The following is a 144179-nucleotide window of genomic DNA, read 5'->3' on the forward strand; positions in this document are numbered from 1 at the left end:
AAGAAAAAAAACTACGGTTGTCTACCTAATGTGCTATTTTGGTAATGAAATATTTTGAACATCAAAAATAATGTAAAATGTATCAATGAAGAAAAAATGCACAAGATATTTCAAATGAATCCTAAATGTGTATCGCAGCATCAGGATGAATATTTGAATGAATGAAGTAAAAGCAAGATTTGCAAACCTAGAGTCAGATTCTATAAACCTTACTCACATGAGTAATCCTGGCTATTTATGCCAATTAGCATGAGTGTTACAGGTAACCTGATCTGACTGCCACTGAAATCAATAGCAATTTTGCCATTGACTTCAGTAGCTGGAGAATCACACCCACACATCGACACACCCTTCCCTTTACACAGAATGAGAAAATTTTTAATCTTCACTGTCTTGTGTGTCTATAAAAGGTAGACGGTCTCCTGAGATGGCATAAAAAGACATTGATGGATGTACCAGATACCAAGAGAGCAATGTTTAAAAAGTTGAAAGAGAAGGGTAAACTCCAGACTGATATCACTAGATTTACAACCAGAGATTCAAACTGTGGTCTTCGAGCTATTTCAAAAGGTCACTGTGTATTCATCAAGCCACTTTGCAAGGTATCCTTTAGAAAAAGGGCTACTCTCCTTACAAGCTCAGGCCCCATTAAAACGCATGCAGTGATAATGTGATGTGATTCACAGTATATGAAAAATTCCTTCCAACTCCATATTGTGGCAAATCATTGCAAAGGATTACATAAGCAAGATTCAGTGTAGGAATCCTTGCCAATCTTTTTTCAAACCACCAACTTTTTCATCTGGCAATAAATGAAAAAAAACATTGGTAAAGCGTGTTTCTACTCGATGTTTTCCTAGCTCCCCTCATGACTGACATGACCATGGATGGAAAAATAAAATTGTAAAAGTATCACAAAAGCCTTCTCTTGGTTTTATCAGAAGAAACAAAGTATGGAGCACACAGAGGTAGAAAACTATTGCATGGTGCCATAACTACAACAAGGGAAAGCTGATCTCATTAAGGTCAAATGGGAGTTTTAACACTGACTTCTCTGAACAGAACTCTAAGTTCCTGATCCAGCAAATACTTAAGCACATGCTTATCTTTAAGCGTGTGATTTCAATGAGACTGCTCACATGCTTAAAGTTACACACATCCCTAAGTACTTTATTCAGTCAGAGCGTGAGTCCCTTTTGCTAAGTAATGGCTGATTTACAAGCTGATGTAGGATGTCCTTGAGTTTTCCTATAACTTTCCTCCTTCCCATTGGCCCAGGCACTAAGGAAAGTTAAAAGTCTGTTTGTCTCTGCACCTGGCACAAATTCTTCTATCACTGGAGACAATGTATCATCGAGGGAAGGAGGTGCATTTTTAAATGACCTTGACATTTGATACTGATGCAAAAAGGAAAGGAGCTACAGAAGTTGAAGCCAAAGCCAGGGACTTTCTTTATAATTCCTATGACTTAGTGTATCTGTCCCATGTACTGCAGATTTCTTTATAGACACTCTTGTATATGGGCCAACAGAGCTAAAACACTGTCTCTAATGACACACTGGAAAGTTTCTAACCACAATATCATTTGCAGCATTTCTTTTATTTTAACCCTCACCCTCCCAACACCACCCCTGAGGCCGAAATAGAAAATACACAATCCATGATTGGAGGGGAGGAGGAGCTTTTCATTTTTATAACCTGAAGTTCAAATTCATTTCATCATCCCATGAATCAAGAGCAGATATAGAATTTGAATCAAATCAGATTTTCCTATAAAATCAGTCAGAATTGTCTCTGGTTTTTGATAAACATGAACCCACTTCAGTATATTTCAGTGACTGTAGAGACATGCCCAATATTATTAAATGTAGCCATTTTCTCTGGCATGTAAATTTAAGCGTTGTCAATAATAAAAATAATAATAAAAATTAATAAGCATTTACCCAACCCTTTTCACTTTCACTTTTACAAACATACAAATTAATACTCACAACACTCCTGTGAGGTACATAAGTATAGTTATCCCACTATACAGGTGAGAAAACAGAAGATGAGATGTTAAGGAGCCCAGTTTTCAAACGTTGTATGAATTTACATGGCACATGCATAGTTACCATGATAGACTGCACAAATTAATGTTTATGACAATCACTGGTGATTTGAGTAACCAAATATCTGATTTGCACACCCCATTGTGGTACGTACACAGGCAAATAAGGCATGCATTTTGTACTTATGTTTGTGCACCTAACGGTTTTGAAAATCAGGCCCTACATGACTTACTTGCAAAGGCCATAGGGGGAGACAGTGTTATAGCCCAAATTATAACTCCAGTTCAAGACTCCCAGTCCAGACCATTAGAAAACAACTACAGATAACCTCCCACACCCAATGCCCTGCTCTAGCTTCAGTCCTGACCAAAAGGACAGGAGTGAAAAGCAGTTCAATCTGTGCACTATTTAAATTGAGCCAACTGCCATGCCAAAATGTAAAAAGGATGTGTGTGTTGCTTTAGGGCGTGATGCAAATTTCACTGAAGTCCTTAGAAAGACTCTCGCTGACTTCAGAGGGCTTTAGATCTGGCCCACAGCACAGTCAATTTTCTCTATTTTGGAATAGACTGTAAATATAGAATTAATGTAAACTGGATACGACAGGCCTGATTCTGAGCTCACAAAAGTTTTACACTGATGGAATTCCATTGACTTCAGTGAAATTATTCCTGATCTACACTGGTATAAGAGGAGAAACAAGCTCCATGAGCCAAATTCTGCACTCAGTTACATGGATGTACATCCTGCCTAACTCTATTAAAGTAAATTGAGTTACATTGCATTTACTCCCAGTGTAGCTGAGAACAGAACTTTGTCCCATTGACAGACATGCTCAAAATGACATGTAGTGATCATTTGCACTACACGCCCTTGTAACATTTATTTTCAGCAAAGCATTGTTCAAAGCAATTCTGCACATTAGGAAAAGTTTTTGCATTAAAGCAGCTTTAATTGTGAATACAATATTGCCTATACATTATTTTCCTAGGATAATAATGTTTAACTATGCCATAAATCTCTTGCTTTATTGAAAATATAGTGTATGCTTTTAACCAAATGGCTGTCATCCAAACAAGTTGGGAGTTAGTCACCTGTCTAATGAGTAGGTGCAATAAAATGGGTTTGTCTGACAAAAAATCGCCATAGGTTTGCTAATGCTCTTACCCAGGGAATACAGTCCTAAGCAGCTACATAGTCCTAGTTTAAGAAATTAACGTTTGCTTGTTTTGCCATCCAAAGAGTATTTACAGAAGACAAAACAGCCATACTTGTTGGCCGCTGTGCAAAGAGGTGATGACATCGAGAGGACAGGTCACAAGCCTGAGTTTATTGTCATTACACTTACATTGGTACTGGGTTTTATCCACTCAGTATGATCTTCTGACCCCGCAATTTTACAACCTTCCACTCTCTGTGCTTCATAGCACAGCTAAGTTAATCATTTCTCTGCCATTATCTGCCAAGAGTTCTTATCTCTTTTGCTGTCACTTTATAACAGAGTCCTCTTATCAACCTGTACAGAGTCATGTGACCATGCCGAACCTATCACAAGTTTCAATTCTTCTGATTAGAGAATATCATGAAATGGGATACATGGTTTAGGGCAGGCCACTAATGTTGGAAAAAGTACAGAGTCCATTGAAAGACATACTTGCTACTTTCTGAATTCTTGGATTTTTGTTGTTGTTGTTCATCTTGCTGACTTTCACTGACGGTTATTGTAGCCTGGGTCTCAAGGCCAGAAAAGTTTACAAGCCACACCTTTTGCCAAACTCAATGCTGTACACCTTATACTCAAGGACACTGTATATTTATACCTAATAATGTCTTCTAGTTCTGACACTGGCAACATACAGGAATCTATAAAACATGGACTTACACCAGTTGGTAAGTAAAAGCTTTTCTGTTATGGTAACTGCTTAAATCTGTTAACCATGAGCCTTATCATCCATGCCAAACTGAAAATAACTTAACAACTGTTTAATTTGCACTTTGATTTTATCAGCAAGAATATTAATGCATTAAAATCCCTGTTTAAAATGTTAAGTAAACAGTTGATGATTTAATTGAATAGCTCTCTCTTCTCCCGGTATACTATAATCACTAAATACATAATCTGTCATCACTCTAGTCTAAAAGAGGTATGCATAACATAGTTAATGTAATTATTTGTTACAATTACTAATACTTGTGCAATTGTCATTAAATATATAAAAGGCATAAATACATAAAAATCAGGCCTAGCCTATTGCATGATTTGAAGTCAATAAAACCTCAGAAGCATTTTCTAGTCTTATCATACCGACATCTAATACATATTTATTTAGATACTGTACAAATGAAGTTAAATATTCATTGAGTGTGAGCAGGGCTGTAAATAACACCATGCATTTAATATTTTAAAGTATCTTTATAAAGCTCGAGTGCATTCAGCTAGCCTCTGGAATCATCCACTCCACTACACTGGAAAACTGGAAGGCATTTATTTTACTGTATCCAAGCTCTTACTGAATGTTGCACGGTGTGTCTTGTTCTTGATGTTGTTTCTCAGGCGTGGTTTTGACTGTTTTAGGGGGGGTTATGCTTCTGTGTTTTAAGCCTTGTCCAGTCTCTCTGAAATTCTCTCTGAATAATTTTTCCCTTTCATTTATACTTCGCTTTGACCTTCATAAAAATGCCAAATCTCGAATTATTCTGTTTATTCGTTCCTCGGAGTTGGTACAAATTAGATCTAGAGTCGGGATTCTTTTTCCGTAGAGAGACTCTAGCATCCTACTGCACGTCCGCGGAGGGAAGAATGAAATGCCCGCTGAACGCCTGGAAAAGTAGGAAGTGCATAGACAGAACAGCAGAGAATCACTCAAATGCTGGGCGCTGGGGTTAGACCGGGATGTGATTGTGCCAGGCTTGGAGGTGGAGGAATTTTACTTTTAAATGGTTTTCCAAATCTCTTGCGAATCCCGTTTGTGTCCCGTGGCCTGAGCGTGTCCTTTCTGTGCCTTGAGCTAGCCAGGTGTTGATCGTTGTTCAGCTGACAGCCCGGGCTTTGCTTGCAAAGGGTCTCCAGTTGCGCCGTCTGGGTTGTACATAGATGCCCAACCAGGGCTCGCGTGAAAGTTACAGTGGGCGAGTGCGACACCCCGGCTGAGCGCAGCCCCAGGCAGGAGGTTTCTCAGCCCCCCGGCAATGTTGAAATACACCGACGTTGTGTCCTATTGTGTTTCGCTTCTGGGGCTTGGCTTTGTGAGAACTATGGCAGGCGCGAATTTGAGGCTGGACTTTTTACAAGGGCGAATTCGAACCCGTGCCCTTGAAAGACGGGGTACGCCTGGTGGAAAGCCTCCGGGATGGAGACCTCTGCCCCGGGTGGGCTGGGAGCAGAGGGATCTGAGGACCCGCTTTAGCGGGTGGTGCTAGCGGGCTGGGGAATGGCTTCGAGATCTTAGTTTGCCGGCAGTCTAAAGACGAGCAAATGCAGCTGAAACGTGATCTTTATCTCTTGGGAGGGGGCGCTGCTTTTCCTTTCACTGAACCCCACGGAAGAACTTAGCTCGGCTTCCCGAGGTGGGTTAGCCAGCCAGCGCCCAGTGACTCCAGAGTCGTCCCCAGGCCAGGCTCCAGTTCTGCGGGGGGGGCTTTCCCTTTCGCTTCAATCTCCCATTCTCCTGGGTCCATCTTTCAGCGAACGACTGGTGGCTACTCAGCGTGTTCTGCTCGCAGTGAACCTCGGAAACAATCACCTCCAGCGCCTAAGCCTTGCTGTTTAAACTTGGCCTGGCACAGGTGTACTTCTGAGAGCGTGACTGTGTCTCGTTTCAAGTGCAAAGCGGCAGGTTATGTGGGTCAGCGTCTCCATCTACTAGCCAAAGAGTATAGACCTGCGTAAAATGCCCCAGAGCCAAGGTGAATAGGACCATGGGCTCTTGGGGGACTAGTCCCCTGTGATCGCTTTGACTAGCGGAAGGCTCTCCACTAATAGCCTTGATGCATCTTCCCAAACTCGAGCCACGCCTTTTCTCTCGCCATCCCAGCCACAGGCTGTTCGGCACAACGAAGTGGGTTTCGTTCGCTTCCCATGCCAGCTGGGGGTATAAATCCATTGCTCTTCATTGCTCAGCTACCGCGGTGTGAGAGGCACCTTGCGGCCCGCTGTGCTTCAGGAGATTTGTACTGAGTCAAAGCAGCTCTCTAAATTGTGTGTTCCGCTGTGATGATGGGCCACATGCTGCTCTCATGTCTTCAGAGGGGTTACTCCAGATTTAGTGCGCGCGGGCTCTGGCCCAAGGATTGCATATGTGTTCCAAATGTTGCACTTTCTGACCCACTTGTCTCAGGACCCTTTGGGAGATTTTTAGGCAGACGTTCTCAGGTAGCCTTAATAGTCATCGGTTGGAAAGAGGCTAAAGAAACCACAAGAGGTAAACTTAGGTCCATCTGAAGACTACTGCTCCCCGACATGGTTAGCAGAGAAAGGATCAACCCAAACTGCTACTGTGTGTGTATACCTGTGCTCCTTTAAACCACAATTCTACAAGCTTAAGAAAAACAAGAGAGTTAGTAGAGGAAAATATGAAAAGAGATAGTCTGATTCTGATCTCATTCAGACAGAGGTGAACCAGAACTCCACTGTCCTCAGTTGGGTTAATGACCTCAGTGTAAAACCAATATGAGATCAGAATCAGGTCCAGTGTATGTGTGTGTGTAGTGTGTACTTCTACAGTTTACAGGCCAAACATACACTAGTTTAAGTGGGAATAAAATATGGCCCTGTTGCTGAACAATTTAAATTCCAAATGTATTTTAAATAATTATAATAGGGCCAAATCCAGCAGCCCGTACTCAAGTTAGCCTAACTCCCAGGACATTAGTGTGATTTTTGCCTGAGTAAGAACTGTACAATGTGGCTCAGAGTACGATACAAAATGTCTGTCTTCTTTTCTTAAAACTGTTGTATAATAAATTGTTGAGTGCATCTCAGGAGTAGGAAAAATGAAAGAGAATGGTCAGTCAGGGGACGGTGCTAGGCCATATCATAAAGAGAAGTGTAGCACCTAGCACAGTGAGTCCTCGTCCATCACTAGGCCTCCTAGGTACTGCAACAACAGAAACAACAATCATTAATAATATATTAGCATGTATCACATTTACCCCCAACTCAGTTTAAGCTTCCTGTTCATCAAGTGGCAGCTGCAAAAGGTACGTCCCTTACAGAAATATAATGATGCTGCAGAATACCTTATCCACGTATATTTTGTTTACATAGGGGCCATACCCTCAGCTGGTGTAAATTAGTATAGCTCTACTGACGGCATGCACTTTCAAAGTGACTCTCTTATGTGCATTGTATCTCTGAGACACTGGGTCAAATTCAGACAAATGCTGAACCCTGGAAAAAGCCAGTGTAACTCCCAGGAGAGTCTCTGGGCTAAATTCAGTGGTGATCAATGCACTTGGCCAGATTTTGCTGTCACTTATATTAGTGTAAACCTGGAGTAATGCAATTAAAGTAAATGGAGTTACTCCAGTTTAGGGCAGTACAAATGAGAACAGAATCTGGATGTCAAGGCATCATAAAAGAGTTGTAAGTGAATGTAGGTGGCAAAGCACTGTAACCTTGCACCAATTTGGTATTCATTCAATAGATCTGTGTGCAACTTGCACACTATTGTTTGGAAGTGGTGTAGAAGTAAACTAAATGGCTTCTGCTCTCACTTGCACCAATGTAAACCAGGAATAACTCTATTGAAGTTAAATTAATTTCATTGGTGTAAAACCAGTATAAGCAAGAACAAAGTCAGATCCAGAATTCTTAAAGATAAATCACTCTGGTCTATTTTGCCTTACTCCCAGGGCCTCATTTGCCCTTGGCATAACAGGCACTGAGTGGGCTGGATTCTGATAGCTGTTATTCTAGCTTTACAGCAGTGTATCTCCACTAACTTCAGTGGAATTATTTCTAGTTTATACTTGTGTGAGAGGCGAATAAGGGCAATTGACTTCAATTGGGCATATCGCCTTCTTAAAACCACAGCTGATTTTGGTCTTCAAAGATAGCATTCACTTTGTATGCTCACTCAACAATAAAAATCACAATATTTTGCCATTCACAGTTTCTGGCCAACTGATGAACAACATGTGATTCACACCTGCATTCAGAGCACCCATGTACTTTGTCCAGTTATTCAAATTTATACTTTGTGTAAATCAGTTACTAGAATTGGACCAGGAATGAATATGGGTGATTAAATCAAAACCTAGCTTTTACTTAGTATTAAGGGCCTGATCCTGCTCCCAGTGGGAGTCTTTCTATTGATTTCTGGAGAAGTTCTATCTTGCCCTTAAAAGGTGAATCAACCCTGGAACATAAGCAGCCCCCTCTTTTTTCCTCACTTCCTGCCTTTTATCTTTTCCTTCCCCTCACCCCAACAAAGGTCATGGTAGGCAACTGGGATTCAGTGAGCTGATGGTGTTCAGCATTCACGGGATCAGACCATATCATTAAATAGACTTTGGAAAATATTCATCCAGGGCTCCACATTTTTAATGGTTTTACTTTTCTTTAATCAGCCTCTTGTCTCAGGGTTCCTCAGAGAACCAACATACAATTTGTAGACACTTGAGTTATGACTATTTAACTTGCCATTAACTTGAAAAACTGGTTAAGTGAAAGGAAAAAATAATCTACTTGTAACTTCTACCTATGAAATTTGCCAATTTGCATAATACTTACTGCCATCCTAATTTTCTGTAGTCCCCGGGGCAACATTTATATTTCATACTATATTGTATTATATTTACTAAAGTGTTTTTAGGGTTTAATGAGGTAATTGATAAGGTATAGTTTCCAATGTATAGTGCAATATTAATTGACTAACAAAGCAGCAAGATTATATTAAAAAGTTGAACCTTGATATGTGTGTGTCCTTTGTACTGTGGATAAATATAGTGGGGAATTAGGTTTTTGAGAAATTTGGATGAGAATCTCAGCATTTGTAGATAGCTGTAAACTCAAGTTTCACGGTACTTTTTCAAAATAGGGTCCCCTCCTTAATTTCTTACTCTGGCAAAGTTTCCACTAACAAATGTAGTTTTGCCTGATTCAGGGCATGCCCCAATACTGTCAGGACACAAGTTAAATTCTGTATTTGTTTACAACAGTAAGTTTTTGAGTCTGTCATTTTTAAATGTATTATGTCAATCTCGTTTCAAGATACTTTTGAAAATTTGGCTCCTGAGTGACTAAATACTCAACTTTTTTTTCATCTTGATGTAATGGAGTAATTAGACATTATATTTAACTTGCCAAATGTAGTGTTAACACATTTACACCTAAATACATATTACACATGCATTCAGTCTGATTCTAGATTCCAGAATAGCTGAGACAAAGTAACAGAGATGATGTCTTCAGTGTCTAAGAGGAAAGGATTGCAGTGTTCACAGATCTCTACCAGGCACCTGGCCATGTGGGTAGGATAGGAATCAGCTCTTAAACTGTTCTTTATAGAGAGTGAAGGGGGAGAATCTGCTGTTATGGTCACCAGTACAGGATGGATGGGTGGGGGAATAATTATAATTTCCTACGGTAATATATATATATATATATATATACACATACACACACACACACGCACACATTTCTCAAGTATAAATTTTTAAGGTTTATTTTAAGACTATATGTGTGAGAGAAATTATATATAAAGTATATGTATATATTGATATATAGATGTATGAGCATAAACTGTATTAATTACAAAGATTAGTTATTTAAATAAAGTTTTGCAAGCTTCAGCACATAACTGGTAAGTGGGGAGGAAAGGAGACCCAAGAAAACTTTTTTGCTATTGAATCAAGGTTACTTGTCCGAGAAAAAATAAAGACTTTTTTAAAATCTGGCTGTACAGTATAGAGATCAGTTATCTCTTATGATATAGAGACTTGGGTTTAGTTCAAATACAATTCTTACTTTCTTAATAAAAACAGATATAGAGTTGTATGTGTACTCCAAGCTATAGCTTTTCTTTTACAGAGTGAGCTAAACCTCAAATAGTAAAGCAGAAATATGGACAGAGGAACCTAACTAGAACAGTATAGTGATTTCAATAACACTGCAGTAAACATGCTATAGATTGGCAACACTAAAAGTAGGTGAATGTGATAATTAATAAATAGTAACTAGACAAACGTTAATAAAATAAAGTAGTAAAAGCTAAAGCTCCGATCTTGCAAATCCTTACTCACATGAGTAGTATTTACTGTCCTAAATAACGCCTTTGGCATACCATGAGAAATGTCTGTTTGTTTGTGTAAGGGGTTAAGGATGGGGCTCTTCTTTGGATTCAACTCTTCTTTGTCTATATGGTAAAAACTAAAAATGTCCTCAACTTTAAAAAATTATCAAAGCTGAACAAATTCCCTCCGCCCTCCCCCGACTGCTAATGGCAACAGGTCTGAGCTGTATTTAATCCTTCTCCATTAGATCAGATTTTCCATCTGAAAGGCAAACAGTGAATCGCAAGGGGAAAAAAAACCCGAACACCATTTCTGCCTGAACGTTTGGCTCTCAAGGTGGCCTAATGGGATTGGGTGAAAACTGCAGCCTGGAATAGATTGCAGTTTGCTATTGATGCTGTTAGTTCAGGAAATTCCTCACAGCAACCTTTGGGCACGTGTTGTTCCCATATTAAAAGGTACCAAAGGTTGTCATTGTTTAATTTCAGATTGGATTGCAGAGTTACAACCACTTTGTCCCACCCTAAACGTCCACCACCACCCCCTTATACACCCCTCACCCTCATCTCTTTGAAACCTCAATATCCATACTCCCAGTTTGTTTGCTGTAAGAAAGTTACATTGCAACCTAAAGCTAATGGGAAATTATAAACTCGAGTCTTTGTATGACTATTGAAGGTGGGAATATTTTACACCCAAACCATACATTGCAAACGTGAAATTTGCTTGTAAAACACCTTATTGCATAATATTTGTTTTGAGATTTGTAAGAGAATTAAGCAGGGATCAGCTAGGTATTGTGTCGTGTCCCTACCTGCATGGGCTGGAAGGTACATCAACTAGTAGGAGGTGAAGTCATTACAACTTCTCACTGGTGATGACTCATTTCGCAATAAAAAAAAAATACAATCACAGAGATACTTTACCACTTACCTGACCAGGTTTATTCGTCGCCATATAACATAGCCTGCAAGTTTCACTCTACGCTGCAAGGTATTTATAAGGCATGGATGCGTTCCAGTGTGCAGCAGTAAGCTTTATTGTTCTTTAAAAATAGCACTGCAGTCAATAATTGATTGTGTCGAAATAGTTGTGTATTTCGGAGTGGAGGGGATCGACACCCTCAGTAAGGTAACTGTGAATCACTCAAGCTCGTAAATGTAATAGACTTTTTAAAAGGTTGATCACCTGCGACGAATATTTTACAGCCTGACTCACTCACTGTGTATTGCGTTTTACATCGGATCAGAAAGGTGTGGTTTTGGTTTTCACTTCTCTAGACCGGGCAGTTTACTTTCTAACGCCTCCTTCTGCGAGATTTGGATTAGAGAACTAACAATCCCTAGCGCCTCAAGCCCAAGGTATTAAATACAAGACTTCCAGTCTAATGGGAAAAAACAACCAACTCCTTCTCTTAAGGGACTTGCAGTGACTTCATGTCACTCTTCCCTTTCTCTGTCTGAGAGACGTGGGTATGCTTCACATTCTGATTGACAGAAAGCAAGCACGAAAAAGAAATGTGTGAGCATGTGGTCGGGGAGATGAAGTATAAAGCGCATGAATTGTTCAGGAAGAGAGCATGTCTCCCATTGTAAAGAGATCCCTTGCATTTCATGCTCTCCGAAGTTGACACGAGCAGCTAAACACTGGCTCCTCTGCTGTATTTTGTGAGGGGACGTATCAAGTGAGTGGGCTATGGACAGGCTGCGCGATAGTGGCTCTTTGCCTTCCATCTACAGACACAGTTTGTCATGCTGATCTTTGCAATGTGAACTTTCAGCAGAGGCAAAAAAAGAGAGTGCAAATCCTCTCCACCCTAAACATTAGTATAGAAGCAAGAGGACTCTTGCCAACAGCAAAGTTACAATTTGCTCTCATTTATTTCTTAATGGGATTTGGGGGGTGGGGGGGTTCTTCTGCTAGAGCTGCCTGCCTTTGTGGTCAGATAAAGCAAAGCCTCTCCCCTGCAGGACACTTTACCCTACGCAAAGCAGAAGGAAGGTAGCCTCGCATTTGTTGCTCACAGGAACGCCCATCAAAGTTCGAAATGTTCCTGCTTAGCTGGAAAGCCTTTAGGAGCGCCCAGCTTTGGGCCTCTTTCAAGTTCCCAAGAATTGGAGCTGGCCTTGAACTTCCACGACCATGGAGCCCTGCACTGTGAAAAGAAAAGGAGCAGAGGAAGTTCCCGATTAAAAAAATAAAAAAATAAATAATCAGCCCGTGTTTTTAATGGAATTGTACATAAATTTAAATGGGAAAACATAAATATTCCAGAGCTGTGCTCCTTGCACTAATCAAGGCTGCTAGAGGCTCCCCAAGCCATCATCTTTTATTATTATAATTACACGCGTCAATCAAGACCTTCAGGCTACATCAGAACAAGCTGGGCAAACTCTGGAGAGAAGTCACATTAAAAAGTTTGGAGAACTTGGTAAGGAATGGCGAAGGGATTAGAAGAGAGGGTAATTAAGGTTGCTCAAGGCAATTGTGAGAGCTAAAGCTCCATGTTAAATTTAACGTAGCCACGAGGGAGCAGGTATAATTTATAATGGTTACTGCCCTAAAGTGTTACTTCGGAGAAATGTAGATGTGTAATAACCACTCCAAAGTATTTTCATCGACACTAATAACTCCTGGAGTAGCTTTGCAATGTACCATTTGAACTCCTTCCAAGTCAGGCCCCTGTGGAGTGATACGGCCTGTAACATTGACTCCACAAGTCCTAGTTAAACAGAGACTTAAGCACTAAAGAGTCATTTAGAGGGTGGATTCTGTTTATACCTGAGTGGGAGTAAACCACTGGGGGGAGGGTGATGGGGTTGTGGAGAGTAGAGGTAGAGATAGAGAACTATAAATGAAGCAATAGATAGAATCTTCACAAAGAAGACTGGCTCGTATTGATGTGAAAATAAGTAATGGGGAAAATCTGAACATTAAGGGCTCGATCTTAACCAGAGTAGATTTGAGCGCTCAAAACTCCCATTGATTTCAATGCATAATCTGGTCCTAGACGAGCTATGAGACTGAGCTATACTGTCCTAGTTGGCATGATCTTTTTCTGCTTTTGCCTTGGTGGGCTAAAATGTTGATCTTCTTTACTCACCAGAAAGAGCGGGAGAAACTAAATGGATTGTCTCGCTGCGAGTTCATCGGACAAACAACATGAAATCACTTTCCCCGGAACAATACACTGCAGAGAGGGATAGAGAACGGCCCTTCTTATTTGCCCAGGAAACCTTAGAGAGCTGTAGGACTGAGGATCTGTATATAGGTATTAATCTAACTTTCCAAGGTCTGTTGTAAATACTGTCATAGGCTGTGCCTTTCATAATTTATGTCCTGCGGGGAGGTAAAGTGGGGTGGGAGGGACAGGGCAGAGATCCCTCTAACAGAGAACGAGGTGCTTTTAAAATAGGACACAGATAGCTACCTTTGCTCCCGTTGGAACGAGTGGGCATGTAGGGAGAGAAGCAGCGTCAGTCTATCCTGTTGCATGTCTCCAAATCAGAATTTTCCGTCTAAGACCTGCTCTTCGAAAGCACCTCTGTGTTTTTATCCATTGATCTGCTCCTCTTTGCTGCGGAGACAGGAAGCCCAAAGTGTTCTCCTCTAACCCATAGCCGAACCAAAAGCAACTTCCATCAGATCCACTTTTGTGACCCTTTGCCTCTATTCTGAAGCTATTACAACTGCTGAGCCCATTCAACTTGAGCTTACAACAATTTTATGGAAGCAAAGTCTATAGGTTTTAAAAAATAAGTAAATAATACATCTACAAATGCCAAGATTGTATGGTCTCATCTCATACCCGTCCGCTCCCCTGAGAGGAAGGCATCTTTCAGGGGACACTCAAACAGCTCTCCCTAGTAAGACAGCTGCGCCGGTATTTATTTTTAAAACCTGTCCACAAGAGAATTGGAGAGATAAAATTCCAGGTTTGGAAATCATGTTAATATTGAGCAGGATTTTTCCCCCCAAATTGGCTATTTCAATATTTTTAAGTTGCAACATTTACAGGTCTGATTCCCTCCCCACATTTAACCCGTCCCAAGAATATCAAGTCCGGAAGTCTCATAAAAGAAAGAGAGAAAGAAAGAAACCTATTTTGCAGTAACACTGACGTTTGGAGATATCCAGATCTCCAGTAAATTAAGTTTAGAGTTTTTACTTTTAACTGCTTGATGGAAAAAGTTCAAACTAACTAAGCACAGAGCACAACCGAGTCCGTTATCGCTCTTAAATGACTTTTTGCCACTTTTCTATCAGCACTTTGGTGATCAAAATTGTTTCATAAAGTTAGAGCAATAATTACATTTTATAGAATCTGGATTAACAGTCATGAACCTTTATTTTCCATACACTATTATAGTCAAAAGCATATAATACTTACAGTTCAAAGGGATTTTTATTTTCCAAATATTTATATTTTTCAATAAACGTGAACATGATTAACAAGCCATAGAAGAATAATCATATTAACTGTCAGATAGAGGAGGTTTTGATTGTTTTGAAGATGGAAATAATGCTTGCTCATCTAATGTCAACAAAATAGATATATGTTAATACAACTAATTTGACTATCACAGCAATTGTATTACCTCAACTAGTGGACGGTGAGTTTTGATTGAAATATTTCTGCTCCTCGTGCTACTCAAATAGAATACATTAAAATCTTTGAAATCCCATTCACTAGAATGGACTGCGAATGGCTGCAATAACTGTGGGACTGCAAAAGCTGGCACCGATAATTAAATATTCTAGCATTTAAAAAATACTATTTGAACGAGGTCTTTCTGGTAACGTTTAGGTTGGTGCCATTTACTGCACTCTTAGTCGGCAGGTTGGCTGTTGTTTAACAGATTGCTCTTTAGGACGTTTGCTTTATTTAAGTTATGTAGCTCGTCTTGATACGTCTCACAAGACGCTAGAAAATGTAGAATTAATACAGAAAACCCAACTGTACCTCCATTAGGTCTCCATCGGACTGTAAGAAGGAAATGTAAAAAAGGGGGGTCAAGGCAGTGTTTGCAAAGATATACAATTCCTTTATAATAGTGGGGCGGGGGGTGATAGCTTCCCACCTGAGACCATGTACAGGCGGCGAGCCTACGACCATGTGCGACAACGTACTCTCTACTGGAGAGAGTTCAACTCCAGCTGTCGCTGCTGTGGGGCGGGGAATAGCCCCGATGGGTGCAAATGGGATAGACAAAAACGTCTCTTATCAGCCCTGCACATACCCCCTGTGCACGCACAATGGCTGGGTGAGAGTGTAAGGCAAGAGCACGGCTGCACAGTTAGGAAACAGCCTGCGATGACTAAAGAAGACCCCTTAGCCCTGCCTTCCACGGAGCAGGAATAATGCATTGCCCGGCTCCTTCCTTGGACGGCACCTTCATGTCTTAGTTCCCCTGGATGCAGAGATCACCTGGCTTGCTAGGGGTGTTTGCGAGCTGCTGGCCGGTGCACCTCGCTCCCTTAGGCGGCCCGTGCCTGTTTTACTAGCCTTGTAATATCAGGGTGATTTAACAACTGTAACTGGGGGGGGGGTGGGAGGGGGCTTTAGTGAAGGGGGAAGGGTTGGTTGCAGATTGTGCCTCTTCCTCATTGGCTGGAGCGGCAGTGTCAGCCTCCCCCCAGAGCCCTCACACTCGCTATCTCCCCAGCCCCCCTCCCCCAACCCCAGCCGGCTGGGAAGCGCCTCTTCTCGGTGCATGTGGAGTAAACAAGGCAGGACCGCAAGGTCTGAACTTCGCAACTCCACACTTGTGACAGGGCGAGAGCCGCGGCTGGAGGGAGCCCCTGCCAGGCCGAGGGGAGGAGAAGAAGGGGGGCGGGGAACCCGGCCAGCCGCGCACCAGCCCCGCCGCAGCGCGGCTTCCCCGGGCTGGCGCTCAGCCTGGCTGCCGCCGCTCTCCGCCCGAGCTGCGCCGCGGGCTCCCGGGCTGCCCCCTGGCGCGCGCCGAGCCCCAGCGCCCCACGCGCGCGGCGCTAGCGGGCGGCGGCGCTAGGTGTGGGCAGCAGCGGGGCGCGCAGGGCACGGGCCGGAGTAGGGGGTGGACGCCGCCGCCGCCGCCGCTCGCCCCCTCTCCGAGCTAAATCTGTGCTGCCGTGCCCAGGTGCCGCTCTCCCGGACGGACACGGAGCCCCCATCCCGGCCCGCAGCCGCCTTGTCATGCTGCCCAAAGTGGAGACGGAAGCCCTGGGACTCGCCCGAGCGAATGGGGAGCAGGGGCAGATGCCGGAAAACATGCAAGGTAAGGACAGGGGGGCTCGCTCCTGCGGTACCTGCCGGGCAGGGCTCCGAGCCCCGGGGGCAGAGCTCCGCGGCTCCCTCCATAAAAAGTTGGGGGCTCCTGAGCAATCGGTTGCGGAGGTTTCTAAAGCGATTGCCAGTTAGCCACTTCGAGCCGGCAGGGCTAAGCGGCACCGGCAGCTGGAGCCGGGCTGACCCGGGCAGCTGAGCCTGACAATTGGGAAGTTCGCTGAACTTCCAGAACCGAGTTACTAAAAGCTTGGGCGGCGGGGGCGTGGGGTTAAAGCCTTCGGCAATTCAGCACGAAAGCAATGAATGGGAGGGAGAACTACGTGTAACGATCCGAATCTACCCTCTGCCCCCGGTGCATGGGAGACGTGACACGGTGCAGTCGTATCCTCAAAGCATCAGACGCAGAGTTGAGCTGTTAAGGGAAACTCGGACCCGCTGTCTAGTATTTTAAGGGGGGAATGGGCCTATGGGAGCTGGGATTTGCAGGTCCCCTTTATTTTCCTAGCTCCTGATTGCTCGCAAGAAAACATATCTATCCCACTGGCTCTATTTTAAACGCGTTTTATTTTTAAAAAAAAAAAGGCAGCTCCAGATTCTGGCGCGCGTGAAAGAGCCTCTGAAGTTTCTCTCAAGCAAACGAGGGGGTGACATCAGGAAAATCCCTGCAGCAATTCCATACTCGCCCTTTGCACGACCCAGATTCTGTCTCTGCTCTCGAAATGCTCCTCGCCACCCCTTTACAACTTTACCTGGCATAGACTCGAAGGAATAAGGCTTGGAGACCGAAGCCTCGAAGACATCCGAAATACACAGTTGTCAGGGGACCATTTCCAAGCAGGGTTTTAGCCATTCTGATGCGTTATTAGCGGTCGTTTTCTGGGCTGTTCCTGTCGGTTTGCTAATTGCATTTATGGCTTTGTGTGAGAGTAAGTGTGGTAATAAGGGCAGCTTGTCTTTCAGTACAAATAACACAGGTGATCAACCAGATGCGTTGGGAAACTTTGATTCAGCAAGTCCTGAAACTGACGGTGTATTTATGCCTCTGAATTTCATTCCTGGGTGGGCAGAGAATGCAGGCGCTGGAGCTGAGTCGCTGGGGTACCATAGTTTAGCAGGAAGGATCTTTTAAAGTCCTAACTCCAGAGCGGAGCTGGAAACTTTCTGTCTGAAACCCAGAGACTTTCGCTTTAACCTGCATTAATTTTGAGCTCGGGACAGGAGATTTGAACGCTCTTTCAGAGAAGTGGCTGTGAGCGGCACGGGACCAGTGATTCTCAGCTCGCTCCCGAGCTCAGTTAAAGGTGGTCCTTATTTGCCATGCTAAAGGCAGGGGGCTTTCGCTGTGTCACAGAGAGATTCGGCATCAGCGCTGGAGTTGCACCCCATTCACTCCCCTAAATGGAGGAGCAGAGAGGATCCCCTAAATGTTGGGTCTCCATTTCGGGCATTCTCCACATCCTATAGTCCCAGGTGTCTGGTGGGGCTAGCTGGCCAGAGACACAGCGGTAATTCTTCACTGTAGAAATGCCCCATTTTAACACAATGTGCTACTCAGCTCCTGAAGGGGGTAGGAGTGAGGGCTCTGGGCGACGCTTTAGAAGAAACTTCTCTACCGGTCGCTTGTTTCAGCCTAAATTGTTCGATTTCAAGGGGGCCTTTTCTGTCTTGAGGCTAATGGGACGCAGAAATTGTAAGGGGGTTGGGGTGTCAGGGTAATTCAGACTTCTTCTTTGGATGTGTCCCGCTCAACACTGTGTTATCCTGCAACGCTCCCGGACAGCGCTTGGAAAAAAATCCTTGTTTTCCCTACTGACCCCTTTGACCATTTATTTTCTCTTGTGACACCGGGAACTTTGTTCTTGCGTCGGCCCCTGCAGCCCAGACAAAGTGAGGAGAAGGAAGGGACTGGTCGTTCTCTCTCTCCCCCTGTGTATTTATTGCCTGCATACCGTGAGCAGAGAAACTACATTCATCCGCTCTTTAATCTTAAAGAATCGTCCACCTAAGGTCAGGTATATAAAAGAAATCAACAAGCGTGGAGATGGTAGCTGGAGAGCCCATAGCGCGTAACACACACACTCTGCTCTCTGATCAGATTGGCCCTGATTCATAAACCGTGAAGAAGTCGTTCTGAAAATATTTTCCCTCGGCTATTTCACGCCGTGTTAATTTCACTCCAGTTCCCTCTCTAGTTCCCAGAGAGAGCCTGGGGGTTCTTTCCTTAGGGGACACGGCTGCTGTTAGTTATTTAAGTCTCAGCACATCTTTTTCTTAACCCCGAGACTCTTAACTCCAAGGCATCCTCAGCCGCTTTCTGGGAGATCTCTCCCTTGCTACAACTACTTAGATGTAACTCGCTTAGATGACTCAAAAACGTGATAGCGGTTTGATTCTAGGGGAACAAAATAATAACTTCTGCCGCTGCTGTGTCCATCACCCCCTTACAAAGATCATTGATTACATTACAAACCAGTCAGCTGCCTGGTGTATTTTGCAGCAGGAAAAGGGAAGGAAATTGGCTCTGCGGTGAGCGATGGGAGGGTTTTGGGGGGGAGGATAATCAGACCTGCTGACTGAGCTGGTTGTGGGGTGAATCCGGATCAATTCTCTCTCTCTTTCATTCAGGTCCTTTCGCACCCCCTCATCTCCCAGCTCCTCCTCCACCTTTCCTCGGAGTGGCAGAGGCCGCATTAGATTCCTACAGACAGGTTTTTTCCTTCAGGGTTTTGTCTAAATTGCACAGGGGTATTTGGGAAAATCAGGGCATAGGAACTGCTGCGTTTCCTGTTTACATTCTGTACATCTTTTAGATCTCCCGCAAACACTGATTACTTTTGTCCGAGGAAGTTGGTTACTTGCGCCTGGGACCTTCATCCTGGATCGTTGGGGTTTGATTTGGGTTTAATTTAGCATGGCGATTATATAAAATTAATTAGGTTTAGGTACTTTACCACCTCATCTCTCCAAAAAAACAGTCCCAGTGCCTTCTGCTTGTCTCCTTCTTTGCTGTTCTCTAGTTTCCGGGGGTTAAAAATGTTTGGAGGCAAAAGTAAATAAAATGGGAAACAATAAGAAATGTGAACACTTAATATTAAAACTGATCGATTTAAGTATTACAGGAAGCAGGCTTTTGTTAAAGATGAGCCACTGATCAGAATCAAGCATACAAGGTTTTGGGTGTCAGGACAGCATTTTAACTTGGTGCTGTAAGTAATTTACATTCAATACACTAGGAGAGTGCTGGTTATGTGGGTTTCAAGTTTAGATAAAGTAAATATTTACAGATTGGTATTATTTTAACAAAACTTTAAAGGAAGCAAACCTAGTTAAAGTTAGTTTACATACATCAGTGAGATTTAACCTTGTCAATTTTGGTTCTGACTTTTTAAAGCACTTTCCTGATAAGTGATGAAATTAAATTATTTAACATAGTTTCTGGTTTGATGGACTGTAGATGGTTTAAGAGCACTTGAATTCTGAATAACTCTAGAATTTTTTCTTACAACACAAAACTCTGAAGTTTATACTTTTGTTTACTTGTGAAGAGTCCATATTGTTTTGCTGTTGAATGAAAAATTCCATGTTTCTGTGTGAGTTGTGGTGGTGGGATGTTTTGTTTGTTTGGATTTTTTTTAAAGTCTTTTTATTTAATTTGCAGAAGGTGTTTCTCTAATGAATTGTTTCCTCAGGTCAAAATTAATGTCTGATAGTTGGAGCTGAGGAAAGAATTTTTGAACTACTAATGTAAATGCTCATTGAATGTGTTATTTCTGTTTTTTCCAGTGTCTCAGTTTAAAATGGTGAATTACTCTTACGATGAAGACCTGGAAGAACTGTGTCCAGTTTGTGGAGATAAAGTGTCTGGTTACCATTATGGACTTCTCACCTGTGAAAGCTGCAAGGTTTAGTACAAATTACTTAATAGAATGCAAATCAAAATGGTTTAAAATATTTAAAAATGTTAAAGGAAAATGCTGGTAAAAATAAACAAACAGGGGTTTGGCTTCTTTCTGATTCCATTTATTGTTAGATTCACACCCAAAATTTTGAAAAACCTCATTTGCCCAAATGGAAAAAAACAAGAAGTTAGATTGTTTTGTTGTATGTCTGTGTCCACTGCTTTTAAATATTTTGTTGTTGTGAAGTGATAGAGCTGTAGAACTTTCAGTCCTAAGTGACTCAACTATTGATTTTAGGTGATTTATATACATTTAGAGTATTATTGTTCCTGTAGGATAAAGTGACAAACTGGTATCCTCAATACATTTCAGTTTTACAAACTCTAATGCCACTGTTCCAAGGTTTTCCCTTTCAATATAAAAATGTAAATTTCTGTTGTCATCGCAACTTCATGCTTATTTTTCCTACAAAGTATTTTATTTTAGTATTTACTTGGACATGTACACAATTAAAGTCAAACAAATAATTTCTTGCAGTATATTAAATAAAGAATACTCACACATGTAATTTATCCTGTGCACATATTTGGAAACTAAATCCATATCTAATGAAACCAACTATTAAATATAGTTGAGCCTTGGTAAGTGAATGCAATAATTTGTCATGAATAAACCTTTTAAAGTTATATACAACCATTTAAATCAGTTTTCTAAGAGCAGAATCTCTTATCCTCTACATCAGAGCAATGCAATTTTAAACATTTCACTGTATGGCAAGCAGAATAAACCTAGCAAATCACATTTTTGTTTTAAAAAAATTGTATCGAGACAATGAATGTCGAATATTTATTATGCCTCTGGTATACACCATAACAATATACAAAGAGCCAATGTATCTTATGTTTCTCTTACATTTTGCATCATTTATTCCATATAAGATTACTTGAATAAGGCAGACTTCAGTCATTTTATGAATATTAAAGAGCAGACAAAAGAGATACTGGTCAGCATCAGTGTTTATGGTCACATTGTTAGGGATGCAGTGGCATACAGACAAGTCTCACCAATCTTTGACGTAAGTCTACAAAAAACGCAGTACTACCACCAGAAAAACTCCTCTATAGTCTAGCAGTTTTCTCCAGGGTATATCTTGCTGAAATCTAAAATAAACCACGTAACCTCATAAGTGCTTGAGTGGTATATGACAAGTTTCTGACAAATTTCCATAAAATAAAATGCTGAAACCTACTGTTAAAGTGAAACGGAATGACTCTTTGTCTATCATACAGGGATTCTTTAAACGAACGGTCCAGAATAACAAAAGGTACACGTGTATAGAAAATCAGAACTGCCAGATTGACAAAACACAGAGAAAGCGTTGCCCTTACTGTCGATTTCAAAAATGCCTAAGTGTTGGAATGAAGTTAGAAGGTAAGAATTATTACTGTTATTGTATATTTATAATCTATACAAACTATTGAAAATATTACATACATTTTAGTTTTATACAAATTATGTTGCACATAATTTACCATACCCATTTAAAAATACTTGCTAGTAACTTACTATATGCTGCTCTTGTATGTTTTAAATAAAGGATATTTTTAATCTATTCATAAGTAGTAGCAGGTCAATTATAAGTTAAAGCTAGTTAAAACCACAAGAAAAAATTGAAAACATTTGATTTATAGATAGTTTGATGCATTTAGAAGTACTTGGATGAAAGAGTAAGAATAGCATGGAAATTACTTTTTAAACTTTATAGGAACAAGCAGAATTAATTCAGAATAAAAACAGAATACAGAACGGGGAATTAATAATTGCAACTAATTTCTGGTCTTTAGTATCAGGCATTATTTAATTTAATTTATATTTTATAGAGTATTTTGTTTCTGTTGTGGTTTTGTTTTGCAATATCCATCTTAAAGAGAATGTGAAATAAAGAAAAATTAAGAGTCTTTCCTCATGCAAAATTGCAACGGATTTCAATGGGAGTTCAGTACACAGAGTGACTAAAGAATTGAGCTAAAAATAGGGGTAAAATAATCTCTAAAAGTATGTCGTAAAGCTATTATGAATAGGTATACTTTCACAATGAGATTTCTTGAAAAATTTAAAGGAAATACAAGATTTTAGAATTCAGAAAGATCATTCACATACAGAGAAGAATAGTAATACTACAAGAGTCTATTGAAATAACAGAACGCAAAATTACTGTCAAGAGATTAGTAAGAGAATCTTGGCAGTTCAACACAACACATTCTAAACATATCATTTACACTTAGGCCCAGATTCTACAGTCAATGGGAATTTTGCCTGAGTAAGAAATGCAGGATCAGAATTGAACATTCTTTACTCATGCAAAACTCTTATTGTAATGACTAAGTTTTGCCTGAGTTAAGACTGCAGGATCATGCCAGTATTACAATGGAAATACGTAGATATAAATGCAAGTATGCATTCAAATATACAGACAGCCTCACACAATTTAGTAAATACAACACTCATTACATTTGCCCACAGTGCACAGATAAAACTGGTATATTGCAATGAGCTAAAATCTTGGGTTGCAGTATATCCCTCTGAAAACTAGTGGTAAAATAAGTCATTTAATGTTTTTGTCAGTATGGACATTTATCAGCAGGTTGAAAATATATTGCATAACTGCTACTTCTAACTGTTTTTAATTACAGATAATCATACAGGGCCAAATTCTGTAATCATATGATTACATACAACTCACTTTTGTGCAACTCCTACTGAAATCAAAGTATCTCAGGGTGGAATTTGACCTATAATGTTTAATTGTGCAGCATGTTGCAACTGTTTTGAGAAGGATGCTTATATGTTACATTTATCAGCAAAATATTGTATAAGACTTTTCAGTTTCCTGTAATATTCATAAGGGATAGTGTTAGCAGCAAAAAATGCTTTAACTACAGCATTAACTAAAACCGAGAGAGAGAGACTATAAAAGATTTATCTTTATATCCTTCTGTCACATCTGTACAGCTTCTCTTTCTCTATCTGGAAAATTGGAAGAACACATGCTTTCATAATTATAAATGCCTGTAACATTTATATATCTATTTCCCTGATAGTGATATGTGGACTTGAATTCTAGTTAATAAATTACCGTGTATACCAAAAATCATTAATTGTTAAAGTCTTCATGATAATTTACAGTATTGTGTACCTAGGATTCATAATAAATTTTTAATGTTACACTAATCCCTAAGATAAAAAGCTCAAGAACTTAACCTCCAGCAATCTCAGCAGTCTCATCATGTCACCAAGCTGTCAAAGGTTCCTGTTTCTATCTAATTGCCATTGGGCAAGGTGGGCTTGGCGAGAACTACTCACTAGTCCATTAGATATATGCCATAGTGACAGATACTGCTGTGACAGAGACCACCAATATGATTCCCGAGGCAGCTGTTGAAGTAGATTTGTTTTAATTATTTCTGATTCCAGAGATATTACAAGCTATAACATTGTCAGTAGTTTCTGAGTCAGTTCAACCTTCTGTGTGGAATATGGCAAGCGGGCAGCTTTCTCTATGCCTATTCAAATTGCATTTGAAACATCTCTAGAAAATGAGGAATGTTCCTTAAACATTTGCAATGATATACATAAACCATAAAGGAAATAATCTTTAATTTTTGCCAAAGAAACCAGATTTACCTTTATGCCTATTGAGCATTTTACAGCTTACATTTCAGACAATTTTTGTGTAATGGTGGTATGCAGTAATGGAATGATTATCATCAGATAACATGGCCCTCAGGATACTTCTCAGATGAGTTCAGGACAGAAGCCATTTTTTTCCTAATGATACCGTGGGTTGCAGTTAAAAAAAAGTATGAGATCTCAACAGGAATCACGTCATCTCATGATGTGTGAAATTTGTGCAGCCAACCACTGTGTTTGTCCCTAATTATTACATTTTAAATGACTTAAACAATGAGTTCATACATGTTAAGAATATTTGTCCAATAGGTAACTAAGACAATTAAAATTCATTAAATCAAAAAGATTTTTTTTCCTTTTGGAATAATCGTGATATTTTGATCAAAGTAAATTAAGGGAGTGCTGCTGTCTTGCCACTCTTTCCTAAACGTGTGTTCAACTCAAGAATGTTAGTTACCTGCTTAAGTTTTAACGAATATCTTACTTCCTTCTCTTTTCCCCAACAGCTGTGAGAGCTGACCGAATGCGTGGGGGTCGAAACAAATTTGGACCAATGTACAAGAGAGACAGGGCACTGAAGCAGCAGAAGAAAGCCCTTATCCGAGCAAATGGACTTAAACTGGAAGCCATGACTCAAGTGATCCAAGCAATGCCCACTGACCTGACAATATCCTCTGCAATCCAGAATATCCACTCTGCTTCCAAAGGCCTACCTCTGAACCATACTGCCTTGCCTCCTACAGACTATGACAGAAGTCCCTTTGTAACCTCTCCAATTAGCATGACAATGCCGCCTCATGGCAGCCTACAAGGTTACCAAACCTATGGCCACTTTCCAAGCCGTGCTATCAAGTCTGAGTATCCTGACCCTTACACTAGCTCTCCAGAGTCAATAATGGGCTACTCATACATGGATAGTTATCAGACAAGCTCACCAGCAAGTATTCCACATCTGATATTGGAACTCTTGAAGTGCGAGCCAGATGAGCCACAAGTCCAGGCTAAGATCATGGCATATTTGCAGCAGGAGCAAGCTAACAGAAGCAAACATGAAAAGCTCAACACATTTGGGCTTATGTGTAAAATGGCTGACCAAACCCTCTTCTCCATTGTTGAGTGGGCAAGGAGTAGCATCTTTTTTAGAGAACTTAAGGTAGGTAAAAAGCTCATATTATTTTAGATACAGGTTTTTAAGCAGGAGAATATGATTTATTTTGTTAAAATGCATCACACTTGCTTACTTTACTTCGGCTTCATTTAGGTTTACTATAATGAGAATAAACTTTCAATTGATTTTGCTATTTTAGCCTATTATGTGGGATATAAGAGACACTAGACACTGTTCCGCCTTTTTTATATTTAATGCATCTCCCTCTCTTTCTCTCTCGCTCTCCCTCTGATCAGAAATCATTTACTCTTGTAAATACATCCATTCAGTATATTGTATGCAAGTTACACCACTATAGGTAGCATTTACCTAATTGGTCCTGTTACTGTAGTTACATATGGGGAAAAAACACTTATACACTTATGTATATACAGCCCCAAAATTACTGTGTACCACTGGAGCATAGGACCTGATAAAGAGCAAGCAATGGTGGCTTAAGGTCTCCTTTGCACTCCCCTGATCCTAGAGATACCAATGGACTGCTTTAACCCATGCTGGCTGCAACAGCCCCTTAGAGGCTGTTACTCAGGCCAAGGTTTGCCAGAGCACTAAACAGCTGGAACCCCTAACACACATGAATGACAGCTCTATGATAGCCAGGAATTCCCTCACACCAAGGGATTCCCCAGTTGATTTGTTAGGGCAGCTTTATGGCCCAATTGTGCAATTGGTCTGGCATAGAAGAACTGGGGAATTGGGGTGGGGGGCAAACATCAGGCCCAGAATGTTAGAGGGGTAAACAAGAGCATTCTCTACCCACTAGCTTAATAGGGGGATCGCTCTTGAATGACCAGATGGTCTCTTTCTGTCCCCAAAAGAGAAGATGCATTGGAATCCACCTCTGAAACTTCCTGCTCTAGTTCCTGTTTCTGCATTTCCTTCTGCTACTCAGGGAGATGCTGTTGCTTCAACATCATTTGTTGTACAGCCTTGTGACAGTCATTGGTTCCTTGCAGGCTGACTCTGTAGCCAATGGAAGGTAATCCAGTATGCTGATAGAACTGCTGCTGCAGAGTTTCACTGAGCACTGAAACCTCCCTTGTGAATCAGGAGCACTGATGGGGGACACTGTTAAAAAAGGAACAGGTACAGAATAGGATGCTCGCCGCATCAGAGTTGCTGGCTGATATAAGCATGACGATGCTAAGACACATTTGGAGTGATCTCTGAAGGCCAGTTCAAAGGAAGCTAAGGGAACCTCGTGCTACCTAGGCAGCTGAAGTATGGGTGACTCTGACCTCAGATGTCTGTTCCCACTCCATTCATGAGAGTAGTTGCAGGAGCACTGCATACTAAGCCTGAATGATGAGGAAGGTCATTTAGAGGGAAGGTGATTTAAAAAGGAAAAATAAATGTATAATTTCTTCAGATTTATTTGCAAATATAAATTATTTAAGATTTTATAATGAGCCATGTGCTCTATTTTAAATAACTTTAAGCTACAAAATGCAGAAACAATAAACTTTTAGCAAATCATTTCCTAAAAATCAAATTTATTTATAAAGGACCAGACCCTGCTGCTCTTACACTGAGGAATACCCACTGAAATCACTGAGACTATTCACAGAGTAAGGTACTACTCAATGTGAGCAAAAATGGCAGGATCTGGCCTAAAATTATTGTGGAGTTATGTGATAAAATGATAATCTGAAAACATCTTTAACAGATGTTCCTTAAACATTCATCTTTTGGTGTCCCAAAACCCAGTGCGTATGAAGACTAGCCACTCAGATGGCTGTAGTGAGGACAGATATAGGAGACAGCCATTACCTCCAGCATCAGCCTTGTAGAGTCTCTTTATCCCTTCCATCCACTACAGTAAACACACAAGATGCAGGAATGTGTTCCATACAAGAGAGAACCAACTTTTCCAGGCTACAGAAGTATGGGGACTACATACATTCTGTACCCAGCAAGCAGGTTTTTTTAAAATAGGCTTTTTAAGGCACTTTTTTCATCTTAATATTTGTACCTTTTACACCATAGGACCTTATACTTCAGACAGTTTAATGTCTACTGACAGAGATCTTCCTCTTGGACAATGAGCTACTAAACCACAGAGCATCCCTGGAAAATCACAAGAAAATGAAGCACACTAGCACATATAGACCTGATGGATTTTATGGCCCAGGTCCTGCAAAATGCTGAGCATGTTCAACTCTCAGTGACTTCAGTGGGAGTTGTAAGTGCTCAGCACTTCCGTGGATCAGGTCCTAGAGTGAAAGACAACAGCATATCCCTTTGCTGCTAAAAGAAGATGAGAGAAACAGCACTAAAGCAGGACTTACATTCCTATCTGTGCATGGATTCCTTCCCAGGTCCCCCCTTCCTATCACCTTTTGCATCAGTTTCAGGTGTCCATTCCTGGACAGTGCAAAAGGAGCAGACATCTCAGAATGCTCCACAGAGCATGGATACTGAAGGAAGCATATTTGGCCTGTGGATATGACTGGGAGAACTCAAGTGCAGTATGGGAGTGGGAGGTGCTTGTGAGGAAAGAGGGACTAGATCGCCAAATGAACTAGCCCTTGTCTTGCCAGTCTCAACTGATTCAAATCAATAGTCACAGCTGAGAAGCATGAGATGTATGTAAAAAGAATGAGAAAATGTATCTCTTTTTATTCCTACTTCTCCAAGTTTAAAGTATGAATCTTGAACATCCATTGCAGGTTAGACAGCTGCATAAAAAGAGATCTGGGAATAAGAGTTTCCCTTGGATGAGTGAATCACAAATGATGTAACAAAAAAATCTGCATAAATAGTGGCTAGTAACAAATTCATAATGATCCAATGCATATAGATCACATCTTACACAAATGGGTGCAAATTATTAAACGGGGTGTTAGCAGGCCATTCGGTTCCTTCCAAACCCATTGTTACATGCTCATCTCTTCGATGCACAAGAAAGGGGGAACCTTTTCTTTTGTCCCAACCCTACCGATTTGGAGCCAGAAAGCTTAAACATCCTTTAACTCGGGACTGAAAAGGACACATGATGACAACGTGCTGTCTTAGTTCATCAATGGATTAGGAAAAATTCATCCTTGGGGAAATGGCACTGAATTTTGTTCATTATTTTAAGTTTTCCCTTTATAATTATTATTTTAAAATCAACTCACATGATAATAAATGCATATTTACTTCTTAAATGGTTATGTCTTGAAGTTTCCATTCAGTTTATCCATGATCATCTTCCTCTGAGCGTATTTGCTCTATCAAAACGCAACATCTCTTCTGTGGTCCATGACGTACATACAACAGGAAACACCTACCACTAGAGTAGTAGACTTACACCAGGAAAAAAAAGAGAGCGAGAGAGAACTTATCCTGTTGTGACAACAGTACATAGATTAAACTCCTCATTTTGGACCCTGCTCCTTAAAGGTCAGTTAAATGATATATTGTAGCACGCTCTTTGCATTGTACTGGACTCTTCAGATCTTTGGAATGAAGTTAAAGATCTTTTCAATCCATGTATGAGTTAAATTTTGGGGATCATCCTTTTCATGTTGGAGAAAGAGAGAAAGGAATCATTAGAGTCTTCAAATGATGTTCATTATCATTTGCAGCAATGAACTATAAAGATGCATAACAAATACTTTTCAAGCTTGGTAGTGAAATGATATTAAGAAAATGTAATGTTTTAAGACTGATAATCTTACTTATTAAGGGCCAGATTCTGCCAGTTTTTACAATGAGTGGCACCTTATTCTGAAAGTTGTCCTATCTGAAATTAATAGAACCACATGAAGTAAAGTACTATGCATCAGGGAATATGGATGTCAAAATCTGTCTCCAAGTGACTAGCTGCAGTCTGGAAACTTTGATTTCAACATCTTGCTAATATTTCAAACTTAAATATATCTTGTGTGTAGCCCTAGATGATGGCTGTGTAGCAGGCTGTGCTATCCAGGAGAAAGGTCTTTGCAAGGCTCAAAAGAAAACACTGCAAGAGTTTCTTCAGTCCAAAAACTGCATGGCCCCAAGACTAGATACAGAAAGTTCCAGTGGCCTCCATCTTCCCTGATCAAAATGTTAGTCAGCCACAGAAGAATTCACCAACTGCTATCAAAGCTAACATATTCCCCATTCCATAATGGGGAACAATCTCTGTTGCTGCATAACTCAGGAAGACAATAACAATTCCATGACCCAGTAGCCATCAAATTGCTTTCATCTTGATGCGGTCCTGATTACGCTGTGGCATAATATCCTGGAAAGTAGCAAGGGCCCTGACTGAGGTTGGTAGTACCTAAAAGGCAAGGATCATGTAATGTTTAGCTCAACTTATTCCCATAATTTGGAGTGTGGATATTATAGGTCAAAATACTATATGGCCACAAAATCCCAATATCCAGCTGTGCTAGAAGAAGGATAGGAGGCACTGGATGTGGTTTAATTAGGCTGCAACTTTATTCCTAAATGTTAGGGAGTACCCAGCATGTAAAAGCATACAGTGCAGGTAATCCCATAATAATTTATATATACTAAAGGCTAGGGGAGTGATGTCAGCTCTCCCCTTTACTCATTCTGGTCCCCAGATAACCTGCTGCTGGGCCCCCCGCCCACCTCAAAAAAGGGTTAAGGGGGGGGCTATAAAGGAGGAGGGGTTGGCTGCCAGCTGTACCAATCATAGGAATCCCAAAACCCGTTTCATCTCCTTTAAATTCTTTACCAATCCGTGCTATCTGAACACTGTATCCCTTCCCTATGGAGTACCTGCAGTGGACATCCGCCTCATGTTTACATAATGAGTTGTGACATCATAGCCTAACCTCCATTTCATGTCCACCCCAACTAAGCCCCCATCCTGCTGTGGGAAGAAGAAAACAACCCACCTTGCCATGGCCAATCTGGCAGTGAGGGAAAAAGTCCTTCACAGCCCTTTGAGAAAGGAATAACTAGCATAATGACCACAGCAGATCATGACAAAACCTGGCATTTAACTACTTCCAATGGGGTGCGAGGGGAGGGTTGGTGCAGCTCTGCCTGGTCCAGGTTAGAGAGGGCTTTTCCTGCACCAGGGTGGACTTAAGTAGTCCCCCCACTCCACAAGTTGCACATTTTTCCTATAAGCCAGACATCGGCCCCTATCATTTAGTGTGTGGTGAGGTCATTTAGCAAATGGTTGCAAGTGTGGGCAGCTTCACTGACTTGGATGAAATTACACCCACTTACAGCAAGGAGGATTCTGGTACGTAAACCATGCTTACACAGAGTATACAAAGCCACATTTACATAAATCCCCTCTCCTTGTCTGGGGTGCTCCTCTTTGTGACTTTTGCAACTTCAAGTATTGCCCCATTTTTTCCTGTTTTAGACTGCTTTTCCTTCATTACATTGCTGGAAAGAAATGATATTAATATGTCATTTAACTGACCTTTGAGGAGCAGGGGCTGAAATGAGAGGAGTTTAATTTATGTATTGTTGTCACAATGGGGTAAGTCCTCTCCCAGCCACAAACCATACATTCTTTGTCATTAAGATGATCATTTTTATTATGTTGATGACAATTTGGTAATGTAGTCAAGACAGGATAATAGCGAGGAAGTGAGATTCTTACAAGGTGAGCATGCAATTTAAAGTTGGAATGAGTATCTTGAACATACCCAGTTTTAAAACACATTGAAAGGACACATTTATTAGGGCAAAGTTCTTTTCTCTCCTCCTGGCTGGTACAGGAGAGACCCCCAAGAGGACCCTCCAGAAACTGCTTTCTTAGTTAACCCCTCTAGCAATGATGTTTTTGGACCTCTTCAACTTTTGTGTGGCAACCCCACTGGAGTTAATGCTCACCTGGGGCTACAGGAGCCGTTGTTTCTCCTGTGCAGGGGAAAAGGGGAAACCAGATTTATGGAGGGCCTCCCCATTAAGTGGCTTTGCACCCTTGGAGAAGGTGCTAGTCCATTTTCCAATATATTTACTGTCTTCAGGGTTGGTCAGGGCAGTGCAGAGCTGGGTTAAGGATACTGTGTCCTTTATTCCTGCACAACCATGGATCCAGAGTTTGTAGACTGAGCTGGACAATCCAGTGATTTCTGACTGTATCAGTTCAGAGCCAGAATCCTCCTTGCTGTACGTGGATCTAATTTCATCTAAGTCAGTGAAGATGCCCACACTTGCACCAAAACTGCATTTGGCCCTTTGACTTAAAATATATTTCTTCCAAGGTTTTAAATTCTCTAAGAAACCATGCAAAAAGAAAAGGAGTCCTTGTGGCACCTTAGAGACTAACCAATTTATTTGAGCATAAGCTTTCGTGAGCTACAGCTTTGACAATTTACGTTCCATAGGACCCAGTCTACTCTGCTACTTCTGCTGTATAAACACTTGGAAATTTGTTTACCCTGGTAGCAGAGACAGATGGCAATTGGGCAAAAGCTATTTAAATAAATTTAGATCCCATGCTCACCATCAGTACAACAGTTAGCAGAAACTAAAATGGGTTCTAAATATGGTAAAAAGTATAGTGTGGACAGAATCAACAAAATTACTCGGCTACATCTTCCATCCAAAAGCATTACAGACAATACTTTGTACATCACCTTTAATTCCAAATTTCTAATTCCAAACAAATAAATCAAACATCTCAAAACAGAACCCATAAAAAAGAGGGAATTGAATTACAGAAGTCCAGGAAATATTAAGTTATCTCTTATAAGATAATTATATAGAGTAGGAAATCTATATTTGTTTGTGGAGAAAAATATTAGCAGTGGAACTCAAAAAGCTTTCCTTTGGGTGCTGAAAGACTGTTACATTATTCAGACTAACTAATCAAATGCAACTGGGTAGCTTGAAGTGCTTTAGATTTTTCTTGTATTTACATTTATCAAAGCAGGAAATGTAACTAACAGAGCTGATGAAAGGAATCTTTTGCAGTGTTCTTTCAATCAGGGATCTTCCAGAGCAAATAAGGAGAGAACAGCTCTGCTGTTTAAATCATATAGGTTCAGGATTTCCCTTAGTATCAATGGTTATATTAGCTGTCACGTATAGTCGTGGATTTCTGGTCACGCTTAGGAAATGTATTCCATGATATGGAAATAGGAATTGCCTTCATTCTTAGTCTGTTTCTCAAACTGTGTGGAAGAAATATTGGGTGAAAGTATTAATCTTGTACAACAAAAAGAATTACTCATTTAAAAAAACTTTAAATTGACAAACGCTGAGTGTACTTTGATGAAAAACAATTGTTCATACTGACATTTTTATCTGAGAAGACTTGGAAGGCAGTGGTAAAATCAATATTACAAAAGGAAAAACCTCGAGAGAGGACAAGGATGGATGGAGCATGGAGACTAAGCTACACACACCATCTACAGGTGAGCCTTCTCAGTCAGTGTGGTGTGTGTGGAAGTTTACTTTGCCACTGTCTTTGCTGTATCTGTTCTAAGGATAAATACAGGATTTCAGTATCTAGGGCCGTTATTCTGACATCCTTCTTGAACACTATATTCAGTCCTGATCCCAAGCCTTCTTGGGATGATAAGAAAGCTGACCTTCCATGCCCAATTACTGCAGGGCTTGTGCTGAGGCAGCCCATAAACATGCCACTTAAGGGGGTATATGTTTGAGGTAGACACTTTCCACTAGAGTAGACAGACTCACCAACCCACCTTAGTGAATAGCCAGCAGGTAATAATGATGTTTAGTCATTTATGAACTGAGCGGGACTTGAACTACTGATGATGCCATGAGGCATCCAGTCCACCCTAGAACTAGGGTCTGATGTGATAAGCAAAGGCACGCAGTACAACAATTAGCTGGAAACATGACAGGTAAAGGAATTTCAGAATTTCCATTTGTTTAACTTTCCCTTTCAAAACCGAGGTGCAAAATCAGAAGCTCAAGGCAACTATTTGCACTGAACTTTGAACTGTTACATGGGAGATGTTTATCCGTCCAGATTAGAATGAAAAGATGCTGCTCTTTAGAGGCCTCATTCTGCATTCAAGCAAAAACTATATTAAAGTCAATCCAAGCAAGGATTGGGCCCTTGATCGGAAAGTGGGCCCCAATGAATAATGGGCCAGATTTTCAAAGGTATTTAGGTGCCTAAAGATGCAGATAGGCACATAGTAGAGTTTTCAAAAACAGGTAGGCAGGTTAGGTGCCTAGTTCCCGTTGTTTTTATCGAGGCTGCTTAGGTGCTTCTGAAAAATCCCAGTAGCACCTCTCTTCATCTTTAGGCTCCCAAATACCTTTGAAAATCTGCCCCATTATGAGTAAAATTGAGGAGAGAATGGTACTCCCCTCAAGGGCACATTCTAGCGCTTCTGTACTGGCTGATTGACCCAGATTCTCCCAGCTGGGGAATGTTCCTCCTCATGGAGGTGGAAAGCTGCATTAAGTTTGATGCTGACTAGATCAGCATCAAGTTATCTACTAAAGATCCATAGGGTGGGTAGGGAGACATAACAATTTCTGCACCCACTGCCTGCCCCATTTCACACACAGATGTTCGGGCGTGCCACAGAGGCAGCACTCACCACCTCTACACCCCTTGCACTGGTTGCTGCTAGAGAAGGATATGATATGGTCCACAATCTTCCAAACTATTATTTGGACTATTATTTGCTGTGCTGATGTAGGGTGTAATTTCATTCTCTGTTAAATAACACAACTTTTATAACCGTGAAAAAAGGAAGAAATTCCAGTCCCGGGGAAAATCACAGATTTGTCCATTCACAGAGGAATGTTACAGTTTCATGGTGGAAGGTTTCTCCTTGTAAAAAGTTCTTTCATCTTTGCAAAAAGTTCTATGTGAGAACAAAATGCCCTGCTTTTTGCAAACAATGAAAAGAATTGGAGGGAAGGCTGTTTTCAGTTACATTGAAAGTTTTCTCATCCAGTTCTATCAAGGAGATGTAGATTTAAGGGCATCTTTAATTTAACCCATTGCAGCTAGCAACTGCTACACCTAGGTAAATTCCTGGCCTCATAGATGCCAATGTCAAAACCCTTACTAAACTCAAAGGTGTGGGGATTCCGTCCCTATGGGACTAGCCAATGTAATGTAATGTAATGCTTCATATGTAGAGGTATCATGTTGTTACAGAGTAGGGAGATGATTATCTTTCTGTATACAATATATACAGTTTGGCGGCAACCCCTAGAATAATGCATTAAATTCTTGGGGCAGAAAAATATTGACAAACTGGAGGTAACTATGGGAAGAGCGGTAGTAGTAATTGAGATTGGAGAAATTGACTTTAAAGATAGATTAAAAGAACTGCATATGCAGAGCTTGGTCAAACAACCACCTTGGGAACCACATAAGCACATAGAAGTGCTGTATCTGAATGGAGCAAACACCAAGGACCGTGGAGAACTGTGTTCTAACTGCACTAGGAGTAATAGAGTGATACTAAGAAATTGAAAATTTAGGCTGACTGTCAGGAAACATTCCCTAACAACAAGAGCTATCAAACTGCGCAATAGTCTCCTAGGGGAAGCGGTGAAAGTCCTATTGCTTGAGTAATTTAAAACTGGTCTTCACAAAGTATACAGCTGTATACTACAGAGAACTGTCCAACATATGCAGAGGAGTGAACTAGATGACTTACTATGTCTTTTCCATCTTTGGTTTTAAGATTGCACTTTAAAAATCAGTTTAAGCCCCACAGGCAGGAAGGAACAAAGATGTAGACTGAATTTCTTAGTTTTAGTGAATATAAATTAGGGAGCAGATCATTCATTGGGGTCCATTTACTGGTCCATAAATGGCATGGGTCCATTTACTTCACTGGAGCTGTACCATTTCACACTAGCCAAAGATCTGATCCCTAGATTTTTAAAATTATTTTTGGCATTTATTGAATCCATCAAGGTTTGCTCCATTACCCAGCCTCAATATCTGAGCATTCAAATTATTGCCAGCTTTACTTGCAAACTCAAGCAGGAGGTAAAGTCAGGCAGTGGAAAGTGAATTCAGTTGCTTAATTATTTTTCATGCTAACTACTCTACCTATTTTCTCAGGAGCAAAAACAACCTCCACAGAGCAAGTTTCACTTTTATGTGAAATCCATCATAGTTTCATTACACAAGGTGGAGGCGTGATAGTTTCAATAATTAGGTTATTTCTGAGTGGACTTTACAGTGTCTATGTAATTTTTCCCAGTGTTAACTCTATTAACACAAAACAATCAGCCAAACTGGAGAGTAGCACTTAATACAATGACTATGTCCAGAATTTGTTGTTCTGTTAACATAGGGGTAAGACAAATCCTGCAGTGAGTCATGATGAATAACATGGCTATGTAATTACTAAAGCAGGCAAACCTTCTGGTGAATATTTAATTTGTTGCGGCACCAAAACTATTCATGACTTTGGGTCGAATTTGACAATTAGTTTCAGTCAGAAAAGAAACCTGAAAAAAAAAAGTTGGAAACACTGAAACATTTTGTATTGACATTTAGCTTTGAAATAACATTTTCAAAATGACATGTCGGTTTGAATCAATATTCCATTTCAAAATGTTGTTTCAAATCAACATTGGAAATGTTTCATTTGACCCAAACAAAAAAATATTTTTTGTTTTGGCAAGAAAGACCTTTAAAAAAATTTAGTTTCAGTTCAAAACAAATCGAATTATTTTTCTGTTCAGCCATTGAACTGAAAAATCAATTTGCTCGCTTCTATTAATTATTCCCTTTTCCCCTGAACCTTCTAGTATGATCAGTTTTTAAAAAGCAAAATAGTAAAAAATATTTTTGTTAAAAGAAAGCTCTTGGGAATTGAATGTTCTAACTTCCTGTTTGGTTTCTGATTGATTTTCTAATGAAAAACCCATCTAATTATCTTGTTCTAGTGGTTTTAAGGTTTATAAGTAAGTACTGTTTATAAAAAACCACCGTTTATATTCAGAGAATGAAGAGGAGTTAATACTAAATTCGAGTACATTTTGCTTACTTGTGGGCTTTCCATATGGTAACATTCATTTGAAATGGCTTTCATTTGTACTTCTGCAAAAATGACTAATTTTTTTTAAAAAGTACTCTTAAACTATCATTACATTTGTACTTTATAGTCTCTTGATGTACTGCTCTGTCAATTCAGCTTGGCAGCAGGATGTAGGATTGCACTACCTTGTGTGTCGAACAGAAATAGACATGCAACCCTCACTCAGACAAAACCCCCATAGACATCAATAGGAATTTTGCTTAAGTAAGGGAGTACAGAACTGTGGCCTAGTTGTTGAAATGACTTCATCTTGAAATGAGAAGAAAAATGTCAATTATTTGCTGAACAAAAGCAACATACTTCAGGGAAGCATTAGCCTAACAGCAACTAGTTTACAGATTAAAATCTCAAATCTAGCTGTTTGACGGCAGGTCTGTTTCCATTTCACTGATGTTCACAGCATAGGGTCAATCTTATGCAGTGCAAAAGGGGGCAGGGGAAGGACTTTGTATACCACAAGAGCACAGAGATACCGCAAGTGCAAACCTGTCAAATAATCTGTAACTTGCACAAGCTTCTGCACCCTGCATGAAATTCACCCTTGTACAGAGGGCCAGACCAAGGCCTATGCACTACATAAACCCTCCAAACTGGATTTAAATAGGACTGAGGTGGTGTATAAACCTAGTGCTGCTCTCCTGCAGAGGGGTGAATTTAACCCCACTCTGACCCATTCCCTTTGCCCCCATCTCGCCTCCATTTTCCACCTTGGCACAAAGGCAGGAGAAGGGAATATGTAAGGCTTCAGAATAGATTGAGGAGTGGTTTGGGTTGAATTTCCTGCTCCTGATCTTGCAGTGCACAGCAGCCATTTTGGACAAAGTCCATTACATCTGCCCAGTTGCAAGATAACTGGGATACAGACTCAAGACAGCATATGATAAATAGGATAAGGAGTTAGGCTACCACCTGTTCAGGTTTGTATTCCATACAAGTGCAGTTTCCCTTGTTTCTGACCAGTGGTAGATTTGAGTTAATGCTACCTATTGAATAGCAAATCATTGATCATTTTCTCATGCTTTCCTCCAAAACTTTTCTTAACCCTATTGATTTCAATAGAGTTTAAAGGCATGGTACAAGTTTTGCCCCCAAATGTACCTTATTTATACATTTTAAATATTGGTCGTAAGCAGTTGCAACTGGAGTCACTACTATTAGGTTGTCAGGACAAGTATAGGGCAAATAGAAAAAGAACGAAAGAAAGAAAGATTTGTATTTCTCATGGATATTATGGTGATGAGTGACTTAGAAGCATTATAGATGGATACACTGCTGGTAAAATCAAATCACACTGAATAATTTTAAAACTATTGAATACTTGTGTTCTGATAAAGTACCAATAGTTAAAAAAATTGCAATTTACAAGAAAAGTTCAAGTAAATGTTTGGTAAGACACTGACTAAACACATTACTGAAAAAACGAATATTTGTTTTCTCTGTTTCTAGAGATTCCTATAGTGGTCCTCACTCTTGTATTTGGAAAGAAACAAAAATCTGTCTTCATTAATACAGAAATAGAAAAATGCTTTGTTTACATCTAAATACAGCTCTTTCGTTTGTAGAAAGAAAAGTAGCTTAGAAAAGTTTGTTGCTAAATAAAATCTTGGATCAAATAAATTTAATTAATAATGTGCTAAAGCAACAATAAACACAGGAAATATACATGAATAAAGTGTTCAGAAAGTCAGGCAAATCTTTTAAGACTATAAATATCACCTAAGCTAGGCCACTATAATTAGCAAAGGGTGAACAAAAGAAGATATCCAGAAATAGATATGGGGGGAGGGTGAAATGTCTTGGCTAACCTTATTCAAGTGTTCTTTCCATAGCATAGGAAATGGTTCTAGCTAGCTCAAGAGTTCTGTGGCTATTAACTGATTTTAAAAGGACATTTCCATGTTGTCTCTTTGCCAAGAAAATTCTTTTACTGGCATGTTTCCTATATACAGGAAATATCATCCTTCCTAAGTGACATTGGATGAGACGAAGAGTTATATCTTCATTCTAGTGCTACAATGAGCATGGTCTACTCGTCTCAACTGATTACCTTTATGTATTTATTCGTGAATATTTAGGGTCATATTCTAACCTCACAATCTGCCCTAAGTAAGGGACAGTGCTGTGAATTGTGGCTCTGAGGGCTTGTCTTCGCTGCTAAAAAGGCTGTGTTTTTTTTTTAACCTCAGGGTAAGTAATGAATGTGAGCTAGCCTGAGGTAAAAACTCAGGCACATTAGTTTTACCAGGAGGTAAATTCACCAAGGGTAACCCCAGGTGGAAGTATAAGTCTGACTATGGCAAGTTAACCCCACAGTAAAATTGAAGTGCCTGGTCTTCATTATAATTTACCTCAAGATAGCCCATGTACATTAGTTACCCTGAGATTAAAAACACAGCTTTTTTTTTTTTTAAAGCAGTGAAGACAAGCCTTTTGTCATCATTCATTCTCTGATTCCCCCCTTGCAGAGGGAGGGGGTGAAGGTGGGGACTCGGGAGGGAAGCATACCCCTGTGGTATGCGGTGCAAGGATGTTGAGAGGCATCTATACCCCCTTGCTCCCTAGGCGGGTGATTGAGAAAGTAACAACCTTTCCCTTACTGATTATCAATGTGAGTAAAGTTGTGTGTGTGGACTCAGTCTAACATATCTTACTGGGAGAAAACTTTCATGGAAGTCAATGGGAGTTTGTCTGAATAACGAGTGCAGTCTTAGGTCCTACATATGTATATTTAGAATTTAGTGTGAAGTGTCTGCCTGGTTTCTTTGGTAGGAGTTCCCTTGTTAAATCGCTCACTATTATATTTTTCTAAGACATTATTCACCTGTTTCCAACTTCCCATATATTCACCCCTTTTTCCTTTCATTTCTCTGCCTCTTGAAAACTGTATTAGCACCAGCTTTGCCACCTGGAGTAGCATTTTTAGCCCTTTATATCTATGGGCCAGTTTGCATCCCTCCACAGAAAAACCCACAGCAGGGGCCAGAAAAATTCTGTGAGATTCCCCCAGAGACATCTCTGTGAATCATCCTCTCAGGGGAGAGGAATTTGTGGGGTTGTGAAGTGAGGAAGGGGATAAGGCTTCCCATCCCTCTTGAAGCCTCAAATCTATGGGAAGAGGATCTTCTGCATGGATAAACTCTGCCTCTGTGATATTCCAGTGGCCTTCTTTCTGGAGCTCAGGAACAGCCACAAAGATGGCCCAGAGGTAGCCAATCCGAACTCTATTAGCTTCCCCCAGGTTTCAGCAAAGAAATCCAGCTGTTAACAGATGATGATGCTGTGCAGAGTAGCCTGTCTTGTGCTCCATTCCCACTTAACTTGGTATCCACTCCCACAATTGGTAGAGTCCCTTCCATGCAGAGGGACTTCATAGGGTGCTAGAGAGGGGGAAACAGTGCCACAGATGTAGAACTCCCTGTCTCCCCCTTCTGTGCAGCTTGGAAGAGATCATTTAATAACTATAACTTATGCAGTAGAACAACTCCACATAAAAAGCATGACCAGACTATTTTATGCCCAAAACGTTGAGGCTTAAAATCTTTTAGCAGTAATTTTTAATATGAATCAAACCCACGCTGCCAATACTTGTTACTCTTTGGAAAAGTTAAATTGCTGCAGAAAATGACATCAAAGAGACCATCTTTTTTGTTATATGTTTTACAGTGCCTAGCATATTTCCTTGTCTACCAGGACCATCCTTTCTATTCTTTCTTTTACTACCACAGTCACTATGGAACGTGACCTGCCGTTCTGTAGACCACACAAATACCTGTATCATACCAATGAAGAAAAATTAAACCTCAGCACCTTGGCAAATTCATATTAATTATATAAATTATTCAAATTATCTTGTTTTGTTTTAAAACAGCAACATATGTATCTAGCTAGCTAAATATTTTTAATTATCCTGATGCTAATCTTAGCACCCCGTACATAAACTAGAAAAATTACATTTTCTGTGTAGGGGACCAAAATTCTCTCTACCATATTTAGGGCCAGATTCTGCCACCCTTACTCACCTTGAATAGTACTATACTATGCAAACAATCCCATGGATTTCAATAGGACTCTCTGTGATAAGATGCTACTCAACTTGAGTAAGACAGGCAGAATCTGTCCCTTAGTTTGCACTGCTTCCTGACTTTTTTTTTTTAAGCAACAAAATTTCTGTAACTGTAGTTAACATCTTGAGAACAAAAAATATTCTTCTGCTTTGGGATTTTGATCTCAAGCTTGCATGCCCACATATACCCAAAGACATATTGAACAAGAGGCATTTTTCTCTCTTTAGAAGTAGTATTCCATGTGGTTTTATGTGCTCACATAACCCCTGTTCCAATATTTCAAAAGATACAGAACTTCCCAGCATGATGATAAAGTTTTCCTGTGTTCCAATAATAAAAGCTGAACGTACCAGTAATTTCCAGTTCCTTTGTGGCCAGGCAGCTTGTGAAGACTAACTCACTCATAAGTACCCAACCTGCAATATCAGTGTGGGAGTCGGAAACAGATGTTCACTGGACAATACAATTTGTTGTCACTGTCGATACTATGTGGCACTTTTCCCAACTGAAATTGTTTGTGGATGGAAAAGAATGTAAGGAGTGATTCATGCCCAAAATGATTATTTTTTTCATTTGCTAGGTGCTACACATCTAAATGACAGAACAATAGGGAATTAAACAATCAAAATACAGTATGCTGGTGCATCTATGTAATACTTTACCGAGCAGTGTTTACAGCATTTTCCCCAGAGTCATGACTATTCTCAGTATTATTATGAAAATGTTGAGCACATAGGGTCAAATTCACTTCAGTTATAAAATGCATAAAACTCTACTTATGTCAACGGTGCTGCACTCATTTATGCTAGCAGAGAATATGGTCCATAGTATCTATTTATTTTCCTAGAGACTCAGCAGTTTTCTTCTGTAAAAGTTACAAATTAGCATTCTCGTACATAAAACAGTTAATTTATTTTAATGGCTTCTCTGTTTCTTAGCAATTTTTTCAGGATTTTTGAATCATTCAAAAATTATCAAACACTCAAAATAGTAAAATTTTCTCATGAGAATAGAATAGAATGCCTAGCATTGATTTGAAAATATCATGAATATTACAAAAGCAAAAGCACTAGATCATACTTACCGTAAGAGACAATGGACTAGCCTAGGTGCTTTTTAAATTAAATATTAATTTTTTAGAGATGCATCAACCATATTTAACAATATACTGGATGCAGAAAAGCTACTTGAAATCAAGCCTACCATGTGACTATATTTATGAAAACAATTTCTTCTCAATATGAGCCATAATGAAAGTTAAAGACATGATTGTCATAACTCAGGGGCATTCCTACTGTATTCTTACACTGCAAATCTGTGATATAATGTTCAAGATACATTTAAAAATTAAGACATCTTAGCTCTGATTCTGTGCCCAGTGAAGACAATGGCAAACCTCCGATCCGGTGACAAATTGAAGCTACAAAAATCAACTATGTGAGCATGCTTCAATAGGAAAATAAAGAAAAAGAAGACTATATTCATGATAGGGTCCAACCAGGAGTGAAATTATTTTAAAACTATAAAGCCAAAGTGTTGATTCATTTTTACAAAGACATGGGGTAGTATTTGACAGAATTTCTATAATAGTAATTTTGCTCTCATTGCTTCACGTATCCTGCAACAGACTACTTTAGTACTGTTTGCATGAAATATTTTTATCAGCGCAAAACATGAGCTGATCCTCAACTTTGTGGGGTGGGGCGCGTTAAAACTATCACAACACTGAACATTAAGATTCCCGTTATGATCCCACAACTTTAATGGTTTTAGACTTACTGTAAAAGAATAGTTGTAATGGAGGAGCACTGTTTCCTCAAATGATTTCCTTTAAAAGCTTAAATTCCGTGCCTGACTTCCAAATTCATCATGTGATACGAATGAAACAAATTAGCTGACCAGATATCTTCTTACTATATGTTCCATTCTATGCATCCAATGAAGTGGGCTGTAGCCCACAAAAGCTTATGCTCTAATAAATTTGTTAGTCTCTAAGGTGCCACAAGTACTCCTGTTCTTTTTGCGGATACAGACTAACACGGCTGCTACTCTGAAACCCATAAATTATATGTATATTTTTGAGTGTGTGCATGTGTATATTTGTGCATGGATTAAATTAAGGTTTTCATCACATAGGAGTTGGCATGTGCCAAAAATGATTTAGGCTTAGAGTTGAATCTGCATTTGACCAGGGGTTTAGACTAATCGAGCAGCAGTTACATTTCTCACTTCATCATCATGCCTTGGATTGTACAGACAGATCTTTAATTTATGAAAATGACAAAATTAAACGTTCATACCAGACATCCCATTAGGTTAAGGGGGTAGAGGGGAAAGACTGTATTAGGCCTTGCACCCAACAGAGAAGAAGCCCTGAATGCACAAAACAGCTGGGAAACTTCATGTGTAGTATATAACTTGAATAATGAATCCAAGTTAGAAATTAATTCTAAATAGTCAAATGAAACAAACCCTATTTCCTGGCCCTGTAGTCCTTGTCTTTGTAAAATACGGATTTATAGCTGTTGTGTTGTCTTGGTGCATTGTCTTTTTCAATATTAATATTAATCTTGTTTTAGCCATCATGCAGATTGAAGTCTAATAAACACTTTGGGACTTTTAAGACCTTTAATTGTAATACTGTCTCTAGAATGTGGTTATCTTAAAGTTTTGCTATTACTTAGCATTTCAATAATTACGGGGGGGGAGGGGGTTAAGTCTTTTCTTTGTAAAAGTAGCTAGTCCATTTTGAAAATTTTGTTGATGTTAATATATTAAATGTCCACTGAATAATTTCTGGTTGTACCTTCCTGCCAGGCCACATTTAGGTGTTAAAAAAAGAGAAACTTATACTGGAAACAAATTTCAATCTTTATGTTACAGGAAGGATTTCAAAGAAGATCAGAGATAACTTAAATTAGAAAGAACCTGCCCTACCTTTTATTAACTTGAACAAATATTGTTTGGAAAAGAGGAAATCCTTGGACACTGTATAATGTCACTTTGTAAACCAGAGTTAGTTAGAGTGCTCTGAATCTCATCTTTTGATCTCAGGCAATATTTTTCCCTGTTATGTCACAAAGGTCACCTGGCTCATGTGTGACAAACTGCCTGCATAAGTCACAGTGCCAGTGGCAGAGATTTGTAACCATGTCCCTGGTCCATTGCCTTTGAATTATTTCACAGGCCCTCTGCTTTACATTTACACTCTGTCGGAAGATGAACAGGGGAAGGGAGTAAAATCAAGGGCAGGGTCTCATCCTGAAGGACAAGGGGAAACAGGTGGAAGGTTAATGGCCCTGGAGCGTATCCACAAGCCTCTCAGGCTTGATATATGGGCCTCAGGCCTAAAACGGGCATTGGCTTTCAAAGATATATTATTTCATTTGAGGAGAGACATTCTGGAGTTCCTGCATTTGTCTGCTGATAGATGATCCTCTGTCCACAATTGGTTATGGCGTGTGAGTTTTCCTTGGGCCTGCTCCCGTACATAAAAATTTTGCTGAGCTCTCCAACCTTTCACATGCCTTTAAGAATGGGACGTGTGCAGGCCGTTTGGCAGGCTGTTGAATTTTTGTGGCTGCTATTTTAGTAGTTCCTTTTGAACCAGGAGGCAAGTGGGGGATGAAAGACACTTCTGTTCATTCATACATAACTTGATAAGGGTGGCCTTGCAACAACAACAAAAAAAATAGATGTCAGGAATCAATTATGAATGTGTGTGTCAGGGTCCTAAGATGAGCTTAGATCTTCAAATGCAATATTTCTGTATTGACATTTTACCTATGTAAGGATACACAGAGTAATGTAACAATTTAGAGAACTTCTCACAGTCCCCTGTCATTTTGATTTATAATATTTCATTTTTACTAATTATTTTCAAATGTGCTTGAGTATTTGGTGATGCAATAAATTACCCAATCCATAGCCAAAGATGCTTTATTAGGGGGACCTATCCAGCACAGTGCTGAATGCCTACTGGGAATTGCTGTACACTTACTATGAGGTGCTCAGTACCTGGTAAGGTGGAATTGAACCTAAGTCTCCCCTTTCATGAATCCCACATCCTGGATGAGTGCTCTAACCAGTTAAGTAAAAATCCTAAAGTCGATACCTTGTAGTATCAGGTCCTTACTGACCACATTTTAATTAAGTTATTGTACAGTTAGGGCCCAATCCTGCTTTCATTGATATCAGTAATATATGATTGAGTTGAACAGTCAGGATTAGGCCAATAGGGCATGATCATGCAAAAATGTACTAGATTAGCGCTTAATACTAAACATAATCCTGTTGATTAAATAGAACTATGCTTAGTGGTAAGCACCACAACCAACAGTAAGTGTTTGCAGGATCAGGCCCCTGCTCTGAAAGTTAATTTATACATTCATTTGGGCCCTGATTCAGCAACACACTTAAACACATGCTTAAGTGTCACAAGCATATGCTTAAATACCTTTCGATAAAGCTCTCAATTCAGCAAAGAGCCCGATTCTGCATTCATTGCACACGCAGAATTCCCATTGGCTTTCCTTTGGCTGTATGGCCATGATAAATTATCATCTAGCATTTTGTTTAAAGTGCCTCTGGATAGTTAGCAGATTGTTAACAAGTTTTTCTTTTGATCTTTAGGATGTTTAAATACACATATAATGTTTGTGTCTCTATTTCCTGATAACTATTATAAGACTTTATTTTGGAGATAACTTATTCGTATACTTTGACAACATGAAGCAAGGAAAAGTTGGGTCTATAATTTAGCTACATAAAATATTATTCATTTAAAAATTATTTTCTAATAGACTTCACCATACTTACAGTAGATTTTATTTAAAATAGTTCATATCAATTATTTTCAAATCTGCCACATTTTTATTATTGACATTTTTGCTCCAGATATATTGGATAAAACAGGCAGGCAAACAAACAAAATCATGACATATATATCTATGTATGAAGTCACCGTGTAGTTTTTGTTTGTTTGTTTGTGCTGTCTTTAAGAGTTTGTGTTTATAGAAATAATTGTTTGATTTTTATAAAATGGTTGTTACGTTAAAAACTAAACTTAGAATCATGGGAGGCTCAATCTCAAATTAACATTGAACAGAAGTATTGCTACATGTGTAGCCTATGGATTTAGGGCCTGATTCTGCTGTCATGAAAATTAAAGGCAAAACCACCATAGACTTCAGTGGGAACAGGATTAAGATCATCTTGTATTTCAGTCTCTATAGATAATGCACTGTTGTAAAGCAATTATGGATTCCTTTAGAATCCAGCAGAGTTTAAGTTAGACAAGTGAGTTAAAGACTTGAGAGATGTATTTAGTACTGACTGCAGCAGTAGGAAGGAAATCTGAGAACTTGTTAAAAGGAAAGATTTAGAATCAGAAATTCTACAGAGAACTGAACAGAGGGTGTTAGCAGTCAGGAGGATCTGCTTTTCCACTTGTTGCTTTGATAATGGATAAAAGGCTGTCATGAACTAGAAGATACCAGCTGGGAGCAAATAGAATATTCCTGGCAGAGGGCTGCTCCCAGACTACACAGGCATTCTTTTAAATTATAGAGAATACAGAGAAGTTGTTTTTGTCATCGTCATCAGTGTTGATGTGGGTATCTTCTGTCCATGTTTAAAATGTTTGTCATCTAAGTTTATTTTAAAATTTATTTTTATTTATCTTTTCTGTGTTATTTGTCTATCATTAACTAGATAAAAATACTTCAGATATTTCATTTAACTGAACGAGGAATCCCAGAATACCAAAGAACTAGATCAAATATAAAATTCTGCTGCCTTGGTAGATCTCTCGTTTGTTCTGAACGTGAAGGGATTGCACCTAGGACTCAGATAATCGTACACATGCCCTGGGAGGAATAACTTGCTTGTAATCAGTTGCTTAGCTGTTTTCTTGTAGGCAAAATGTTTGACACTTTAAAATCAATGGGTTCTATACCTGGAATGGGAATTACATTAGCAATATCATGTGTTAGAACGAGTGATCCCTGCATGAAACAAACAAGTGCAAACATGACAACAGGCATAGGGCCCAATCCTGCAAATATGATCCACTTTACTTGTGCATACTCTCTTTGACTGCAAGTTACTGACATGCTTAAACATTTGCAGGATTGTGCCCACAGCATTTTCTATGGTGAGTGCTCAATGAGATCAGGTATAGTGCTTACTTATGCCAGTAAGCAGTATAGCTGGTACTAAATGTTGGCAGGGCATGATACTGCAGTTCTTCCTCTGGCAAAACCACCACTGAGGTTAATGAGTTTTGACCAAGAAAGAACTAAAAGGATTGGGCTCATCAAACAGTAAATGCTTTAGTGGAGCTGAGTTATTTCAACTTGCATTCTTCCAGCCAAAGCAAAAGGCATACTTAATGCCCTGTTTGTCATTCTATACTGTTCATTTTAATGATATATTTAGGGCCTCATCTTACTTTGTATTCTTATGTGTAATTACCTGTATTAAAAAAAACACTCATTACTGTTCTGTTCCACTGACTTAATTATACTCCTTAATTAAATCTTGACTAACTGGGGGTCACTGCAGTGTCAGTGGGATTTGTCACTATTTGTCAGCAGGTGTCTGGTCACATCTATTTCTGGTTTCCGTACTGCTGCAATCTGTTTTCAGAGCTTGGTCTTTTTTAAATGCAAAGGACAATTATGTGTTAGCTTATTGTGTTTATTTTGTGACAAATTAAATGAAATGCCAATGAATCCACTCAGTAATTTTCTTATGTATTAGCACTCACTGGATCTTTAAATTCAGGAAGAGTAACTGTAAACCTTGTCAAAACACAATCCAGTACCTGAAATGTTCTCCTTTACAATGCTCATGCCTTTCTTCACAATAGAAATTGTAGTTTTATTCATTTACAAGATAATTGAGTGTACAATAGATGTAAAACATATGATGCAAAAATCAATCCAGTGATACTTCCTCCCTCTCTCGTCCACCCCTTCAACATGGAACGAATCTAAAACACTACCAGCAAGGATAAGCTAAATCTATATTGTACACATAACAAATACAACTGGCATGTGCAACTATTGCTGTGTTGCTTAGAGTCAAAATACCAGCAGGCCTGATTCTGCACTCCCTGAATAATTCAAGTTTTGTACGTGCAATGAGTGAATAGGGGTGTCAGATTATATCTGCCATTTCTTTCTATTTCAAATTTGCATGTTTTGGGTTTGTTATTTTAGTAAGTTACTTAAGGGAAATACAATTCCCATGTTTATGTATATAATAGGCACCTAATGTTCATCTGAATAATTGATTAGTCAAGTCAGGCTTTCATAATTAGTTGTTGGCTTTCAGTATAAGCCCACAAAACAGTTGCTGTCAGTCTACAAATATTTTTAATTTATTAATATATATGTTATCAAAAGAGCAGCAGTAGTTACCTGGAAAGCATTTATTATTTATTCTTTGGAGGCTGAGATACATGTATAGAACAGAAATACTATTTTCAATCTATTGTAACTTTCCCAGAAAACTATCTTTTTCTGCTGAAAGTTTTCATGGTTGTTCTCTGTCTATAAGCAACCGCTTTTTGAAAGTTTTATAAAATTCTATTAAATCATTTCTGAATTATCCAAAGGTGGAAAAGTGGTATGTTTAATTGGTTAAGAAACTATGCATACAACTTATTTGTAGTTGTATAAATAACCATCATTTAGATGTATAGGTAGTAATATCTATCAGTAGTAACATTATCAATAGATACTATGAATAGATAAACAGATCTGTTGGTACAACACATGTAGTAGTGGTATCCAAGTTATAAATTGGGGAACTATATGATAAATTGCAGATTTATATGATAAATAATTTATCATGCACTTTGATTGCCTCACCTGAACTCTGCCCACTAATCCATCTCTGCTGCCTCAGATTCCAAACGTTTCAGCAGCTTCCAAGCAGCTGCCATTTTTAAAAAAACAACTTGCTGCAAAAATGTTTCCTTATTTACCTGCCAGTGTGGAATTTCCCTACAAAACTACTTCAGTGCGAGGGCTAAGCGAAAAAATATTCAGTTATAAACCCATAATAAGTTTAAGGTCCAATGTATGATAAACTATCCGGGCTAGAAATGGGTGCTTTATCCAACTGGAGAGCTAACAATCCCCCACTTTCCATTAGGAGAGAACATTTGTTTCTAGCACAGGTAGACTGTGAAATACTGGATTTTAAAAGGACATTATGATTTACAGAAAAGGTATTTTAGCTGTTATTCAGGGTCTCTGAAAATTATTGGTTATACATTTTTCTCTCTGGCACCAATTCAGGAAAGCATCCCTATTCACAAAAGTACTTGAGCAGGTACTTAATGGGACTGAAGCACATGCTTAAAAGTTAAACAAGTGCACAGGTGTTTTTCTGTATCAGAGCCCCTCTGAGGCCTGTGAGCTTGGGCTCAAGCTCCTAGCTTTATGGGCGGGAGAATACAAACATCAGGACCACTAAAACTTCTTCAAAATGCAAATCTAAAACATTTTTAATAAAGTTATCCAGCAAATATGTGCTGTAAAAACTATATCATAGTGCTGTCTAGAGATTTTTTTGCTACCCATTTTAGTGACTTGTCGCATGGTTTCACCACTGCAGGTTACGTGGTCCCACAAATTCATGCCACAAAACTTTCATCCTATACCACAGCATAATGTATATAACATATATTTTAGAATATATCTATACATTGTATATATGTAATACATCTGAATATATAGAAGATAGATATTCTGTAGGCATATACACAAATGTATATTGAGAGAGACAGATAGATGCATCTATGTGTAATATTCCTCAAACTGAAGCCTAATAATGCACCTCCTAATGCAAAAGGCAAATATACTTTTAAAGTTGTAGGGGAAAGTTCATCTTGCCTTGTATTATCATTTTGTATTATTAGATTAATAGTATTTCTCATTCCCAAGTGTTATAGTAATTGCAAGATCATATTGCAATACGGGCTGTGTCTATAAAGAGTCAGTGTTAAGGTTACTGTGGCAATCTTAACTATAAATTTACTGATTTGTGTATTGTTAAAATCTCAAATGTAATGTTATATTAATGTAGGGGTTTTTTTTAATGGGAAATGAGTTTAAAAGCATCAGTAATTACCTGGAAAGCATTTATAATTTAGTCTGTTGGGATAATTAAAGATTAGAGCTGTGCGAACATTGAAATATCCATGTTCTCATTATTACCAAACAAAGTTCTCACCAGTTCTCTTGTCTATTAACTTAAGGGTTTCAAAATATTTCCCAGTGGTATTGTATGGTTATCTTAGTTCTTCCATCTAGATTTTGAAACCGTGTTGTTCAAAAAAGTGTATTATTGAGAGAAATGAATATATTTGTTAAAATGATTTACAATTTCATGCTTAGACAGGTGAACTGATTACAAAGAGGACTAGAGATCATATAAATAAACAATGAATTTTAAAGCTGAATAGGATCTCAGTCTGTTTTTCTAGGTTACAGTTAAATGAGAGTCATTATGTAGGCTTTCAGATAAGCTCACAAAGCTCTTATCTATACAAGCCTGATAGATCTGCCATTATTCTTAGTGAATAACAGAAGTTATATCATTCAGTTTCATTAAAAATGCATTAATCCTTTTTTAGTAACCTTCTTCTAATTCATTGATTCAATTATACACTGAACAATAAAAATGTTTAGTATAATAAAAATACAGTACTAAAATGTGCTTTATATATAAATAGTGTATTGCAGTCAGATTATACAGGGTTTTAAATATATATGTATTAACATAGAAACGTCAAGATTTTGGGCTACTAAGTATGTTTGTTGAACATTTTTGAAACCAGGTACTAGACAAAAATTTGGTGTTTAAAAAAAGAAAGGCTGAAATGATTCCACGAGACATCACGTATAGATTACACCCAGTTCTGCAATAATTTCCCATGTAGAACTCCCACGAAAGTCAATGCCAATATGAGAGCTAATTCGTAAAAGAGCCAGGCACTATTATAAGAAGTATGCATGTAGTAGTCCTAAATACTACAAAGCCCCAAGCATCCAAAAGGTTCTGAGCAGCAGGTGAACACTTAAGCTCTAATGGAGTGCATGGACTTGAGTCTGCCTACTAGGATCCCATTGCAGGATCAGTTCCTAAAGTGGTAATAGTAAGGGCTACCTTTTGAGGAACTTACCCACAACTTTTGACTCAGTCCTTACTCAGACAAATTCCCACTGAAGTCAGTAGCGTTTGGTTTGAATGATAGCTAAGTAAGACCCTCAGGATTTGTTCAGAGTTAACAGGAAATATTATGAGGGTTATGCTTGCTACACAGTAATTGCAGAACATGGCAATTTTATTAGCAAATTTAGCAGCAATGGCAGCTGCTACAATTTTATGTTAAAGAAAGTACACTAGCCATGACCTCCATAATTTAAGCATAGCTGTTAGTTTTGTTGCTTAGATTAATCAGTTACAGCTGTGGTTTTCAACCTTTTTTCATTTGTGGACCCCTACACATTTTGAATAGAGATGCAGACCCCTTTGGCAATCGTAGACAGTCGAAAACAGTTGAAAACCACTGTTCTATGGTAACGACAACCCCTTTCACAGACCCCTTAGACATAGTCTGCAGACACTAGGCAGTGACGCTGGAACTAAGGGTGCTGGAGGTATGGCAGCACCTCCCACCCATCATAAACAGGGTTTACAGTTTTGTTCAGTGGCTTTCAGCACCCTACTATACAAATTGTTCCAATGCCACTGCCTGGGGAACTGCGGACCAGAGATTGAAAACCACTGGTTACAGTATTTCAGCCTTTCAAGAATTCTATTCATCCACTTTGCCAAGGCTAGTAATTTTTTGTTGACAGGCCAGTAAAGTATCATTAGTTGTACTTTATCCATAATCTTAATTGATTATGGTAAAAGTGAGTAAGTAGAATTGTACCTGGGCTGGAAAATTTCCATGCCAATTGTTCAAGGCTGGTGTAATTTCTGTAAGAACTAAAAAGCAAGAGGAAAATAAAAGCACGCTGTATTTTCATTAGTCATCTCTTTTCAGCTTTATGTTCTTTTCTCTGTAGCAAAGGAGATTTATTAAAAGCAACGACCTGAGGTCTTCATTCAGATATGAGGTTTGCGGTACAGTATAATTTGCACTATAGGGCAGAGGTCACACTGATGAGTCTGTTAATGCAGTCACTCTGGGATAAGATCAATCTCCATACTTCATCATATTGACCTAATAGCTCATTGGCACTTCCCTCCTTGAACTGATTAGCTCATGTGTGAAAAGAGATTGATGGGTTTCTGACCCTGAGGATTCTATCAGGGTACCACCCATGACAGGAGAATTAGATGTTTTCACCACTTCATTTGGGTGGCTCATTATGTGCATGACTCACATAATAAGGGAATAAAGGTCATATAATTGTTTTATCAATTATTCAGAACAAGACATCAGGGTTTTTTTCAGTTTTGATTTATACTATTATATACTGAATCTTTTCCAACCAGGACATAAAAAGTAGCCATGAATAACCTGAATGCTAAGCATGACTACCTTCAACAACCACATATTAGTGACTTTATAATGTTATTTTTCCAATGCAAAGTAATAATAGATATTAGATTTAGAAAGGACTTCATGGGTCATGTAGTCCAACCCTCTATATCATGACAGGATACTGATGAGATATATATATCCAAGTATATATGTGTGTGTGTGTGTGTGTGTGTGTGTATGTATGTGTATATATATATATATATATATATATATATATATATATATATATATATATTCATGTAGTACTAGTATTGTCTGTCCAGCTCAGACTTTTAAGTGACAAGTTGCATGCAAAATTTGAGTTAAAATATAAAAAATGCAATTTTTTCCCATCTTTAAAGATCATTTGCAGGACCCCAGTTTCAACCTAGTTCATCAGCCAGTCACATATTTGCAAAATGCATATATCCGATACAGAACACTGGATTTTAATGCTGTGTTATCGCATATGAGAAGGGCCCTACCAAATTAGCAGCCCATTTTTGGTCAATTTTGTGATTTCAGCTATTTAAATCTGAAATTTCATGGTGTTGTAATTGTTAGGGGTCCTGACCCAAAAATGAGTTGTGGGGGGATCGCAAAGGTTATTGTAGGGGGAGTTGCAGTATTGCTACCCTTACTTCTGCGTTGCTGCTGCTGGCAGCAGCGCTGCCTTCAGAGCTCGGCAGCTGAAGAGCAGCGGCTGCTGGCTAGGAGCCCAGCTCTGAAGGCAGAGCTGCCTCCAGCAAAAGTGCAGAAGTAAGGATGGCATGGTAGGTATTACCATCCTTAGTTCTGTGCTGCTGCCTGCAGAACTGAGCCCTCAGTCAGCAGCCACCACTCCACGGCCACCCAGCTCTGAAGGCAGCAGTGCAGAAGTAAGAGTGGCAGGGCATGGTGTTGCCATCCTTACTTCTGTGCTGCTGCTGGTGTGGCGCTGCCTTCAGAGCTGGGTTCCCAGCCACCAGCCGCCACTCTCCGGCTACCCAGCTCTGAAGGCAGCGCAGAAGTAAGGGTGGCCACACCACAGTGCCCCTAAAATAACCTTGCAACACCCCTGCAGCAACTGTTCTGACCCAAGTGAAGCAACTTCCTTTTGAGTCAGAACCCCCAATTTTAGAAACACTGGTCTCCCCCATGAAACCAGTATAGTATTGGGTAAAAGCACACAAAAGACCAGATTTCACAGTCCGTGATGTATTTGTTATGACTGTGAATTTGGTAGGGTCCTACATATGAGACAGGAAATCTGTGATACAAAAATAAACCGCAGCCAGAAGACAAATTTAAAATTGGCTAATGGTAGATTGAGTTTTAAAATGTGTGCATTGTCATAGAGTCTTTACAAATATAAAGCAGTATAAACTGAGGGCCTGATCATTTTTTAAGTCAAGAAGTTTTGTCTGAAAATTGGCTACTGGATCAGGTTCTAAAGTATTTATAATAAAATGTAATACCGCCCAACTTCAATATGTCTGATTGCAGGATACACAGCTATGCAACATTATAAAGGACATGGAGTTAGACATTCTCATTGTATTCTTGTATATGGAATAAGAGAGCAAATTGCTAATAATATCCTGCTGCATTATTTCCCTAGACATTCTGGCTTTATTTGGGGGACTGTCCATTTATGGGGAATGGTAGATTTTTTTTATTTACATAGAAGTTCCCATGTATGTTCCACACAGTGAAGCAGCCCTTTACTATTATTATTTTTATAATAGCACAGAGACCTCCGCTGAGACAGGATCCATTATGCGAGGTATTGTATAAACACATAATGAGAGACAGTTTTGCCCTGGAGAGCTTACCATCTAAACAGACAGGACAGACAAAGGGTGGGAAAGAAAACAAAGACACAGAGACTTGCCCAGGTCATACAGCAGGTTAATAGCAGACCCAAAAAATTCCTGTCTCCCAGTCCAATGCACTGTCTATTAGATCACAATGAATGTGTTTCTAGATCAGTTCAAGTTACTAGCACACAAATTTCTCAGATTAATTGTGGATTGCCAGATCCTACAACATAGGGAAAACTTAATTTTCTATGCATTCCTTGCATTCTCTATTACAAGATCATATAACTTCCCAGTGAATAAAGAATAAATATTGGGTGAGCTCTTGAACCATCTAGTTAGGGCTAATTCATTGACAAATTACTGCATGCAAGGCACTCATTGGATGAAGGGGAGTGAACCACAGGCAACATAGGTCCTTTCCTCATCCCCTGGCTGACACCCAGAAGTGAGCAGAGAAAACCTAATAAGCCTCTTAAACTTCTTCCCAGACTAAGGAAGAACCTGCTCTTGCATATAGGCATTTAGGAACTCACTGAGCAACATTTAGAGGTGTTCTCACAAGGCTGTGTCCAACTGAGTGAGTTGACCACTGCTTCAGCATTCCATACTCACTTCGTTGTAAGGTCCATGTTCATTTTGTGCCTTGAACAAGCACCAAGTCCCTTACTGGAAAAACATTTTAATTAGGGCTGTCAATTAATCGCAGTTAACTCATGCGCTTAAGTCAAAAAATTTAATCGCGATTAATCGCACTTATAACAATAGAATACCAATTGAAATTTATTAAATATTTGTGGGTGTTTTTCTACATTTTCAATATTGATTTCAATTACAACTCAGAATATAAAGTGCACAGTGCTCACTTTATATTATTTTTGATTACAAATATATGCACTGTAAAAATGATAAAAGAAATAGTATTTTTCAGTTCACCTCATACAAGTACTGAAGTGAAATCTCTTTATCATGAAAGTGTAACTTACAAATGCAGATTTTTTTTCAGTTACATAACTGCACTCAAAAACAAAACAGTGTAAAACTTTAGAGCCTACAAGTCCACTCAGTCCTACTTCTTATTCTGCCATTTGCGAAGACAAACAAGTTTGTTTACATTGACTGGAGATACTGCTGCCTACTTCTTATTTACATTGTCACCTGAAAGTGAGAACAGGCGTTTGCATGGCACTATCGTAGCCAGCATTGCAAGGTATCTACATGCCAGATATGCTAAACATTTGTATGCCCCTTCATGCTTTGGCCACCATTCCAGAGGACATGCTTCCATGCTGATGATGTTCATTAAAAAAATAATGGGTCAATTAAAGTTGTGACTACTTCTTGGGGGGAGAATTGTATGTCTCCTGCTCTGTTTTACCTGCATTCTGCACATATTTCATGTTATAGCAGTCTCAGATGATGACCCAGCACGTTTATTTTAAGAACACTTTCACAGCAGATTTGACAAAACACAAAGAAGGTACCGATGTGAGCACTTGACCCAAGGTTTAAGAATATGAAGTGCCATCCAAAATCTGAGAGGGACAAGGTGTGGAGCATGCTTTTAGAAGTCTTAAAAGAGCAACATTCTGATGCGGAAACTACAGAACCCAAACCACCAAAAAAGAAAATCAACCTTCTGCTGGTGGCATCTGACTCAGATGATGAAAATGAACATGTGTCAGTATGCACTGCTTTGGATCGTTATCAAGCAGAACCCATCATCAGCATGGAAGCATGTCCTCTGGAATGGTGGTTGAAGTATGAAGGGACATATGAATCTTTAGTGCATCTGGCACGTAAATATTTTGCAATGCCAGCTACAACAGTGCCATGTGAACATCTGTTCTCACTTTCAGGTGACATTGTAAACAAGAAGCAGGCACCATTATCTCCTGCAAATTGAAACCAACCTTGTTTGTCTGAGTGATTGGCTGACCAAGAAGTAGGACTGCATGGACTTGTAGGTTCTAAAATTTTACATTGTTTTATTTTTGAATGCAGGTTTTTTTGTACTTAATTCTACATTTGTAAGTTCAACTTTCATGATAAAGAGATTGTACTACAATTATAATTACAGTTGAAGTCAGTGGAGTAATTGTAGAATAGCACTGGTATAATTGAGAACAGAATCTGGCAGAATCTTGTGTACAAACCAGTTCTTGGAAGATACTGTAGGTGTCACTTGTTTAGTGAGAAAGGTTACACCTCCTTTCCCTTATTCCCTGGCTCTTTCCTATTATCCACACCCCCTTGAGTAGCAATAATGGAAATCAAGAGATGCAGAGCTTGATAGACAGGAGAATATACACATAGCAAAATTTAAATTAGAGCCAATTTAAGCATTTTGTGTATTTTAACGTATGCAAAAATCAGCACTATGGGACATGCAGCACATGAAAGTACAGAACCTTACGTGCATAGAGAGGTTATTCTAGTTGTCCATTATGATGACAGAGGTTCTTTCTGAAATTAGCATGTCTCTGTTGCACAAGAAATAAATATGTTCTCCATCTTATATTTAGTTGATTGTTAATAGACTATTTCTTATTGCAAAAAATAAATTCCATTCTCACTAGGATGAAGGTCCTCCTTAATCTTTCTCTTAGCAATGCATCTGTATGTGCTGTATTGATTTCTCTCAGGTTTTGATGTTGCTGTTTTCTAATAAATTTCACAAATGAGAGCTAATACAGTGGTAAACTTTATATATAGACTACTGAAATAAGTGTCAGCTGCAAAAATGGGGTAGGTGTGAGAAAAGTGATGCAATAACTATCCAATAAATCACCAAGCAGGAGATGAACTTTAAATATTAGAAATCATTTTACATAATGCTAAAACACTTGTGACTCAAAGATGTCAATAGGGACTTTAATCAAAGGCTGTTGTAACATATTTTATAATTGCTGATTCAATACATTCAAAAATATGACTGGGACTTTTCAGCTTGGAAAAGAGATGGCTAAGGGGAGATATGATTGAGGTCCATAAAATCATGACTGGTGTAGAGAAAGTAGATAACGAAGTGTGGTTTACTACTTCTCATAACACAAGAACTAGGGGTCACGAAATGAAATTAATAGGCAGCAGATTTAAAAACAAATAAAAGGAAGTATTTCTTCACACAACACACAGTCAACCTGTGGAACTCCTTGCCAGAGGATGTTGTGTAGGCCAAGACCATAACAGGTTTCAAAAAAGAACTAGATAAATTCATGAGGATAGGTCCATCAGTGGCTAATAGCCAGGATGGGCAGAAATGGTGTCCCTAGCCTCTGTTTGCCAGAAGCTGTGAATGAGCAACAGGGGATGGATCACTTGATGATTACCTGTTCTGTTCATTCCCTCTGGGACACCTGGCACTGGCCACTGTCAGAAGACAGGATACTGGGCTAGATGGACCTTTGGTCTGTCCCAGTATGGCCATTCTTATGTTCTTAAATAAAATCACCAACAGTGTTTTAAAATTCACCCGGCTTTGTCCTGTCTTCTGATTCCCAACAGAGAACCCAATGGGCTTAATTCTGATTTCATTTGTACTGAAGTCAATGTAGTTACACCAGTCTACTAGTGTAAGTGTGATAAGAATCAGACCCATTGTGTTTTCGTATTTGGCATGTTGGAAATAGAAGTAGATCTACTGAAGGGAAGAGAATACTTTCATTACCAGAAACTAATATGCAAAGTATGTACCTTTAGCAAAATTTTACTAACTATGGGCTCATCTCTGCATAGCTTTACTCACTTCAGTGGAGCCACTTATTGGAGTAAGGATTACTCACAGAAGTAAGCTTGCAGGAGCAGGGTCCTATGGGCCAGATCCTGTAGAAGGCATCTTCTTGCCTCCTAATAAAATATGTGCTGGAAAGTATAGTGTTTCTCTATACCTGTCTTTGTATCCACTTTGATACAGAAAAGTCCCTGCAGTGTAAGCAGAATTTCCAGTTGAAACTCAAAATAACTTTTTTTTTTGGTAAAAGAAAAAAATAAAAGAACCCAAGAAACACACATTTATAATTCATCAAAAATAATGCTGGCTACAAGATACTGAATAATGTACATATATGCTAACATTGATTACAGAGACAGAAATCTATTTTTCTGAAAAGCTCATGCTAGTATTTTAAGTGTTGCATTTGATGGATTATATAATACAAATAAATATACAGCTATGACCTCATTTTAACTTTCAAGTCATTTGTGGCTTCCTCTGCACGATGAGAGCTTTTGTTTACCTTTTCCTTGGGGGTACAATCTCCAAATCGTGTAGATTCTAAGCATCCATGAGGAATAGAAGTGCCAGATCTGCAGTCTGGTTGCCATTTGCTGCTCTCCAGGGCGCGTTCTGGCAGTATGGTGTCCTTACACATATATCCCTGTGCTGTACTCTTACGGGAAGAGGGAGCCACATGAACAGGGTGCTGTTAATGCCGGTATTTCTGCAAGTTTGGGAGATAAGCATGCAGTTTAGAAATTGCCACACCTTGGCAGTCTCTCGCTGCCTGACTGTTGGCCTGTCCCTACTTTGCAGCGATCTTATGTGTAGGTGTTCATGGGCATATCAGAAGGGAGCATGCCACAGAGCCATTGCTCTCCGTTTGCGCAGCTCCTACCACACAATTTCTTCCTTTCTGCCTGTGTAAGTGGAGGAAACCAACCCTAGATTATTAAAGTGAGTATTTGATCCTCAAGTGCAGCTTTATAAAATGCAAAGTCAAAACACAGCTACTGTACAAGAGCCCAGTATGTTGCAGCTGACTATACAGTACACATTTTTCCGTACTTTTTCAGAACAGTGGCAGGAATTTGAATTATCAAAAGACAATGGTTAGTGGAACAGTCAGCAGCAAGAGCCCTGCATTGCATGTCAGAGTCCTAGGTAGAGCTGTGAATTGGTTTGCTGGGAATTCTGAAAAAAAAATCATTTCAGGTCAACCCCAATTTTTTTTTAAATTCTCAGCATATTGAAAAGTCAAAAAACTGATTTGACCCCAAACAAAACATGTTTATTTTTATTTTGAGCATTTTCAAATGTTTTAAATAAAACTGCAGGAAATTTTGAAAGAAAAATAATTTTAAATGAAAAAGTTTCATTTAAAATGTTGAAATGAAATAGACTTCAGAATTTTTTTGATGTGAATAATCTGGCAAAACTGACATGAATTTGCAAAACTTTTTGCTGTTGCCGAATCTGCAACGTTTCAGCTGACATTCCCCCCCTTACCCCCCCCCCCAGCTCTAGTCCTAAAGTCTATTCCTTAGTCCTGCATCTCATTCCAGGAGGTTGGTAGTGGTTGGGAGCACAGTGGATTCAACTTGTTCAGGCCTTGCTAAACAAAAGACATCATACATCACCCTGGAGCAAGGGTGACTTTGGAGGAGATGTTAGCCTCATGTTCCCCTTACTGTTAGCTGAGGGGAAGATATAATGTAGGTGTCACTCTCCAAGTCCTCCACAGACTGAAAGGGGGAAGCCAGGGCTTGATATTCCAGATGTTTAAAATATCTTTAAAACTTTTTAAAAGGCCACCTATACAGACCATAAATGAGCAGCACCCAGCATACACAAATCATGATAAAATGTACAGTTAACTAGTATATCTATTAGCGCTGAAATACACTGGACTAGCCATTGCCCACCTAAGGCTATCCTGGGCCAGATTCACCATTGCCCTGCACCTGCTAGAGTCGTGCACAGAAGCACCAAGTGGACGTAAAATGCTACCAAATCAGAATGGATCTGATACTCACTCTGCACTGGTACAAGTACAACAGGTGCAGGGCAATGGTGAATTGGTCCCCTAGTTTGTAAACATATTTCCTCTCCCTTAATTAGGAGGGGCACTTTTATTGGCAGATAGGTTTCTACTACAGTACCAAGTGGATGGCTGGAACAATCCGAGTTAATATTAAATCATTTTTTCTTGGACTTTGTAGCACTTTATTGCTGAGCATACAGATAATCATCAAACTTTATAATAGTGTTCACTGATTCAGCAAGTTATATGCATTGTCATTTAAAACCACATAGACAGCTATACCCTGCATTCAGAAGACAATGCTGTGTGCAAGAATTTTTCATTGTTACTAGCGACATATCAAGATCTACCAAACCCCTCCCCACCTATGTAACAATTTGTGAGCTACACTTGCATTCCAGGGCAGAAATTGGCCCTTCAAGTGCACTTGTCATATAAAACTTTGATATGGGGGGATTTGCTTCACCATAGCATAAGAAAATGTAATAACTGCTTTAGCTATAGACCTGCAATGTCTTTTGAGTGATCTCCAAACCATGCTTGAAAGAAAGTTCCAGCATCCCTTGAATTTCTGTGCTTCAGGCTGAACAGTTCAGACAGATGTTTAATCACTTCAGATTCACTGGGAAATGGCTATTCAATTGCCTAGGAATTAAAAAGCAACATTTTGATGTGAATGCTTCAAGTTACTTCTTGGCTTTGAGAAACATAAGTAAAACCAATTCAACCAAAGCCAACACTTACAACTTTTTTATCATGTCAGTTTTAGATTTTAATTTCAGTAATTAGATACCCTCCTGAATTTTTACTAGCAATAGATCACAAAAATATATTGGCAGTTGCAGCAACTTAAAAAGCAACTTATGTTTGCATGAAATAGGATCCTCAAAAAAGGAGCTGTAAAACTGGAATGCAGGTTGCGTTCTTTCGAAAAAACTGCAACAATAGTAAGTAAAATATATACCTTTACGCAGTGCACAAAAATGTGTAATCCCTGAAAACTCATAAAGGTAATTCATCAAGTTCCAGTTGGAAAACACTTCTTCAAGAGGAAAACAGAAATAGAGCTGGAGTTGTTGATTACAATACGATAAGTATTGTGAAGCGCTATTCTAAAAAAGAAGGATACAGTATGGCTTTGATAAGGTTATAGGAAATTTCAGCAAAACATACACATTTTTCTTCATTTTACTGTTTGCCAGTTTCAGCGTTCTTCTTCAAAGAAAACAAAAGTTTCTAATGATTAACATTCTGTGCTGTGGGAAGTATACACTGTCCAACAATACTGCCGTTGTATTGCACTAGCCTCCCTCATCTATAACACCAGCATAGATCGTTTTTACGATGAGTAGCCAACATTTTTGAGATAAGTCCTTCCTTTAACTAGACTTGATAAGCATGTGTTCTGTATTGCAGTGTCAGCAAGGACCTGCTCCTGCTCTACTGAAGTCAATGACAAATTTCTGTTGATTTCTTTGGGAAAGGATTGGGTCCAAATTAGGCAGGACTCCTCAGATAGATCTGATCCTGGAGGTACTGTGATGCCACAATACTCAGAATCAGATGTTGCATTTTTGACAAATGTGTTTACCTCACACACAAAAATATCCTATACTGGATCCTTTTATGTGCTTTATACTGTGTAAGAGAAATCAGCCAAAATGAGTATATATTTAATATATTTCTCACGCATAGCTGTTTTCTAATCATAGTTATCTCATAAAGAGCGCCAAACTTTTCTTTAAAAATAACTTTGAGTCATAAGTAATTTGCCCAAGGTTCCACAGTGAGTCAGTGGAGGAACTCAGGCATAGAAGCAAAGAGTCCTATCTTCATACTTGCATTTGGGTAATTAACAACAATCTTAATTTTACTGGACACATTCTGAGCCAGTTCTGAAATGAAAAACTCTTAAATCCTCATCAGCAAATACAGGTTTGTATCCTGCCATCAGCCAGCATGCAGAACTAGGGTGACCAGATGTTCCGTTTTTAAAGGGACAGTCCCGTTTTTTGGGACTTTTTCTTATATAGGCCCCTATTACTCCGCACCCCCATCCCGTTTTTTTCACAGTTGCTATCTGGTAACCCTATGCAGAACACCCATCAGTGGAAGCTCCATGTGCAAATCAATAGTCAACCATAGCCCACCATTAAGCTGGCCATGTTTTTTGTTCAGTATTTTACATGCCAGGCACTTTCCTCATAAGGCTGATATTTGGTTATTAAATGCAGAGACTCCCACTGGAAAAGCAACTGATAGGCAACATTATGGATGTTTTCTGCTGGGTGTTTGTGACAACTATGCATTTCTCTCTACTTACAGAAGGAGATGATACAAATAGTCCAAGCAGCATGAGACACAAGCTTACATCTAGTTCCCAGTTCTCTCACTCTCAGTCTCCCCTTCTAAACTGGCTTCCAAGGACATCACATGGACAGGGGTTGAGCTGAATTTATTGGAGCTTTAAATCCTAGATCTCTTTACTCCCTTTGAACTCCTGTTGCCATGCTTCATTCCCAGGCACCCACTCACCAGAAGGTAGATGCCAAGGACTACACGAGGGTATTCTCTCTTCCCCTTAACTCTAAGCCGGAGTCAGAGGGTAGCTGGCTCTCTTTTCCTCCCCCACCTAAACAAGGAGTAATGACAGAACAAGGAGTAATGGTCTCAAGTTGCAGTGGGGGAGGTTTAGATTGGATATTAGGAAAAACTTTTTCACTAGGAAGGTGGTGAAGCACTGGAATGGGTTACCTAGGGACGTGGTGAAATCTCCTTCCTTAGAGGTTTTTAAGTCATGCTTGACAAAGCCCTGGCTGGGATGATTTAGTTGGAGTTGGTCCTGCTTTGAGCAGGGAGTTGGACTAGATGACCTCCTGAGGTCCGTTCCAACCCTGATATTCTATGATTCTAAACCAATGCATAAACTTGCACTGTTAGAAGGATGATGCTCCAGTCTCCATTCTAGTCTCTTCCCCAACCTGTGTGTGTCCACTTCCAAGTCAAGGAGAGAAGACACTGCACAGGTCCGTGCTTTGGCCACCTCTCAGTCTAATTATGTGTAACCTCCTCTATGGCCAGATCATCTTGCTCACTCATCAGTCCAATTACATCACACACACCCTTACACTTGAATCCTTCAAGTCTACATCAAGTCCAGGTTTATCATCCTTGCTTTCAAGGTTTTACCTTACTTCTACCTTCTTCTGTATGCCTTCTCTCCTCTCATCTAATAGTGAAAGTCTATGCACTGGTTTCCAGTACACTTCTTAGTGTGATTCAACATGATGTTGATAATATATAAAGTCCTGAACAGTCTGGGACCCAGTTAACCAAGAGACAACCTCTTACCTTTCAGCCCACTGACCCTGTTAACATTTGCTGGCATGATCTTACTGTTGGTTCATAGGATTAAAGTTGGCAGGATGAGCAGTATGGCTTTTTCAGCAGAAGGCTTCCCTCATCTTGGGAATCCATTCCACTTATTGGGCCACCAGAATATGAGACGAGTAGCCATCAGGAAACAATGCTAGTGACACTTACTTACTTTAGCCCGGGGTTGATTTTGGTTATGGTGTATGTACATGTAACTTGGCTATTAACATATCCATGGAGGTAGTGAGGTCCTTGCAGTTTAGCTGTGCAATTTTTAAAAAATCTTTATATACCAGCACCTCGTTAATTCGTTTATAGGCTTTATACACATCATTGATCAATCAATCATCTTGTCTTACCATGTTTTTTTCCAGTGGTGGACTGTGGGGCTAAGTTTATTTCACTTATACTTCACTAACACCAATATCTTATGTGGCTCTTCCCAGTTTACAAAAGCTTACAAGAATATTCCATAAACGATCACATCCCGTAAGATGTAGTAGAACACCACCACCTTTAAATTCATCTCTGTGTCCTTCTAATGCAAACTGTATAGCATTCTACTGCTCTACCAGCCTCTCTGATAGATGCAAGAATCCCATGCACTGCTACAGACTAGGGACCGAATGGCTAGGCAGCAGTTCTGCAGAAAAGGACCTAGGGGTTACAGTGGATGAGAAGCTGGATATGAGACAACAGTGTGCCCTTGTTGCCAAGGCGGCTAATGGCATTTTGGGCTGTATAAGTAGGGGCACTGCCAGCAGATCGAGGGATGTGATCGCTCCCCTCTGTTCGACATTGGTGAGGCCTCATCTGGAGTACTTGTCCAGTTTTGGGCCCCACACTACAAGAAGGATCTGGAAAAACTGGAAAGCGTCCAGCGGAGGGCAACAAAAACGATTAGGGGACTGGAACACATGGCTTATGAGGAGAAACTGAGGGAACTGAGGAATTGTTTAGTCTGCGGAAGAGAAGAATGAGGGGGGTTTTGATAGCTGCGTTCAACTACCTGAAAGGGAGTTCCAAAGACGATGGATCCAGGCTGTTCTCAGTGGTAGCAGATGACAGAACAAGGAGTAATGGTCTCAAGTTGCAGTGGGGGAGATTTAGGTTGAATATTAGGAAAAACTTTTTCACTAGAAGGGTGGTGAAACACTGGAATGCGTTACCTAGGGAGGTGGTGGAATCTCCTTCCTTTGAGGTTTTTAAGGTCAGGCTTGACAAAGCCCTGGCTGGGAAGATTTAGTTGGGGATTGGTCCTGCTTTGAGCAGGGGATTGGACTAGATGACCTCCTGAGGTCCCTTCCAACCCTGATATTCTATGATTCTATGATTCTGTGTCAAAAGAGATGCATCAGTTAAGTTCTCTCAAGAACGCACTAATTTGTGCATGTGTATTTTGCTTTTCCCTACTACTTTTATGGGCTCTTGCTCATTAAATTAAAATAGGTGCAAAGTTTGTGAGCCACTGGCAGATGTTCACTGTTGCTAGTTTTATGAATCTTGTACAACAGCAGGAGCAGATTATGTGAAAACATGGGCGGGGGGGGGGGTGTGAATTTGTCATCTCCCAGCGCTCTCCCAGCACTGATTTTGTAATGAGATGATAAAAACTTGGGAGGTGAGCTTTGATAATGTTAGCTGCTGTTGGATCCTTCTAAAACCAGAAATGCGAAGTGTGGTTTGTTCACAAAAGTTGCTGCCTGTAGCTGAGGTAGATTTTTTTAAAATATATTCTATGAGCAGTTGCATGAATGGAGTCACGTATTTTGGCCTCTTTTCCAGGTATGAGTTGTTACTCATGAAGACTGTATGATTAAACTTTGTTTCAAAGCTTGTTTTATTATGCGGTAAACAGAGTTAGAGACACAGTAATGTGCAAATTGCCATTTATGTTGGAGGTTATTATATGTAGAGCATGGTTTAAATGGTTTTATAATCCTTGTTGTGCAGTGTAGACTACAGCAAAATGACCACAAAGCAGAGTTTCAGGTATTCAAATGATAGTGGCAGATTCTGAATACAGTTATGCTATTGTAAATTCCAAGTAATTCCATTTACTTAAAATCTGGCCCATAGGGTACATCTACACAGCAAAAAAACCACCCACGGCACCGAATCTCACGGCCCAAATCAATTGGCTCAAGCTCATGGGACCTGAGCTGTGGGGCTAAAAATAGCCACGTAGACGTTCAGACTTGGGCTGGATCCCAGGCACTATTTTTATCTCCATAGCATGAGCTCCATAAGCCCAAATCAATTGTCCCAGGCTCTGAGACTCACTGCTGCTGAGGGCGGAGGGTGGGTTGCTGCGTAGACATACCCACAGTCTTTTCAGGGTGTGTATGAATGTTGTAATTTACAATCCTCTCTCCAGCTAACATGTTGCTTGGTTGAAATGGCAAGGGGTGTCAAATACATGTTGTGGGCAGAGGAAAAGAAACATTTTTAATACACACTCAGCCTTGCTCTGTGATCTGAACAGAAATGAGTTATCATGGCCACACACAACATCGGGACAGAGCAAGGCTGAGTTTGTGATAGCTCCAGCTTCACTTTGATCAGTAATATATCCATCTACTAAGTCTACTCCTCTTTCTCTCCTCCGTCTCTGTTGCCAATGGATATGTGAATTGTAGCTGATATTTAAACGTACATATATTAACTTGGTTTGCATACTGTGATTATAATAAATACAGCAAGGGGGTTTTTAACCCATTTAAAATTATTCACATAAAAACACGTTAGAAGAACATTTTTGCTAAGTCAAGCACTCAGAAGTTAGGGAATGCCAGAATAAAGGTGGTCTGTGCAACCCTAGTTTGTCCCCCTTGTGCGTATGAATCATGACACAGTCTTTAATTACCTGATCTCATACTATTTTTTCCACAGGACCACTGCCTTGTGCAGTGCACAGAATGGATGGTGCTACTGAACAAGAAACTATTCAATATTTTTTCTACATGTTGTTCAATATGTGGCCCCAGGCCTTATTTATTGTACATTTATTCAAAGTCTTCTCTGAAGACAGAAGTATTAATTTCCTTGTGGTGTTTCCTGTGGTGGTCACCACTATAGTATCTGAGTACTTCACAAATATTAAAGAATTTACTTTCACAACATGCCTGTGAGATGAAGGAACATTTTACAGATGTGGGACTGAGGCACAGAGAGATTAAGGTCAAAAATATCCACTAATTTTGGTGCACACGTTGAGACACCTAGGACCTGGTTTTTTAGAGTACTTACCATAATATAGCACTTTATGTGTTCAAAGCACAGCTCCCACTGACTGCATCTGCAGCTATGAATACTCAGCACTTCTACAAATGAGACCCCAGAATCTCAATTCAGGCACACAGATAATGAGGAATACACTATTACTAAACAACTGTAAAAAGTCTGGTTCAAGTGACTTGGCTAGCATCACATAAGAACTCTGTAACAGAGGCAGGGATAGACTCCAAATTTCTAGGGTAACATTCATTTGCCTTAACCGTGAGACCATCTCTTCTCTTCCCACAATCTCCCACCTCATTCACTACATACCTGCCAATATACGGTCCATTGGGGATATTAGTTGACAGCTCCTCCATGGACCTGTGAGCATGGGTATATACATGGCACAGCTCCCAAAGTCCTCCAACATTTGTCCCCTTTGTGGTGAGAGGGAGACCCTGGTACAAATCTACATAATGTGTCAGGTTGCAGCCCTTCTTCCAGCTCCTCCAGAACCTCTTACTGAGGTTCTCTCTGCACTTCTCCCCACATCTCCTGATCCTCGCACCCCATCCACCACCCTGCGTCACGAGACCTCCTCATCAACCTCCTTCTGGCATTGGCCAAGATGGCCATCAGTCATACCAGGAGGAGAAAGCTGGATAGGGTAGGGGTGTTCTGCAACTGTGGAGCCTATTTCCAGTCCCTTATCTGCCACATCTCCAGGCAGAGTTCCTCTGGGCAGTGTCCACTGACTCCTGAGCTCCTTTGGGAAGCAGAGGGTACTGTTCGGGGCTCTCTGCCCAGTGTCCCCTTCTGGTTCCTAATATTCAACCTTTAACCTCACTCCCATTCCTGTTTTCTCCTTTGTTGTCCCCAACAATCAATTGTAACCTGGACTTAGCGTCTCCCCCCTTTAATTGAGGAGGTGGGCCTTTAGTTATGAGCAGGCCTAGACCCGCCGGCCCCAGTATTACAAATAGTATGTACCTTCCAAATTCTGCAAGGTAGAAACAGGTATCCTACAGTCAGCAATTTCTTCACTACAAAACCCTCACTCATCCCCAAAGCAGGTCCATCTTGCACACTGAATGAGACAGGGTTCTGTGGAAAAAATAGTATGTGATTATGCAGTTAAAAGCCGTATCATAATGCATGTGCACAACAAGGCCAAATTAAGGTTGCACAGGTAACCTGACTTCTGGCGTTACCTAACTTCTGAGTGGTTGACTTTGCAATTTTAATAATATTCTTTTATTGTAGATGTTGTGTGTAATTTCTTAGGTTTTTAAAAAACCCACAAAATTCCATCATGTGGCATCAAATTGATACCTATATAGGTCATCAGCAGGGCTGGAATCTCTACCACATATCTCTACCACTTAAACTAATGGAGTAACTGATAACAGTAGTAGGCTGTCATCCTGTGTGAGGAGGATAGCAGGAGATGAGAGTGAGTTTTACAGGTATTGGTTGACAGCACTGCAATTGCAGCAGAAGCCCTGCTCAGCACTAGGCTGGAACATGCCAGAACAGATAGAATCTTCAGGAAATTTAGCTGCTAAAAATCTGAAAGGTCTGTACTGAGCATATGTGAACTGCAATTTTTCAAAGGCTTCTAACTTGACCAAATTTGGGCAGATTTTCACGGGGCTGGAAAAAGATACATCCCTCATACAAAGTCCAAAGTCCCTGCTCCAAAGCCTGGGAGAGCTAGAGGTTCTCAATGAAAAGGTCACCAGGATTTTTTTTAACAGGGGAAGAACGAAGCACTTTTCCCGCGTTTCTTTCTTGGAAAGTGGTTGAACTGTTTTGGCTGAAACTTTTCACAACAATTTAGGCTGAGGCAGACAACCACCATGGAAAATTTCAGCCCAAATGGATAAAGTTTCACAAAATTATAAGCAACTGAAAACAGGAACTTATAATGGGAGGTGTCAGGCAGCCTTAATAATAGGCGGCACTACTAGCCCAGCTTATAATAAAAGCTTTCAGTTTCTTAGGCTAAGCAAACCATACAATTAGTACCACCCTGTTGGCTGTAGCCTAAGTCTGAAAGGCTGCAACTGATAAAAAGTTCATTGAGTCCTAGAAGTTAAAAATTGAAAAGACCTATTACATCACCTATTCCAGCTCTCCAGTTATGCAGGATTGTTCCCTGAAATACATTTTTCTAGTGCTTTGTCCAGTCTAGTTTTAAATGTATCAAATTGTGCAGTGTCCACCGCTTCCTTTGGGAGGCTGTTTTGCAGCCTAATAGGTCTGTCTCTCAGAAATTGTTTTAGGTAAATATTCAGCTTAAATTTTCCCATCTGTAATTTTGTTTTATTTCTCTGAATTATAAATATTTTAATTATCCTCAGTTCCTATCCATCAGTGGTGTTTACAGCCTTTAAATATTTGTTGAATCTTATCATGCTTCCCATTTAACTGTTGCCCAGCAAAGCTACTGTACAAATATGTATTTTTTTAGGGCATAATCATGCAGTATCCTAAGCAAGCAAAACTTCACGTGGTGTCAGTAGGACTACTACTTGTAATGAGACTGTAGGGTCATGCCTCTAATCATTCCTTAAAAGTCAGACTCTCCACCCCCTAACAATTGTGCTGCTTTTATCTGAGTCCCCTGCAATTTTTTTTTTCTTTTTGGCCAGGAAAAGAAAGTCCAAAACTAAAAACAATATTCCAATTGCAGTCACACACATTTTCACTGAGAAATACAGTTGCTGGGACCATCCTTGTCTGCAACACGGTGCCTCTTTACATAACCAACCCAAACTGCATTGCACATATAGACATTGTACTGCAAGCCACCTGTTTGCAGCCTCATACTGCAAACCACTTCTTTGCAGCCATATCATATTTTAAAGTTTTCTCTCTAATTTGCTATTCGCTATTATCACTCATTCTGGCAATCCACTTCTAGCAAATGCTGTTTTCCCTTAATTTTAATGATAGTTGGAGCAAGCCTTTTGTATTATTCAAATTTCAGTACTGTGCAATATTATGCCCCCAGTTTTTGAGCATTAATAAAGATATTAAATATGGTTCCATTTTTCTCTAGATGTTTTACAATATGTTTCTCAATATGTTCTAAGTATAGAAATAAGATTAACAATGTGGCAATAAGAAATGATCACTCATTTTTTTGAAGCTTCATCTATGACTATTATACAGTCTTATTAAAACTGCACGTCTCTGGCTGTTCATGTTGTATCATCTATGTCATCTGGGCCATTTTCTGTAAGAAAAACATTGACATTGTGCACTTTACCTGCATTTTTCTCTCAAAAAGATTATTTTTCACTGGTCCCACTACCTAATGCCATAGCATTGGTTTAGTTTGTGTCACGCCTATTTATTCAGACTAAGTTTTTAAAAAATGAGTGCTCCTAAATCCATAGCCTGAATTTCAAAAGTGCTGAGCACATAGCAACAGCCATTGATTTCAAATGTTCAGCACGTTTGGATTAAGTTGCCTAAATCAGTTAGGAACCTAAATTTAGGAATGCATTTTGAAAATCTTGGTTTCAGTATACAGTAGCACCATGAATCCTCTAGGTTCATTCTGGCACTGTTTACTCTCTGTATTCAGGAAGGTGTACTACTCACAGGAAATTTACCCTTTATTTTGCATGTTTTTTCTTCTCCTCCCTTTTGGGAGAAGACAGACTCCTTTAATCTCAGCCTCTTCCAGTCTGTCTCCGACTCAGATTATAATTGCTATGTTTCAATGCCTGGACAATATTCTGGGTGGTCAGAATCAGGACTAGTGTCAGATATGCTTCTGCTATTACCAGATGCAGTCAGTGATACAGCTCTTACTACTGTACAAATTCTCTGACTACTGCTTGTACATACATTTTCTTCTCCTGCCTGGAGCCACCCTGCTCCATTTTGTTTCCAGAAGTAAACCGTGGAGAGGAAGCATCCTTCCTTTTTCAGTGTAACACCACCACTGATGGAGGCAGTATTTACTTCTTCCTCAGCCTGCTCCTTGTCACGGGATTAATCCTGGACCTGGGCTTGTCAAGGCAACTGGGTTTTTGATACTTTTCTGCTGATTCTCCAGTACTTCTAAAGAGTGAGGCTCAGTGGCAGGGAGCATGGAGATGCTCGCACTAGCATTGTCTTTTCTATGCCTGTTCTGTGAGTCAAATAAGATCCACTCCCCAAAGCTGGGGTTTTTTTTTCAGAAGGCCTAAAATTCTTTAATTACTTCTTTTAAAGTGTGTGTCATGCTCAGTTATTCAATTTATATTAATCCATGGTGAAAGTTGCAGTTTAAAAGAACATCGCCATAATAGCATAATAGGCATATAATAATATTCAGCTCTTCTCCAGAGCTTTTCACTCATAGATCTCAAAGCAGTCTAAAGGAAAGTGAGATATTTTGCAGATAGGGAAATTGAGGCATGAGGTCACGCAGCAGGCTAGTGGTTGAGAAAGGAAAAGAATGCTGATCTCCTGAGAAAAGCACCTAATAGGTGGAAAAATAAAATTAATTGCTCCTCGTGGTCAGTGGGTATTTCACCAGGTGTCCGGTATAATTTGGTTATTATGCTCATGGATCACCTTATTCTAGCAGTTAATCAATTGTAAATATTCTACTTAACCATAGATTGTGCCATCTAATGACAAAGGCCTATTAGCTGCAATATCAGTGTTCTGACACCAATAATTATTGACATCACTTCAGTTCTCAAAACATTTAATCTGAATATCTGAAACTTAACTAGACAACTAAAAGGGGTGGTATGCTACCTTCTTTTCCTTCAGCAATCTGTGCAGTATGAGTTTTGTAAAAGTTATTACCAAAGTAATACTATCAATTTTTCTGTTTGTTTTACAGGTTGATGACCAAATGAAGCTGCTTCAGAATTGCTGGAGTGAACTCTTAATTCTAGATCACATTTTCCGGCAAGTGGTACATGGGAAAGAAGGCTCTATCCTTCTGGTTACTGGGCAACAAGTGAGTGTTCAGACTCCAAGAGGTGTTGTTTTTTTATTAATCATCTTCAAAATAGCAGGAGCTTAACTAGGTCAGAAGCACTTGAGTTCTGAAATAGAGAGATTGGCTACAAATAATGTACATAAAATGACTTGTGTACTCTGTTCCTAGTCCAATGATTACAGTTAAACTTATAAAAGCAGATATAATTATAAGCACTTTGCTTTTCCAATCTACTTGTATACCACTATGATTGAAAGAGAGTAGACCTGAAGTGTGTCTCAAGAAGTTTTATTTCCTAGGGCTAAGATGGTTTCTGACAAAAACTAGGGTTTAGACCTGAGCAATAAAAGTTTATTTTTCTTTGAGAATTCTGGTTTACTCAGAATAATCACTGGTCAGCTCAGAAGTTCCCTGCAGCTATTACCCAGTGTTGCTAAACAGCTTCTCAAAGAGTTGATTGTCTCCAGGCATCAGAGGTATAGTCTGTCTGACACAGCAAAAAACAGGCTAAATTATGAAATGAGGAAAATTGTGGGAAAATCAAAATAATATAGAAAGCTTTGAATCATTTATAATTTCCAAAAGCACAACGGGCTTGACAATGAAAATGAGAACCTATTAATAGAATACATATTCAGACTTTAATGGAACAAAATGTACAGTATCAGAGAGAGGTAGAGTGTGCCTGTACATTTGGTTCCTGATTCAAAGTGAAAACAAATGATGGTCCACTGGTATTTAAGTAACTGCAAACTATATTCCTGGGGGAATTCTGCGCTATTGCGCATGCGCAGAATTTATGTCCACCACAGATTTCTTTGCTTCCCTGCAGAAAAATGACTTTCTGACAGGGAAGCAAAGGAACGACAAAAGAGCAGTCATGTGACCCTCCCCAGCAGTATGTTTCCGGTGCCCCAGCAGCTTGCAGAGAGGTAAATCACTGTGGGGCAGGGGGCAGGACTGGGGAAGACCCGGCTGGTGGCTCCTACTCTTGCACTGGGCTCAGCTGCTAGTCCCAGCTGGGCTGAGAAGGACTGGGCTTCCTCTTCCCCTGCATGGCATCCAGGGCTGGGTCAGACCCATCCCCCAATTTCTTTCCCAGCTGCAGGAAGCTCTGAAAATTCTGCCCCCCACCCCCTGCTTCCTGCACCCATCACTCCTCAGCTACAGTGGGAGGGATCCCTCTACAGGGAGCTGCTCCCCCATCTGCCCAACCCGCATGCATCCAGACCCCCTAATATCCAGACCCTCCTGCCGAGCCTTACCTCCCCCCGCACTCAACCCGCCCCCCACAATGACCCCACTCCCCTGGCACCTGGACCACCCCAACGAGCCACCTGCACCCGGATCCCTACCCCACCAAGCCCCAACCAGCTGCACTTGGATCCCCACCCCACTGAGCCCCACTCCCCAGCATCAGGACCCCCACTGAGCCCCCCACCCCACTGAGCCCCAACCACCTTCACTTGGACCCCCTGCAGAGTCCTATTACTCTGGCACCCAGAACCCCCCAACAAGCCGCTGTGCATCCAGATAACCTCCTGCACCCGGATCCACCACTGACTCACCCGCACCCAGATTGCCCCACACAGAACCCTCTCAATCCACACCTGGATCCCTCCCACACTAAGCCCCTCCACACTTGGAGCCTGCCTGGTGCACCTGGCATGGAGGGTCAAGGCCCTGGGGTGTTCGGGGCAGTCCTGATCCTTGCACTGTGTCAGGGTTGGGTGCAGCCTCATCGCCGAGTCCATGTCCTGGGTGGGAGCTGCACAGTGACCTCCCATCTCTGTGCGGCCAGTGGCCTGTGCAGCCAGTGGAGCCATTATGGAGCCTCCACATTTATTTGACAAATAAATTTGCAGAATGTTGCAGAATTTTAAAATACTGTGTGCAGAATTTTTAATTTTTTGGCGCAGAATGCCCTCAGGAGTAAAAGTAAGCTGCCTAGATTGATATGCACAATGGGAAACAACTCTTTTTTCCAACTACAGAAATACATCATGCATGGGTCTTTGCTGTGCAGAATTTGCTTAGCAACTTAGTCATAATTTTATGAATGGAGGCCATTTCCCTATGCTCAGAAGAAGTGTTCTGCTTACTATTAGAAAGTTTATCATCACAGACATGGTCTAGTGGTGCTAGACCAGGACTGGGCAGCCACACTACTCCCACGTTCTAATCTTGGCTAATCCTAATGCCCTTTGCAGCATTTGGCAAATAACTTAATGTCCCTAGGCCAAGATTCTGCCCCACACTGATATCAGCTGAAATGAGTGGAATTACTCTGGGTTTATATTGGTGTCAGTGAAAGCAAAGTCGATCCTCTGTTTCCCCATCTGCAAAATGAAGATAATAGTAGCGGCTTACCTACCACACAAGGATGCTTATGATTTTTATGTTTATAATTCCCTTTCAAAATGGAAAATACTATCTGTTACTATGACACATTGGCAGTTTTCTATTCCTGAGGGTTGTAGTAAATTAATGTCTAATTTATTTTATGATTAACTTATTCCCTTGCATGGCAGCCATTTATATGCAGTAGTAATTTCTTATTGCCTGTGCACTTTTAGCCTGTACTTAAAAAAAAAAAAAAAAGATGTGCTTGTGATACAAAGACAAAGCAGAACATTTCATGACTATTGGGCAATAATGCACAGCAGGCTGCATAATAATTGCACTGCTTACAAATGATCAGAGTTGCTTGGAAAACTTATTTTTCCAGGCAAAACTAGAGTCTCAAAATATGACTAAATTGGACTGGTTGCATCCATTTTTGCCCCACCACTGACAAGCTGGTCTAATATGTCCTCTTTTCAGACCCAATTTCACCTACGTCTCTTCCAGCATTAGTTGGTGCAGGCACTCTCAGCATCCCCTTCAAAGAGTTTCTCCTCATCCATTGAACACTCTTCCTTCAACCTGAAATGTTCAGAGAATAGAGGGACCCACCCTGCAAGAATAACAACAAAAACCAATTTCAGTGCCTCTCCTTATGGATGGGCTACTGCTCACTTCACTCGTGCTGAGAACTAACTTAGTCTCCAGCTAATCTCCTACAGACTTTCACTGAGAAGTAGAGATGAACAGCAGCTGGATCAAATATGCTATCCAAAAATAACAGCAGTCTGAGACTGCTGGTAATAAGACAGTAAATAGTCTGAAATCAAACACACAGCTGGTAGATTCTAGGTATGCAGTCTCATCCTACTCTGATCACCATCAATATGGAATCAAATTCATTGCTAGTGGAAGTGCACGCTACTCCATTGACTGTGCCTGTTTATGTTAGTGGCCTATCCACTGGAACATTAGCAGGGAACTATGGGATTTCTCTAACTATGCCAGTATAAGTAATTTGCCACTTGTAATTTTAAAACACTCAGTTTAAAAGGCTAAGCTTTTACCATTCAGGACTAAAAGAAACTATTTTACAGAGAGGCTAGCTGAGTGTTCTAAGGATCAGGTTTTAAATATCCAGAATTACTAGAACCACAAGTTCAAATCCTGGCAGGATAAACTCATCCCATTTATATCTGAGAGAGATAAACTGAAACTATGGCTTACTATGCAGGGAGAATTTTTGATAGAAAGCTTAGAAACTGTCTGTCAGCTTTACATTGATGCTAAAGATCCCACTGTGTTTTTAGTAATTCTGGGGCACCAATGTCCTAGACCAAAATACTTCCAACCTCTGCTATTGTGCAGCGTGCTGTGTGCTTGTTGATTGCTGCCCAGCTCCCAAGATGTAACACTGTGCCTCAGTTTCCCCAACAGTAAAATGCAGATAATGCCTGCATCACATCAATAATGCCTATATTAAGTAATTGTCATGACATTAAATTGCTCAATGTCTGGAAAGTACTTTGAGTCATTTGACTGAGAAGCACTATGGATATTATTTATCATTATCATCCTCACTATAAGCAAGATTATAGGGCAACATACAAGCTTTCAAGAGAAATGTTTGTGGTTCTGGCTGTCACTGTCTTAGAGTACAAGCCCATCATTTTTTGTAAATGGAGTCCTATATAGTCTGCTTTGTTAATTTGGAGACATTAAGAGCTAGATCGTGACTAGCCCTGCAAGGTAATAAAGTTAAGAGAGCCCAGAAAGCCTTCCTCCTTGCACCTTTGCCCATGAGCTGGTTATAATCATAGCCATTATGCTCTCATAGGGGAAGGACCACTCCTGGCTAGTGATGCCAACCTTCTCTAAGGCCATGGGAAGAGCAGGATAAATAAGTGTCAAACTTCACCTACTCCACCCCAGCCAGCAGAACTGGGCCAGTTGCATGAAGCACACTCTGTACCCTTTCAAAGGCTTCGAATCAAGTACAGGATGTCTAGGGGCTCTGGTTGGAGTTCTGCACAGCTGTACTGCCCTCTTCTCAGCCACATGCCGACCCTTGATAGCAAAGAGCACAGTCAGTGGCAAAGCAGCAAGCACCGGGGCTTGCACAGAAAGGCTTTGTTTTATTTATTTATTTGGCTGGAGTTTCATAAATAATGCGGGGGGGGGGTGTTGCAAGAAAGCACTTTTTCAGATCATTACGGTCCCTCAGCAGTTCCTCATGGATGAGTTCCTTTCTGTGCACGTTTCATTTTCTGTACTAAATGCTGCCCCTCAGCAACAGTAATTACCATTTCAAAAGGACATAAACTAGCACAGGTGCATTTTACATCTCTTCAAATTTCATAACACAAAACAACCAAGGAATGAGTTGCACTGTATTAGTTAATTGTAAATCATTGCCACATTCCTTTCCATGTTCCAGGTTTCACAGGCTAACCGCGTGGTATGTGATGGTAACAAACCATTTCCCATTAAAGAGAAACTTTAATTCCTCCAGGGTTATGTGCTATCCTACTGAATTCTCTACATAACAAGCTGCTGTCATTTTTCTTGTTCTCAGAACTCAAGAGTAGACATTACAACAGAATATTATTCATTGTTCATGCATTTTGCTGCAGTAGTTAATGTGCAACATGAGATATATTGCCCAGGCTGCCAGGACATGAGTTATTCATTTTGATCTTACCTATGCTCCCCTTACAGTTGCAATAAAATCCTCTGCTTTCTTAGTATGGTATTATAAATCTAGTTGAGCTCCCCCTACTGGACATTCATCAGACAGCTGTGAGGGAATCCAACCACTGTATCCTGTGTGCTTTAAGCCTCTGGAGCGCGGGTGGCCAACCTGTGGCTCCAGAGCTGCATGTGGCTCTTCAGAAGTTAATATCTGGCTCCTTGCATAGGCACCAACTCTGAGGCTGTTGCTACAGGCGCCAACTTTCCAATGAGCTGGGGGAGGGTCAGGGGTTTGCTCACTGCTCAACCCCTGACTCTGCCACAGGCCTTGTCCCTACTTCACCCCTTCCCCCAAGGCTCCCGCTCCTTCCTGCCCCGTTCCCTGAGCCTGCCATGCCCTCGCTCCTCCCCTTCCCCCCAGAGCCTCCTGCATGCCGCTGGAGACATGGAGAAGGAGGGTGAGGTGCTGATCAGCAGGGCTGCTGGCAGGCTGGGGGGAGCTGATGCAGGGCTGCTGATGTATTACTGTGGCTCTTTGGCAATGTACATAAGTAAATTCTGGCTCCTTCTCAGGTGCAGGTTGGGGTCTTCAGACACACTCTTGGGATGCAGATCTTCTGTCTAGCACCCCATCCTGAGAGCCGAGACCTTGTGATCCAACTGCCAAGACCCTGGGACCAATACTGACCATTCCCCCCGATTCTCCTGTAGCTTAAACACACTGTCTCCCAGAACTCCAGTTGTGTGGGTGTTCTGGGTCCACAGGTTAACTCTTCTAGGGCCCGTGAGAGGCATAACACAACACAGACAGATTTTGCACAGATTTCTAAAACCATCATTGTTCCTTTAAAAACCACAAGAAATGCACAGATCTATATAAAAATAATGAATTCTACACACATTTCCCTGCCTCGATTTCTTCACCACTCTAGGGCAGTCTTTGGGCTGAGGTATCCTCTGGGCATATCCAGGATACTTCTGCTGCAGCTCATGGCTTTACTGCTGAACCAGGGAGTCTCTCGCTTTCTCTGACGTTAGTTGTTCTAGCAACTAAACAGAGAGCACGCACATCCCGCAGCTATGAAAGCATGCCTGACTCATCTCTTCCTACCTAAACCTTCCTGCCTCTCTCATTCTGAGTACCTTTAGTTTTAGTTGCATCCGATGAAGTGAGCTGTAGCTCACGAAAGCTCATGCTCAAATAAATTGGTTAGTCTCTAAGGTGCCACAAGTACTCCTTTTCTTTTTGCAAATACAGACTAACACGGCTGTTACTCTGAAACCTTTAGTTTATATGTCCCACCAACAACAATATGTCCTTTGTTCTGCTTCTGGGGATTTTCCATTGCTCTAAATGCCAGTCCCCAGTGGAGGGGTTGGAAAAAACTGGTTCTCCTTGCATCAGCCAACCTTCTTAGCATACCTATTATGTGGGCAGAGTACAATCATTATGGTTAACTAACCTCCATCATCCCTAGTGTGGTCTGTATGTGCTACAGGCCCTGTCAGCACATGGTGAATTCCACATTTACATAGAGGTATTCCAAAATACAGTATTTTCATAAGAACAACTTCAGAGCACCAGTCTTAATTCATAAAATTGTACAGACAGATTACCCCAGATCACCACATTTGGTCAAATCAATTCAGATAAAAAACAATGACTCACAACTTTGCCTAAAACTCAGACTTTTTTGAGATATTTTTTAAAATTTTTGACTGGTTGGCCAATTGACTGAAACAGGTCACATGATTTTCTATCCCCAGTTGGGTTTGTGAGGATGGGGTGTAATTGAAATCCAAGATCTAAACAACGTCTAGTTTTGAAGCAGGTTAAGATCTGAATCTCAACCTACATCTGAATATTGTGGTTTGAACTCATCTCTTGGTGGAATACTTTGCAGCTTTCTTTTAATTCCCCATTACTATCAGATGTTGGCAGGGTGGGGAGTGGGTGGGGTTTTTTATGCGCTGCCATAATCTCTGGTGGACACTTACTCACCTCAACCATATTAGCCTCAAGATCCACCCTGATAGCACATAGTTGATGGAGAGAATCTGGGGGCACAGCTGAGCTTCCTAGGTGCTGGCTACACACAACTTCATGAGAAAGAGGAATCCATTTCAGAAGCAGTCCCATGGCAGCAACACCTAAATAAAAGTACAGGAGGAACAGGAGAAAGAGTTGTAGGGAGAGAGTAAAGAAGGGACATAAGTGAATTGTTCTTCTCTTTCTCCATTTTGTAAAGAAGGAATGAAAAAAAATTTCAACTATAAACCCCAGTTCCATTCAATAAATATCCGATATATACTTGGTGTTACAGTTGTTCAACTTTTCTTAAAGTGCAATTTCTGAATTTGTCCATCCCATGTGTTTAGGCAGAACTTTCAAACTTTCCAACTTGCTGCGTGTTAAGGATATGAGATTTTGTTTTGCACTCAGCCAATATTATTGGAAGGAATTTTAAGGACTGAAGTAGGAACTAAATGGCAAATAGTCCTTATGTTAGTCCCCTATACAGAGGTGAATTTCACCCCTAGTCTATTAGTGAAATGGAATCCACAGCCAGTATATTGCAATACTTAACAACAAAATGATGATTACCCTTGATTTTTATAAAGGAGGCATATGATTATGACGTTAACTTTTGCATGAAATTGTTCTGAAATCGTATTTCTTTTTGCTTTCTTACTAACTTTGTGACAAGAACACATTGCAGTCAGTGCAGCTCGTGGTGGTGTAAATTTCAAAAGAGCATCAGTGCACAGAGCATCCAGTACTAATTTGTGCACAAGCGGCCAAATCCTGAAGTCATTACACAGGCAATGGGCTGCGGGATTTGGGACAAGGTGAATACAAACAGTGTATAGCAATGATTGTTTTGTGTTCGGTTTATTGTCCTCTTGTGTTCAGGTTTGCCCAAGTCTCATCTGATCTAGCTATCTCTGACCAAAAGGGAAGGAAAAAACAGAACCTTAACCCACATATTTAAAACAGTGTTAGGTTTGTCCTTAACAGTCTCTCATCTCTGATGATAAAATGGTGTGTTCATTCTAGCTGTGCTAAAAGTTTACAGTGACACCCCAAATTACACAAAACTCACCAGACTGTAGGCTTAATCACAAATGCCAAATTCAGGTTCGTCTAAAGGTTTGCTAAGGATCCTGAACCTTTTAAGTAACCCTGGGCCAAGATTTTCAGCAATCTTGCCATGATTAGTGTTTGCTTAGGAGGCTTTGCTATGTTATGCATTCAATACAAAACCAGTTTACTACTGAGATTTTGAGTTTGAATAAATGTTATACCAATAAAATAAAAACCAGCAGGATCTTATTAAAGGGGGAAAGGCAAAATACCACATTTATTGTGAATACAGAAAGAATCATAGTAAGCAGTTAGTTACAGCTATAACATTCCATTCAATTTCATATTTATTCACGCATTCATTCATACACACACACACATACACACACACACACAGGTTCTGCAAGGTTGTTATCATAGTTACCAGCCTTAGAGTTGCTCATGCCAAGCCACTGGCCAGGTGGCCTGGACATGAAGAGGGAGCAGGGCCTTGTCAGATGCTCATCTGATGCTCCTGGAAGTTGGTTTGCAGAATCAGACCCCAAAGTTCTCACTTTCTAGAGTCCATTTTTATAGGAATTTCTTCCTATGCAAGTCTGTGGGAATTGCTTCATCATGCTGTTGCTGAATCAATCAGCAGATGTCACATTCCTGGTGGCTCTGTGCTGCCAGATGTTATCTTGTTCTTTGGTTCTCCCATTCTTGAGACTGTTGGGTGGATTCCAGTCTGCCCTCTGGGGGTCCTCTGGTTATTTCCACTTGACGCCTTCTTCAGCCAATGGACACTGGATTCTTAGGCTGGCACCTCCCTGATCATTCAGTTATTATCCACACCAAGCATCCATCCACATACATCCTCTATCTCTATTTTAATCACAATTGTTAACAAAGCGAGATGAATACAACAAAAGGGCGGGGAGTCTCTGGGTGCTGTTTCTATTGTTACAGAGTATTGCTTTGAGTCTCTCTCTGTGTGAGTAGTTGTTGTTACAAAGAATTGCTTTGAGAGCAGACTCTGTCTTAGAATGTACTAACACAATTAGCAGCTTGCAAGTTTCACACAGAGGGAGAGAAACAGTACCAAAAACCAAGAGATCTCTTAATTAGTAATAGCCTGGAATTTAAACTATGGGGAATCAAACTCATTTGTGATTTTAATACAGAACTTCTTTAATATGATCCAACACCTAAAACTCAAAAAAATATATAGGGAGGAGGATCCTCACAGCAAGGAGAACACCTTCTATTAATCCCTGTGAACCAAAATTGCTGTTTCACACAGTTTTAACACCTAGACCCTTCCTTGGGAAATGTTTTTCTTTCTCATTCTTTAATACAGTGTTTCCAGAAAGACAAAGAGGGACATTGCCAAACCATGAGCTAATGGACTGGCAGTCTGGTAGCAGCACCACAAGGATGGTGCCAGTATAGATCCCAAATCAGATTTCAAGCTCTAGAACCAACAAGCAATGGGAGCATTTCAGAAGCAGTATCCCTGGAGGGAGTGGACACTATATCATTTCTAGCAACCCCTCAGGGCAATTGCAGTAGTGACACTGATGGTCTCCAGAGTGAGCATAGACAGTCCTCCTCCAGTGGAAGGAGATTTGAAAATCTTTGAGAATAGGGGGGAGTAAAAAGGGAAATGTTAAATCCTTGGAGTTAAAAGCACCTCCTCACTACCTATCAGTGGGAAAATAGTGAATCAGTATGACACTAAGGCATCTATGTAATCATTCACAAAAGTAGAAAGTTCCGATCTCAGATCTAAACTTCCCTGAAGTTCTGGCACGTTCAGACGCAGGGATTTGGTTCCAGGCCATCTCTATGTAGGTTGTACTCCAAGGGGAGGGTCATTTGTTATAGTAATTTCTGTAGTAATTTTGTAGAGGTCTCTGAGCAGATGTGATAGTATTAATCAAGATAAGGTGAGCAAAGGATGGAGTGGGCACTTTAACAATGTATTGTGGTGACTGAGTTAGCCAGGTCCTGCATGTTACTTTAACATAATGTTTATAGTGTTGTTAATTTGAAGAACCTGATCTTGGTCATTACTTCTATAAAAAAAATAAGTAATTGATTAAAACTGCTCTCTGTACAGCACCTTGAGAATACTTTTACAATGATAGGTTTTATAACAAAGTCAAATCAGTCACTGTAGATAATATATATATGGCCCAATACAGGAAATTGCAATCCATTCCTATCTTGATGTAAGTTAGACAAAACAAATACAGTACTTTGAAGTGTTATCAGTTTTACTATTTGCATATTATAGCTAATTAGCAACCACAATAACATCATTCTAAGGGAAAGGTCCACTGGCAACTTAATTCATTATCTTCTATTATTGTGTACCATGTTAAAATGTCAGGCATCTTACACTGTACAAATCATCACAATTTTAATTAATATAACTAAAACTGATTTAACTATACCTTCTGTCTTTGTCCAATATGAGCCCATCTCAATTTATATAAAACAAAGGCAGATCTAGAAATCTGAAGCAAATATTTATGAATAACATTAAGTTACTGAGGCAAGTTATATATGAAAAGTTCTAAATGAGCTTTAATAGCTATGTAAAAATGTAGTGAAAAGTGAAATGTAGTTGCCAGTGAAAGGTATACAGTCTCACGCTTCAGCAAACAATAGAAACATAATTATGCTTGTGATATTAAATAATCCTTCTCTACAAACCATGCTTGTCACTATAGTATCACATCCTTATGAGAAAGTTTTAGGTATGAAGCTAACTTATGTTAAGTCACCTGCCTGTCCACCCCCTTCTCCCAAACACACCCACTTATCCACAAACAGTAAGTTAATTTACTAAATTATATATGAATTAAATGTCACTAAACTGCAATTAAATTATCTCAGACAGTCAGAATGTCCAGTTATTGATCTGTAACTGTAGCTTTATTCCTCAGTTATGCAGTTCCTGGCACTGGTTGAAGAGCATGTAAAATTCAGTGGTACAGTTGGTATTTTATAACTATACACTGTGAAAGTCACTGTAATCTACTAGTCTGGGGACAATTATTAGCCAACTAGAGGATTAATTATTGAAAAAGGACAATACAGTGATTATGCAAATCGCTACACTATGACTGGCTCTGCACCCCATCCATAAGCATTCAGCAAATATGACCACTCAGCTTCAATCTCCCCACTCACATGCTTCCCCCACCAACCCTCTATTTCTCCACCTGATCCTAGATGTTAAATACAATTTAAACTTTAAAAAAAGAATTAATTTTAGTGCAGGGAAAGAGCCAGATTGTGCTTTTATGTTTTAGGATTTGCATTAGGATCTGTATGGAAGAGTTCTATAGCAGTGGAATCCTTTGTGGCATTCTGGCTGGCTCAACCAGAATTCCTCCTGAGGAGCCCACTGCAGCAGGATCGCTGCTGCCCTACAAGAGGGTGCAGCATTCTCCCCCCTTCAGACCAGTGCTGCTCTGCCGTCCAGTGAAAGGGATGAGGACCTCATCTTTCCTAATCTATGTTTAAGAGGCTACTAGTCCTAGCGAGAATACCACAAGACATTGCAGCGAACGCCGTTCTCTGGGTGGCTTGTAACATCTGGGATAAAATGCCACCAACCGAGGGGTGGAAGCAGCCAAGAGGCAGATCCCCTATTACATAGGTTCATGAAATCTGTTCTGATGTTGGACTCTCAGGCCGTCAAGCCCTTGCAGCCAAGCAGGAACAGACCAAATGGCGAACGACTGCTACGGCCAACTGTTCAGCTAGGTCTTGAAGAAGTAGTCCTAGCTAGGCCTTCTGCCCCCAAATGCTTGCTGGCATCTGTTCAGGGCACAAAAGATTCATTGTGCCACTGCCACAACCCCTTTTGCTTGTGGACAAGGCCAGCCACAAGTCAAGTGACAGGCTGGGGAGAAATTCAGGCAGTCATGGGCAGTAGCCGGTCAGAGCACCTGTGAGATGGAGAGCACAATATTTATACTAAATCATAAGAGCACCAATCAATTTAATGGTCCCTGTTAACTCAGTCGTATTCATATCCTGGCTTTCAGGCTCAAAGCTTATTTAGCCCAGAATATAGTTTTCCCTTGTAAACAAGATTTGCCTTAAATTCTTACTTAGGCAAAACCTCTCATTGACTTCAGAGAGATCTTTGTGTGTAAGGACCGCAGAATTTGGCCTCATCTAAGTAAATATCTTACAACTGTATTGATCAACTAGAGATTACTTGATCTGGTTTCTGATATAAGTTTTCCCAAATACAACATCACTTTTCACAGTTTTAAGATGGGATTTTCAAATGTACTCAGCATTGGCCTAACATTGCTCCCATTGAATTCAATGTGACTTGTGTTCCTAAGTTACTTAGGCACTTGTGAAAATCCCACCCACTGGCACCTAAATAGGGATTTAGGCGCCACCCTCTGGCACCTAAATAGGGATTTAGGCACTTAGTTTTAAGCTCTTATTTTTGAAAGTGTCAATCATCATGTTGAACCATCTTCTTCTGCATTAAAATCTATTGCGCAATATCAGACCATCAATCTTAAGGCAGGTTTAACAGTAGCAGCCATGTTAGTCTGTATTCGCAAAAAGAAAAGGAGTACTTGCGGCACCTTAGAGACTAACCAATTTATTTGAGTATAAGCTTTCGTGAGCTACAGCTCACTTCATCGGATGCAAATCATCATTTAATTTCAAACAGGTTTTTGGTTAATTAACCAGCATTGATGGCACAGTATGACTCACTATTAGGTAAAAGTTATGCTCTTCAGTATGCAATTGCATATGATGTGAATTTGCAGCTCAAGTTACAAGTACTGTAGTTTATTTGGGGTTTTTTAGAGAGACGTGGTAATTGAGGTAATATATTTTATTGGACCAACTTCTGCTCGTGAGAGAGACAAGCTTTTGAGTTTACACAGAGCTCTTCTTCCGGTCTGGGGAATGTACCCAGAGCATCACAGCTAAATACAAGGTTGAAGAGATTGTTTAGCATAGGTAGTTTACACATTTCAAAGGACCATTCAAGGTGAAGTGGCCCCTTTAACATCTCTCCAGTCATAGAGGGGAAAGGAAAAAACCTGGGTAAGTTAAGTGGGTTATAGATTGTTGTAATAAGTCATAAATCCAGTCTCTCTATTCGGTCCATGATTTTTAATATCTAGGCAAAGTTATGAATTTAAGCTCCCAGGCTCGTCTTTTGAAGGTGGTGTGTAGATTTCCTTTGAGGATGAGAACTGAGAGGTTAGATACAGAGTGAGTGCTTCGTAAAAAGTATTCACACACTGGTGATATGGTGTTTTTGTCTTACATAATTTTTCTGTGTGAGTTCATTTGAAAGTGTAGTGGTTACATAATTTCACCCACACAGTTGTTATTGGGCCATTTAGTGCACTGGATGAGGTACACCATATGTTGTGATAGGCATGTGAAGAACCCATGGATCTTGAAAGGATGTGTTAATCATTATAGCAGTGGAGATATACTCACAGATTTTGCATCTGTTGTTCTGGCAGGGTCTGGTGCTTTGAGTTGGTGAGTCCTGGTCTGGGGGAGCTTGCTTCTGATGATGAGCTTGGAGAAGTTGGAGAGTTGTTTGAAGACCGGAAGAGAGGGTTCAGGAAAGATTTCTTTCAGGATGATCCCCATCAAGTATGGGTTGTAATTGTTTGATGATACCCAATATGGGCTCCAATGTGTGGTGGTAGGTGACAACTAGATGTGTACGGTTGAGGGGAGGTATTTCTGTACGGAAGCAGGTTCTCTTGGGACTCTGAGTAGCCCATTCCATGATGGAGTCTACTTTTTTGGTGGAGTGTCCTTGTTTGGTGAAGGTGGTTGTGTGTTAAGATGTATGTCCTAGTCTTTCTCCTCAGAGCATATTCTGTGGTCTCTGAGTGCCTGGCTGTAGATAACAGATTGCTTGGTGCATTTCGGATAGTTACTGGATCTGTGAAGGTAATTGTGGTTATCTGTGAGTTTCTAGTATTTAGTTGCTTCAATACAGAAATAAAACCCACTCTGACTATACACCTCTAGTTGTGTACAGTGCACACAGACACGGCAAATAGGACACCATGCTGTTTAACATGAACACTTTTTTTCAGAATAGACATTAACTGAGGCTTTTTCATGCACAGTTGACTTTATATAAACTGATTGACACCTTTGGGGGTCGTCTTTCCACTGACTCATAATTTTTCTCACTCTTGAAAAAGGCTTCTGTACACCCAGTATTCTCTAGTTAAAGCTGAAAATTCAACTCATCATATTTACACAATAAAAAAAAATCCATTCTGTCTTGTTTTTAATTGCAAATCCTCCTCAAGGGACCAATTCTCCTGCTTAGGAGGCAGCCCTGTGCCTTCTACTAGAGAACCAAGTGCAGTCAATTATGGTAATGAAATGTCAATAAATATAAAAATTTAATACAGTCTGCTCTTGGTGAGTGGCAGATGAGGACTTGCCTCCCAGACAAATTTGTTGGTGCTGCAAATATTAAATGCACCTGAAAGAGTAGCTGGTTGCCCAAGAGCTTTCCAGTAGAGGGAAGGTGGGACATTCAGACACCTATTGGGTTTTTCCATTATAGTATAATCACGGCAGTAGGCCAGTAATATTCCTGAAATCCATCCAAACATCTTAACTTATTATTAGGAAGTGAAGATCATATTTTCACCCATGAAGATTCTGAAATTAGTACAGCACTGAGAGATGTTTTCCCCTAACAAAGCAGTACAATTTCAAAAGGGTAAATTAAGTTGTGAATGAGATGATTTTGCTGTGAAAAGTTTCACAGCAGTAAGTAGCATCATGTCACTACTAGAAAATTGCTGTTCTGACAGATATGTTAACATTAAAAAAAATATTTACTGAAACAATTAACTTATTTTGGTGATTAAGGTGGTTTGTGGGATGCAGCTTGGGCCAGAGACAAGAACACAGGGTTGCAAGTCAGACTCCTGGGTTCTAAATCCTGGCTTTGTCACTGATTTTTTTTAAACAGTTCTAGTGCATGATGCTGAAACTTGAAATTTAGCAGACAGAATGTCTTCCTCTTGCAAATAAGTGGGCAGGTGAAAATTGGCTTTTATTTATCAAAGCCACTTTTTTAAAAAAATGTGCGTTGTGCATGCACACCAAATTCTGTAATTCAGGGTATGAATTCCAACATTCAATTCTTTCTGCATGTGAGGATAGTGTAGGAAAGTTCATAGGCAGTCCTAGCTCCTCTACAAAGTAAATGGGGTACATACCAACGAAGGCAAACCCCAAAAGCAGTCCTGCTTTCTTCCCTATATAAAGAAATCTGCTACATTCGTTGCAGCAGTGGAATGGTGTGTTGTGGATGAGGCTGCTGTCTACAGCACTCCTGCTTCACTCCTCTTTGTTGGATTGACAGGGGTTGAGAGAGAGAGAAACCACTCCCACAGCCCTAGGAATTTCTGTGGGACTCCAGTTTATGGGCTGGAAGAGAAGACACTGCCCCCAACTGTCTCATTTATGGAGGTTGCCAGAGGCTGCATCACTCCTCTCAAACACCTGGCACCAGTCTCCTCTGGATCAGTGTACTCACAGCAGGCACGGAGCCCACTTCCTTGGTACACAACAGGAGCAAAGACCAGCCTATGAGGCTCCTCAACCAGTGCCCTCCAAGCAAGGGTACCACAGTGTTTCCTTAGTACAGAGGGCCTTGTACAAGACCTCTTCCAATGGGTAAATTTCACTCAGTCAACTCGGTTACAGTGAAGTGTTATCTAAAGTTGAGGGTGGATTTCATCTCATAATAAATAATAATAATAATTAGCTCCTATATAGCCCTTCTCAAACAAATTTAAAAGTGCTTTCCATTGTAAATTCATTTTTTAAAGTGCGGGCTTCAACTGCAGAGCAGACAAGTCAGGCCAGATTCTGCCTTCATTTACACCTGAGCAACCCAACTGAAATCAGGGGTGTGTAAATGAGGCCCAGATATGGCTCTTTATATTTTAAATACAGTAACCTTTTTGATCCTCAAAATAAAGTCCTATGGTGAAAGCCTGGCCCCCATTAAAGTCAATAGCAAAATTCCCATTGACTTTAGTAGGGGCAAGATTTCAGCCCCTTGAATCAAACTTTTTTCATGCTGCGGTTTGTAATGGCACCAAATGTTCCCGATCAAGGGTCAGATATGCACTGTACACACACACAATGAAAAGATGGTCCCTGCCTGAAGGATCTTACAATTACAATCTAGGTATAGGATGAGACACAACAGTTGGATACAACTAACAGATAGAGGAGACAGTTTTGATAATGCATAGTGTCATATCAAAAATATTTTATCCTTTAATTTAGTACAAACCAGTACTCAAAAATGTTGTTACATACCATAATGCTTTACACCAATAACATTTGAAAAGTACAATGCCATGCAAGAATAGGTTTCTAAACAAAATCATCTTGATTTGATTCCATAATTATTTTGAGATTAAAGTAAAATGTTTTACTTCCTGGGGTATCTCACATGCATAAGATTTCTTGAGACTCTCCAACTGGACACAATATCTGGCAATGATAATCAGACAAAAATGTGACCTTCTTTTACAGATGGATTATTCAGTAATAGCATCTCAAGCGGGAGCCACCCTCAACAACCTTATGAGCCATGCACAGGAGCTAGTAGCAAAGCTTCGTTCCCTGCAGTTTGATCTACGGGAGTTTGTGTGTCTCAAATTCTTGGTGCTCTTTAGTTTAGGTAGGTAAATCCTGTTATTTGTGCATTATTTAATATTGATATCTTTTAATTGAAATTATTTTAGTATTGATATCTTTTAATTGAAAATCTTTGGCTTTATAAAATGTTTTTTTATTTTTTTCTTGAAAAATGAAGTAAGACTTCGAAACATATTTTATGATGTTCACAGTAACCTGGAAATTATTTTTGAATTATCACGTTTGGAGAAATGCTATACAATGTAGGAGGGATTTACAAAATAAGGTTCTGTGGAAATGATTCTATAGGATTTAAAAGGGTATGATATGCTTTCAACGTTTACTTTAACATGCTATAAAATTTTAAACCAGGTATATAGTTCTTTACTAAATTCTAAAGGAGGGTTCAGAAAAACTATAGAAAGGCATAATTTTGTGTTGAATTCTATAAAGCAATTCTGTAAGAGATGGAGAAGTAGTAAGGTTGAAATATACATGTATTTTGGAAGAGCGTGCATGGTAAGTACACACAGTCTTGTTAGCATTTTGGTGTCAGTATTGCAACACATAAACCAACAACGTAACTAATAGTTTTTAAAAGCACAATGAAAGGCACTATTAAAGTGTAAATAAATGGTAGTCATTTTATGAAAGATCTATCCAGGAAATAGACTTTAAAGGGGAGATTATTTTGTACTAGTGGAAAGACCTTAGAATGGAAAAGATACCTATGCAAGACAAATTAGTTAAATCAGTGCTCTCAATGAATCAGTCAAGAAAAATCACTATTGCCAGGAATAAAAAAGGGATTAGGGAGATGGATTCTTATTGATTTCCGGAGACCAGATTTTTCTGCCTGTCATCTGTTTTAGGTTTGCATTTTGTTGACTTAATAAAGCCAGCAAATATAGCTTTGCCAGGTGAATTTATTATATGCTGGTAGACAGCTGAAGGAGGAGACTTGAAAAACATAAATAGGGCCAGATTCAGCCATCCCTCCATAGACAAAAGTCCCATTTATATCAAAGGGCATTTTGTCCAAATAGAAGGTGTGGGACTGAGCCAAATGTAACAAAAACAAATAAATACCAGTAGTGCTGAAATTTACTGATATTTTTTCTTTAATTTCAAGTTACAAGCTCTTGTGCAAAGGAATAAAAATTTAAAAATAAAGAATCATTGCAACACATCCTTAAATAAACTGCAGGAGTGAAATGATTGGGCAGCAGCATAAATCCGAGAGCTACGTCCTAATGTTCAAAGTTGTCCCCTAGTGCCTTGCACTCTTCTTGGACTTGCCACCCAGCATTTGTTGAAAGCTAGAGTGTTTGTGAAGGAAACTCATTTTAAATATAGGCATCTTAAAGAAGAAAAAATAATTTCTGACATAGAACGTGTAGTGAAATAACATAACCAGAAATGTTATTGGAAAAAACCTGAAGATGTCAGCATTGGCAGGCCTTCTGGGTGATTGCAAGGCTTGTGCATGCTCAATCCCCAAAACAAATGAGGTGTAATTTATCTACTGTCCGCAACATACTAACATTCTATATTTGGAGATCTGTCTCTTCCCATATGTTAAATTCAGAGAAGGAAAAGCAGACCTTTCTTGGCAGGAGTTGTATTGTCTTATGAATTAACGTGGTGTAAACCAAGGCATCTGCTTCTTTAGTTCTAGTACAGTATATTTTTGTAGTCATTAGACAATGTTATAGAAAGGTCTGAGGAGACCTACAGCTTTTCCCTGATAAAATATTTTGAGAAATTCATCTCACTTCAGTAGTATTTCAAATTAGCTGAAAAAATGAATTACATTTGGAAAACACTCACGTTTACTTTAAGCGGTCTTTATGTCTGATCATTATCATCACTCCTCAAGTACTTGCCATTCAGTTAGGAAGTATTCTGCTCCCTGCCTTTACATTTTTGGCTCTTAGCCTGATTCAGCAAGGTGATGAGCTTGGCTTCAAAGGAGTTGAGGGTATACAGCATCTTGCAATGGTGCCCATCCCTTTGCAGAGACAGAGAGTCTGATTCTCCTCTCACTTACACTAGTGTAAATTAAGGCCAACTCTGCTGAAATCAAAGGAGTTATGTATCAGCATGTTTAAAGTGGTGTACCTGAGAGAGGTCCAGTGCATCTGAAAACAGATTAACTCACAGGGCCAAATTCAGGCCTAGCACATCCAAGTACAACATAATTGACTTCAACAGAATGTCTCCTACTTACTGCATGCTTGAATTTGGCCCAATATTTAAAGCTACGTGTTATCTACTAAGAGTAAAAGGTAAATATATTAATCATCATCATCCTCATCATCATCCGAAGTTTTCACTGGAACTAAGGCAGAAATTTTAAGTAGAATTATGAGACAATTAATATAGTAAACACAGATGTCCTTTCCAGCAAAGCACTTAAGCACATATTTAACTTTAAGCAGATGAATAATCCCCCTGAAGTTAATGATGTTGCTCACAGGCTTAAAGCCAAGTATGTGTTTAAGGGCCAGGTTTTTGAAGGTATTTAGGCACATAAAGATGCAGATAGTTGCCTAGTGATGTTGTCAATATCACTTTTCACCACAGACTTCGCATGCAATTGCCATCCTTACTTCTGCCCTGCCACTGCCACCCCAAGGCTGACAGCTAGAGCCCTGTCGCCTCCAGGTGAGGGATTGGGGGTGGGGGAGAAGGAGAGTCTGAGCTCAAGCTGCCTCCCAATGAAGGATTGAGTGGGGGGTGAAGAGGGAAGGAGAGCCCAATCCTGGGTGGTGGGGCTCCGGTTGTCCCCATATCCCCGCTTCCCAGGTGTCCATGGCCCTTCTGCACAAGCCCCAGCCCAGCCACCCAAGGCTGACAGCCAGAGCTCTTCACGCACACACAAAAAAAGCACAAGCACACAGCACCTCCCTTGACACATTCCCACGCCTCCCTTGGGAGGCCCGCCCCATAGTTTGAGAACTGCTGGTCTAGATATAAAATTCGAGCAGTAGACTGTTAGTATTTGCTAGTAAAGCGGTCCAAAGGGCTTGTGCAGAAAAATGCTTTTGATTGATTCCAGAGATAATAAAAGGATGTTGAAGCTTAAATGAGAGGATTCATGTTGTAGTCCCAAAGTCCAGCCAATCCTAAAATTAGCTAGGAACCAGAAAAGAGAGAGAGTTTTACAGATTTTCCTTGTTCCATTTTTTCCCTTGCCCCTTTTGGCATCTGTTTTCTGGTGCCTCCCACCCCTATCCCATTGTTTCTTCTCTTCTCACTGAAGACCCCTCTGCAAGCCCAGTCCCCCTGGGTAGGTATTCACGTTGCTAGCCCACTCTGTGGTCCATTCCACCATGTCTTCACTGCTATTTTTAACTATGCTAATTACATTAAAGCTAGCACAAGTATGCCTATGCCAGTTACAAATCACACCTTTGATCTAAGTCCATAGCCTAACTCACAAGGAATGGAGAGCAGAGGAGCTGGAGCAGAACATATCAGGAGAGAGTCAGCAAGCCCAGGTATCTGGAAACAGCATCCCCTTTAAGGAAGCAGGATGGGACCCACAGAGATCATAAGACCAAAATAAATTAGATTGAAATCAATAAACACCCCTTCTCTGCCACAATTAAATCAAGTCTCACCAAAATATAACTAAATTGTTACCTATTTAATTCCCCTCCCATCCCACCCCCGAGAAATTATTCCAGACATTGACAAAATGTAACAGTCCACTGAAGCCTGAGCTCTTCATGGGATTGATCCTGCTCCCATTGAAGTCAATGGGAGTTTTGTATTTGTCTTCAGTGGGAGCAGGATCACTCTCAGCGAGCCTTTTATGGAAGATCCCATGGAATTTTATGGGGATTAAACAGAGTTCTGTTGAACTTACCTTCAATATTTATAGAATTTAACAAGGAATGGGATCCTTCCTGTGGGATTTTAGAAACATCCAATAGAATTCTACAGCAGGAGTATAATTTTCTATAAGATGGTCCAAAACCTACAGAAAAATTATTTTTCTATTAAACTTTATAGGGCATTTCCAAACAGAGCAGCAAACTATGGTCTGGAATTCTATACCCCTATATTCAAAAATAGCCAGATACCACTTGATCTCATTTTACAGGGAACTGAAGACCAAGATGGGTCAAAATAGTAGAAAATAGAGGCTTTAATATCCTAATACATAATTCCTCAGAATAGTTCTACCTACAGGTCCTGCTTCATCAATGGGTTCAGAGCTTTCAGTTCCCCCTTGGAATCAATGGAACTTGAGAGTGCTCAGCACGTCTTACATGTAGTTCAGCATCTCACAGGATCAAGTCCCCAATGTATTAACATTCCATGCACAGATTTTCCATCTCCAAACGCTGGACCTAGAAAGCAAAGTAGCCACAGGTACTAACTGCTTATTATACTACCGCCCAAACCTTGAAAATTAATATCTAAATAAAATAATCAGCACACACAGAAACAGCTATCAATTCCCCCAACAAAATTAAACATCTAACATAATTAAAATACTAGTTGCAGACTGCTTGATAATAACAGCTAATATAAACAAAGCTACAAACGTACGAATTATTTACAGATCCAACAATGTCAAAAATATTCCTCTTCACATGCACTTTTCTGTTTGTGTGTGTATGTATTTTAGCAGCAGAACAGCATCGTCACCTTCCTGCTTCACTGACTAGCACTAACATTCTGCAACCCTAAAGCAGAAACAGATACACAGCATAACTTGGGTGAAATCCTCGCTCCCTTGGAGCAAATAGGAATTTTGCCACTGACTTCAGCGAGGCCAGGATTTCACACTTTAGCTCTAAATTAGGTCCCCTTTCTACAAAAGAAAAAGAGTTAAGATTAATTTTTCATTACCTAAATGACTAATTTAAGATGGACATTTTAACAACCAAGCAGGTTTCTCATTGGGATATTTTCTATCATCTTCAGTTTTCAGTGGAACAGATCTTTTCTTTATTGCTGTCCAGTATTTATACAGTCAAGTCATTTAAACTGAAATCCAGCCACTGTTTTCCCTTTACCAAAACTTCCTATTTGTCCTGCTAGCTTTCATCATTAGAACTCAGCAAGGATTTGTCAACGCTTCCATCAGAACAGTTTGTAAAGTGAAATGCCAATAGGAAGAAAGTTAGACATCATTTGACCCATGTCCAGCCACTTGTCTGCCTGCAGAGCTTACTGCTAGAATAGGCAGCAACTGACTGGTACTTCTCTCATCTCTGTCAGAACAGAGATAAATGTACTTCATTTAAGAAATGAAGGCTTTATCAATGGGCAAATAATTGCAGAGCAACTATTGATCTTGCATCTCACTTAACATGAGGCAACAGGGACTTGTACAAACAGTAAACGTTTAATCATTATGTATGGCAAACAATGGGCTATTAAACAAAGCAAAGAAAGCCTTAGTTTTCAAGCAGGCCACCATGTCACATGGGGAGACAATTGTGATTCACTCTCCCTGGATGTCATATTGTCCATTAGGGATGTGCCCCTTTTCTGCCAGATAGGAGCAATATTAGCAAAGAAACCTGTACTTATGTCTGTGTATTCTCTATAGTACTCAAGCACAGATGGGAGAGGACAGCTCTCATTATTGTGCTCCATCATTTGCTTCTTGGAAAGCACACAGAGAAATCTGTGCAGCAACACTTTTCAGTTGGTTCCAAGAGCTCAGCAGCAGCCTGAAGCTGGAAAAGCATTTTGTTATTAATTATTACTATTATTTACTTATATAGCATCCACAGCGTGCTGCGTGATTTACAGACAAGAAATGGTCCCTTGCTCCAAAGAACTTACTATCTAAACAGACAAAAGCTAGCAACAAATACTACTAAAGCTTTGTGGTTTACATGTAACTTGTCACTTCCACAGTTTTTGCTGAGGGTTTATTTTTTATCACATGGTTAGTTAGCCCTTCTTGGGTGAGGAACACTAGGATATCATTTGGAAGCAGTATGTTTTAAAGTGGGATGTGAAGGGGGCATGGGGACTGGTTTGTGGTGGAGTTTCAAGGCTTAGGGATGCACAGATCTGGTGAGTGTGAGATGGAACAAAGTGAGTCATGTGGCTTGAGCAGGGCAAAGGGGTCTGAGGAGGGAACAGAGGACAATATCAGAGAGCTAGACAGAAACTAATCAGTGCAGGGGTATATGATCCTCAATTTGTTATCACACAGAGAGACACAACCCAACAAACAGACCTTTAATGCAGCTTCCTCAGAGATCATTCTGCATCTACCACACCTGAACCCAGCCACTTGGATTTTCTGGTTTGGGCTGCTATTGGGTTTGTTAAAGGCACAGTTCACTAAAGGTGCTATAAATTTGGAAACATAAAATAACAGGAGGAAGGATTAGGTCAAAGTTATTCCCAGAAGTTCTATTTCCAGTTCACATGTGCAAGTTACTTAAGACTTTCTGTGTCTCTATTTCACCGTCTGTAAAACTGGAACAATAATAGTTCTTTATCTTAAAGGCTGTTGTGAGGCTCATAGATAATATTCCTAATACTTTGCATTTATATAGCATGTTTCATTCAAAGATCTCAAAACAGATTTCACAAGGTGGAAGTGAAGTATCCTGTGGGACAAATTCTGCCCCCAGTAGCTAATGCAGATCTCTAGTTGAGTTCTGTAAAAGCTGACTGCACACATGCATGCAAAGATAGAATTGTTGCCTTAAATATGCTTGATTCTTATTGAAAGTAACAGACAGTACTTATGGTTTAATTTAATCTTATTCAGAATGAGCATCGTGGTCACTCCAGATTTATTGTTTTACCTTTGACAGCTTATAAAATATGCCTCTTTATAACTGGTCTAATATTACGATGGTTTTAAGTGATAACCATTGGAGGTCTTTGTAATGTATTCATCACATACTGTTACCCGAGTGCATTAGAAAAATTGTATCTAGTGAACTCAGATAAGCAAGAGAAATATCCTGGGGTTCTCAGCTTTATTAGCATGCAGCCGTAGTTTTAACTTTCCCCATATGATAGCCTAATTTTGAAAAAATACTTACTGTACACTTGTCAAATAGATGCACATATCTTGATCCTAATGTCTAACTAATGTATGCATCGGAGGATAATACTGGCAAATAAACATTTCCTTCAATTTATGTAATCATTTGGAATTCAGAAAGGATTGATTAGCATTCAGGAGATGTGACCGTTCAATATTTGCACCATAGAGACTTGGCAGAAGCAAATAATTGTACATAAAGCTGATGCTTGTCTTAATTAAACGCAGTATAATAGGTGTTGGAGTTGTTGGGGTTTTTTTCTCTGTCTAGTGAACAAAGCAGTTGAGCCATGGGCAGATATAACTCATTTTGAAGTTCAGAGTTTAAACCTAATCAATATGTATTTATATCAAGGGAAGGAGTGAATTTCATTTATTATGAGATGGCAGCTGGCTGCAGTAGCTAAAAACGCCATGAATTTAAGTATATTTTTTCAAACAGCAGTTTGACAATATATTTATCCCATGTGATGCTTGTTACATTAATAGTGTTGTTTACTTAACTGATGGTATTTAGCGTAGATTACTTTTGGAAATGAACAAGATCGTTTACATTCCCTGTTCTTTACTCCCAGCCTAAGAATGACTTGCACAAGCAAGGAGACACCTTTAAATTCATTGAGTTGGTTGCTTATTAGTGTAAAGTTGCCCTGGTTATCAGATAAAAGTTTAGTCCTGCAAATATTTACTAGTGTGAGTAATCCCACTGCAGTCAATGGGATTATTCACATTTCTAGGATCAAGCCCTAAGTGTGCCCTAAATGGAACTGGTGAGATAGCTAATAAATATTTTTTAGGCAGGTCATAGTAAGTAGGTGTAGTTTTAACAGTGAGGATAATTAATTATTGAACCACCACCTAGGAACATGGTGGATTCTCTGTCACCTGAAGATTTTAAATCATGCCTGGATGAGTTTCTAAAATATATGCTATAGCTTAAATAGAAGTTATGGGCTTGATGGAAGAATTACTGGGGGAGTGGGGTTCTTTGACCTGTGACTAGATGATCACAATGGTCCTTTCTGGCCTTAAAATCTATTAAAGTAGACTTTGGTTGAACTGGGTTGGCCCAATAAAGATATTTCACATATTGCTTTTGTTTATTTTCTATGTCTTTGATCCTAATTGCTTTAGATTTGAACACATTTAGGATTAACTCATGTTATGAAGGATTTTCCGAAAGGGATGGGTGTCAGGAGAATTGTTTTCTATTATTGACTGTCACAAATTCACAATGTGGCTTTGGATTATTCAAATGATGCCTAAATCTCCTTATCTGTAAAATGGTAATAGTATCTATCCACCTTTGTAAGTAATAATGAGATGCTTGGATGAAAGATGCTATATAATTGAAAGTATCATAACCAAAATATCATCTGGCACTGAGACAGGGTGACTGGACCCTGTGAGTGAAGTAGGTCTAGACAGCTTGCATAGAGTTACTGGGGTCTCTGAAAGGGGAAACTGAGGCAAGCATGACTGTTATACTGCAGCCTGTCACAGGCGGGCACTCTAGGCAGGGCTGCCTTATGACAGACTCCATAAAAGTCACAGCTAAAGGCCCCTGATTAAAGAACCTTTATGGATGTTGGGGGAAGTCTTTTTTCTTTATAAATTGTGTAACATATTGTCCTGAAGGAGTTACCTTCTACATTTTCATGTTAGTGGGAATCAAGGGGCTAAAACTGTGTGGAACCCTTTGAAATGAATCCTTTCAAAGGTCAATTTTCACACCCAAACACTTACATTCCATATATTGAATGGCACAAAATGACATGTACTTGACTTTCCTTTGCAACCTTATATCAAAACCATATTCCTTTGCTACTCTGGCCCTTCTAAATTCAATATAGGGAAAGAAATCAAGCTGTCTTCCTTTTACTTCATCCATCATAACCAGCAACAAAAAGCCAAATAATGGAAAATGAGTCCTGATTCCTGAAGTTGTTACAGATGCTAAATGATGATGTGTGGAGTGAGGATTTTGATAAACTGGTATTCACCCACAAAAGCTTATGCTCCAATACGTCTGTTAGTCTATAAGGTGCCACAGGACTCTTTGCCGCTTTTGATAAACTGAGTTGACCATGCAAGACTACTCTTTGCTTCTTGGACAACACTTATTCGGCAAGCTGACAATTTTTTAGTCCAGCCTTCCATGCTGGTTTCCAAACACTGTACAGTCAGCTCAGAAGAAAAACAGACAGCTAACATTTGTTTTCTACTTTCCTTTCTTCAAAGAGTTTCTCAATCTATATCTGTTCAGTGTCTATGAAAAAAGTAAATTATTTTAAAGGAGTAAAATGAACAGAGGTGGGGGATTAATAAATTATGAGGAGGAATTAAACCAGCCATTTTGGTTTTTAATCCTTTATAATTCACCTCTGCTCTGGATGTTAGAGTCATGGTTAATAAACTCCTCAAAAGGAAGCAGAGTTACCCTTCTGTTTTATGGTTACATGGATTGTGTTTTAACAAGTGCACTAAGCCAAAATTATGTAGAAATTAAATAATCATCATTCATTTGCATTGATTTTATTTGATAAAACACAATGAATGGTGCAGATTCACCTTGGTGTAACTCCACTGAGTTCAATGGAGTTACACCAGGCATGAACTACTTCCGATATGGTCACTATACCTTTGGGGAAGGGGGGATGTTACAGACCAAAAAAAGCCTGCAGTTTCTTTCACTGGGTTTTTAAAAATGCAATTTTTTAAACAACAAAAGGATCAGATGCTGAAGAGAAAATTAGGTCACATATTTGTTAGACACAATTTTGTCAGTAATTAGAAACATGGGTATCCAAGTGATGTTTGTATTCTATACTGCCTTTATATGCATTCAGTGGGGATTTCAGAATAAGCCTACCAGTATCTTCTGCAATCATAACACCAAGGGACTTTATCTATCTAATGAATTTATAGAATGTCAGTCACCGTCGTATTAGATGCTTCCCCCATTGCTAACATCTATACTGAAAACAGCACATATCCACAGTTGGGTCTGATAGGTCACTTTGGAATTTGTGCACCATATATGTCTTTAATGTAGATTACATATGTTCAATGTTTGTATAGCACTGGATTGCATGTGTTTGGGGGGAGGGAGCGAATGAGCATACATACGCAATTTTCAAGTACTGTAAGCAGAAGCAGTAAACTCCTTAGACCAGTTCCTCAGTTTTGGTGTCCCAGGCCCCCAATCCAGCAAAACTTATCCATTTGATTAATTTTGAATTCATTAGGCCCACCCCACATTTTTAAAGGTAAGCATGATCTTAAGTGCTTTGTTGAATTGAGACATATGGTAATATTCTGAATGTATGGATAGATTCTGAAAGTAATTGTAGCAGGCTGAGAGTTAAATATTTTTATGTAGAAGTGATCATTATAGAACTGATAATAATTCCCCCATCACTCCCCCCCGCCAGAGTAAAACTAAGAGGTTCTTGCAAATCCTTACTCCTGTAAGTAAGCAATGTGTCTAGTTACATAAGTAAGGATTGGCAGGATCTGGCCATAATATCTAACTTGTAGGAGTTTGCAGTACTAAATATATGGAACCTTTAAAATCCTAACAGTGATTTTCCCAGCCAATTTCTAATATCTCGAGAGTTGGTTTACAAACATTAATTTATGATGAGATGTAGAAGGGAACAATGAAGTGCTGTAAATAACTATGAGCTAAATCTGAAATATGGAACAATCTACCCCAACAAAGGCCCATTCCACACTTGGATCAGAGCTGTTGGCTACAAACATGTTTAAACACAGCATGAACATAGATGATCACCTGAAAGCCAACATAAACTTGATAGTCAGCCTCTAAGGGAACACACGCTGCAGTGTGTGCCAAAAATCCCCATCATACTTCTCTCATCCCATTGATGCCTGACTATGGCTGTAGCAGCCCTGCCGGGTTGCGAGCAGAGCAGTGCCTTCTCCAGTGCCAAATGGCAGCTTTTATTCCTGTCACCTGCTGGCCAACCAAATGTACACTTGCCTGCCTCTTTGCTGTGCAGCAAGAGTGGACATGACCTCTGCTTCCTACTGCTGAGAGGTCTGATGTGGAGGGCTATGCAAATACATAGTAGCAGTAGCTCCTGCTTCATCCTGGCTCTGCATCAAAAGAATCTTTGCAGCCAGGCTGAAGAGATTCTTGGGCCTATCCTACTTACAGCCAAGAACACACAGCTGGAATTAGCCATGGTGGAGACAGGAAAGCCATTAAGAACTGAAGTAAAGAGCTGCACAAAGGAATCCATTTGCAGGGCACAACAACTTTTACTGCTCCTAGAAAACCTGTGTGCAATGCTGCATATTCTTAAGCACCATCTTCTAGTACATTATTTAACTAGCTATATATATACAGACATCTCGTTTAGAGAGCACTCTTGTAACAGTGGGGACTGAGGTGGTTAATGGAGACATGTAATAGAGGACCTGGGAGAGAGTGAAGGGGGGACAACCTGGAAAGAGAGAGAGAAGGGGGAGACACCTGAAAGTGGAGAAAAGGAAGGAATATGGACGCTGGGTGGAGTAGAAGGAACAACTGGGGCAGTTTGAGTGGCTTCCTAACAAAGGAGGAAGAAAAAATAATGGGTGGATCTGAGGGAGGGAAAGGAAAATGGAGGCAAGAGCAGGTCAACAAGAGAGAAGGAAGTTCAGGGAAGAAAACAGATGGGAGGAAAAAGAGCATGTCAGGACAAAAGAGGAAGTGGTGAAAGTGTAAAAGATGAAGGGTAAGAACAGTATGGTATGGGGGTCAGAGGAAAAGATGGCAAGAGAATGGAGGGTCATGAGAAAGAAGTAAAAAATATTAAAAGGTGGGGAGGAGAAAATTGGCAGAAAGGAAAGAGAAAAATGGAATAGAACTAAGAGTAAAAGTGAGAGATGGAGGGAGAATGAAATAAATAAATGAACAGGAAAAGAGCAATGGAAGAAAGTGCAGAAACAGGCTTCAGTAGTTAGATGCAATTTCTTTGGTGCAGGCACTGTCTTTTTGTACTGTGTTTACAGCACCTCACCCCATGGGTCCTGGTTCATGTCTGGGACTCCTAGACACTACAACAATACAGATACATAATTATGTACATGAGCTCTTAAGGGAAGAGGCCCTATGTCTGTATCTGTTTGTACAGTGCCTACCACAATGGTGGAGCATGCAGCAGAGAGTGAGCAGGGTGAACTAGCTTTAGAAGCCCCCAAAATACTCAATGCAGTTTCCAAAACCTCAGCCTGCACAAGATTCACTCACTGTCCTTAATTATTAAGGATATTCTTAACTTGCTTTTATAAACTAAACTCAAGAGTTTATGCGGAAAATATACTTTGACCATCATCACCAGACAGTGACTTTCAGTGCCCTTTGGAAATGTGGGTCCCACTATACCCCTCCACTTGCTGCTGTTGAGGTACAGAAGGGGTAGGATGCCAAAATGGGGAGTGGCACCTCAACAGCACCCTCTCCATTCTCCCAACTGCAGGAGAACCCTTCATGGGGGTGGATTGCTTGGGGACAGGGAAGGCAAGGACTCTGGGCCTCCTCCTGATGATTCCTCTCCAAAAATACCCATGGACCAAAACAGAATAAATTACTGTAGATAGACTCTTCCTCAAAGGGCAGCTGCTGTCCAAGTTCGGTAGGGAGGCAGGTGATTTTCTGAGGATGTCTGTTCTCTTTGTGGATACCCATTTTTTCTGGCAGATGTCCAGGCTTGCAGAGATGGAATCATCTGCTGCTTTTTGGAGGGCTGAGAGGGCCAAAAGTCAAACCCTGAACTCTTCAAAAAAATAACTAGAAGGGAATTCTACAAGTGCAGGAACATGGGTAAATAGCCACTGTGAGAGCCATAAATAATACATAAAGCTTCATCCAGCCAGCTGTGTTATCTGGAGTTTTGCCCCCAGCAATATCCCATTTCTTTACCACAGATCTTTACATTTTAAAAGTTTAGCAGTGAGATGGGACCATACAGTTAATAAAACCACAAGTAAAACTACCATAGCTGGGACAGGGGTGAAAAGGGAATGGAGCAGCTGAGCGCATTCCTGGTAAAAACCTCACAAGGCATACTGTACAATTCAGACATATTTGTGCCCTGAAAACATTCTGCAGACACAGCAGCAGACACTTAAGAGCACCACCAATTATTCACATGACTTCTGGCACCCTTTCAGAACACTGGAACCGGAAGTGGTTGTGGTAAACGTATTTTCTGTGCAGTTGTCTTTTCTGACAAAACAGCTCAAATATTTTGACACCAACAATAACCAATTCTTAGGCATTTCCTCTACTGAGACCTGCAGACTTCTGCAAGTTGAGAATTAATGACAACTTACTTAAATCCTCTGTGCTCTTTTCTGGAAATAATCTCTTACAAAGTTCAAGTCCTACCCATATTCAAACCATATTCTCTCTCTGTCTCCCTTTGCAATAAGATGCAAAATGGACTCTGCCACAACAAAACAACTGAGCTTGTGGAAACTATTACTCTGAAGATGAAACATTGTGTTGTGTCCGTTAGCACTATTACAGGCAGTCAGTCTGTTAGAACATATTGGGCGATTATAGGGTAGTCTTTTCAGAGAAAGCCATGGGTTTCAAGTGAGCAGTAACCATCTATCAATTCCTGAGATTATGCCATGATTTACTATCACAGCATCATGTATTCTCTGATTTTCTGCCTCCTGTGAAACATTGTGCTTTCCTTTTCTATTGATGTATCAACTATAATAGTTACAAGCAGCTACAGAAAAATCAATAGTGAACTTTCATTACTGTGCACATAAAGTAAAGAGTACCATACTGTGAGAGCACCTTGCTGTTAAATAGTCACCAACTGCAAGGTACACAATAAATGTCTGTTATTTCGGTCTAAATGAAGGATGTCTGAATTTGAAACATCAAATATCTGGGATTTTTGACGCAACTGGATCCTATGTCATGTAACTCTAGCTGGTAATTCTTTTGCAGGGTAGGTGCCAAGGCTGATTTGTCTTTTCTACACTGGGAACTGTTTGTTTGTTTACCCCAAAAGCTGAACTAGGAAAATTAAATATCAAGATGAAATCTTTCACTGCTTTGTTTTGAAATAATTTAATTAAATTCAGCCGGACAGATATAGTGAGGGTTGCTTTAATGTTCACTAGTCCACATTCAGAAAACTTCCTCTGATTAAAGCGAACGGTACAATAACCTCTGTGTTAAACACCCAGTCACCACTACCTACTAAAAAAGGTTCACTATAATATTACCAAAGACATAGTAGATACAGCGATGGCATTTAGAATATTTAACATGTTCAGTGGCCTTCTGAAGCACACCTTGGAAGAAAGTCGTATGATTTTTAGATTAAATATGATTTATGTGCCTCTGGGAGCACATTAACTTCCAATTAGTGAATGTAAATCAAGAATGCAGAGAAACAAAAGAAAATTTATGAGCTGATAGCCTGGGATATGATCAGGGCCCTTGGATTTCTCCAGCAGTGAAGTATTGTTTTCTGCAGCAAGGGTGGGAGAATGCTGCAGCAAATTTTAGCAGTTCCTCTGGCATTTCTAGGATATGATCATGTATAACCAGAGAATCCAGTGTTTGCTGCTGAATACCTTTGAACTTGAAAGTCTGCATGTTTATATAAATATATAACACAAGGGTGCGGGTATATACTTACTTAAATTATATCCCACAAAACATATATCCCCCTTGTTTCAGTACTGTGATTTAACGGAAAAGCAATATTTCGCGGTCATGACCTCACATTTAAAAGTAAGAAACTCAAGCTTCTTTAAAGATTTCTGTAGCTCCAGCCAGTGTAACTTCTACTGTTAATTTAGAAAGATTAATGAGAATCTGTAAAAAAAAAATTAAAATGAAGATATAAATTCCACTCTTTAAAATAAAATGGGAATGGGAAATGTAACCCTGTCCACAAGTAAACACTCCTGAAACTCACAGCTGGAAAAATTCACATGCTCTGAGGTGCATTGGGACACTTACTTTCAAGTAGGACCTGGTCCAAATACCAGTCAATTCAATAGAAATACTCCCATTGATTTCAGTGGGAGTTGGATTGGGCCCCTAAAGGGGAAGCTGTAGGTGACAGTTAGTAAGTGGTGCACCTGAGCTCAGCCTAGTGCCCACCAGAGCCCTGTGGAAGAGGAAACAGCAGTGGGAGATGGAACTAGGATTAGAAGTCTTTACAAAGATTTGATAGTGGAGGCAGAATTAAGGGCCTGATCCTCTGGGGCGTTGAGCACCCTGAACTCAAATTGACTTACTTGAGGGCATTCAGCAACTCACAGGATCAAGCTGTTTATCCACAGCAATGGTTCAAATTTGATTTGAGATCTGGAATTTACTTAACCTGGCCCACCCATCCCTAATTAGCCCTCATATTTACACCAGGGAAAACTTTTAAAATGTGCTCTGCTGCTACACTATAGAAGCCTTTCTGAATAGATTTGTGACTAGGAAAATGAAGGAGGTGACTGAGAATTAAAGCTCACTTCATGAGAATGTCATGTGTTCAAAACAGAATGGCCACCAAGCATAAAATAAAACAGTATTTAGAAAGGAAGGATGGGATTTTGGTTAAGACACTGAACTGGGACTCAAAGGATCTGAGTTCAAGTCCTGGCTCTGCCACTGACTTAGACAGGTCAATTTATCTCTCTATGCCTCAGTTCCCCATCGGTAAAATAGGGAGAATAATACTTCCTTTCCCCCCATCCCTGTCTATCTTGTCGAAACTGTGAGTGCTTGGGGGTGGGGACTGCTTCTCACTATTTATTTACACATCATCTAGAACAGTAGGGCTTGATCTCCACTGGGGCCCACAGGCACTACCGGAATACAAATAAATAATAGAATTTACAGACATGAATCTACAGTTAAGTTGTGCTATGGAAAGCATCACACTGTGGGGTAAAATTTCAGTGGAGTCTTTACCCATCCACTACATGTGTGTGCATGAAATTGTAAACATCTGCATATGCAAGTTAGCAACTGATACAGAAGACCCAATGGGGGGAAATAATTAATACAGATTTTAACATTTGCATGTGCACAGGTATAAGACTTTTTAAAGTACATATGCAAGCGTTTGTACCTGCAAAGTGCCTTTGCACATGTGGAAGCCACAGGATGAAATCTCTCTCTGTAATTTAAGTATCCAAACCACTTCTATATCCAAGCGTAGACAAAAAGTCTTGGTAGAAAAATTATGTTACCACTTTTCAGGCAAGTAACAAGGCTATGTAAAAAGAAAGATGGTTTGAAATATTCTAGTAGTAAACCACATAGTTACACTGCATTTAATGGTAGTGAAAGGTCAAGGATTCTGAAAGCGAAGCCTGCTTTTTATCTATGGAACAAGAAGCAGCAGTGCCCTGCCTTGACCTGGAGGGACCACTTTTAGGGGGGGAAAGGTGAAAAGTCTCCATGCCCATTCATTCCCTGGCCTCTCTGCCAAGAATGCCAACAGCAGTACCTATTATCTGCACAGATACAGATTCTCACACTCGGCCCTGATGGTGGATTTTGTGACATCCACATCTGCCAGTGAGGAATGGGACTTCCCACCCCTTCATTTTACATAGTTCCACCAAACTGGCGTCAGATGACTTTTGATCAGCTCTAATTTTGGATGGATTTGAACCAGTCACCTAGATGGGAAGGCCCCATATTTCATTACCAATCTCCAGCCATCTTTGTAGTTGTAAAGTCTACATTGTGAAAAATGCAGATGCTCCCCATAAAGACTATCCCATATGTAATAATAGTAAAGCTCAAGTTTTTCATTGATATTATGTAAAAATAGTCAAACTTTATTACCAGTATTGTTATCATACCATACTGCACAGCACATTACTGAACCATAACAATTATACAAATCTTTATTCTCATTATGGTAACTACTTGCCAGATATAGCAAAATAGATATTATGAACAACAAAACCCCTTACTGTTAGCACTGAACGCATGGAAAAGAGTGAGGCTGTCATTCCATTCTTAACACACCTCATTGTACCTATATAATATATATATAAGTAAGAGCTACAATGGCTAATGTACTTTGAGATTCCTTTGGTCAGTATCCCTGCTGCTCCCTCTGCCACATACTTTGGAGTGCAGAAGACAAAAATCACACTATGGATTTACTGTCCGTCATACACAAAATACATTTCCCCAAGCACTTGGATGAATTAATAATTTAAACAATGTTAAAAAATTATTGATAAGAACTTGGCTTTAATGACCTTGTTAGGAAATCACTTTGACAATGGATTTTTTTCCCCCAGAAATAAGACGCTGGTTGGACCCTGGATTATTTTCCTTCATTTTGGCCCCTGGCTTTGTAGTCTTGCCATGTGGAAATGTCAGGGCCTGACCCCTCATCCCATTGAAACTGATGGCAAAAGTGCCACTGATTTCAGTGGTGTAGGATTGGACCCAGGAAAGTGAATTGTGATCATAGTGAGTGTGTCTGCACTGTTTTGTTGCCGCAGTGGGCTCCATCCTGCTGAGCACTCTGGTCCAGATTCAGCAAAGCGCTTAGCACACACATTAAGTAAAGCACACACTTAACTGCTTTGCTGGGTTGAGACCAGAGTGCTCAGCCTCTTGCAGGATTGAGCTCTTTAAGGTAAGAGCTAAAATGTTCAAGTGAATACAAACAAAAAACTAAACAAGAAAAGTCATTTGCTTAATGGAAAAAGAATTTCCACTCACATTGTAGAGTGTGCAAAACTTCAAAAAAGTACAAACAGTCTATGACTGTGTTCCATTAGGAGAGGGCTGTGTGTTACCATACCATACAGAACATGTTGCTATGGTTAGCACTTAAAACTTATACAAACTTACAGCTACCTATCAACCAGATTCCACAGTACACCTAAATATTTATTTCAGAGTAGCAGCCGTGTTAGTCTGTATTCGCAAAAAGAAAAGGAGTACTTGTGGCACCTTAGAGACAAACAAATTTATTTGAGCATAAGCTTTCGTGAGCTACAGCTCACTTCATCAGATGTCTAAGGTGCCACAAGTCCTCCTTTTCTTTTTGCTAAATATTTATGTTCTTCATCTGTATTGTTTTGTTTTGTTTTGTTTTAATTACTAAATTAGGTAATTTTTTTGCCAACATATCTATTATGTTGGCAGAAAAACATGGCACTGTACAGGGTCTCTGAGATTAGTAAATCACTAAAACATCTTTACTGTAAGCTATATTTTCTCATTTTAAAGAAAAGACGTTACAATTCTTGTTCTTGCTGGGACTTGGTTACACTGAAATCAAATGGTGTTGTGTAGCCAAACAAGATTCACAGAATAATACAAAAGTAAAAGGATTATGAAGCTCTATTCTTACCTATAGAGCATCATAATATAACTGGCTGACCTAACATTTTAGCCAAGTTGATAAAAGTTTTAAATGTAATAATTAAATGTACATACAGTCCTGATCCAAAAACCAGAAGAATGCCTTTAAGCTAATATTTATAACAAGAACTGTTTGACTGAGCTCTCTTGTAAATTTTATCATACCTGAGGCAGTTTTCCTCATTCGATTAGCTGAAAAGCTGAATTTATCCCGAGGCAAATCAGATATCCAGTACAGGCTAAATTCAACAACTGGAGCTTAAATTTGGCTTAATATATCCCCACTTGGATCTGCCTGTTTAATTCTCTTTCATATTATAACATAGCTTATTCATAGTCTGGACTTGCCACCTGAACAAACTGAACCTCATATCTTATTCTATTAGAATAAGAAAACTTTGCAAAAACACAAAAGTTCCAGAATGAAAATCAAAAGCAAACTTAAGTTTTAAAAAAGTGTTTTGTAAAGTGTCTACAAGATTAGCACAAAGAGGTTTTTCCCTAAGGAACACGGCTTTTTATGATCATGCATTTTTCATAGAGACAGATGGGCTTTATAAAAGGATACAGCCTGCTACTCAAGAGGGTTTCAGTGACAGCTGCACTTCTGTGTTTTAACCACAGTAGAAATTTATATAGGCTATATTTTCAAAAAATATTTGTACTTCTATTTGGTCATATTCATTCCTGGTGTAATTTCACTGACTAAAGTGGAACTACACCTGAAATTAATCTGCCCATTATTCCTCTAATAAACAGTGTTTAATTAGTAAAGGGGAAACATAATATTCCAACTTCCACCCCTAAAATGCCTATCTAAAAACCCCTGTTTCTTTATTCCAGACTTTCAGTACCTTCCCATCCAAGGAATGTATATTTCCACATTCCTCTTTTATTGTGATTTGTCATTAACTAAATATAATACCTTATTTACCTTTGTTCTCAGCTTCAAGTCTTTTGAAAGATTGCCCCACCCACCATTTCCAGGAATTTCATATAAAATTACACTGATTTTGACTATTCATAACTTACAAATTGTAAACATTATATGTTGACAAATCAGGTTCCTATGACTACCGTTAGTTCAGTCAACAACTCTTGAAACAAAGAGGCTCTGAGAAGAAAGAATTATTAGGCCAATGAAATCATTAGCTCGCTTAGAAGTACAAGTATTTGCCATATTTGGTAAGCTGAATATTTCTAGCCATTAGTCATACTGTGGACAGGGGACTTGACTAGGAGTCAAGTAATATGGGTTCTAATCTATGTTCTACACTTATGGCAACATGTAGAGTACAGACAGTGCACACCCAGCCAGCACTATAAATATCAGTGGAGACAGCGAGACACAACTTTCACGAGTAGTGTGCCCCACGTGCCTGAACCCCCAGTGTACATACCTGACACTGTCCACACAGCTCTCTACATGCCAAAGTAGAGCCTCCCATGTCCATTTTTAGCAGTGTAGAGCCTTGCTGCCAGGCCCTTTCCCCACCACAGTAAAAGGCTCTGGCAGCCGGAAGACAGTGAGGAAAGGTTCTGGCAGCAGCTCCCTGCTGCCGGAGCCTTTCCCCACTACCTCCCTGCTCCCAGATCCTTCCCCCACTGCCAGAGCCTTTCACTGTAGCACGTAGCTACATGCCGCAGTAACAAGTATGGACCCTGCCTGCCTTCTTTCCTTGTGGCAAGTAGTGACATGTGTAGTGCCTGTAGTGTACACGCCACCATAAGTGTAGATATAGTCTATTCCCTGCCATAGACTCCTTATATGACCTTCAGCAAGTCACTTCTGCCCAAATTGTCCAAAATATCCTATAATTTTGCATGTTCAACTTTAGAAACCTATGGGGAGTCTTATTTTTGATAGACCCCAAAATATCATAGTTGCTATTCAACCTTGCATATGGAAAGATACAGTCCCTCTTTTGAAGGGTATATAGTTTAAAAAGACAAAAATAAATAATGTAGGGAAAGGATGCAAATTACAAGCATGTGGTCACCGGAATGGATGGCACATGATTTATTAGTTCCAGATTTGCTTTTTTTATTCTTTGGATGGGCAGGTAGAAGAATAATGAAGAAATAAATTGGACAGAAGGAAGGGAGGGAAGAAATGAAGGCATGAGGAGAAAAGAGAAGAGGAAAGAAAGAGGAGAGAGTGGGAGATTCAGGCATCTGACAGCTGATAGGCCAAAAAAGTCCAAGTGTAAATGTCAGTTGTGACCTCAGGAGGCTGAGGCTGAAGGGTGCTTCAGCTGCTGCAAATGTGGTGAGGAGGCAGAGGAGAACAAAGGTCTTTAATAGGGCACCCAAGCAGTTTGTATACATCAAGTATACTACTGTATTTGTCCATACGTTTTCCCTACAGCTGAGTGCTTTGAGAAACAGAGTTTAATATATAATAAATTTAATAATTTTATCTATGGCCCACTGAAGTCAATAGGGATTGGAGCAGGACTTAAAATAATCTCTACTTTGAAAAGTGAGTTGGTAAATATGCTGCTGTGGGGTTCCATTTTTACTGTGTCTCAATCATTTCAATGATAAATGTCCTCAGTTTAAAAGTAGTAATGGTTTTTGTTTTATCTGCCAGCCCTGCAAATTCAACCTGGGATCTGAGAGTCAAGCTGGCTTCATTTCTTTTCATGTATCATCACCAGTAATAAAGATTCTGGAGGTCAAATTAGGCCTAGGTGAATCTGTACAAAGCTCCTTGTCTTCTGGGGTTGCACAAGCAGATGTTATAGGAACTTAGTAAATATGCTGATGCACAAAGGAAGGAAGGAACAGAATCCAGCTCACTCTCTCCTAGTCATATTTATCTCCAGAACTTAACAGAAGTATGAAGCAGTTATAAAATATTTTGACACAAAAGTAAGTAGATATGATTCTGAACACTTATAGGGAGCAGATCTGTTGCGGAAGTATGGATCATGGTCTTTTAGAATAGCAAGTTACTTTAAAGTATTGTAAATACAGCACAAAACCTATTACTACAAAATGTTGTCGAAATCTCTGTCTTTCAAATTTTGCAGCCCAATGTGATTTTTGCGAGTCTAAGAGCAGAGAGGCAAGGAAACATTGGGAAAAATGTAAATATTTAAAAAAGGAACCATTTCAGAATTTTCATCTCTAAAGTACTTCACTTTTTGACATCTTCTGGAAAAATTCTCCTCTCATACCTTAAAATATTGAGAACGTTAGCATTCTCATTTGTGGAACTAGAGTAGAAGCCGAGAACTCCAAAGTCCAGAGAGGAGGGAGTGGAATTATGGGTTCTGTGCATGTGCATGGCCAGTTGGTTCATGCAGTACAGACAGGAGTGGCTGGTGAAATGAAGTACTAAAAATTAATTAACTTTCTTTGAAAAGTATTTACACAGCTCCTGCACAGTAACCATTTTTCAAAGTTAAATCTCTCATTCCCTTTCATTTTTCTTTTCAAAAATTCCCAAACCAGTGAGAGCTCTCTATAGATTAATAGCACACCAAATTTCAGTGTTTCAAGTTTGGAACATGAGGGGAGGAAATCTCTCTGAAACCTAAAGATTTCCCCCCTCTAAAGGCCAGACCCATTTTTTGGAAAATATGCAAAAGTGTTTTCTTCAAAACCCAAGTGTGCTCATCTTGTATGCAAAGTTTCAGCTTAGAGCACAATTTGATGACAGAGGTATGAACCCGTGAAAATTGAGGATTTAGTAAGAATACTGACAGACCTTTACTGTGACTATAGGGCTGCTACTGGCACCACTATAATAATTTTTTTGTCTTCATCTTCAGAAGTAAACTAGAGAGAACACAAAGTCTATGTTCGACAGAATAGCTATTGCTAGTTCTTGTAAAACATGTAATATATTCCAGAAGACCTAAGGGTGTACTCTCCAATAAGGATGGAAAAAGATGTGCGCCCCACTGTGAGCTCACAGTAAGGCTGTTTCATGTAAAAAGTTGGTAATTAGTCCCTGAGTGAATAAAGTACATGAGATAAGAGATTGGACTTACTGTAGCAACATAACATGCGTTTTCTAGTTGCTAGAATTTAAAGGGTGTATGGGTGCAAGGGGGGGGTCTATTTCCGCTCATTTTATTTTACAAGTTTTTAAATCTTCGAAACGAATTTATTACTTTAAGCTTAAACATATGTACTTTAAAATCTCACTAAGAGATACAAAGATAGATAGGAGACGTATAGACTGCAAAAAAAACTGGAATAGGTTGAATAATTTTATAAAAAGCACTACAGATTTTCTTACTATACTTGTCAGGTGAATTTCATCCCAACTAATCTCAATATGATGACTGGTGCTTTGTCCACATAAAACATTAGTGGTCATAGAATCTTTAGTCAAAAGATAAATATTTTTATAATGAAATCAAATCACTTTACCCAGAGGTACAACCACAAATGTTAAAAAAAAATCCTAGAATAGCTAAAATAAAAGAAAATCAAAATTACTGTTAAGTACCACATTATGAATAATCAGCTAAATACACAAGCATCAGGAAGCAGCAGTAGGCCCAATAGTGTTATAATCTCCTTTGCTCTAACCTGCAAAGCTGAAGAAGACAACAAAAATACCTTACATTTTCTATTTTCCCTTGTTACTCATCCTCATCAGAGGTGGACCTCTCCCCACCTTGTCTATCTCTTTAAAAGTATTTACATTTATTACTGTGACTACTTTTAAGTAAATCCATAAGGGTTCCATGAAAAAAATTATGAAGTAAATGCTATATTTTATAGGGGTACTGGGCCTCACAATGAAGCCTAAAATCATGTGTTCCCATTATATCAATGCCTCATAATTATCTCCTGTGTTTTTCTACATTTGTTTTGTGCATAATTTGTGAGACCCAGCGGGTTTTCCGAGACCACAGACAATGGTAATACTTTATTAAGAATCCCTCTCTAAAGCAAATGCATTAAGAAGTGTATTTTCAACTTGAATATGTGGCATTTTAGCCACAATACTAGCATTGGGTATTTAATGTCATTGTTAATTGAAGTTATTTATATGGCATTCCTAGAGTGGTCATCACTGTTCTATAGGAATGCTTAAAGCTCTGTGCACTGAAGTGAGAAAATATCACAGACATATTCTGCCCTCACCTCCATGCATCCTCCATTAAATCAGATCAAGCCACTGAACTCACAAAGGGTCACATAGGCGTAACTAATGTCATAGGTCACAGGTAGCACAAGTTTAACTGAGGGCAGGATGTAGCCCCACTGACTCCAATATGATACCGGCACATCTGACAGCAGAATATGTCTCTCAACAGCGCATACTTTGCCTCCATATCTTAAACAAAAAACAAGAAGGAAAAACACCAGCTTAAGAAGTCTGTGTATTTTCAGACTTTGGCTGTTCTTCATCTCTGCTAAGAATTGAGTAGTTTTGTGAAGTTACAGTTGAAAACACGAGTAATATTTAAGAACATAGAGCAGAAGTCAGGATTAAACTTATTATAAAAATATTATAATAATTTAACCTAAAATAGGGCCTAATCCAAAATCTATTGAAGTCGAAAGATACCCATCAATTTTAATAGGTTTTGGATCAGGTCCACAGTAGCTGAAAGCAGTTCAAAAGTTACATTTATAAGATGATGTTTGACATACTGATTTTGTAACATATCACTGTTCATTTAATATAGTCTAAACTGTATACTCCCTATTTATCTGTTTGTCTTTTACTTCACCTGCAGTGTCTGTGGGAATTTCTTACATTATAGCAGCAAACTAGTGATTATATTTCACATTTGAAAGTAACCCATTTTAAATAATTGTGATAGTTAGTAATGTTAGTATTCTTAACAACCTCCCAGAAACATATTTTAGACAGATTTTTAAACCATTGCAGAATTGCAAAATACCTTGTGAGTGTCATTACTCTTCTAAAAAGCAAATGGCGCTGGTTATTTATGCAGAGCAGTACAACTTTTCACATTTAATTCTGTGCACTTTGTTTTCTGTAGACTAGAGAAAATGAAATTATGCCATTTCCCACACAAGACATTGCAAAGAGCAAAAGTGACTAATTACAGCCACCTGGAGGACTAATTACAGCCACATAGTTTGCAATTATGAGCACTGAAACAATATCTTTAAAAACAATGCATGGTATATTTTTATAATATAATGCAAACCTGATTATCCAAAGATCTCTGGGGACACCAGAAAACTTTGGATAACTGAGGGTTTGAATAACTAGGGGAGGTGGCTGATCAGGCTTTGAAGTCTGGTTTCTGGAACCCCCAGCTATGGCTAGAACCTGCTCCAATTTTAGGGATTTCCCACTGGCTTCCTTAAGGCCAGCCAGCAATTCATGAGGAGATGGTGCTCCCAGTTGCTCAGGCCTGCAGCACAATAAAAAGGAGGCAAGTGGATTGCCCAGGGTTGATTCATGAACTCAGCTCAATGTAGAGGGATAGGCTGTTCCTCTCTTCAGACAGAGAGTGTAAGGGCCAAATACACCTTGGTCACAGGAGGCCTCACACACACAGTCAAACTAGCGCTTTGAAGGAGCAAGGTGCAGAGTAACCATGGAGGGAAACCTCATATTTTCAGCATGCTGAAGAGTGCAGCTGCTGCATGTCAGTCTCTGCAGCAGGCATACACAGTAGGGATTTGGGGCTATGGGACAACCCATGTAAAGAGCTGCGTATGCTACTGTAGTCCCAAGTCTGTATTAATGGCCATGCAGAAACTTCAGAGTGGTTCAGACCTTGTTGCCTGGTTGGAATGGGAAAATTCTGTCCTTCAATCACCTCCAATGTCTTCCTGCACACAGCAGAATTTATTTGGGCTCTGTGCAGGAACCAGGCTTTGCTCCATCAGAAGTACTTTTAGGAATAGGTGCCGATGGACCTGATCTCTGACATATAGGCTGAAAAATTGATTTGGGGTGCAAAGTGTACCAATCACAGATAGCAGGTTCCCGCTCTACCAGCTACATACATTATTATTTAATAAATGAGATTGGTGAATCACATGAATAGAGTTTTTATTTAATAACCAAAGCGCCCAAATCATTCATGCAACTGAACAAAAATCAGATGCATAGAAACAGCCAGTCCTAGTGTTGTCATACTAAAACTTCTGAAAACATAGGAAACAGATAAAAATAGATATAGTCAGTGGAGTCCATCATAATCTGGAAGTGATGGTCCAGTTTACATCAGCTTCTCAGGTGCTCACCAAAGATCAGATACATGCCTTCTTTATACCCCTTTCTTTCCTTACATCTACACATGACTGGGACCATATTTGACAATGGTTCAGCCCCAACCCATTTGTGATATTCTGGGAAACCTTTTTTGGTATGCTGGCTACCCATAATTAACTTTCTACGGTTGGCCTCACTGTTAGGTCAACCCCTTTCCCACTACTTTTGATACATCAGTGTAGTCAGCTCCATGGATACATGTACCCCAAATCCCCCCAAAAGCTACTATATAACGTGTTTTTCACTTCTATGTGGCTAACTTGCTTGTCACAAGACACAAATCACTAAAAGTCCCCAGAACTGGTGACCCTAGGTGACTTATTAATGCTAACTCCTGATTTAGTCATGCCAACTTTGTAATAGGCCTTGCTAGGTCTCACCTTTTTGCCAAGCCTGTAATTTATACCGTGTGTTCATCTACTTGCATTTCAAGCACTCTTATCCTCTTACCTGTTAAAAGCATTAAAACACATTCTAGGATTAATAGCCTAAAGCTTAAAATAAATTAGGTCAAAGCTTGGGCTCGAGTGAGTGCCACATGTATCCCAGGCCAAAACCCATTCTTGCTCTTCATAATGAAAACCTCCATTCACCTCCCTTCACCAATAAAATTTGAAGGAGACTCCACAGGTGGGAATTCAGCAACTTCCCTGCCTACTATGCTGGAAAAATCTGCACAGGAGAAAATTTGGCCTCTACGTTCATGTTAATTAACATTGTTATTGTGTTTCTTGCTAACATTCATTTATGTCATAATGTTATGCTGACAACCAAGACACGTTCTCACAGCAACTGTACCTTGATCACTGCATACATATATATAAAGTTGTTAATTTAACAGCATCTGGTGCATACATGTAAGCAGGATGATTTTAGTTATCCTGAAATTTTGAATTTCTAGATCTTTTTGTGTTTTAGTTTCTAACTAAGCTTTCCAATAGTGTTGACTTTTGCATTGAACAGAACTTTAATTTACACTCTTTTGAATAATAAAAAAAGTTCAGCATCTCATGTTAAGGACTATATAATACTGCAATATAGACACATCAAAATAAGTATGCCACCAAACTACCTTTTAGTAAACCATCTACTTCAACATTCCTAGAGAGCTCAGAGGTGCTTTATAGATAATCGTATGTTGTTAGAATGAACAATTTGTCAGTGCCCACCTCACCAGTGTGAATGACAGTTGTCCAATAGCAAAGAAGATCAATGTATCAGAATTTATAAACCATATTCAGGTTAAAGGGCACTTTTCTTATCTTTTATTCTGTCCAAAGGACATGGGTTTTATTTTATAAAGATCATTAGTCATTGAAATATATATTTTAGAGAGTTTCTAGTAGGTAAGATTATTTTGGCAGTCACTGGAGTGTACCAGATGGCTCATTAGCATAGGCTAGACAAGTCAAAGGCTTTCAGAATCATTTAGAAAATGTCAAACAGAAACAAGAACCCTGTCACTTTTTATTAGAATTAACTACATCATACCCTGGACAAAGATTTCACCTTGGGTCAGAAAAATTAATACAGAATTATATGAATTGTTTAATATACTGGGTTAAAGATAGGTCTTCCTCTGGGGACTCATTTGCTGGCAATATATTATGGTCATCTACTTCAGAAATCTTCAACCTTTCCTTTTGTAAGCTATGAAAAGAGTTGACCTTGCTCAAAATCCATTGGTGTCTAATTGATTTGAGGTGTATGCAAAATTTCAACAAGACACTCTGCTAGAGTTCTTTTGTGATCATTTTCCCAGGAAAGTTGGGGAATGGATTTGCTGAATATTCAGCAGCATGTAAAGTATGCTTTTGTCAAGAGAAAAAAACATCTTTTAAGTAAAACATTGCATTAGTAAACAGGAATTCAAATGCAATTGAAATGTTACTTTCTTTTTCCCCCCATCAGATGTCAAAAACCTTGAGAACTTCCAGCTTGTGGAAGGTGTTCAGGAACAAGTGAATGCTGCTCTGCTGGACTATACAATGTGCAACTATCCACAACAGACAGACAAATTTGGGCAGCTTCTCCTGCGGCTACCAGAAATCCGGGCCATCAGTATGCAGGCCGAAGAATACCTCTACTACAAACACCTGAATGGGGATGTGCCATGTAATAACCTTCTCATTGAAATGCTGCATGCAAAGAGAGCATAAATTATACCCACTAGAGCTTCTGCTTTCAAGAAAAAAAAATACTCTGAACTGCTCCAAGCAATGCTAATTAAAAACTTGGTTTTAAGACTTTGCAAAATGGTATAATAATCAAATACTTAATAGTAAATAAGTGATGTATCAGGGTATTTGTATTGCAAACTGTGAATCAAATGCTACACATCCCCAAAGGAATCTTTATAGGACTTTGTACTGGAATGAAACAAGCTTACAAGTGGATCTATCACCAATGTCAACATGAAAAAAACCGGAACAATTCTTGTATATTTAACTTTTCTGATCGCCACTATGAAGAAATTTAGGAACAAACTGATCTGTGTTATTAAGCTAATATAGCGGAGAAATTGAGTGCACTAAAATCCTTCATTGTACAGCAGGACTTCTAAAACAACTCTAAAGGATGCAAAACTGCACCATCGACATCTTCTATCATCCTTCCAAGGACCCAACACTTACTTTGCCTGTGATAAATGTTGTGGCACCTATTCAATCTGTAATAAAGGTCTGGAGTAGGCCACATACTGTATAATAACTCCACCAAATCATAAAAGCCTGGTTTTGAATGTCTGTGTCTCAGGCCTGCAAATAGATAATATGAAGAGTCTGTTAATAAGTTAGCTTGACATTCTTAATATGTTCTGAAGTTTGTTTTTTGTGTGTTCATGTAATTAAATCAGGCAGTATCCCTCTTCTATTAGTATTACATGAGATGGATATAAAACATCACAACTAGTTGCTCCAAAGCAAATTTGCCAATTCAACCATGTTTCAATTACAGTGTCAAAAACATGGCTCTGGCATTGTCTAAGATTTTCATGCTAAATAAGCTTGCTGAAGTTTTTCAGTCTTTTAGCCATCCTGTTTAAAGTTAGTTTCTTTTAAAAATAAATAAAATCTTCTCAGATTTCAAATGGTAACATTGCTAAATAATGCAAGTCAACATCTAAAGTGCATTTAGCGATGCAAAAAAACCAACAATCAAAATGTATGAGCTGATGAAGTAAAACTGCTTGCTAAGAAGTGATCTTTAAAATTACCAAGAAAAGAAAGTAAGTTTTAAACACATAATTTAAATAAAACAAATATTTTTTTAAAAAAGTTAGGTAATTAAAATATTCTACATGGGTAAAGAAGAGTGATACTGCCATGTCTATGTAGACCAAAGTCTGCTGCAGAACAAATATTGGAGAAGGACAAATAATTACATCTCTATCCAAATGAAGATATCAGTATTATAACATGTAGTGCCACAGTTATGAAAGTCTTGCCTTATTTCATTATCCTAAAAGGTAACTGGGCAAATGTGGATCAACATATGTTTAAAATAAGAGTATTAATACTTTACATTAAAAAGAACCCTAGTGTTTACATTCTTTAGGTCCTGTGGGAAAAAAATCTGTGATAAGATTGCAAAGAAGTGATTCCCTTAGTGTTGCTTTCTGATTGGTAATTATTTTACCAGTACTGAATTACTGTATGTCGTGAGACACTAAAATCAAAAAGGGAATCTCATTTAAAACTTTAATTTTTTGAGATTATCGGCTGCACAATCACTTGTAGAAACTGTATAAACTCCTAATCCCTTAATTTTTTTTCATGAAGGTTGCTGGCTTTTGAATAGTTTATTTATATTGTATATCATAGTTTCCACTGTAGACAATTATGATGCTAATTTATTGGTCCTTGGTTTCATCTTTATATAAGATATAGCCAGAATGAAGAAGCCAAATATATGTGTTTACTGTAGCATGTCTTCAAGTTAGTGGAACATAGTTCAGGGACATACAAGGGTCTTTACAAATTAAAACCATTCACTTGATAAATGTCTGTAAATCTTCATAATCCTAAATGTAGTTTATTTAAATCTATTGTAAATTATGTGACTTGTAGCTTCTTCTGGTTTATGTGAATTTAACAAGGTGCATTCTTATCTTAAATTCTTTTCCAAACATTGTACATTGTATACCAAAGACATCAGTTATTTCTGCATTAGTATAAAACAGATTATTTTAATCACCTGTATTAATAATCTCTAATATTCTGTCCATGTGTAGGGTACAAACCTAGCTAAGCCTAGTGTCAGCAGCACATAGATGTCTGTCTCACATCATGGAACACCACTCACGCTGTTTTACAGATCAAATGTTAATATGAAAATATTTCACCTGAGTATCTTGTATAATCAATAGGAATGGAAGTATCACTTGAAAAAAAACAAAACAACTAAAAACTTATAGAAAGTAAGATGTGAATGGCATTTGAGGGTGGTAGTGAAGTTGCTGTGGTCACATATGTACAACATGGGTATAATATTTCTTTTTTCTTTTTCAAGTGTTCATATTCTGTAAATTCTTGATTTGTTTTTATGGAAACTCTACAGTGAACCTCACTGAATATTAAAGCTTAAAAAATAAATAAAAATGTGTTGCTAACTGTATGCACAGCACCATTATCTATGTACAGGACAAGAGTACTAATATAAGGATGTAAAAGACAAGCAACAATTTGCATACAATTTAATGGAAACAGTTTCAGATAAACTGTAACATATATTAGCAGTATCTGTGGTTCCAAGAATCCCTCCAGATTGCCCAAAGTTTTTAAACAAAAATCTCCCTAAGTTAATTGTTAACCACTTTGTAACCAGACATTTACTTGTGACTGCCTTATTGATTGCAGGACATATTAGTAAAAGCAGACTGAAATACAAAGGTTTTGGCTTTGCCTGGTTTATTATAGTTCTGTATTTGTAAGCAGATGATCTGTAATGTCTGAATATTTGTATTACAGACATTCTGCGGCTGCCTCGGATTTGAATCCATGCAACTTTTAGAATGTGCAGTTAGTTACTTGTTGAAGTTGAAGTTCTCTTACTGTATCAGTGAAATACCTATTGTCATGTCAGTTCTTGCCAGGAGTTATGCATCACCAATGGATTTTTTTCAGTATTTCAATAAATATTGATATGCCCATCCTGATTATTTTAAAATTGTTTTTATGATAATCCCATTGCATTGGAAATTAAGTCCTAGTCAAAGAAAAGTCAGTTACTCAAGCAGGAGTTAAAAAATATTGAAGATAAGGCCAAAGAAAATTTGATGCAGAAAGGAATATAAATTTGCATGTATGAAACCTCAGATATCATGATGAACATGGTGTAGATGCACATGCTGAATGCAATACACACGACTTGAAAGAGTGGGTAAGATAAATCTCTTTTCAAAATAGCATATTTATAGATACATGGTTTTATATGTATTCTTTAACAGCATTCTTAGTCTTCGAATAGCAGTTTGATATTCAGTGTTACCTACAAAGACAAAAGAGAATCAATTAACAGGACAGCAGAGCTCAGACTAACCTGTCAGTAATGTAAATACATGACAAGGCCAGAGCTTCCAACACAACTGCCAGAGGACTCTGCCAAAGAGACAGATGTTGCTGCTACTAAAAAAATTATTTTGCCTGCCATTTCAAGAACATGAGGAATAGTGGTACACTATGATTTGTCAGTAGAATCGCAGTACTGAGATCAAACACACCTTGCCCCAGTTCCTTTTCTAGCTTAAAGTGTTTTTTCTCTTCGGCCCTGATCAGGCTCCCACTGAAGTCAATGTTAAAACTTTAGCAGTGCAAGATTAGGTCTAGAATTAGTTGTGTACAAATATTTTGCTTAAAAGAAACACAAATTCACTAAAGAGACACAAAAATTAAAGATAATATTGTGTGGCTTAAATGGTGGGGGAATATGTTTTTATTTTGAAGGCGCACGTATTACAAGAAACTTTTAGATCAGCCTGCAAAGAAGATGTCAAGTTTATCAAGTTAGCATCACTTAAGAAAAAACTTCCTAATATATATGAGTGATGTATTTAGTATCCACAGTACACACAAATTTGGAGGGGATTTTAGCTTTAACTAAGTTTGACATTGGTTCTGAAGCAAGCTAATGTATGTTTTTATTGGAAACATGCAAAGAGAGAGTTCAATGTAACTCAGGTCAACACAGTTCAACACTTAGTGATCTTGGCAATTTCCTGGCATGCTAAAAAACAGTTTTCTTTAACTCTTCACTGGAAGCCTGAAATTCAGTCTCTAACATAAGATATATTAACAATATTTTCACTCTCACCAAAGCATTTACTGTGTGCAACATTACACAATGAGCTACTACCTTTCATAGGAAAAGTTGTTGTGTAGAAACTAGATGCTAATATCTAAGCTGACAATATTTGTAGGTCCAAGCGTGTTAAAGTAACAATGATCAAAGCATGGTTCAGCCAACTTACAACAGCATTAGGGACAAGTATTAAGACAGTTTTATAGAGGTACCCTAGTGATGCTGGAATGATTCAGATCACCTGTGTGTCAAAGCAGCACTCTGCTATTTGCATATATGCCGGATAAAAAAATATTTGTAATCCTTCTGCCAGGTGGTGGCCTCAGCAACAAGGGCCACGTCCAATATTGAGGGGTTACTTTTAACATTACAAAACAGAACTAGCTTAAACCTCCACCCAGAAAGCTGGGAAAACTAACCACCACCCCTGGGTGCCTCTAAGAGGCAATACTTCCCCACTCGCAAGCACTGAGTCTGTGTGTAACAAAAGGAAACATATTAAGAATAGGAGGAACTCAGGATTAATTTGGGAAACCACTGCACCACTTATTCAAAAGTATGCAAACCATAAGTAAACACCCACCCTTTAGTATCATGGGCAATAGACCTTTGCCTCAGTTTCTCACATTGTGGTGTCAAAGTCTGACAAACGTCCCTTTAACATGCCATGCCTCTTTCCCTCCACCACACCCCACTCACAGTTGATTGTCTGAGGTCAGTGAAGTCCCAGAATTCAGGGATCTGCATGTAAGCTCACCTCCTACCCCTGAATGGGAGAAGGAGGAAGATGGTTTGAGCAATGCCTCTGCTACCGCTCATTACTGTCGCTGTGGTCTCTGCCACTGCTTGCCTTTGTCACTGCCATCTTTGCTGCTGCTCAGTGCCACCTCTGCTTCTAACTGCAATGCTGTGTTCAGCAGTTCCACCACTTAGCCCAGTTCTTAGTGGTTTCAGCTCTTAGTGATGTCTGTGGGTAGGTCTTTTCCCCCAATTCATCAATAGATGGCAGGGGAGAGCTCACTCAGACCCTGGCTTTCATATTAGTTTAAGTATAGCAATTTGCCATTAATATAAGAGAGATGCGCTAACTGGCAGTCTTGGGACAACCAGCTCCTTATCCACTGGCGTAAACTGATGCAACTCCATTAATGTCAATGGAACTATGTCAGTTTACCCCAGCTGAGGACCTGTCCCAGGTTTACTAACAGAGCCAGCTGCAGAGTAACCATCAGCTTCAAGGGGCCCTCCAGCTATTACACTCTGGGTATAATGAAGAAGTCACAAAGCAAAAGCAACAGGGTGGTAGTATGCAAGTGTAACCCACACACCTTCTGTGTGTGGTATTCTGTCCCATCTAGTGGCACTGAGACTACTTAAAGAGAGTTAAATGAGTTTGCTCTACAGCCTTAGCTAACAGCCAGTTGGCTTTTAGCTCATGCAGTGGAAGCTCATGCACTAAGCTCCAAAGGCCCCAAGTTCAATGCCGACAACCGGAGTCTGTCGGCGTTATAAAAGCTCTTTATCAATCCTGTGTCTCAATCTTGCTTTCATAGGCCAAAGGCAATAGTGGCACATTGAAATTAGTGGGGACTTTGCCTGAGTCAGAACAGCAAAGGGACAGCAGGAATTGTCTCCATAACGCCACACAGGTTGACACGCATTAGCAAGGCAACATGGGGAAATGCTGCACATCGGTATCTGCTCCCCCTCTTTTACTTTTGTGATTGCTAAATTCACACTCTAAAGGAGGGAAACAATTCTCAAACTGAGGCTCAGAATGTTTCTCAGAATGCTCCCAGCAACACTAATGAGCATTGTTATGTTGCTGCAGCCACTCAAAAGAAGTTGAATCCATACCCCTTACATTCAGTGCAGTGCGTGATAGATCTCAGAGTTCAGGAGCCGCAGTTGAAGCCTTAACGGAACAGGAACTTTCTGGCAGAGCTGATGTCAGTCACACAGTAACCGTTGCTTCAGAATGTTTCCCTGGATGGTATTAATCCACAATGTCATTTGTAATAACATAGCAAATAGTAACCTGCACTGGAGAGATGAAAGTAAAATTGTGTGAAGGGCCCAGAAGAAGTTGCAGTCGGTGTGTTATACATTTCTAGATGTCACCCAGTAACTGTATACACACATGCACACACCCCAAATGCCACAAATGGCAATTTTTATGTCATGTACAGAGAGCTGTTATTTCTAATTTCCATCAATAATATATTGTTAGCATAAAACTGAAAGGGAACCATTGGCACCAAATTAAATTTTTAGAGTAGAGTTGCAGTGGCAGAAAAGGTTTACCACATTATCTTCTGTTTAGCAGCCAGCGTCCATGTGAGAGCTAAGTGCATATTCATAAACTGAGTGCTCAACTGTCAGCTTCACAATGTGTTTAGAAATGGCTGTCCTAAAGATGGAGTACTTTGTCTTCTTTCCAAAATAGATACCCTCTCCTTTGATAACAGGTCTAATCTGTTAGTTATCAATAATTATATTTAACATGCTGCTAGCATTGAGACATTATCCATCAACATCTCCCTAGTGATATCAGTCAATATTACTTTTGTATGGAAAGACTCCACCCCTAGCATGCAGCTTCACATCCAGGCCAGATTCTGATGAGATTCTATTAAGGAGGGGTGAATGGAAGAGCCGCAAATTGGCTTTACCCATGGTCCATACGCTCCCTTGTTTAACATTTGGAAAGCATTTTGAGAACGTCAGCAATAATGCACAGTATTTGTAATATGCATCGTCACTTTCTTTTAATTATTTGTAGGACATTTCCAGACTGACTATTTGTTGTATATATTGCCTTTAATATTTCCAGAAGAAATAAAATGGAAATTTCAGCAGCGCTTTACAGTAGTGGTGTAAGTATTTTAAAGATGAAGACATGATAAAAGCCCCCAAGTGTTGTTAACCAGTGCTTTTACCTACCAGTACATTCTTCTACTCCCATAGCCCTGCATCACTAGAGTGGGGGAGAATGTTCTTGTGACCACTGGATATAATGAAGTGAGGTCAGTTTCCTGGAGAGTTAACTGGTGTTCTCCCATCTTCCTTCAGTATAGTTTTCAGAAACATAAGCAACATTGATGGAAGTCATTCAGCGTCAACCTAGAAGTAAAGAGATTCGACAGAAGAAGAACTGGCTGTTCTGGTAAAACGCGTGTTTCCTTGCCTTAGTTGCCAGAAATACAGACTGGGGGGGATTCTCTCCTCCAGCTGTCAGGTAGGCTGTAATCCATCGCAACATAAAAGTAGTTTCAGACTTTTCATTCCACCCCACGGCTCCAGGAGGGTCCAGAATCTTATTAAATTAACCTACTATTAATAGATGGCTATTGCATATTTCTTTAAACTGACTGCCATACAAGCACTTCATATGCTGACTTGTAAAAGGTCACAGATAGACCTAAAAACTAGATCTGGACATTTCCAGTGCAGATTCTAGATATTATAGTACCTAGCACAAAATATCACAATTCCATAGATAAAGTTGAAAGGCTCCCATCATGCAATTCCAGGTGACAAGCTGTTTTCCTTGCCACTCATCATTCTCAGAAGCCATATAAGAGTGAAGTGGTAGGTATCTTACAGGTGAAGTTAAAGTGGCATTTTCATTATTAAACTCCTGTTTTCAGACAATTATAATAAATTCCTTCAGAGATAAAGTTTGATATGATGCCATCTCAGCTTGGGAGAAATTCCTTATGCAGAATTTGAAGAAAACTAGTTTCTCTTTGTTATATTTAATTTGGTTTAAATTTGGGTTATTTGTTTTATTTCAGTGGTTCATTGTAGGATAGATGTTAATTTCCAATGTGAGCGTGCTTTCAGAGTGGGACTTCTCTTCCTTTGAGCTCAGATCCACCAAGCCTTTAGACTTTGCTTTTGAAGTACTGCAAAAGTGAGAAGATGGAGATTTCCACTTGCTCTGTGATTTACATTCCCTCATGCCAGTTTCCTGTTTTTCAAGTACTGAGGAAAAGTTTTCCAAATATGATACAAAATTCAACAGAGCATAAGAACACAAGTCAGTCAGTTCAACGTAGCCTCATAAACAGTGCAACAGTAACACTGTGGTCCTCAAGAGCAAAGGATCTCAGGCTTGCTGGTAAAAACTGTAGCGTGTGTCATGGGCCCAAGCTAGTTCAGGACTGTAATTTGTCAGTTCTTGATTCCTTATTACCATACATGTATAACATATACAACCAACTGCACCTGGTGCCATGTTCCTTTGGAAGATCACAACCTTGTGGAACTTTATGATTCTGTCTAGATCTACATGCAGCAAAGGATGAAAGAAGTTCTTCAATGCACACTACAGACTGATGAAATTAATACTCTGCAGTTCTGTAGCATCTTCTTTGCAAGGCTCAAAAGCATTTTTATTAAAGTACATAAGTATTATCCCCATTTTATATATGGGGAAATTGAGACAGAAAGAAATAAAAGGGACAAAGTTTCAAGTGTCTTCTAATTTAGAGGATTTAATTTCCCTAAATTAAAATAAAATTTAATTTAATCTCCGTATCTTGAGATAACTATTGGTGCAGTCTAATTTCAGAGGTACTGATCATCTCGTCTCCAGTTGGGTACTCTCAAATTACTTGAGCTAACAGATGAGCTGGAGGACTATTTGCATTAGCATTCCATATTAAGAAATATGCAGTTGTGTCCATGTCTGTTATTGTGAACACAGCCCATAAAATGTAACAGGAAGGGGATGGAGTAAGGGAAGAGCAGAGAAAGAACTTAGAATAAAAATACAATACAATTAGAAGGAAGCACAGATGCTGAATATGACATATATGTTTCATAAATATTTAAACTTAATTCACTTTTAATCTAGAAGAAATAAAACTAAATAAAATGCTGGATTATTACTATTGCTTTGAAGTGTTAACAAGTCTTGTATAAATTATTGTTTATGTATTTCAGGGAGCTGCTATATAAAGTGACATTATTAATTTACATCTAATATATCTAAGCTTTGTTTTACCCAATCTATACAAACTGATGATTAAGAAAACCAGAGCATTGCATAATTGATTAAATACGTTCAATCAATTCATTCAGATCATGCTGTGAAAACTGAAGCCTCTGATTAAATTAGACCGTTTTTTATTTAAAATCATATAGTATGATTGTCTCACAGACTATTAAGAAAATGCAAACTGTAAAAGGATTGTTTTCCATTTAGAATATAAGCCCCCAAAGTATGATCAAAAGACAGTGAAGTCATTTTTTCTACAGAACAACTTCTCTGTGAGTAAAAGTTCACTGTAACTGGATGTACAGTTCACATTTTGCAAAGCACGGAACTCTTGTTCTACTTCATTGTAAATAGAACTTCATAAATTCAAGTTCATTAAGGTCATGACCCAGCAAAACATTGAAGCATATCTTTAACTTTGAGTCAATAGTTCTGTTGATGTCAATGGGACTACTTGTGTTCTTAAAGTTAAGCACAGGTTTAAGAGCTTTGCTGGATTGTGGCCTAAGGGAGAAACTCACCAGTTGTGGAGACCCCATCCATGGCCCCTTGCATGACTTACCACCAAGACATATGTACTGTGACAGAGTTTCTCCTCTACCTTGGTGGGTCTTGCGCTTATTGGAGGATTTGCTCACCTTGAAGCTTCACGGCAGCCCTCAGCTTGACCGTTTTTCTGAACCCACAGTCGAGGTCGACTCTTCCTGTGTCTAACCAGGAGTTTGGAGGTTTGGGGGGAACCCGGGCCCACCCTCTACTCCGGGTTCCAGCCCAGGGCCCTGTGGAATGCAGCTGTCTAGAGTGCCTCCTGGAACAGCTGTGCGACAGCTACAACTCCCTGGGCTACTTCCCCATGGCCTCCTCCCAACACCTTCTTTATTCTCACCACAGGACCTTCCTCCTGGTGTCTGATAATGCTTTTACTCCTCAGTCTTCCAACAGTCCGCATTCTCACTCTCAGCTCCTAGTGCCTCTTGCTCCCCACTCCTCACACACGCACCACAAACTGAAATGAGCTCCTTTTTAAACCCAGGTGCCCTGATTAGCCTGCCTTAATTGATTCTAACAGCTTCTTGATTGGCTGCAGGTGTTCTAATCAGCCTGTCTGTCTTGTCTCCAGAAGGTTCCTGATTGTTCTGGAACCTTCCCTGTTACATTACCCAGGGAAAGGGACCTACTTAACCTGGGGCTAATATATCTGCCTTCTGTTACTCTCCTGTAGCCATCTGGCCCGACCCTGTCACAGTACTAGATGGGACATCTACCTCAAGTTCTTAACTCTCTCATTACTTAGTTTTCTGACACCTCACTCATCAATGCAATGATTTTATTTTGTTTCTATTCCTTTTGGAAAATTTGTTTGCTTGTTTTTAACTTCCAGTTCTGTTCATCATTCATCTCTGCCCATCTATTCCACTCTAATTCCAATGATTAATTCACTCAGGCTCTCCTACTCAGACCAAAGTCCTTTTTAACATGAACACACTTCTGTTTCTGTCTCCTGTTTGCTGCCTTCTCACCTTCTTCTCTCTCCCCTCAGTCTTCCCCCTAAATCTGTTCTCTATCTAATCTCTACATCATTTCTCTCTTTGTAGCCTCTTTTTTCTGTGTCTCAAAGAAAGCTTACAAATCAACTGAACAAAATGTGTGAAAGGTGTCATGAATGTTACCTATGTGACCTGAAAATAGTTTCAAGGATTCAAAATAACATGCCTGCTGTGTTTATAAAGCAGCAAAATGACCAAAACATGTCAAAACAGGAAAAGCAACAGCTGGCCCTGGTCAGATCAGCCTGAAGAATCATCCGGCCAACAGCAAAGACAAGGTCATTGGTCAGCCTGCTGCATCTTGGCTCAAGTGAAACTATTTTACAGAATCAAATAACTATCTGTATTTAGTAAATTTGTTTTCATAAAAAATGACAGCTGAGAATTTTAGTTCATGAACTGGATCTCAGGATGAACTGTTATTGGTCCTCAGAAGTAACACTGAGACCACTTTATTACTATCATAATTAATTTGTTTAGCACCAACAATGTGCTTAGCTTTCTCCAGTTCCCACAGATGAGGACAGTCTTTGCCCCAAAGAGTTTACAATACAGGACAGATGGGACATCTAGAGGTGAGGAAATATTAATGTGGATTTTTGTTTGCTTTCCTAAACTTTGATATAACGACACTTATCATGTGTCTTGCAGAAAAAAAAGTCACATGATTTCTTGCAGTGCAAATCATACTCACGTGAGTGGTTCCTACACAAGTAAATCAGATCTTAAAAAGAAAGCAACAGGACACATGCACAAATAGCCCAGAACAGAATTTAGCCCTAGGAGCATTCAAAGACTCATCTACACAAATGTTTTCAACACTATGGTCAACTGAGAAAGCAGCATATATGAAACCCTACCATCAAGCAGAGTTTTAAAAACTACTACGGAATGCATTTAATTGTATCACATTTTACTTATTTCTTCAATAGACACAGAATGTATCATGAAGCACATTGTTCTTAAATAAATTCATAGTATATTTACATATGCAAAATGAAGTTCAATAAAGAGAACTCAGGGGGTTGAAGGCTACAGTTGCATAAAAAGTAATTATGCAAAACAAGAACAAAATTCCAAAGAGGAAGTGAAGTCAGATTTGCAAGGGTGATAGAATTAAGGCCAAGGATATTGTGAAAGCTAGGCTGATCTTCCCAATAGTTGCTTTGTAATTTAACTCTTTCCAAGTTTCAAAGCTATAAGAAGGGTCATACTAACCAATATAGCTAGTCAAAATATAGTGAAGATTTTTTTCAAAAAACAATTTAATCATTTTTCAGAGAAAAAAATTGACCAGTTTCATAAGCTGTATAAAAAACAGAAATTGGGGGGTAGAGGGGAATGTGTTAACATTTTGAACCATTTCCACCAGTTCTATTAGTCAAGAGGCTAAAACCTAGGACACTCTTCAAGAAAGAGATGTGGTCTAATGGTCCTTCTCACAGGACTGGGAGCCACAATGTCTTAAATTCCACTCCCTCTTCTGTCACCAACTCCTTTGTGTCCCTAGAGAAGTTGAGTTTTTTTGGACATGGCTCTGATTAACTCCCTCTTTTCTGATGTGCTACTGAACAAGAAAGAGTAAGGACCAAAGAAGTAAGCACATCTTCCAACAGGCAACCAAAATAATGACAACATCTCTTTGTTTTTGTTTGAAAGGTGGGTTTTGTTGTTTTATTTGGGGAGGGTAATCTACATAGGTGTGGGAAATAGGGGTGCTGCTTCACCTCCTGGTTTGCAGTGGTTTCCATCATGTACAGGGTTTACAGTTTGGTTGGCTCTCAGCACCCTCACTTTATAAATTGTTTCAGCACCCCTGGTTATACACATACAAAATGTAATGACAACAAAATTTCAATCAGATACAACACAAAGAATTTGACATTTTTGCCCTTAATAGTATAACCTATTATGAAAAAATATCTTTATCTTCTTTCTTTCCTTATCTTGCAGAACTCCTGTCAACCCAGCACTTTAGGGTTTTTTTTCCTTCAGTGGGTTAGTCTTTAGCATTAGAAATTAGACAGTGTCATCTCCCAGCAACTAATCTCAAGCTTCAAAATTCAGATCTGAACTTCCACATCTCTGATTTTGGGGGATCTTGGGTTTTGGATACTACCCATGTCTAATTCCAATGGTAAATACATGTTCTAATGTTAAATACTATTTCACCTTGGAAACTACAGTATGTGCCCCTTCAGAAATTGTTTACAAGCAGCCCTTCCACAGAGAATACCAATGATATACTGTTGATTAACATCCTCTCTCTCCTTTACTGAATGAACTGTTAAAAGACCAAGACATGTTGCAGAGATAATATGAACTGAAATACATGGAGCAGTTGTTACATGCCAACCTATCAAACACTATGATAGCTTCAGTACCGATCTACGTCCAACCAAAGCAATTCCTTCAACTTTGTACAAGACAATCTGAAGACGACTCTGCTGGGGGAGTATTGTGCAATTCACTATCTTACAAAGCCAGAATTAATATGCATAATATATCTTATTTGCTTGCTGGTCAATCCCACGGCTCCAAAATCTTAGGTCCAAGAAAATCAATCCAAGACAGCGCAGCATTGAAAGGTACAGATATCTACTTTATGGTGCCATTAAAAAAAAAAGCCAGCCAGCCAGCCAGAATTTAGAGTTCAAAGTGATAGCCTCTTTGGAAATAAAATCCCACTCATTAGTTCAGAAATTTGATCTCATCATGTATTTGTTGGATGATGACTTTGGGGGGTGTATGATCCTGCATGAGGACACGGTATTTTGAATATTAAATTACTAATTATTGTTTGATTTATCCTTATTCCTTTCTTCTATCAGGAAGTTCACTAATTATTTTTAAATTTAATTTTGGATGAACCTATAACAACAACAGAACTTTGTGATAAACAAGTGATGATACTGCGCTTTTAAACATAACAGAATAGAGGTGCTGCCCACACACACAAAGAAATCTTCACTGTTGTATTGCTGTGATGGACTTAGCCTAAAGACAATTTACACTGAAAACTAAACATCTGATTTGCCCCTTGCCTATACAAGTTTTACATGGCTGTGACTTAATGAAGTTACTCCTGATTTACAACAGTGTAAGCAAGACGAGAATCAGAAAGACAGTTTCATTTTTTCTTCATTTGTTCTATAAATGTTATACCTTATCAAGTTATTGACCAGAATAGGGATCTCTGACTATAAATGGGAGGTTTGCAAGCACTGATTTTCCTGATTTATTTTCCTGTCATTTGATATTTCTAAGCAAAAGTAAAAAGAAATGCCTGCTCACAGTCACAAGAGAACATTTTGCAGCAGTTGATGTGCAGCAAGTTTTATGCTGAGCTCTCAGAGGTGCTTAGCACACCAACCAAATATGTAGTCTACTGGGTCGCTGAACTGTAATAAAAGACACCATTAAGTGAAGTATTTGATGGAGGTGCTTGGCTCATTGGGTCAGTGGTTATAGTCATAAGCAACTCCTTGTGAAGCTAATAGATAAAAAAATTAGCTATTTTGATTTCAGAAAGACCAGCCTCTCTTTTTAGAGTGGGGTACTTGACAGTTTATAGTAATGCATATAAGTAGTTCTAAGTAGAGTACAAACTGCTACTGCAAGAGATTCAATAATATTTAGGCCAGTAACAAAGAACATTTACAGCCACTGTTGCCATCAATGAATTCGTTAAAATAAAACTTTACTACCACTCTCCTACTTTTCCTAGTAGTTTGAGATTACGGCAACTGCTCTCAGGCTCTAGCTGATTTTCAAGAATCATCCCTCCAAACTTCATTGAAGATTGCTGAAAGGCTGGGCAAAACTATTAGGCACATATTACATTTTCCCAAAAGTGAGATTCTTACCCCCATATAAAGTTACTAGAGACCCACGCTTCCTGGTTTTCCTATTGTCTTTCTAGCCAGCCAATCCCAATCCGTTTCTTCTTAGGATCCCACATGCACTTCATACCTTAAAGCCAATGGGACTAACTCTGTTCTAAGTAGTATATTTCTGGTTTGATGTTTATGTTTAGAGTATAAATGCCCCTGGATTGGTGAATCATAATTCTGACATAAGAACCAAGAACATGGCCAACAGCAGATGATTTAGCACACATTAGCCAACCAATAATCTGTTTCATTACTCTGCTTTTATCAGGCTTTAACCTAACTTTGTTAAGTACTGCATTATTGTAGTTACTTATTGTTCAAAATAAGCAGGCACACAGAACAGCTGCGCTTTGGTCCTGGAGGAGCCCACTCCTGTATTTCCATATCCTACTGTCCTCTGCTACCCAACTCAGACTTGCACATGAAGAGGATCTGAGAAAGCTCCCCACTTTTTCTTCACCCTTTTGAAGCACATTTGGAAAAGTTAACAGGTAACAATTAAGCTACAATTTGATCTAAAGCCTGGGTATAAGAAGAAGAGTCACAGCACAATGCACAGCTTTTAGGAATGACCAGTAGCTGTTCAGAAACATTAAGAACTCTGAAAACATGGAGAGAAGGGCAACGTATATATGTTTCACAATACTGTAACCAAACCCAGCTTGACTGTGGGAAAAGAGACAGAAGACTGAAATAAGTCATTTTACTGGTATAATTTTTCTTTCACTTTCATAGTAAGGAGACAAAGCCAGAAAGGCAAGGCTAATGAAAGGCTCCACCCTCTGGGCTTTTTAGCTCTGTTCAGTTAGAGGCAAAAATTAGCTAATCCTTCCTTCTTTCTGTGTTTAGGGCTGGCTATTTGGGGGTTTCTGGGGAGCAAAGCTGCAGGCAATTAGAAAAGCCCACAAAATTACAATAAATAATCATTAATAATACCTAGGTATTAATAATATCTAGCTCTTATGTGGTTCTTTCAGTAGATCTCAAAGGTGCCCAAGTCCTGCAAGATCAAAATATCTACAAGGAATATGACAGGAATCTGTAGGAAGATTGTAGCCTAAGATGGGATACTTGGCATTTCAAATGTGCAGGTATAAAGTGGATGCAACTGTGACCCAGATGCTAAGTAGTTTAGTGTGGGGGTAAAGCCACCCAGTATAAGCTGTGGGTATTAGGGGTCTTTGGAATGAAGAAAGCAACGTGTCAAGGAATGAAGGAGTTTTATCACGCCAAGAAATCAGGCTGAACTTACACCTCAGGAAATATTAATGATGAAGAGAGTGCCTAATTCGAAACATAGTAAGAAAAGGTTACTGTACCACCTTTCCACAGCAAAGAAAGTTATTCACTTTGGGCCAGGCAGGTTGAAAAAGGATGTCGTTCCTAATTTGGGGGGATATTTTCCTCTTGTAACATCACTGATTTTCTCTATATACTAACGGAAAGAGTGTTGGACCAAATTTGGTCCATTGTGAAGAATGTGACAAGTATTTATACAGCATCTGACACAATGGAATCCTGATCTGCCAGAAGCCTGTGGGCACTACTACAATATTAATTTTTACTTTTACTTTTACTTTAACTATCATGAGCAGAATTCATGGCCCCCACAGATTTCTTTGTAGAAAAATGGCTTCTGATGGGGAAGCAAAGGGAAGCTGCAAGAGCTGTTATGCTCCCCACTCCGGCAGTGCAGGCAGATCAGTCTGGGTGCCTGGAGCAGCCAGTAGAGACATAAATCACTGCTGGAATGGGAGGACTGGGCAGTCATGCATGTGAGAGAGAAACACCACTCTGTCCCTGTCACTCACTATTGCGGCACGCTCGGTCTGGAGGGGCAGAGTTTTGGGGTGTTTCTGGGAGGTAGGCATGGGGCAGGCTCTGTCTTCTCAGGCAGAATAGAATGTAGCAGCTTGCCTGCTTAGTGAATTGTTCCCACTGTTTTTAGTGAATTCCCCCAGAAGTATAAAACAGGTGTAAAAATTTTAAGTTTCCTTTTCATTACCAGAGTGGTGTAAACGAGCCTTATTGTAAAGGCCAGTGTGGCCTTATAAATACTTATGGTGCTGGTCTAAATTTTTGGACTGAAAAAATATCCTATCAAAATGTACTCCATGAACTGTTTGCTACTGACCTTCCTAGAGATGGTCAGTAGCCAATATAAATTGAGAGTTTGAGTCCTCAGCCCTCGCTTGCTCTTCAGTTGCCTATGATGTAACACTGAGCATATGGCTGCATATATTTATTGACTAATAACCAGCAGGGAGGGGTCAATACTAGCTACGTTACTATTAGACAGAGTGGGGTTGGGGATTTCCTCCAAAGCTCCCCACTCCCATTCTTCATCCATTATACTGTAGTTTAAATAAATTACCAAAATAATTATATTGCATTATTTTAACAAATAAAGTATGCAGAATTTTGCAGAATTTTAAAATATTGTGTGCAGAATTTTTAATTTTTTGGCACAGAATTCCCCCAGGAATAATACAAGTGAGAATTTTAAATATTGTGGCTGTTTAATTAAAGGAATGGAGTGTAAGAGATGGCAGTGGCATTAAATCCCCACACTTCCATTCGTATCAAGCAGCATTGCAAAGTTCCTAGACTCATTGCAATTTTTCAGTTTTTGTTGCTCTCATTTCTATGCATACTCTTTCTTCATAATTTTTAATTATTAAAAAGTTTGATAACAATTAAGAATTATAAGATGGACTTTTCTTGAAATGCATTTCCCTGTAGCGCTAAGTAAGATGTCATGTTACTAAACTACCATTAAAATAATTTCCATTAATGGCTGGTTATGAATGGTTTCCCACTCCAAGACACATTTACTACAGAAATAAATAGGGCTGTATTAAAAGGAAGTACACGCCATTGTTTCATAAACAATTCATTTGCTATTTATGATATGTAAATTCCATCAATAATGCAAATTATGAGATAATCTAAGGAGGAAAAAAGCCACCTAGTATATTTAAAGCAGTATGTTTTTTTACTAGTGATCTCCTCCTAGCCAGTCACCAGATCTGGATAGCTTTTAAATCCCTTTTTAACACCAACATCCCAGAAGAAATTGTATCGGCTGATGGAAAGAAATTTTTATTATGTCTAGCGTATACCCAAGGAGACACTAAGTTCCCATGTAATGCAGACTACAGTCTCAGTCCCAGCAGCAGTCACTTGATATCAGTAGGCAAGCTCTGAACTGAAAATGACATATTTACAGCAGCAGTACCTCTTAAGAAGGCATGTAGTGATCAAAGAGAATAGTGAAGTAGCATCTGTTAGGTCTGAGAACTGCTTCTTGTCACAAAATGTGCCAAACTGTCAAGCTGTCTGTGACCTATTACAGCAACCATTTGTAACATACCCACCCGACTTGAGTTGCTGTCAAAACAAACAAGTATCTCAGGAACCATCATACAAGAAAAGCCTATTGGCAGAGAGGTGCATTTATTTAAAAAAAAAAATCTACATCAATAAAGGTGTAGCACTTAGAAAACAAGACCTATAACCCCAAACAGCAAAAAACAGCTTATACATTTTTCTGCCTCAGTACAACAGTCTCCCTGTATTGCAAAAATCAGCAGAGGATTACTATTGTCTTCCAACCTAAGCACAAATAAGGTTTGCCATCTTTCAGCTACAAAGAAACTTAGCTGTGTTTTCCATTTCTAGATGCACAAGTCAGAAAATATGAGCCTCGTGAATCTATAACTGACTTAGGTCCCAGTCCTGCCAATGGGATCAATGGGATCTTGACTTCAGTGGAACTACCCTAGAAGTTAGTAAACATAAGGTTTTGCAGGATCAGGGCAATAGTGAGCTAGATTTTTGACAAAATCAAGGCAAATAATTTAGCTTCACAGTTAACATATGTGCACATCCACTTATGCTCAGAAAAATGTAGTGAAAACTGCAAAATGAGTTTGAAGGTTATATGCCCATTTAGGATTTCTGTATGTTTACTGTGACCCTCAGCAATGATTAGTGCACCATTTTAGCAGTGTGCTCTCTGAGCTATTAGTCACATGCAGCTTAATAGAAAATTATTAAACTCTCCTTCCACCACACTGGGTCTGCTGCTGGGAAATATCAGTAAAATGGCACAACAGTAGCAGCCACAGCAACAGAAATGGAGAAACAGTGGCAAGTATTTCTGGAAATAGTTTAAAAATTTCATTTTTACTTTAGTCGTACCTCAACTAGTCAAACCTCAGCTACACAAAATTATTTGTTATCCAGAACATGACTATGTCCATAGATGTTTCGTATAATGAAAATTCCTTTACTGCCCTTGGAATTCTCCTCTAGTTCTTCATCCCCCATTGGCATTTTTTTCTCCACAGGTCTGTCTTTTCAGTCTTTCAGACCTCTATTCTCTACCCTCAGCCTGACATCACCCAGGCTGGATGAAGATCCCACTGCTGGCTAGGCCACAGTCACCTGGAGTTGAAGCCAACCAGCCACCGACCTAGCCCTAATATATGTTCAAACATAATTTTGTAAAAGAAAACAGCGTAAAGGTGTCCAAGATTAGAAACAGCAATGATAAAGATGGCAGCCAAGTTTTTACAGCTCCTACTCCCATGGGCACATGACTGCGCAAAACACTGCTCAGTTCTATTGGGTTGGAAAAACAATGTTATAATATATGCACATAGCACTGCATTTTGATTTATTGCCCTCTGATGGTAGTTCCAATTAAATTCTACTTAGTACAGGAAATGCCTTTTGACTACGGTACCCAGAATCTTTTAATAGAATGTTGGTCATTTCTGTGTCTGCAGGATGAAATTAACATACGCTAGGCTATTAGCTTCAAAACCGAAGCCCTCTTTTCACTCTTCTTATGAAAATCCAGGGAACGTGCAAGATACTTCTAGGGAAATGACACTTTTCAAGTGACTGCCTCATCCAACAACTCTGACTATATCCTCCACCATCACCTCGTGAGATCATATGATACAATACAAAAGAGTTCTCAAACAAAGACTGTAGATGGAGTGGTATCAGAATACAGACTATCTGGTGAAAAAGTAATCTATGGAGTATATTGGTATGAATAAACCAGTAGTACACATACAGGTTTTCTACTAGTTAGAAGCAGGACTGCACAACTGTATATCATAGCCCTTTCACTGCTCACAGACAGCAGGATTTGTCTTAAGCTCAAGGAACAGAGTTTGCTCTCTAGGAGTAGGAGTGTCTGGGTTCTATCCCTGCAGCTACTGTGAAGTGCGAAGTGACCGTGCTGCAAAGAGACAATTGTGAAGTCCTAGTAGTCAAGAATTTGTAATAGCATCAATTCCATGCATTTTGGGTTGGGGGTTAAAGAGGGGAGATGGTATGCAAAATGTGTTACTCACCAAAGTACATTACCAATACCACCTAGAGGTGAGGGTAATATGATGTAAGAAATTGACTAAAAGGTGTAAGATCTTCTTGCAGATATTACAGTGGCAAGAACTGAAAACAGAAATGCTTCCAGTAGGTTCGTAAGTCCTTGAGTGCAAGAAATACAGTGATTTGTAATTAAAATGTTATTGCTTATTCCCTGTAGATTTTCTTGTGAGTCCCTCTCAGATTTTGCAAGGAATTATACTTTGTTTTTGTCTCTATGATATATGCTGGTCTGGGGCTGCTTTCAGCCAGTGGCACCCTCTGCAGTCGAACAAGTATTATGTCAATTCTGCCTCAGTTTCCCTTTTGTTCAGCCAATCACAGTTCAGCCATTTGTCTGGTAGGTCCTCAAAGTAACTCCAGCCCTCCAACAGTATTGTTAATAGTCTCCACCCTCTCAGGGCAGTAAAGTTAATAGTCTCTACCCTCTAGTGAGTCAACAGGCTGGTAACCCTAGTATCTCCATCTAGGTGTTCAGACTTTGCTCAGCAGGCTTTAATAGCTCCTTGCTGGAGTTGGTATGGAAACCCAGACACACCCACTCCTCTGGGCTCCAATCCCATAGGCTACAGAACTGGAGGGAGGGAACCACTTTGGCCATGGTGCCAACCTTTTTGGCTGGGCCAGAGTTGAGTGGAGTTGCAATCCCATGTACCAGATTGTAATGCTACTTACTCACTCCTCACTAAAATAGCCAGTGCTTCATTCAGAGAAGGAATATTCCCTTTCTCCTTCAAATTCACAATCATCCAGCCAACACTGAAGAAACCCACCCTGGATACTACAGTCCTAGCCAACTATTGCCCAGTGTCAAACCTGTCATTTCTGAGCAAGCTCATAGCGGCTCTCGCCAAAGACCTATTAACCACATTCTAGACCTGGCACAATCTGCATTTAGGCACAGAACTGAAACCTCTTTAGTGACATTGATGAATGACCTCCCACCGTCAATGGGCAGAGAGCAGGTATCTGTTCTCATTCTCCTGGATTTCTATGAGGACACCATTGACCAGGAGGTACTGCTGTACCACCTGAGTGGAGGAAGGAGCCCAAGGTAAAGTGCCAACGTGGTCTGAGTCCTTCCTAGCGTGACGCACACAAGGAGAGGTGATGGGAAACTGCAACTTTACATAAGAAGATAAGAACAGCCTTAGTGCGTCAGACCAAAGGTCCATACGGAAGCCATTCTATACCCCTAATCATTTTTGTTGCCCTTTTCTGAACCTTTTCCAATTCCAATATATCTTTTTTGAGCTGGGGCAACCACATGTGCACGCAGTATTCAAGGTGTGGGTGTACCATGGATTTATATAGAGGCAATATGATATTTTCTGTCTTATCTATCCCTTTCTTGATGATTCCCAACATTCTGTTCGTTTTTTTGACTGCTGCTGCACATTGAGTGGATGATTTCAGAGAACTATCCACAATGACTCCAAGATCCCTTTCTTGAGTGGTAATAGCTAATTTAGACCCCATCATTGTGTATGTGCAGTTAGGATTTTGTTTTCCAATGTGCATTACTTTGCATTTATCAACATTAAATTTAATCTGCCATTTTGTTGCCCAGTCATCCAGTTTAGGGACATCCTTTTGTAGCTCTTCACAGTCTGCTGGGGACTTAACTATCTTGAGTAGTTTTGTAACATCTGCAAATTTTACCACCTCACTGTTTACCCCTTTTTCCAGATCATTTATGAATATGCTAACTTAACCACTAGATCCCTCACTTGTGGGGTTCCACAAGGACCAATTCTCTCTGGTCCTTTTCAATATCTACATGCAATCACTAGGTGAAGTGGTTAGATGATATGGACTGAAGGGCCAGAAATATGCAAATGACACACAGCTCTACTTATCCATCACATACAACACAATCACCACCACCAAGATGGTCCAGTGCTAGGATTAGATAAGCTCATGGGTTACGGACAGCTGGCTGAAGCTGAACCCAAGCAAAACACTGTTGGGCAGAGGAATTTGCAACCACAGTGCAGTATCCTTTGTTTGAAGGTTCACATCCACAATTGGTCAATGCAGTCTGTAGTCCAGGAGTACTCTTGGATTCCTCACTGATGCTACAGCAATAGCGGCGAATAATGCTTTTTACCATCTCCGCTTGGCTAGGAGACTCCGTCCCATCCTAGCAGATGAAGACTTGGCCTCACTTATTCACGCCTTTGTCACCCCTCAGCTGGACAACTGCAGTGCAATATATCTGAGCATGAAACCTTCAGCACTTAGGAAACTCCAGCTAGTACAAAACACTGCAGGACATCTCCTCAGCAACACAGACTACCATGAAGACATCACACTTGTTCTCTGCACTCTATGCTGGCTTCCCATACTTTATCTTCAAAGTGCTCTTTGTGCTGGGCCCAGCATACCTAAAAGACCATTCAATGCTCCAGAACAAAGACTGCGTTCAACAACTTTGCTCCTCTGGCACAATGGAAATCTCAACAATAAGTTTCAAGACTGTGGAATGAGCTCCCCCAGGAATTAAGGACTATCACAAACCTTACTTGTTTTTTCTCCAAATTCAAGGCGAATTCCTTTGACCTTGCCTTCTCTAATGTAAATCCATAGCAAACAGGTATATTTAAGAAAACAACATAGCAAAACAGGACACTCCACTGCACATGCTGCTTCTTCTGGGGAGATGATGAGAGAACAAACGTGACAGATGTGTAGTCATGTTGCTTAATGCACAACTGGAAGGCACCTGGATACTATGGTGATATGCGTGGTATAAAAACCTACATAAGAATGGAATTTGGAGGCAGTGGGTGTAGGGGCTCATGAACCAGGGGATCAGGCTGTTGGTGGAGAGGGCATCTGAGAAGGGAAGAGGAGGATCAAAGGCAAATCTATGGCCTTTCCACTTTAAATGGTGCTCTGCAGCCCCTGAATCTAGAGATCCTGTATAAAGCAGTTTCCCCTCCCACCTCATCTCTTATTGTTTCCCACTATGCCTCTCTTGTAGACTGTTTCCCAGGCGCACGCTCTGTGATCCTCTTCCTCTGGAAGTCAAACTACCTGGGAGGCTTCTGACCAGTCTGTTGCTGAAGGCCCCTGCTCTCAGTGGTTCCTCACCCTCTCTGGCAGCCACCCCTCCTTTCCGACCTGCAGCCTTTTGGTCTCCCAAGGTGGTACAGGGTCTCCATTCAGCCTCCGCTGAGGAGGTCCCCTGTCAACCTTTTAGAGGCTTGGAGAGGATGGAGTCTGTACAGCCCATGACAATACCACAGAAATAAATTTTATTTCTCTAATAGAAGAGTAACAAAGATGGCTGCAAATTTCACACACAAAAAATTTGTTGGCGGAAAAACATTGTGGATTGGGTTTTGTTTTGTTTTTTGTTGTTTTGTTTTTTTTTAACCAGAGTAAGATTTTACATCACTATATTATTACATTTTATGATGTGCTACTGTCAAATTCGTAGTTATCACATAATTAGGTTAGTTTTTTAAGCTTTTAAGATGCTGTTGAGTACATTCATCTCCATGTGTACCTAACTCCCAGGACTTGTTGAGGAGAATATTAGATTGGGCTGGACCTCAGGCACGTTAATGGTTTGGATGCGTCTCAGAAACTTATGCAAAGGCTGGAAATTTTGTGAGATCATACTGTCATGAAAGACACTCCCTACTTCCCAATGTCAGTCAGGCTGTGACAGCAACAACCTCTCTCACATATGGTAGTACTTTCACTTCTACATCCAGCTGAAACCAGTAACTGCAGAAGCAATGAAAAAAAATAAGTAAAAGGCAAGGGAAATATTCTGCTCTCAGACACACCCATGAAACTCCCACTGAGGTCAATGGGAGCTAGGTGTACAGAGTTGAGTGCAAAACTGTGTCCTGTAAAGAGTCTGTACAAAAAATTCAAAAAATTCCTTCACTTTTGCAGGTTTAATTCAAGTTCTGAAGAGGTGTTCAGGTAGGTTCATAGAGATTCCAAATCATTTTGCCCATCCCTAGAGACTACTGGTTTGATCCTTCACCTTTAAAGTCAATGAGAATTTTGCCATTGACTTTAACAGGAGTAGGACCAGGCTCCATCTTCCTAAATGTTATATTTATGTTTCAAACATAAATTTTGCCATTCAAATCAAAGTTTTGGTCCTTAAGTTCCTATTCAACTCAACCATTCCTGCACAAGCCATGTGGTTCCAAATCCTGTTAAACTGTTTCTGCATGTGAAGCATTTTCGTTAAGTTCTATTGTATTTTTGTACTTAGAAACACTTCCTGTTTTTCTGTCCCACATACATAGATCCCTGTGCATTGACCCAAGCACTTGGTAATATTTGGAATAATACGTCGCAAGAGCAATGGCGCCTTAATGATGTATTACATGAATACATCATCAAAGCTATGGCATTCTTATGATATATTAGTTTAATACATCACAGCAGTGCCATAGCTTAGACAATATATTACTCAAAAACATAGCAATGGCTAGAAAGATCAAGATAAGTTTTGTATTTTTTTCAATTTATTTACACGATGAGGGTTTTTTTAAGTTTCAGAAATAAAATAAGTGTTCCCTGTGGACAGGAGATCGCTAGTGCCACCTGATAAATGTGGAGGTTCCCTAGAATCCCCTCCACATTTCTCTGCCCAATTCACCCCTCCCCCACCCCCAAAATCTTTACAGCATAAATGAGCAAAGACACCTCCAGCTGCTCAAGGAACAGTTCTGACAGTTTGCCAGAGCTCTTCACTTTGATGTCATATTCTATTCCTTTTACAGTCAGCCGTGTTTTTACACATTCATAGCATATGGGTTTGGGTTATTTTTCATTTCATTCTTTTGTTATAAAAATAACTAATACTTAGTGCTAATTCAGGGTGAGATTATCAGACTGCAGTCTAGACTGTTGTGAGAGATAACACACTGTTGGAGCAAAAACAGCCCAAAAGGGCTCTGTGACTCCTCAACTCACTGTCTTCCCTCCTTCTCCAACAATGCATTGCCTCTCACAACAGGCTGCTCAGAAGAGGGAGTAAACAGTGCCAGCCCCACAGCAGTATACACTCCCCAATGCACTGGCACAGCCATCCTTTCTACACCCCACACCCACTTGTGCAAGGCAGGACACTTAGCCCTCTTACTTCTTTGCGCTGGCACGGAGGATAAGCCACAAACTAGTCTATAGTGTTTTCTCATCTGAGAAGCTTAATGCACTTCACAAAAGTAGGTGATCATTATGCCCACTTTACAAAATGGGAAACTGATTTGCCCAAAATCATACAGCACATGAGTGGCAGAAGCAGGAATAGAATCCAGCTCTGACATCCATTCCAGTGCCCTACCCAGGGGGCCATGCTGCATTTCCATGTTCTCACTGCTGCAATTCCAGTGTGGTTGGATCATATCTGATCAGGAGGAGCCACAAAAATATCCCTTACTTAATGATCAGCTGACAGAATGCCACAGTGACCCTTCTCATGTCCTGCATCACAGATTATTTTTATACCCTTTTTCCACACGCCCAGCATTCACTGGTCCATGGCTCCCAAATCTCATTGAATTTCAATAATTCGGAAAACATAATCCCAACTACACATATAAAATGATGGGGTCTAAATCAGCTGTTACCACTCAAGAAAGATCTGGGAGTCACTGTGGATAGTTCTCTGAAAACATCCAATGTGCAGTGGCAGTCAAAAAAGCAAACAGAATGTTGGAAATCATTAAGAAAGGGATAGATAAGATGACAGAAAATATCATACTGCCACTATATAAATCCATGGTATGCCCACATCTTGAACACTGCGTGCAGATGTGGTTGCCCCATCTCAAAAAAGATATTTGGATTGGGAAAAGGTTCAGAAAAGGGCAACAAAAATGATTAGGGGTATGGAACTGCTGCCGTATGAGGTGAGATTAATAAGACTGGGACTTCTCATCTTGGAAAAGAGACAACTAAGAGGGGATATAATAGAAGTCTATAAAGTCATGACTGGTGTGGAGAACGTAAATAAGGAAGTGTTATTTACTCCTTCTCATAACACAAGAACTAGGGGCCACCAAATGAAATTAATAGGCAACAGGTTTAAAACAAAAAAGTATTTTTTCACACAATGCGTAGTCAACCTGTGGAACTCCTTGCCAGAGGATGTTGTGAAGGCCAAGACTATAAGAGGGTTCAAAAAAGAATTAGATACATTCATGGAGGATAGGTCCATCAGTAGCTATTAGCCAGGATGGGCAGGGATGGTGTCCCTCACCTTTGTTTGCCAAAAGCTGGCGACAGGATGGATCACTTGATGATGACCTGTTCTGGTCACTCCCTCTGGGGCACCTGGCATTGGCCACTGTCGGAAGACAGGATACTGAGCTAAATGGACCTTTGGTCTGACCCAGTATGGCCATTCTTATGTTCTTCTGTTCTAATTGTTCCAATAATTCAGGGAGAGTTGGGCACTTAGCTTAAATTCCTTAGTTTATTTGAAAATCCCAGTAGAATAACGATGACCAGAACTTCCCACCATTCTCTGGAACTAGAAATTCTCTCTGGAATCTCTCAGTATCCCTTAACATTTGTATAGGTTCTGTGTGTGTATCTATATATTAAACATTCCAAAACAAAACATTCCATTGCACCCACTTCTCTTCCTTGGGGAGAGGATAAGAGAACAAATGCACGGCAGATGTTAGTCACATTGCTTAAGACAGTACTGGAAGATGCTCAGACACCGTGGTGATGAGCACCTCTATAGATTAGAACAGGGATCGGCAACCGTCAGCACACGGCACGCCCGGGTAAGTCCCCCGGCGGGCTAGGCCGGTTTGTTTACCTGCCGGTTCTGCAGATCAGATAAACAAACTTGCCCAGCCCGCTGGGGGGCTTACCCTGGCGGGCCGCGGGCCAAAAGTTGCCAATCCCTAGACTAGAATATAACATGAAGGAATCTAAGTCTACTATTGATCATACTCTTTTCTAATGAAATATGAAACATAAGACCATTATGATCAGTAAATAACTCCTAATCTGAAGTATCTTAAAACAAATGGGAAATGTATATCAGATTTAAAATACATTTTATTAGGATTGCCTAAAGATCCACTCCTACTAACTCTTATTTTTCTAAAAAGGGGGGAACGATATGATTCAGATCATGCCCAGTTTAAAACCTCTGTTTGTCCCCCCTGGTTACAGCGCACATACAAAATTTAGTGAAGATGTGTGGAACCATCAAAGTATAATTCACACCCACAAAGTACACAATCCACTAGTCCCTCCTTTATGCTTGCAATTCACAAATAACCTTAATGAAGTGAGCTGTAACTCACGAAAGCTTATGCTCTAATAAATTTTTAGTCTCTAAGGTGCCACAAGTACTCCTTTTCTTAATGAAATAAACATTAATTAGCTATCTATTCATCTTCATGGCAGTATAATAGAATATAGCCCATAGAGTGGACTACATGTTAAATTGCCAGTAACAGATTTGCAGAGCTCACCTTCACAAAGCCAACTAGAAAGGTATGAGCCAGTTTAGAAAGAAAAAGAACTGTCCCAAGCAAAAGCTCTGAAAACTTTGTGTTTTTTAGTTTGGTTGGGGGAAGGGGGGTGGTTTGGATATGGAGAGATTGGGGGTGGGGGGAGGGTTGTTATTCTCTCCTCCCTTCTTCTGCAGTTAACTGCTCTCTTTCGCTTCACCTATGTTACAACTTTTCAGATATTGGATTAGGCTAATCAAATGCTATAGCACCTTTGTGGATGCAGACAGTAACACAGATTGCCAGGGTCTACCTGATAACATGGCTAACAATTATATAAATAAGTCACTTTACAGTTCCTCTTGTAAAACAAACTGCATTCCACTGTCTATGTAGACTACATAGGTCTCTCCTAGGTGATTTTACTACATCAAAACCTTTTGTTATTTTCAGGAGTGAAGTTACAGACACAGGGGCAGTAGCATGATGTTTCTAAGGCCACATATCTTTGTACTGTATGCAAACATTTCTCTGAAACCAGAAAATAGTCTCTACATCTATTGACAAAGTTGATTCCCAACAGCTCCAGCCTCTTCTTGGCCTTCCTTCCTGGTGATCCTGTATCCTTTGCTTGTTTACAGGTCACTTTATGTAACACACAGGTTACTGCAAAGACCTCACACGTTTTCTCTGGTACATGTTAGAAAAGCATCTCTCGCCAGTATCATGATTTTCAGTACGCCAAAGGTTCCTGTGATCTCTGACTGTCTTTGTGGTATGATTACAGTTCTGTTCAGGAGAATTAACGTTATTTTGGGCCAGTGACTATGTCTGAAAGATGAGGACCAAAGTCTGCTGGTGCTGGGCACCCTCAGCTCAACATTAACAAACTACTATATTTGGAAGACCCTTTGCAGCTGAGCTCAATCTCTGTAGAAAGTCAATACCATTGGATGGCCCTTTAATCTATCAGAACAGGTAAATGAGTAGTTCTGAGGCAACAGGAAGGGGGCAAGAAGAGCATCTGAGGGAAGAAAGTGAGAAGGAAGGGAGGCAGGAAGAAGAGATGGAGACAAAGGGCTGGCAAAGAAAGATACAGAGGGAAAGGGGGCTTA

At 39.6% G+C, this 144179-nt stretch overlaps 1 protein-coding gene across 1 annotated transcript; it reads left to right on the forward strand.

Moving 5' to 3' along the window:
* Window positions 1-16413: 16413 nt before the first annotated feature.
* On the forward strand, window positions 16414-115626 carry NR5A2 (nuclear receptor subfamily 5 group A member 2). Its single transcript, XM_074962206.1, has 7 exons — window positions 16414-16543; window positions 20338-20456; window positions 21743-21884; window positions 24650-25296; window positions 70901-71020; window positions 87705-87852; window positions 115374-115626. The coding sequence occupies exons 1-7, from the start codon at window positions 16462-16464 to the stop codon at window positions 115619-115621; spliced, it is 1506 nt and encodes a 501-aa protein (XP_074818307.1). The 5' UTR covers window positions 16414-16461; the 3' UTR covers window positions 115622-115626.
* The last annotated feature ends 28553 nt before the right edge of the window (window positions 115627-144179 follow it).

The sequence above is a fragment of the Natator depressus genome, chromosome 8 (genome assembly GCF_965152275.1).
Source record: "Natator depressus isolate rNatDep1 chromosome 8, rNatDep2.hap1, whole genome shotgun sequence".
NCBI lineage: Eukaryota > Metazoa > Chordata > Testudines > Cheloniidae > Natator > Natator depressus.

What these genes read in the sequence shown, in the direction of transcription:
- NR5A2 (XM_074962206.1), top strand. Translation starts at nt 16,462, where the DNA reads ATGCTGCCCAAAGTGGAGACGGAAGCCCTGGGACTCGCCCGAGCGAAT. An exon ending in TCACCTGTGAAAGCTGCAAG is followed by an intron (nt 20,457 to 21,742) that starts GTTTAGTACAAA and finishes TCTATCATACAG; the next exon opens with GGATTCTTTAAACGAACGGT. An exon ending in TCTTTTTTAGAGAACTTAAG is followed by an intron (nt 25,297 to 70,900) that starts GTAGGTAAAAAG and finishes TTTGTTTTACAG; the next exon opens with GTTGATGACCAAATGAAGCT.